The following is a 117500-nucleotide window of genomic DNA, read 5'->3' on the forward strand; positions in this document are numbered from 1 at the left end:
AGACATGGGCGGAGACAGGTGTGTCTGAAGAGGACCACCCCAGACATGGGCGGAGACAGAATGAACCATGCTGATTGAGATGCTACATGCCTCTCTGTTACTGCCTGTCATTTATGCCAAATTTGTTCTCGCTGCAGTTTTTGTTCAGTCAAAGACAGAGAGGGCAGAGACAGAGGGAGGGACAGACAGACAGAGGAAGAGAGAGAGACAGACAGAGGGACAGACAACTCTGTGCTTTTTGTACTGTCTAGCCTTAACCCTCCATAATAGTTTGAGTTCCTCCAGAACTCTGAGCCTGCAGCTCAGATGAAGGAAGTTGTATGTCCCTGCCATTGGCAAAGTGTGTGTGTGTGTGTGTGTGTGTGTGTGTGTGTGTGTGTGTGTGTGTGTGTGTGTGTGAGTTTGTGTGGGTGGGTGGGTGTGGGTGTGGGTGTGTCTATGCCATTAGAGGCGAAGATATTAGCCTGCTAATGGAAACATAGCATTGCCCTCAAATAAAAACTATTTTCACGACTCGAATAGTCAATCACATTTGGGTAGATTATTATAATATATTAAAATTGTTGAACTGTGATGATGCACATCTGTGTTAATCAGCAAAATATGTTTAACCAAACAGCTGTAACAAAGCACTACATAAACGTACCTTTCCCGTTTGTCATGGCTCCAGATTTGCGCTTAAGGATAAAGATATGCGAAAACTATGGATACACAGAAAAGACAAAATATACATCTATACTCTCATTAGTCGTGAAATCAACTGATAAATGGCGTAAGAACAAACAGGATTTCCTATTAAATGAATTAACATCACATCAACATGTAAAATATAACGTAATAACCTCACTTACGTGTGTGAATGTGCATCTAGGCATGTTTGCGTGCGTGCATGCATATGTGTGTGTGTGCAAGCGCTTGTGCATGTGTATGCATATGTCTGCGTGTGTGTGTTTTTGTGCGGATGTGTGAGATTGGACCGAGTGTATCGCAGGTGTGTTGGCGTTTAAGATCTCTACTGGGACTGATCCAGGTTAAACACTCACAGAGAGATCGTACCACAAGCTTCTATCTCCCTTCGCTGTCAGTCAGCCCAGCGGAGAGATGTACGCTGGGCCTCGGCCTGTCTCCACGGTCCCGACCCACATCGCACACTCAGTGAGGACTGCCTGATGGACAGGTTGACTGGGCTCTTAGGAACTCTGTGCTTTGGAATAAACGCTATTTCTGGCTTCCAAATCCAACAGGAAGAGGTGATAAAGTTTCAAAAGTAGTCTGTGGAATGTTCTAGAACAGACACAGCCAGGTCTGACAGGTCGGCGTAACAGTGCTATGTCCTGGTCAAACAGACTGGCCCATTCGCATATATACAGCAGATAGAGCTTCTCACCTCTCCACTCCAGCACGTCAAATTGGCCATAATCCAATCATAATCCAATCATAATCCAATCATAATCCAATCATAATCCAATCATAATCGAAGATAAAAGTTTTCCAGTGTCAGCATGACTCTTGGAAACAACACAACTCAAACTCTTAAATATGAATGTGTCCAGACCAGTAAAACAACCCTCTCAGCAAGAAGCCTATTTCAGAGAACATATGGTGTGTCATAGGAAGGCAGGTCATGAGATACTGATATGCAGGCATACAACACACGCACACACACACACTCACATAGTCCACATATTCACACACACAAATACACACACACATACACACACACACACGCTCACACACACAAATACACACACACATACACACACACACACACGCTCACATACTTACACACACACACACACACAGACACACACACACACACAGACACACACACACACACACACACACATACTCCACATATTCACACACAAATACACACACACATACACGCACACACACACACACACACACACACACATAGTGCACATACTCACACAAATACACACACACATACACACACATACACACACACACACACACTCATACACATTCTGTCTTTCTATGCCAATCTCACTGGATAGGACATGAACACTCACACACACTATCCTTCCAGGCAAATATGAACTGCGGACACACCCACCCGCACACACACACCACGGCATGCACTATACACTCAAACACACGCTTCCTCTGGACTCCACTTCTTAAACACGATGTCCTCTGATGTTCTGCGTGTTTATGTTGAAAACGTTCAGCACGGTTATAATGGGCTCCTCCATCAGCACCTGCCCTGGCCACCATCACTCATGCATAAATCCCTCTTGGAACACTGGACGGAGTTCGCCTTGCGGGGAAATGAACACGGGCGTGCCGTGCCGTGCTCATTCAGCCACCTGCTGCACACGTCACCCGACGCCGGGCCTGCAGACGGGGGCATCGTATTTAATGCAGGAGGAAACAGAGGTGTGATGAGGTGACAGGCCCGTGGCTGTAAATCCTGACATTCTCACCGCAGACACTTCCCTGAGCCTCCAGCGTACCGCCGGCAGCACTGCGCCCAAACCCGATCCGCATGTCTCCAGCGCGGTATCCAGACCGTCAGGATTTACAGGTCAGACGGGGGTCCCGTACGCAGGGCGATGGCAGCTCATAGATCTGCTGTTAGAAAGGCCGTAACCACAGTTTTGGAATGAGGGAGACACATTTCAGTTTCACACCTCGCTGACAGATGACTGGCAGAACGGAATAGCACCGGAATGTTCCGGAATAGCAATAGAATTAGCAGATTAAACAAATTAATTGCTGCACAGATTAGAATGTTGTGGTTTAGTTGTGAATCTTTTAAAATGAAGAACTGTTTGAATGCTTAAACTTTAAATAATAAAGAACAATTAAAAAAAACAGGACAAGTTAAAAAATCATGACTTGACGTGTTAAAGCCAGTGCAACATGTGTTAGTCACAGTCCAAATGTAAAAGCCAAATAAACTGGCCAAATCAAAACAGACAAAGAACTCCAAATCTGAAAACAATAGAGAATAAGACAAAAGTAAAAAATAAGCACCACAGGCAAGCAATATGCCAAGACAGGGCCACTATAACCTGACAGAACAGGAGTGACACAAGCCCAGGAACCAGGGCAGACCCAGAATGGCACGGGCCAACCAATATATATATATATATATATATTAGGATATAAGGATATAACCCTACTGTTGCAGCACATTTCACTGAGGCTAGCAGACTAATGCTATGCTATGTTATGCAGGGTTATGCTCCTGTTCTAACTCCACAGTTCACTTTCTCTTCTCGGTAAGAGTATCATGTTCTCGGTTCTAATCTCAAAGTTGAAATCCTGTTGAGCTCATTGTGTATGAGTAATTTGTGAATTCATATTCCTTTGAAGAACAGTGGAACACATCAACATGAGCAAGCTCTAGTATACTTCTCCTCCTACCCCAACAGACCACTCCTCCCAGGCCCTGCCCCAGACCCCTCCTCCCAGAACCCTAAACACCTCCTCCTACACCTCCAGACCCCTCCTCCCAGGCCTCCAGACCACTCCTCCCAGGCCCTGCCACTATATGCCTCCTCCCACAACCCTAAACCCCTCCTCCCAGGCCTCCAGACCCCTCCTCCCAGGCTAGCGCTTGCCAATAAAAATATGTGTTCCACACATTTTCCCTGGTAAAATAAAGATGAATGGCTAATATATCATCCAGCAAAACAGGCCATGCAGTACACACTGATCACGACGATTACAAGACATGCATTAGGAAAAGCATTCTCTGCGCCAGAGTCACTAAGCCCGGCATTTTCCAGCAGTGATCGCCTCACAGCTAACCCCTCCTCCTAAGAACCCATGTTCCAGCGAAAGATCTCCATCCAAATCCTGTTCCATTCCCTCAACCTAGCCCGCCGAGAAAACATTTATTTCCAACACTGACACTGTTTAAAAATCAGAGCTGATTAATGAGTGTTTGAGAGCTGAAGAGGCTAGGATGTGACGTCATTAATACTGCATAGCCCACCTAAGCGATTCTTCACCCCCAGCTGGTCCCTGAATCCTCCTGTCTGTAAAATTAGCAACTTTCCTTTTCATTCTCATTCAACGTTCTTTTGGGAGATTATAGACACCCTTGAGCTGAGGCTCAGGCTCAGCTCAGGCTCAGCTCAGGCTCAGCTCAGGCTTTACATCTGCGAACTTGCACAGAGAAGTCAACTACATGGACCTGGACATTGCATTCGGCAGTACGATGTACACTATTTATGGGGTTGGTAAACCTGCCTTAACGATATGAATACTGATATGGTGGTAGTTCTACTACGGTATAACACCCACACTCTGTATTTACAATGCCTCCTTGTCTAAGGGAAGTATCCCTTTAACTGGTAGTCTCAGGGTTATCCCTTTAACTGGTAGCCTAAGGAAGCATTCAACAGCATTCTTTTTTCTTTTTTTTTTTATAAATGAGTTATATTAGTTTTGGTGTACTGTGGTCCAGCTGCTATGCTGTTCAGTGTTTTCCCCACACTGCACTGTTCAGTTTTTTCCACACACTGCACTATTCAGTGTTTTCCTAACATTGCACTGTTCAGTGTTTCCCCACACTACACTTTTCAGTGTTTTCCTAACAGTGCACTGTTCGGTGTTTCCCCACACTGCACTGTTCAGTGTTTCCCCACACTACACTTTTCAGTGTTTTCCTAACACTGCACTGTTCGGTGTTTCCCCACACTACATTGTTCAGTGTTTTCCCACACTGCACTGTTCAGTGTTTCCCCACTCAAGCATCTTGCATCTACATGTTCTAAATAGGACACACACGAAAGTAATACCAAACACTTCCACCCGAGGTTGGCCTGTGGGAATGCATCATGTCAGCAGAGTCTCTGAAGAACATTTGTGTGGGTGAATGAAAAAAAGAACGTTTGTGTGGATGAATGAAAAGGTTTGGTTAAGCTGAATAAACTGATGTCGCTATGCGCTGCTGAGAGAGTGTGTGGTGGACGGCGGTACGGTGTGTGGCTGGGAGAATGTGTTGGGAAGGAGGTAGAGGTTCTTTCCCTCCCTTTCTCTCTTTCCCAGGGACAGCTGCCGTGAAATTACAACATAAAGGCCAACTAGCTAAACTACTGCTGTGTGAGATCCCTCTGGGATCCGTGAGCATGTGAAGAGACAAAGGCAGACAGACACAGAAAGCAAGAGAATTCAATAAATGTTTCTTCGTTTTACATCAAGCCTGGGGGCTTACAAATGGAAGGAAGGATTCCAGGCAGTATTACAGGAGCAGCCTTGTTCCAAGAGGCAGCGCCATGCAACCCAACTCCAAGCATCCATGGAACTGGCAGTACATGGCATCGCATGTGTCTCATTGGGTGGTATCACTGCCCCAGAGACCCACCACTACTACAGTCCTGCCCCAGAGACCCACCACCACTACAGCCCTGCCCCAGAGACGCACCACCACTACAGCCCTGCCCCAGAGACCCACCACTACTACAGTCCTGCCCCAGAGACCCACCACCACTACAGCCCTGCCCCAGAGACCCACCACCACTACAGCCCTGCCCCAGAGACCAACCACCACTACAGCCCTGCCCCAGAGACCCACCACCACTACAGCCCTGCCCCAGAGACCCACCACCACTACAGTCCTGCCCCAGAGACCCACCACCAGTACAGTCCTGCCCCAGAGACCCACCACCACTACAGTCCTGCCCCAGAGCCCAACCACCACTACAGTCCTGCCCCAGAGACCCACCACCACTACAGCCCTGCCCCAGAGACCCACCACCAATACAGTCCTGCCCCAGAGCCCAACCACCACTACAGCCCTGCCCCAGAGACCCACCACCAATACAGTCCTGCCCCAGAGACCCACCACTACTACAGTCCTGCCCCAGAGACCCACCAGCACTACAGCCCTGCCCCAGAGACCCACCACCACTACAGTCCTGCCCCAGAGACCCACCACCACTACAGCCCTGCCCCAGAGCCCAACCACCACTACAGCCCTGCCCCAGAGACCAACCACCACTACAGTCCTGCCCCAGAGACCCACCACCACTACAGTCCTGCCCCAGAGACCCACCACCAATACAGTCCTGCCCCAGAGCCCAACCACCACTACAGTCCTGCCCCAGAGCCCAACCACCACTACAGTCCTGCCCCAGAGACCCACCACCAGTACAGTCCTGCCCCAGAGACCCACCACCAGTACAGTCCTGCCCCAGAGACCCACCACCAGTACAGTCCTGCCCCAGAGACCCACCACCACTATAGTCCTGCCCCAGAGACCCACCAACAGTACAGTCCTGCACTAGAGACCCACTACCACTACTGTTCTGCCCCAGAGACCCACCACCACTACAGTCCTCCCCCAAAGACCCACCACCAGTACAGTCCTGCCCCAGAGACCCACCACCACCAGTACAGTCCTGCCCCAGAGACCCACCACCACTACAGCCCTGCCCCAGAGACCCACCACCACTACAGTCCTGCCCCAGAGACCCACCACCACTACAGCCCTGCCCCAGAGCCCAACCACCACTACAGCCCTGCCCAAGAGACCAACCACCACTACAGCCCTGCCCCAGAGACCCACCACCACTACAGTCCTGCCCCAGAGACCCACCACCAATACAGTCCTGCCCCAGAGCCCAACCACCACTACAGTCCTGCCCCAGAGCCCAACCACCACTACAGTCCTGCCCCAGAGACCCACCACCAGTACAGTCCTGCCCCAGAGACCCACCACCAGTACAGTCCTGCCCCAGAGACCCACCACCACTATAGTCCTGCCCCAGAGACCCACCAACAGTACAGTCCTGCACTAGAGACCCACTACCACTACTGTTCTGCCCCAGAGACCCACCACCACTACAGTCCTCCCCCAAAGACCCACCACCAGTACAGTCCTGCCCCAGAGACCCACCACCACCAGTACAGTCCTGCCCCAGAGACCCACCACCACTACAGTCCTGCCCCAGAGACCCACCACCACTACAGTCCTGCCCCAGAGACCCACCACCACTACAGTCCTGCCCCAAAGACCCACCACCACCACTACAATCCTGCCCCCCCCAAGCACTGCAGACTGCCAAATGCACACTGCACAGCACTGCACACTGCCAAGCCTACTGCATATGTTACCCAGTAAGAGGCACAGGAAGGTGTTGATAACAGAATCAGAAGACAAACCCTCAGGCTGCAGTTTGCTCCCACGCTCGTTTAATGTTCACTGCTCACCAACTCTGAACACATCCTCACCCACAAAACACTGGAGAACAAGCACACCAAAAGGTCAAACAGACGTCTGAGTGTAACACTCTCTTCCCATCTCAGCCACAGAGAGACACGATCCATTCTGGACTCATGCTGGCTCAAACGGGCTGTCTACAGGAGCTGAGGTTAAAAGAAAACATTGAAAACGGTGCTGGGTATTATCACTCTGAGTGTTATCTTTCTGTCCCACTTGGTAACTCTTCCCCTGGCCAGAGGAAGGAAGGTAATCGCTCAGCTGTATGTGGAATATGGGAGGCCATAAAGGTCAGCGTGCTGGCCTCGACTGTTAAATCGTCATGCCAGTGAGTTGTTAAACAGTCAGTCTACTTCATGGCACCTACTGTGTGTCATAATATCATGGTTATACCAAGTGTATAATATAAAGCTTTCTAACACAATTGTAATGATTCTTCATAATCACATGACCATAGGGTCAGGAGTCACACAAAGAGCTGTCATACTGATTTTTCATCATACAACACACAGGAATACAAGAACACATGCATCTGAAAGACTATCAATAAGTTTGGATTGGATTCTGAGCAAGACATTGAACAACAGATCACATTTACACCTTGCATACACTCATTCAAATGCACATCCACCACCAAACAGTTGACAATAAATCTGCAATTAAAACTGAGAACAGAAGAACTGATGTTTTTAAACAGGGATGTGGTGCGCATCAAGGTTGTTGGCATGCTTTCCAGTCGGACTTCGCACTACACTACCCAGAAACCCTTAGTTTGCTCCAGGTCAGCTGATTATTGGTCACGCCTGTTTCTAGTTAGTCCTCTGTTATCTCCCTATAAGAGTCCATCTTGATCTGTCTAACATTCTCATCTGCTAATCTCAAGATTTTGAGCATTTGTATATTCTACTGCAGTTATTTCTGGTTATGAACTCAGCCGCAGGGCGCGAGGCAGGACGCACAGACTTCCTCGACAGGGACGAACATTTAATAACATAAATGACAGCGGCACTCATGCATTACAAACGATAAACATGAACAAGAAACGATTGACGTTATATGAACAAAATACACAAGGATACATCTAACAAACATGTTACATTTAGACATTACATCTACAATGACCAACCACGCCGCACACCCTGACATGAGTTTAAATACACACAGACAAAACGAGGTGCAGGTGTGTGCAGGTGTGGTTACAAATGAAAGTCCTCCTACTGCATGTGGCTGGCCGAACCATGTGACTCGCGGGAGGCGAGCGTTCCATGACACTAGAAAAATACTGTTATAATATAACAACATTTATATGTACTAGAACAATACTGTTATAATACAGTTAACATTAAACATACTAGAACTATACTGTCATAATACAAAAATACTTAAACGTACTAGAACAATACTGTCATAATGCAGCAACATTTAAATATACTAGAACAATACTGTCATAATACAACATCATTTAAACATCCTAGACTTATACAGTCATAATATATCCACATTAAAAAAACTAGAATAATACTGTCATAATACATCATTTAAACATACTAGAAAGAAACTGTCTTAGTGTAAAAACATTTATATGTACTAGAACAATACTGTTATAATACAACTAAATTTAAACATGCATGAACAATACTGTCATAATACAACATCATTTAAACATCCTACATCAATACTGTTATAATACAACATTAAACATAATAGAACATTACTGTCATACTACAACATTTAAACATATTAGAACAACACTGTCATAATGTAACTACATTTATCCATACTAGAACATTACTGTCATACTACAAAAACATTTAAACATATTAGAACAATACTGTCATAATACCACATCATTTAAACATGCTGGAACAATACAGTGGTCATCATGGGAGCATTAGTTTTCCATCTGAATGGCCAGTTAGCGCGGTTAACTTTGAGTAATGAAAGTTTTTATGGTGCATGTCACAACCTATGGTGTAACTTTAATCCCGCAGCAGTAATGAGTGTGTGTGTGGGGGTGTGGGTGTGTGTGGGGGTAGGTGTGGGTGTGTGTGCTTTCGTGCTTTGGGTATGCAAAGATCTTTAAACTGTTAAACTGTTGACTTGAACTATCTGTCAAAAAAGCTGTTTTCAAAAAGATTCAAAATAAATAAACAGTCTGGAGCATTCTGACCGTGTGTGAGCTGACTGTCCTGCTCTCTGTGTAAGAGCTGGAGCAGTGGACGCTTCCACAGAGCAAGACGTTAAAGTCTCACACTCAGTCTCCCTCAGCGTCCCTCCCAGGTCACATGTGTGCTCTTAAAGTGAGAGAGAGTGCACGTGATCACATGTTCTGAAAGTGAGAGAGAGTGCATGTGATCGCATGTTCTCAAAGTGAGACAGTCGCACATGATCGCATGTTCTCAAAGTGAGAGAGAGTGCACGTGATCGCATGTTCTCAAAGTGAGAGAGCGCACGTGATCGCATGTTCTCAAAGTGAGAGAGAGTGCACGTGATCGCATGTTCTAAAAGTGAAAGACACTGCACGTGATCACACACTCTCAAAGTAAGAGACAGTGCACGTGATCACACATTCTCAAAGTGAGAGATAGTGCACAAGGACGTGATCACACTCTTTTCTCCGAGATGCCTGCTGAAGAATTCATAGATATGGCAGTGAATGAGGGGGATTTAGTTTGTTTGATGTGAATGATGTCATAAGATCCTTTGATTTCCTTTGAGTTTGTGCAAAATCAGTCAGATGTTAGTTATCCGCATATAAATCACTGAATGGATTTATACTAAAGCTAGCTTATTAGTTGCAGTGTAATAATTGCCTAATTGCTACCCATGTTTCAAAACGCATTACTTCTTGCAGGAATTTATCGTTTCGTGCAGCTGCGGTAGCGACAATGGTTGCCAGCTTTGTTTGGCTGTGACAGGCTGCGCTGACTGGTAAGTTTCAAAAGCGTTTTACCTATGACCAAAAACATGGCACGTCATGCTGGGGTCAGGCAGAGGATCCCTAAAAGAAAAACATTAATTCAGCCAGAGGGCTCAGCACACACACACACACACACACACACACACACACACACACACACACACACACAGAGTGAGTAAGACTGCTTTCATATGAGAGAGTTAATCCAGCAAAATGAGGCAATGGAACGCGTTCGAGCGGAAAGGGAGAAATTAGATTGGCAATCCAGGAAGGTAATCTTACATTCTTATGATGTCACCGAGCACGCAGGTCATGAGTTGCTGCTGTGTGATCAGGGCCAAAACATGAACGCACACAAGGACACGTACCACATCCACACACACGTACACACTCACACACTCTTGCACACATGCACGCAAACACCACCCACACACACACACACACGCTGAGCTCAAGGGGTCAGCAGGTCTGGGTTACCTTTGCATGGCTCCACTGTCTCTGATGACTCATTTCCAAACCAAGCAGATGTCTTCACTCCAACACAGCTCACACACACACACACACACACACACACACAGCAGAGAGGGAATGTGAGAATGTAAGCAGACTATCACCTAAACACCTCTCCCCAAAGACCTTTCATTGTTTTGTTTCCAACTGGTTGTCAGCCATGTGCTGTGACTCAGAACTTGAAGACTAGTACATGAAGGTAAATCTCTTTCTCTCTCTCTCTCTTTCTCTCCCTCTCTCTCTGTCATTCTCTCTCTGAAGTCATAAACAGAAACTGCTGCTCCTGCCTCATCTAGACAAGGAGAACAATAGAAGAAAAATGTCACCCACCGACCAAATACCCTCAAACTAGAAGTAATTGATTATTAAAGTGCTTCCAGAGTCAATATCCAACAGTTTATCATCTGAAAAAACAATTCCAACTCGAGTTATTAATTAAGAACTAATAGATAATGCCCTTGTAGTGTAATAATGATATGTAATTAAAGTAATGATGTGTAGTGAGAGAAATGATGTGTAGTGAGAGTAATAATGATGTGTAATTAGAGTAATAATGATGTGTAATGAGAGTAATGATGTGTAATTAGAGTAATGATGATGTGTAATGAGAGTAATGATGTGTAGTGAGAGTAATGATGATGTGTAATTAGAGTAATGATGATGTGTAATTAAAGTAATGATGTGTAGTGAGAGTAATAATGATGTGTAATTAGAGTAATAATGATGTGTAATTAGAGTAATAATGATGTGTAATTAGAGTAATGATGATGTGTAATGAGAGTTATCATGTGCAGTGAGAGTAATGATGTGTAGTGAGAGTAATAATGATGTGTAATTAGAGTAATAATGATGTGTAATTAGAGTAATGATGATGTGTAATTAGAGAAATAATGATGTGTAATTAGAGTAATGATGATGTGTAATGAGAGTTATCATGTGCAATGAGAGTAATGTTGTGTAGTGAGAGTAATAACGATGTGTAATTAGAGTAATAATGATGTGTAATTAGAGTAATGATGATGTGTAATAAGAGTTATGATGTGCAGTGAGAGTAATATTTATAACGGCCCGAGTGCTGCAGAGCTCGGAGCAGGACGCACAGACTCCCTTGACGGAGACAGACATTTATTGAAAAACACGGAAGACAAAGGCACTCACATATAACGCAAACAGTGAACATCAATAACACATACGACTAACGTTAATGATGTGAACATTGTGAACATTAACACTGCCGTGAACGTGAACATGATCAATAACCGCAACGAAGCACACTCCCACAGCAGTTTAAGTACACACAGACATTACCAGACTAAACCATGTGCAGCTGTGTGCTAAGCACAAACGGCGTGGTTACGCCATTGCACGCAGCAGGCCGTACCACGTGACTAGTGGGGAGGGGAGGGTTCTGTGACAATAGTGATGTGGAGTGAGAGCAATAGTGCAGTGCAACATAGGGCAGTGGTGTCTCAGTGGTTAAGGTATGTGCCTTGTAATGGGAAGGTTGCTGGTTCAAGCCCTGCCACTGTTGGGGCCCCTGACCAAGACCCCTCAATTGCTCAAGTTGTACTCAGTCATTAGGTGTAAGTTGCTTTGGATAAAAGTGGCATGCTGATGTGTGGTGAGAGTTATTCTGAGTTTCTCCATTGTGCTCCTTTTTCTTTTTTTTTTATTCTGGACATTTTTTTTTAGACCCATAACTCAAACGCAAGACGCTGGTGCAAAATCATTTAAACAATTTTAATGATTAAATTGAACGTAGAAAGAGCAATGAATTGCCCTTGGCACGAACTCAAAAACAGCACAGTGAATAGAAGGAGATTAACTAATGCGGGGCGGGGGGGTTTAAAGAGGTTGTGTGGAGTAGATGGCAACAAACTGCAGGCTGCTAGCATTCAGGGGAGGTGGTGGAGGTGAAAACATGAAGGTGTGCTGAGATCCGTGACAGGACTCTTATTGCACGGTACTTTTATTTTGCTCACTGAACGCTTCCCCTTCCCTTTCGTTGGCTGGTCTTCGTCAATCAGCCTTACCTGCCCCTCCCATCTCTTACCTCCCAACATTTCCCAGGTGCATCTGCAGGGAGATGACCTTGACCCCTCGATCCCCCCCCACTAGGGTGTAATTGCCAGAGTTTAGGTGTTGGGCTATGCTCCCCACCCCTTACTGCCAGAACCTAAAGAACCTCTACTGTTGGCCTCATCCATTTTCCTGCTCTTTTCTACTGAGTTTATTGCTGTGCTGGATTGTTTTAACTGTCAGCTCAGGCTGGAAACAGAAGCAGAGTCGCTCGAAGGTATGAATAAGAGGTTTAATCCACTCACAATCCAAAAAGCCTGATGCGTATGTATAATATTACAAATCAGACTCAACAAGAACCAGGTGGTCGTAATACTCAGGGGATTGAGAGCACTCAGTAGGACTCTGGGAAGTGTAGTCAGTTGGAGGCCATCTGGAGGCTGAAAGCGTGACATTAGCCTTACCCAGCATGTAGACTTCTCCACCCATACTCAGGGTGCTTAGCTGACCTTAATTATATCCACTTCTCCAGTTGTGTAGTGGGTATTTGTGGTCATCACGTCAGTCTTCACCGCTCTCTGGGTTGTGCTGTACTTCACACCATAACAGCATTTCAGCACAGTTAATGATTCAGCACACCACTCAATCCCAGGTTTTCCAGTTCTACTTTTCAGGCCTCTTCAAAGATAAAGCCAAAGCAAAATCTACCAACATCCCCCTCCTCTTCCCGATCCCGGTTTACAAGCTTCCAGGCTGATCCAATATCCCCCTCCTCTTCCCAATCCCGGTTTACAAGCTTCCAGGCTGATCCAATATCCCCCTCCTCTTCCCAATCCCGGTTTACATGCTTCCAGACTGATCCAATATCCCCCTCCTCTTCCCGATCCCGGTTTACATGCTTCCAGGCTGATCCAACATCCCCCTCCTCTTCCCGATCCCGGTTTACATGCTTCCAGGCTGATCCAACATCCCCCTCCTCTTCCTGATCCCGGTTTACATGCTTCCAGGCTGATCCAACATCCCCCTCCTCTTCCCGATCCCGGTTTACATGCTTCCAGGCTGATCCAACATCCCCCTCCTCTTCCCGATCCCAGTTTACATGCTTCCAGGCTGATCCAACATCCCCCTCCTCTTCCCAATCCCAGTTTACATGCTTCCAGGCTGATCCAACATCCCCCTCCTCTTCCCGATCCCAGTTTACATGCTTCCAGGCTGATCCAACATCCCCCTCCTCTTCCCGATCCTGGTTTACATGCTTCCAGGCTGATTCTGCTCACCACTTCACCAGTTCACCAATTCAAATGGATTTGTATGGAGCTTCTTACAATTGTTGTTGTCACAAAGCAGCTTTACAGGAACGAGCAGCAGAGAGGTGCCAGGTGCAGGCACCTAAGGATCAACCCGAAGGTGACCGTGGCAAGGAAAAATTCTCGTAGCACATGTCCTTCTCAAACAGTGCCAGGACTTGCTCTCGCTAAGCCCTCACAAATCCCCACGTCTCATCCTCAGCTAACGGGATGAAAAAGTGGCGATCACACAACTTAAAGCTTTTTGCTCTGCAAATGATCTCCATTTGTTTCGCAGTACAGAATCTGCTCGCTTGAGAGTTCTCAAGAACCTCTCGGTTCCTGCTGATACTGGTTCACCAGCAATTCTTCTTCTCATTGATCTCAGTGCAGCTGTTGGTACTATAAATCACAGCATGCATCTCCACCATTTCTTAGCCTCTATGGGTATTTCTGGTGCAGCTCTAGAAGCCCCAGGCCATAACCTTAAGGGAACATCATCCATAGTGTAGCAGCCAAGCATGTGCAGGTGGTGAGGAATCTTGGTCTTCATTTTCTCTCTGTGCTTTCACTCATGCTGAGATGTTGAAACTCTAGTCCATGCCTTCTTTAGCTCCTCTGTTGGCTATCACAACGTTCTATATTTTGGGTGTATTTGCTAAAACTCTGAATATACACCAAAACGTTCGAAACTCAGCTGTTAGAGTAATGACATACTAGGTGATCAGTACACATCACTACCTTTCTGTCTTTATCTATTTATCCTTTACCTTAGAGAACTCCTAGTGCATTATGACCCACCACGTCTGCTTAGATCAAAAGGTGAGGCTCTTTACTAGTACCAAGATTAAGAAAATCTACTGCAGGGGCGGAGCCTTTTCCTATAAAGCTCCCACACTATGGAATAAGCTTCCTGTAAATGTTCGAGAGTCAGACACAGTCTCAGTATTTAAGGCTAGGCTGAAAACTGTACAGTCAGGCATTTTATTTACTTCCCATCTTAGGTAAAGGTGTAGCTCTGGGGGTTCATGGGCATTGAGAGTTCTGCTAAACTGGGATGTTATGATGCTGTCACTTCACCTCTCTTTTGTCACTCTAGTTTGTTGAGAGTGGCGGAGTGCTGACGTTCCAGGGTGCCCACATGCCTGTGGTTCCTTCTGGCTCTTTCCTTTTGTAACTGTTGTAAAAAGTGCTGAAAATGTGTGGTGCATTAGTCAAAATCATTGTCTAATATATGTCTGTAGCACTTTTTATAACAACTGTTGACACAAAGCAGCTTTACAAATGTCCAAGTCCAAGCCCCCAGTGAGCAAGACAAGGGCGACAGTGGTGAGGAAAAATTCCCAGGAGCACGAGGAAGAAACCTGGAGAGGAACCAAAACTCAACCCAAGCCATCCTCCTCTGGACACAGCACAACACAACAGGAACAAAATAAACAATAAAATAAAACAAGCATTATGAATTGCAAAATAGAGCAATGCGGGCCCCATATAACTACAGAGCTGAACACCTGCACGACAGTCAAACTTTTTGCTTGCTAACCCTGATGAGCTGGTGTTTCCTATGTCCAAACACTTAACCCTGATGAGCTGGTGTTTCCCATGTCCAAATACTTAGCCCTGATGAGCTGGTGTTTCCCATGTCCAAATACTTAGCCCTGATGAGCTGGTGTTTCCCATGTCCAAATACTTAGCCCTGATGAGCTGGTGTTTCCCATGTGAACACTTAACCCTGATGAGCTGGTGTCTTCAAACACTTATTTTACATTTATCTGGATGGAATTGTTTCTGCTGTAAAAATGGAAGCCTGGGGGATTGAGCTGGCAACCTTTTTGTCTTCTGTGTGTGACTGAAGTGGCAACCTTTGTCTCTTCTGTATGTGACTGAACTGCCAACTTTTTCCGCTTCTATGTGACTGAACTGGCAACCTTTTCCTCTTCTGTGTGTGACTGAACTGGCAACCTTTGTCTCTTCTGTATGTGACTGAACTGCCAACTTTTTCCGCTTCTATGTGTGACTGAACTGGCAACCTTTTCCTCTCCTGTGTGTGACTGAACTGGCAACCTTTTTTTTCTTCTGTGTGTGACTGGACTGGCAACTTTTTCTGCTTCTGTGTGTGACTGAACTGGCAACTTTTTCCTCTTTTGTGTGTGGGCTATAAAATTTCTTCAAAGGCTCTAGCAAAATGATTTAATGTTAAATCTGTTATTGTGTCCTGGAATGATTCAATATGATTAACTTCCTCAACCAAGACATGTTAGAACTTGGATAATTCTCATCTGTGCCTCTTCTGAGGCACAGATGATAACAGTACTAATGAGGGACAGACAACACAACACTTCTGAGGCACAGATAATAACAGCACTAGTGAGGGACAGACAACACAACACTTCTGAGGCACAGATGATAACAGCACTAGTGAGGGACAGATAACAAAGCACTAGTGAGGGACAGACAGCACAGCACTAGTGAGGGACAGATGATAACAGCACTAGTGAGGGACAGACAACACAACACTTCTGAGGCACAGATAATAACAGCACTAGTGAGGGACAGACAACACAACACTTCTGAGGCACAGATGATAACAGCACTAGTGAGGGACAGACAACACAACACTTCTGAGGCACAGATGATAACAGCACTAGTGAGGGACAGATAACAAAGCACTAGTGAGGGACAGATGACAAAGCACTAGTGAGGGACAGATGATAACAGCACTAGTGAGGGACAGATAACAAAGCACTAGTGAGGGACAGACAGCACAGCACTAGTGAGGGACAGATGATAACAGCACTAGTGAGGGACAGACAACACAACACTTCTGAGGCACAGATAATAACAGCACTAGTGAGGGACAGACAACACAACACTTCTGAGGCACAGATGATAACAGCACTAGTGAGGGACAGACAACACAACACTTCTGAGGCACAGATGATAACAGCACTAGTGAGGGACAGATAACAAAGCACTAGTGAGGGACAGATGACAAAGCACTAGTGAGGGACAGATGATAACAGCACTAGTGAGGGACAGATAACAAAGCACTAGTGAGGGACAGACAGCACAGCACTAGTGAGGGACAGATGATAACAGCACTAGTGAGGGACAGACAACACAACACTTCTGAGGCACAGATGATAACAGCACTAGTGAGCGACAGATAACAAAGCACTAGTGAGGGACAGACAGCACAGCACTAGTGAGGGACAGATGATAACAGCACTAGTGAGGGACAGACAACACAACACTTCTGAGGCACAGATGATAACAGCACTAGTGAGGGACAGACAACACAACACTTCTGAGGCACAGATGATAACAGCACTAGTGAGGGACAGATAACAAAGCACTAGTGAGGGACAGACAGCACAGCACTAGTGAGGGACAGATGATAACAGCACTAGTGAGGGACAGACAACACAACACTTCTGAGGCACAGATGATAACAGCACTAGTGAGGGACAGACAACACAACACTTCTGAGGCACAGATGATAACAGCACTAGTGAGGGACAGACAACACAACACTTCTGAGGCACAGATGATAACAGCACTAGTGAGGGACAGATAACAAAGCACTAGTGAGGGACAGATGACAAAGCACTAGTGAGGGACAGATGATAACAGCACTAGTGAGGGACAGATAACAAAGCACTAGTGAGGGACAGACAGCACAGCACTAGTGAGGGACAGATGATAACAGCACTAGTGAGGGACAGACAACACAACACTTCTGAGGCACAGATGATAACAGCACTAGTGAGCGACAGATAACAAAGCACTAGTGAGGGACAGACAGCACAGCACTAGTGAGGGACAGATGATAACAGCACTAGTGAGGGACAGACAACACAACACTTCTGAGGCACAGATGATAACAGCACTAGTGAGGGACAGACAACACAACACTTCTGAGGCACAGATGATAACAGCACTAGTGAGGGACAGATAACAAAGCACTAGTGAGGGACAGACAGCACAGCACTAGTGAGGGACAGATGATAACAGCACTAGTGAGGGACAGACAACACAACACTTCTGAGGCACAGATGATAACAGCACTAGTGAGGGAAAGACAACACAACACTTCTGAGGCACAGATGATAACAGCACTAGTGAGGGACAGACAACACAACACTTCTGAGGCACAGATGATAACAGCACTAGTGAGGGACAGATAACAAAGCACTAGTGAGGGACAGATGATAACAGCACTAGTGAGGGACAGATAACAAAGCACTAGTGAGGGACAGACAGCACAGCACTAGTGAGGGACAGATAACAAAGCACTAGTGAGGGACAGATGACAAAGCACTAGTGAGGGACAGATGATAACAGCACTAGTGAGGGACAGATAACAAAGCACTAGTGAGGGACAGACAGCACAGCACTAGTGAGGGACAGATGATAACAGCACTAGTGAGGGACAGACAACACAACACTTCTGAGGCACAGATGATAACAGCACTAGTGAGCGACAGATAACAAAGCACTAGTGAGGGACAGACAGCACAGCACTAGTGAGGGACAGATGATAACAGCACTAGTGAGGGACAGACAACACAACACTTCTGAGGCACAGATGATAACAGCACTAGTGAGGGACAGACAACACAACACTTCTGAGGCACAGATGATAACAGCACTAGTGAGGGACAGATAACAAAGCACTAGTGAGGGACAGACAGCACAGCACTAGTGAGGGACAGATGATAACAGCACTAGTGAGGGACAGACAACACAACACTTCTGAGGCACAGATGATAACAGCACTAGTGAGGGACAGACAACACAACACTTCTGAGGCACAGATGATAACAGCACTAGTGAGGGACAGACAACACAACACTTCTGAGGCACAGATGATAACAGCACTAGTGAGGGACAGACAACACAACACTTCTGAGGCACAGATGATAACAGCACTAGTGAGGGACGGATGATACCAGAAGAGGGAAGGTGACGTCTACCTGGGCTCAGAGTGAATTAGGGGACATTTAAAAACCTGTGCTGTATTACAGATGCATTCTGTTGATTATGAGGTACCACATATTTGGGTGACATTTTTTATTTTCTCAGTAGGGACTCTGAGGAGTATGTTGAGAGAAGAGTGTTACACTGTTAGTTCATCCAGACGGTATGTTTGAGGAGATATGGGGTTTAGAATCAAGGCTCTTATACCAATCACAGACTCTTATACCAAGCAGGCCTGCCCTGGAGAGGGAGAGTTTGTGAAATACTGAGGAAAGCTGAGGGTATAGCCACTGGACTGACAGCTCTTCCTCTCCAGCACAGAGCGACTGGACTTGATAGAACTTACAGTCTTCAATGCCTCGGAATTGCAAGCATGGAGGTTGGTTACTGCCACACATGAGGAGGACGCAGCACAAAGGGTATGGGTATGGGAGGATTAGGGTATGTGAAGGTTAGGGTATGGGAGGGTTTGGGTATGAGAGGATTAGGGTATGTGAAGGTTAGGGTATGGGAGGGTATGGGTATGGGAGGATTAGGGTATGTGAAGGTTAGGGTATGGGAGGGTGTGGGTATGGGAGGATTAGGGTATGTGAAGGTTAGGGTATGGGAGGGTATGGGTATGGGAGGATTAGGGTATGTGAAGGTTAGGGTATGGGAGGGTGTGGGTATGAGAGGATTAGGGTATGTGAAGGTTAGGGTATGGGAGGGTATGGGTATGGGAGGATTAGGGTATGTGAAGGTTAGGGTATGGGAGGGTGTGGGTATGGGAGGATTAGGGTATGTGAAGGTTAGGGTATGGGAGGGTGTGGGTATGGGAGGATTAGGGTATGTGAAGGTTAGGGTATGGGAGGGTGTGGGTATGGGAGGATTAGGGTATGTGAAGGTTAGGGTATGGGAGGGTGTGGGTATGGGAGGATTAGGGTATGTGAAGGTTAGGGTATGGGAGGGTGTGGGTATGGGAGGATTAGGGTATGTGAAGGTTAGGGTATGGGAGGGTGTGGGTATGGGAGGATTAGGGTATGTGAAGGTTAGGGTATGGGAGGGTGTGGGTATGGGAGGATTAGGGTATGTGAAGGTTAGGGTATGGGAGGGTGTGGGTATGGGAGGATTAGGGTATGTGAAGGTTAGGGTATGGGAGGGTGTGGGTATGGGAGGATTAGGGTATGTGAAGGTTAGGGTATGAGAGGGTATGGGTATGGGAGGATTAGGGTATGTGAAGGTTAGGGTATGGGAGGGTATGGGTATGGGAGGATTAGGGTATGTGAAGGTTAGGGTATGGGAGGGTATGGGTATGGGAGTATTAGGGTATGTGAAGGTTAGGGTATGGGAGGGTGTGGGTATGGGAGGATTAGGGTATGTGAAGGTTAGGGTATGGGAGGGTATGGGTATGGGAGGATTAGGGTATGTGAAGGTTAGGGTATGGGAGGGTGTGGGTATGGGAGGATTAGGGTATGTGAAGGTTAGGGTATGGGAGGGTGTGGGTATGGGAGTATTAGGGTATGTGAAGGTTAGGGTATGGGAGGGTGTGGGTATGGGAGTATTAGGGTATGTGAAGGTTAGGGTATGGGAGGGTGTGGGTATGGGAGGATTAGGGTATGTGAAGGTTAGGGTATGGGAGGGTGTGGGTATGGGAGGATTAGGGTATGTGAAGGTTAGGGTATGGGAGGGTGTGGGTATGGGAGGATTAGGGTATGTGAAGGTTAGGGTATGGGAGGGTATGGGTATGGGAGTATTAGGGTATGTGAAGGTTAGGGTATGGGAGGGTGTGGGTATGGGAGGATTAGGGTATATGAAGGTTAGAATATTGGAGGGTGTGGGTATGGGAGTATTAGGGTATGTGAAGGTTAGGGTATGGGAGGGTGTGGGTATGGGAGGATTAGGGTATGTGAAGGTTAGGGTATGGGAGGGTATGGGTATGGGAGGATTAGGGTATGTGAAGGTTAGGGTATGGGAGGGTATGGGTATGGGAGGATTAGGGTATGTGAAGGTTAGGGTATGGGAGGGTGTGGGTATGGGAGGATTAGGGTATGTGAAGGTTAGGGTATGGGAGGGTATGGGTATGGGAGGATTAGGGTATGTGAAGGTTAGGGTATGGGAGGGTGTGGGTATGGGAGGATTAGGGTATGTGAAGGTTAGGGTATGGGAGGGTGTGGGTATGAGAGGATTAGGGTATGTGAAGGTTAGGATATTGGAGGGTTTGGGTATGAGAGGATTAGGGTATGTGAAGGTTAGGGTATGGGAGGGTGTGGGTATGGGAGGATTAGGGTATATGAAGGTTAGAATATTGGAGGGTTTGGGTATGAGAGGATTAGGGTATGTGAAGGTTAGGGTATGGGAGGGTATGGGTATGGGAGGATTAGGGTATGTGAAGGTTAGGATATTGGAGGGTTTGGGTATGAGAGGATTAGGGTATGTGAAGGTTAGGGTATGGGAGGGTGTGGGTATGGGAGGATTAGGGTATGTGAAGGTTAGGGTATGGGAGGGTGTGGGTATGAGAGGATTAGGGTATGTGAAGGTTAGGTTATGGGAGGGTATGGGTATGGGAGGATTAGGGTATGTGAAGGTTAGGGTATGGGAGGGTGTGGGTATGGGAGTATTAGGGTATGTGAAGGTTAGGGTATGGGAGGGTGTGGGTATGGGAGGATTAGGGTATGTGAAGGTTAGGGTATGGGAGGGTGTGGGTATGGGAGGATTAGGGTATGTGAAGGTTAGGGTATGGGAGGGTTTGGGTATGAGAGGATTAGGGTATGTGAAGGTTAGGATATTGGAGGGTTTGGGTATGGGAGTATTAGGGTATGTGAAGGTTAGGATATTGGAGGGTTTGGGTATGAGAGGATTAGGGTATGTGAAGGTTAGGGTATGGGAGGGTTTGGGTATGAGAGGATTAGGGTATGTGAAGGTTAGGATATTGGAGGGTTTGGGTATGGGAGTATTAGGGTATGTGAAGGTTAGGATATTGGAGGGTTTGGGTATGAGAGGATTAGGGTATGTGAAGGTTAGGGTATGGGAGGGTGTGGGTATGAGAGGATTAGGGTATGTGTAGGTTAGGGTATGGGAGGGTGTGGGTATGAGAGGATTAGGGTATGTGAAGGTTAGGGTATGGGAGGGTGTGGGTATGGGAGAGTAAAGAAGGAGCCTGTCTGGATATCCTACTGATAATTTGAACATCTACAGATGCCTGCATTTGGATGGCTGGAAAACAATGCAGGTTCTGCCCCAATAAATTGGGATCTCCTCACTAAGGCTAATGGGAAAAGTAATGAGTGAAGTAGTGCAGGCCATGAACACACATGTCCCAGCCTGGGCCATGAACACACACTTCCAGTGTTTCCTCCACTGAACACACACTTCCAGTGTTTCTGCCACTGAACACACATGTCCAGTGTTTTCTCCACCGAACACACATGTCCAGTGTTTACGCCACTGAACACACATGTCCAGTGTTTCCTCCACTGAACACACATGTCCAGTGTTTCCTCCACCGAACACACATGTCCAGTGTTTCCTCCACTGAACACACATCTCCAGTGTTTCCTCCACTGTACACAGACTTCCAGTGTTTCCTCCACTGAACACACATATCCAGTGTTTCCTCCACTGTACACAGACTTCCAGTGTTTCCTCCACTGTACACAGACTTCCAGTGTTTCCTCCACTGGACACAGACTTCCAGTGTTTCCTCCACTGGACACAGACTTCCAGAGTTTCCCCCAATGTGAGTGACTGAAGCACTGGCAGGCAGTGCTGAATTTGAGTGCAAATTTATAGTGGAGATTAGTACCTGGGGCCCAGATGTGGTGATGGGTTGTCCTTTCTGTTGAAGACCAGTGATTGTGTAATATGCCTGCTCACGGTGCCTGCTCACTGAGTTTAAATCTGATTTTTTAATAACATTTTATGAAAAGTGGGAATTTGACTCACAAGAAGAAGCAGAATAAGAGGAGGTTTTCATTAACCCAGACATAATGTTCATATATTTGTTCTCTTCACACCTTCATGCAATTTGCATATTTTTAGTTTTTCAGTAAACTGGGGACATTTAAAAACCTGTGCTGTATTACAGATGCGTTCTGTTGATTGCGAGGTACCACATATTTGGGTGACATTGTTTATTTTGTCAGCAGGGACTCTGAGGAGTATGTTGAGAGGTGTGTTCACTGTTAGCTCACCCAGACGGCATGTTTGGGGGATGCAGGTTGTTGGTATGTGGCTGGAGGGGAAGATGAAGGGCTATTAAAGATATCATAAAAGACACCACGCAAAAGAGCCCACCCACCCTCTCTCTCTCTCTCTCTCTCTCCCACCCACCCTCTCCCCCACCCCCTCTCTCTCTCTCTCTCTCTCTCTCTCTCTCTCCCCCTCTCTCTCTCTCTCTCTCTCCCACCCACCCTCTCTCTCTCTCTCTCTCCCACCCACCCTCTCCCCCACCCCCTCTCTCTCTCTCTCTCTCTCTCTCTCTCTCCCCCCCTCTCTCTCTCTCTCTCTCTCTCTCTCCCCCCCTCTCTCTCTCTCTCCCACCCACCCTCTCCCCCACCCCCTCTCTCTCTCTCTCTCTCTCTCTCTCTCCCCCTCTCTCTCTCTCTCTCTCCCATCCACCCTCTCCCCCACCCTCTCTCTCTCTCTCTCTCTCTCCCACCCACCCTCTCCCCCACCCCCCCTCTCTCTCTCTCTCTCTCTCCCACCTACCCTCTCTCTCTCTGTCTCCCACCCTCTCTCACTCTCTCACTCTCTCACTCACTCTCTCTCTCTCACTCTCTCGCACTCTCTCTCTCTCTCACTCTCTCGCTCTCACTCTCTCTCTCTCTCTGCTGATAGCATTAGCAGAACTCAGGGTTGGGCTTCACTGCCTGAAGTCATATGTCAGAATTGCAATCCAACAGGACCCGCAAATCCGTTTTCATATATTTAATTTACAGTTAAATATATGAGCTGCACAAAAAATCATGAATTTTTTTTTTTAAGTTTTTTACTCCTTTTGCAGACTGCCTGAATCTAAACGCAAGAGTGTGTGTGTGTGTGTGTGTGTGTGTGTGTGTGTGTTGATGTTTATAGGAGGATTCTGGATACGTTTAGATGCATGAATCACAATAATTACAGTCATTATTTTATAACCCGATCCTGACCATGTTTCTAGCAACTCTAGGCTGTCAGCGGAGACAGATTCCACTCTGGGTTTGTATTCGGTCAGAGAACATGGAGAGTGGAACCAGATATAATTACTAATGACACAAACACAACCTTCAAGACAATGGATGTCCCTGGGACCTATATGGAAAAGACTCAGGAGGCAGGTTTCACAGGCCATAACTCAAAGCGGTTGTGTGCATTGTCCATTTTCATATCAAAGTCCTTTATCTGCAGTGCAGGGTGGGTTCCAAGTCCTCTCAAGAGAGGGAGTTTTCCATGCCACTGTTTCCCACAGTAAAAGTGCTACACAAATAGACTTGAAACACAGAATTATATATATATATATATATATATATATATATAACACTGGTAATAATTATTATAAACCAGGATGGTTTAGTAGTGCTTAAATAATAGTAAAAGCAAATTTCAGAATAAGCTATCTTTCAGGAAACTGCAACAAATTTCCAGTCACCAGACCCTTCTAGACAAGTTGTTCCTCTGCAGTTTACTGCACTAATGTGTACACAAGCACTCTTATTCATTTACCAGCTACAAAAGTGCTGACTAAGAGCTGAGTGGGTAACGTGGCTGAGGGCTACCTGACTGACGGTACACAACTCCTGCACTCTCAGGGCGGTGCAGAGGTGTGCGTGTCTCCCCTTGTGCACGCACATGGCCCAAACCCCTGGGACTTCCCATAAACCCCTGCTTCTGGGGCCTCTCTGCCGCTGGCTGAGTTATCACCACAGCAAGAGCAGCAGGGGTCGAAGGGCTTCCTCTAGCCCCGCCCCTCTCCTGCCACGGCCTGGAAATTCACTCTCTCACTTGTTTTTTCCTCTTTTTTTCCAGTCTGCTGGAAGGCTGCGTATCCTGATAACGGCAGAGCAATTCCCAGGCCCGGCACTCTCTCTTCACCACCCGGCGCGAGGGACTCGCCCTGTTCCAATGATAACACAGCCCGGACCTGGAGCAGGTCGGGCTCGTCGCTCTTCCGCATTTAAGAGACATTTAGTCACACAAGCGCCATCCTTGCAACAGATGGATAGGGAAAGACGAAGAGACAGAGAGACGGAGAGAGAGAAAGGTCAGGTCACAGCGTCCGATGTGTCCACGTTGTTCGCGCAGTTAGGTTCTAGGCTGTTGCTAGGTGTACTGTGTAAACATCCAGGCCCCAGACTGCCTGAGAAAGCGAGGTGACTATGCAGAGAGATTTTGGTGACAGGCCCAGCAATCAACAGCCGTTCTGTATGAGGCTGGAAACGCGGCTGGTCTTAAAGAAGGCAGGGATTTGGGGAGCTTCGATAATGCTGCAGAAATGAATGAGCATTTGTAATTCTGGTCCTAAACTTCTTGTTTTGTGACATACAAAACCAGTCCGCCATCTTCCGCTGTCCGCACACACACGCATGCACGCATGCACACACGCACGCACGCACGCACACACACACTAGATCCAATGCCTGCTCAGTCCGGACAGGAAGCCAGATCTCTGCTAGGCCTGACTAGGCTTCATGAAAAACAATTTATGTTTGTTTCCTTTACACGAGAAATGTTCATGCTATTGTTTCTTATTAAAGGTTATTTATAGTAGGGTTAAAACAAAGACCCTTTGTTTCCAAAGGTAGCACACATTACTTTTTGCCTATACAGTGACTTGTTTAATACCGCAGTCACAAGTTTTCCTGTTTACACAAACTCAAACGGAATTGCAGAGCATTGCAAACCCTCTTTGTGTTTGAATAATAGATGAATATGTATTTGGGAATGAGAGCAGTGACAAAGATACTGATGGAACAGCTGTCGTGGTGGGGCGGGCCCACTCCCTGATGTCTGAAATAGAGCTTTTATTTTGGAAACTGTTTTCATGAGTAGCACAGCACCCAGTTGTTACCCGTCCAATGAATACAAAATCGCAACCATAAAAGCCCAGCTGCGAAAGCCATGTGGGGCGATCTTCGGGGCAGCCGTCAGAGCAACTTCTGTTTTTATTTATTCCGTTGTTTTTAACCCAATTTTCCCACAAGCGGACTAAAGTCTGCTCTCACCTGTCTTTCACGCCCACACGTCGGTGCAGGTTCATCACTACTGGTTATGTTTTTAAAAGGTTTTCTCTTCTTTCCCTTGCGGATTTGGCCGCTGTCCTCCACGCTTTGCTGAGCCACGGCGTGACGGAGCAGGGGACACCTTGCGCTGGGTTTCTTTTTTAACTGATTAGCATGGCGTTGCGGCCGAAAGGTGGAGCTCCATTAAGAACCATCTGTCTTTCCCTAATTACATATCTGCAGTCACGCTGTAACAGGCCACCATGTAAAGTCCCATTAGCTAAAAAAAAAAATCCATCTCATTCCTTGCCTGAAATTCCCATACACTAAAAAAATGACAGATCTACACATATTCTCTATTTCTCGCTCCTCCTCGCTTTCTCCCTTTCTCCCTATTGCTCTGTTTCTCTCTCAGCCTTCCACTCATTCCCTCACTCGGGCTCCCAGGATGAAAAACGAGAGCTGAAGAGACGCTGATCGAGTCCCTCCAACTCAAACAGTGGCTACGCCAAGTCTGCTCCACACTGCTCCATCTATCACACAGCAGCGCCATTACAACCCAGACAGGACGGAGAGGAGATGGAGAGGACGCGCGTGTGTGTGTGTGTGTGTGTGTGTGCGTGCGTGTGTGTGTGTGTGTGTGTGTGCGTGTGTGTGAGTGAGGCTTGGCAGAATGGTGTGGACAGAAGTACTAAGATGTGTTGTTATGGATAAAGAACTTCACGCCTAATCTAAGACATCCTTCCCTGGTGCCAACGAGTTCTCTCTCTCACACACACTCTCTCTCTCTGGTAATTTAATGTTGACTGGGCTCCAGACCTCTTCTGCTTCCTTGTTTGTACTCTGATTCAGAACTCGTACCACTACTTTTAAAATGCTCCAGCTGCTGAGAGCCTGATGTAAAGCCACTCCACATGTCTGATATCACATGCTCTCATTTCTCTCCAGGCACCAGCTACGACCTTAGCCAGGGTTCATCACGAGGTCACAGGCAACAGCTATGAACTATGATTACACAGAAGCATCCCATGCCACACACAGATAAGGGAAAGACACTTAACCAACACTTATCCAAAGCAACTTACAATCATGACTGAGTACAACTTCAGCAATTGAGGGTTAAGGGTCTTGCTCAGGGGCAGCAACAGTGGCAACTTGGCAGTGGTGAGGCTTGAACTGGCAACCTTCTGATTACTAGTCATGTACCCTAACCACTGAGTACCACTGCCCATAAGTTTCTGTTCAACTCTCTCTAGGCTGCGTGAGCTGGGCGTTGATGGCTCAGCCCTGGACTGTTTCCCATCATATCTGACTGATTTGTTACCCTCTCTGGATATACTTCTTCTGTTTCTCTTGTTACTCAAGGGGTTCCTCAAGGATCAGTTCTTGGGCACCTCCTATTCATTGTGTACATGCTTCCTTTAGGACATACCTTGTCACTTTAACCTTGACTTCCACTGCTATCCAGATGACATCCAGATTTATTTTAGTCCTAAATCCATTACAAATCCACCTCTTGATCAGTTAGAAACCTGTCTATCAGAAACAGGAAATGAAGTGCAGTTTCCTCATGCTGTATAGTGATAAGAATGATACTTATGCGAGTGCAAAAATGCTGGTTCTCCTTCTCTCTCCAATGATGATACGCTTGTATCTCCTTCCCCCTGGTTCAAAATCTGGACGTTATCCTCGACTCCACTGTTTCATTCTGTGCACACATCAATTTTGTAGTTAAAACAAGGTTTTTCCATCTGCGTAACATTGCGAACATTAGGTCACCTTCTCCTTCCTCCCAAAACAAAGCCCTAAATAGCCTCACGCCTTCATACCTGTCTGATCTTCTCCTTCCTCGCAAACCTACTTGCACTCTCAGAGCTTCCTGCTTACCGTTCCTTCCTCCAGCCTGCGTGGTTATGGTGGTGGTGCTTTTTCTACATGTGCTCCTCCACTCTGGAACTCTCTTCCCCCTCTGGTCCTACAGTTTGCAACTGTCTCTGTATTCGAATCTAACCTTAAAAATATCCTTTTCTCCCTGCCTATAATACTTCTCAGACATAAACACCCCTTTCACCAGCTCCCGTTCATGTCCTGGCAGTGCTAGTTGTAAATATTCTGTATACTGTATATGTTCTGTTTTATATGTCTATCAATGTTTTCTCTTATGTACTGACTATTGTAAGCATCTTTGGGTCCTTGAAAAGCGCTATATAAATATAATGTATTATTATTATTATTATTATTATAAACAATAGAGCAACCCTTACAAAAACGGTACACTACGTACGGTCTGTACCATTCCAGGCTGTGGAGGGGATGTTGGCACGTTTCCTGTTAACGGGCATGCTTAACGTTACATTCAACAGGATCCCAGGCATGGCAGTTTGTTCTGCACATTTCATTCCAGCACAACATCGAGAAGGCTTCATTCAGTATCTGACACTGAAAAGATCACAATTCTAACTGCTACCTGTAAGTAGCTATCTAGCCACGCTATGTGATTTTATTCACTTTTTGTAGAGTTGAATCCAGTTCACCTTACACTGAAAATTTCAGTGAGCTAACAACTTTTTGTTTCAAGATCAAAACCAATTAGTTACTATATAGCTTAAAGTAACAACCATACAACAAAAATCTTATTTATACAGAGGTTATTTTTTTATCCTCCCTGTTCTGTGTTGCCCTGTAAAACCTTTTTCAATCTCTTTGTCAGGTACATTTCTAATTGTTCACCAACGAGACCCCTCAGAAGCTACCTAGTTCAGTTGCTTAGAGATATCCAATCCATAGCTAACTCGCTCCTTCTAACATTAGATTGGAATGGAAATGACTGCCATTTGACAAGACATCTAACCAATCTGTTAAAATCAGTTTAGTCTGAGATCCTCCGATGCTTAAATATACAACATTACAGTTGGTTGCCTAAACGCGCCATGGTGCAACTCTCACAGTCAGTGATTGATGTTGACCTGTTGATTCTGTATCAGCCTTGCCGTAAACCAGCCAATCAGAACAGAGCTCATCAATTCTTCATAAGCCCCCCTAAAAAAAAAAAGGGGGGGGGGGGGGGGGTAATAAATAGTTTGGTTAATTCTAGGTCCAAATCACTGGGTTGGAAATGGGCATTTTTCACCCCAACCATGACATCCCTTCTATAAGGACATTGGAAAACAATTTAATAATACTGAATAAATGGATTATATGGCTACTTTAAAAACAATGTGGAAAATCAACAAAACATGCAAAGGTTTACATATTTATCAATGAGGATGAGAACAGTGATGTCTCTGATGTATGTGTGTGTGTGTGTGTGTGTGTGTGTGTGTGTGTGTGTGTGTGTGTGTGTGTGTGTGTGTGTGTGTATATATATATATAGTTAGACAAGGTTCAGGTTACATGGTTAAGGATAGACACTGACTTATTCAGGGGAACCCAGATGACGTCATTTACCTGGAGCTCTTAAATTGATTCAGCTGTGCACCATCAGACAGCACAGGAAGGACAATGAAAGGAGGTTCCTGCCATGTTTGGAGACACGTGGAGTTTTCTCTTTTCCTCCGAGTGCATCTGGAGTTCCCAGCAATTATGTTACATGCCTCCACTAATTAGAAAATTAAAAAAGAAAAAGCAAACTGAACGGATTACCCAGGTAGAAGTGGGGGTCCTGGCCTTCTCTGGTGTAGGGGGAGCTGTCAGGGCAGGGGAGCTGACTCTGTGGCTCTCCAAGCTTACGCATTCACATATGACAGACTGACCTTCACGACCTTACATCCCGTAGGAAGAGTATTCGTGTTACGAGCTGGCCAGCATTATTATGAGGTAGGATAGGTTAGGTTTGTAACAACACACACACACACACACACACACACACACACACACACACACACACACACACACACATACACACACATATATATATATATGTATGTATACGTGTGTGTGTGTGTAAATAATGCTTCTCTCACTTTAAACCTTTTAGAATCTCACTGCCCCTACACACCTCCTCTCTCTCTCTCTCTCTCTCTCTCTCTCTCTCTCTCTCTCTCTCTCTCTCTCACACACACACACACACACACACACACACACAAAAAAATAATAAGTGGTCTTATAAGTGGTCTTATGTGCTTTTCTGAGTGGATATTACTATCCATAATATATCTCTTACACACACACACACACACACACACACATGCTCCACCACGTGTTCTGTTCACACACACATACATTGCTTAAAGGTCCACTGTGAGTAGACATTTACATTCTCACGTAACTCACTGACATGACACACTGCCATCGTAAATTCATGAGTCACTGCTTTCCATAGACTACTGAAGTACAGAGTGTGTTCGGAGTACAGTAGTTGCTCTTCCTCCTTGCCATTAGAGCTCATAAGGACAGGAAGCCTGTAGGGATGTCACGTGTGCTTCTCTGGAAGGTTTAATGTAAAGATGTCACGTGTGCTTCTCTGTCAGGTGTAATGTAGGGATGTCACGTGTGCTTCTCTGGAAGGTTTAATGTAAAGAAGTCACGTGTGCTTCTCTGTCAGGTGTAATGTAGGGACATCACGTGTGCTTCTCTGGAAGGTTTAATGTAAAGAAGTCAAGTGTGCTTCTCTGTCAAGTGTAATGTAGGGACGTCACGTGTGCTTCTCTGTCAGGTGTAATGTAGGGATGTCACGTGTGCTTCTCTGTCAGGTGTAATGTAGGGATGTCACGTGTGCTTCTCTGTCAGGTGTAATGTAAAGACTTCATGTGTGCTTCTCTGTCAGGTTTAATGTAAAGACTTCATGTGTGCTTCTCTGGCAGGTTTAATGTAACGTGTGCTTTGAGTACCTGATGATTGCCCCTGACAGATAAGACACCGCAGTTGAGTTGAGTATCTGCCGACCCCTTAAACATGTGGATCACTAGAACTGATGCACAGTTTGGTCACACCACAGATTTAGTCACTCTGGTTTTGAATGTTAATTTAATTCAAACAGCTGATGTTGCTCTCTCAGGTCATGACTGTATTTTTTAAGATGTCATTTTGCCACAGTGGAGAGGACAACTGAGCTTACTCTTCTGTTCTGTTTTGCAAGAGTTTATCGATTTTTTCCTCTCTAGAATAATCCTAATTCCTAATTCCTTGTCGAGGTAGATGACCTTGTGCTGAGCTCTAATCTTGATGTTTTATTCTCAAATGCAGTGTCTGGTATTGGATTAACTCCCAACACCTCACTCTAAGTGTGAGTAATAACATGCACACAAGTCTAGTGTGCCCCCCACCAAACCCGCACACCGTATATGTAAAGCACTGAGAGAAAAATGGCAGAACCATAAGCATGAAAAAGGCTGCTAATTAGAAACAGAAGCCCATCAGTATTTCTGATTGACACCATTCTGAGGATCAGTGTGTGTTGACCCTTGGCCGCCTTGTTAACCCAGAGGCCAAAGAGAAACTGTCCCACATGAACGGAACATACTGGAAGGACCAGATAGACATTGTAGAACAAGATGCAAAATTCTGCAAAATCACAATACTTCCTCACATGCGCTGCTGTTTTCCCATACAGGTCAAGGGTCATCCTCGCTACCCGAGCAACCTCGAAACAACCAATCAGCCCACCAACATGCAGCCTGGTTCAGTTCTGGCAGCCCTTTATGCAAACAGGCAGTGGAACAGAAGTGTGTGTCCAAAACCCTGTTTGAAATGGCAACATTTGTATTGATATAAGAATGCAGAAATAGTGCAGAATAATATTTGTTTGAAGTGGTCATTTTTCAGCCTGCAGTGGTGGGACGAGGTATCTGCTGGGTGTATTTCCCTCAAGATACCTCTCATGTTATGTTAGTGCCTCCTCAGAGTGTGACATTGGTCAAAGCTTTCGGGGGAAAGAAAACCCCGTTATATTCATTCAGGACTGCTCACAAGTGTCACAAACGGCCTCTTCAAATGACAAATTTACATTTCGTTGCATGACTATGTGTGTAAGATAGCGTGTGCATAAGGAATCGGTGATCTTGCTTCATTTGTGGTGTGAATAAAGACGATTGGCATGTCTTTTGGTCAGCAGCAGGGGGAGCTCCAGAGCGCGCAGGCTGACAGCTTCTCCTGTGATGCGCCGATCACAGGGGGGTGTGAGCGGAGACGCAGAGGCACTTGCACATGGTTGAGGCTCTTGTTTTGCCTGGCTCCTCCTCAAATGAGCAGAAACCTAACTGACTGAGAAATGACCTTCTAAAAATACGACTCCAGCTTGCGCGATCAGTTCCGCCAAGCGCCGAGCACCAGCGGAGCATTTATCAAAGTGACAGATCCGTTACCAGCGCGTTTTTCAGGTGGTTGACCTGTCAAAATTGGGAACGCCATTCTGATTCCGTTACGGGTGCAGGGGAAATGCGTGTGTGTGTGGCTGAAAGAGACATATCTGTTACAGATAAAACAACAAAGGCTGAATTTCTTGAAATCCTTTTAAGCCAAGTCACATGATTAGACAGCATGGGATTTTGGAAAGACAGACATGACACATTTGTGTGTGTGTGTGTGTGTGTGTGTGTGTGTGTGTGTGTGTGTGTGTGTGTGTGTGTGTGTGTGTGAGCTCTGCAAGCCTCATTATCTTTACAGAATCTTTACTGATTCTCTCTCTCTGTGTAGCCCTTTGCTTGCACAGCTGAGGAATAACCTCTGTCTAAAACATTCTCTTTCTCTGGAAAGTCTGTGTACTTTACTACAATTTTGAATGTCATATATACACATACACCATCATTAAGGAGCAGTATCCTCCATGCAGAAGGAGGTCGGAGGCCTGCAATGCTCGAGGCTGGACAGCATCAAAATAACTCTAAGAGCCTTCATCAGTATCCCAGCTCAGGCCAACAGCACAAGTCACCAACAAGTGTGGGATTTACCAAGGAAATGTCCTGTCCCCCACTGCAGAACTCTATCATAGGCCTGAACCCCCTCAGTGAGATCATCCCCAAAGCAGCTACGGTGTTGTTGCAGTACATTTCCTGGTGAGATGGATTAGTGAGTCGATGTCACGTTCACTTCTGGAATACAGCTTGACGTCATCCGTGTAGAGGAGGGGCCTGATTGTTGGTTCATTCTGTAGATGCTATCTGTAGCCTCTCTTGGTGATGATCTCACTGAGGGGTTCAGGCTTGTGCAGAACGGCAGTGGGGAGAGGGCATCTCCTTGTTAAATCCTGCACTTGCTGGTGACTTGTGCTGCTGGTCTGAAATTGGCCTCAAGGGTCATTTTCCACAGCCCTGTTGAGTTCTTGATGAAGGCTCTTAGAGTTCTGTTGATGTTATACGGCCTCAAGCTGTGTGACATTGAATCATAGGCTTTCATGTAACAAATACAGGTGGTGCACAGGTTGATCTGTCTGGTCTTACAATCTCATGTGCTTGGTCTTGAGTCCTTGTACTGATTCCTTTCTGGAATTCTTCTGTGCTGTTCTGGGCCCATCTGTATGTTCTCCTGATATTAGACTGCTTACTGGGCTGTGTGAGTGCAGTGCTAGTCTCTGTAATTTGGCTGTAATCAGACAGAGGGGTTAGTGTTTTAACAGGTAATGCAATGAAAGAGAAAGGTGAGCAAAACGTGCCTCTTCCTAAGGAATGAGTACTATTCCCAATGGGTCTTTGGTTTTCCTTGTTTTCTTTTTCATGCAGACCATTCCAAGTAGCATCTCCTTAGTTTCCGTCTAATGTATCGATGCGATTCAGAATAGCGTTCTTGGTGACCCTAGCTTCTTCTGTCTACTTTCATTAGTGTCCATGTCTCGCAGCCATATGACGCGATGGCTGTGATCAACCTTTGTTTGGTGGAGACTGAGAGGTCCTTCCACTTCCATGTTTGGTCCATGCCCACCACACGCCCCATCTTTAATCACGCTGGATCTCCGCTGTTGAGCCACCACTGTGATCGATGAGGGACCAAAGGCAAACAAAGCAACTGACCACTTCTGTTTCTTCATTGTCATGATGTATAGGTGAAGTTCCATCTTCTCACTTTCTTCTTTTAGCTTGTTCAGGTCCTTCTCGTTCTCTGCCAGCAGGGTTGTATTGTCTACATGTCCCAACTCGCTGATGGATCTCCCTCCCATTTTCACCCCGAACTGTCTATGTCCAGCTTACTTAAGATCATTTCTGCGTAGAAGAAAGAGAGAGAGGACGCCTCCTTGTCTTGTTATCTTTTTCATCTCCATGTCTCCAGACCTGGTTCACAATCGGGCTTCTTGATCATGATAGCATGATATGATCAATCTGATCAAGTGCATTGGCACTCTAACTTCTCTGAGTTTATCCCAAAAATTTATCATGAGCCACACGGTCATAATCCTTGGTATAAATCCTTGGTATAATCCATGAAGCACAGGTAGAGCTTCTGATATACCCTTGCCTTTTCCATGATCCACCTCAGGTTTGCGATGTTATCATGGGTCCCTCTGCCCTTAGGTAATCCAGCCTTTACATCATGAAGTTCTCGATCAAGGATATTGCCCAACATATTACTGGCGTGGGGGATCGGGGCAATCGTTCTGTAGTTGACATGGTCCCAGGCATCGCCTTTCTTCAGCAGTAGGAAGAAAACAGATCTTTTCCGTTTTGGCCATGTGCAGGTCCTCCAGATCTTCTGGCATAGCGCAGGCAGGCAGCATGGCTCTTGGGATTGGTTTGAGCAACTCCACAGGGATCCCATCAATGCCAGGTGCTTTGTTGCTTGGCAGCTGCCGTAGTTCTCATTCCACTTCACTTTCCAATAGGTCTAGTAGAGAACCTTTTCCTATGGGGTTGAAGCCGGGTTGTGTTCCTTTTCTGGCATTCAGGTCCCCACAGACGAACATATTTCCCTGGGCCTGGAAAAGGCACACCTGTTTTTTCGATTCTGAAAGCATGACGTCTTCAGAGCAGTACCAGGACTCTGAGGGAGGGATGCAGATGGCACAGAGGAATATGTCCTTTTGTTATGATTCTGTAGTGTTTTTGATTTTGAGCCAAATATGAACATTTATAAATTGACATTGGTTTGATTTACGCCAGATTATTAATCCGCAAACATCTGCTTTTACATACTGACCTCAGATTTTGGCATATATTTTCTTTGCAACAGTTAGACATGTGATACTAAAAGCTGAGCAGAGAAAAGAGTCCCTTTACACAGTTGGTCTTAACACAGTTGGTCTGTAACACACCAGGACCAGTCTGAAATACAGTCAGACCAAACCAAATTATAACACTTCACAAACAAAACTACATCGCCCACTGGAACACACACACACAAGCACAAAGCGTAATGCATTGTTATCTGGTCCTAAAACGTCAGTACACTGTAGCAGACTACCTGAACACCGTGACTGATATTAAACACAGAAGCAGGCTGACAAAGTCCAGACTCAGTGAACACAGCCTGGCCATCCAGACTGGCTGATAGAAGACATCATTGTTGCCCAGAGAGCAGAGACTATCAGTAGTATGAAAACCACACTGTAGAGACAGAGCTGCACTGTCTCACTGAAAATAAAACATTCAGCCAAATATGGCAAATTTACTTCACAACATTTGAGATGATCCACACCAACTTCAAGTCTCTACCTAACGCTGACAAACTGCCCGTCTTGTTGGGAGAAAAGAAAGCAGAGTTTTAGATGGGTCGTCTCTATCTTCCTGCCACAACATGAGGGACACACACACACACACACACACACACACATGTGCACGCACACACAAACACACACACATACACACACATACACACTCACACACACACACACACACACACACACACACACACACACACACACACACTGTATTGCCCTGTTTGTAATTATTTATTTCTTCCTCCTTACTTTCACCTGATTATCTTTCTCATCTTGACTTTAGATATTATTTAATGCCAACTGCAGTTCTTTTTTTCTTAATTTCCGTAATATGCGTGAGCCCAGTAAAGAGTGCTCTGTGTCCTGGCAGGGGTGTGTGTGTGTGTGCATGTGTGTGTGTGTGTGTGTGTGTGTGAGAGAGAGAGAGAGAGAGAGAAAGAGAGAGAGAGAGAGAGAGAGAGAGAGAGAGAGAGACTCCAGTGTCCTGGCTGGTTCATAATGGAATCTCACAGAAACTGAACATCAGTACATGTAGGTATGACATATTAGAGTACAACTGCAGGGGAAGCCTGTACACCTGTTCGCCTGTTCGCCTGCTCGGCGTGTGCGGACCATTTAGTATCATACAAAATGTCTTACAAATGAGGCCATTGATGCTCAAGTGATTATGTTAAAGATTAAAGCACAACTGCAGGTTTTACCTACAAAATATAATTTGCCTCTGAACCACACCGCTTTACAGTGTAATCAGGAGATAGTATTCAGTGCCGCATGTTAGGAATGGATATCCCTGCTTCTAAATTGGAGGTGTAACCCCAAAGTCCACACCCTGTTATTAGGCAGTGGCGTCAGGAGCCTGCCGCTTTAAGACAGTCCGGTTCCACCGTATTTCGTTAAGGGATTACTGACGCCAAAGCCGCTGGCGTGCGAGCGCGGAATGGAGCTGGTCGTTGTTCTGAGCAATTGCTGAGCTTTCCGTTGGCTAGTGTTACTCCAGCCTGCTGAAGCCCTCACTCTGCCTCCTGAGCAAACCTGGCATGCTTCATTGCATTGCAGAGGACCGACAGAGTTTTGCCTTTCACACGAAGAACGGACTACGCTGAGGTTGCTTCCATGGCGTACGGTGGAGTAAGAGATTACTGAAGTAAGGCCTGGGTAACCGATGGTTTGGGGTTTGTTTGGGGTCCGAGGGGTGTACCCATACGTACACATGCACATTTACCTTTTTTGTTTGGAGCCACGTGTTGAAATGTTTTTCCAGAACTTTCCCTCATCAGCACAGCACTGTAGGATCATACAACTGTCCAGTGCTCCTGTTTACAAGCACAAGATTTTTTGTTTGTTTTTGTTATACATATATTTATATTGTGAAATAAATATCACTGGTGATGACAAGTTATTGGGTTGTTTTTAATTTTTGATATTAGTATTTTAAGTTTGTTATTATCATTATAATAATAATGATTATTATTTTTTGGTTTATATTATGGGGAGGGAGATTGGATTAATTTTTTTTTGTGAGTGAATGAGGGTACTTGAGTCAGAACTATCTTAATTGTCAGAAGAGATATATATATAATATATCATCAATGAGAAGCAAAGAAGAACCAGACTGAAGTTTGTTTAAGACCATAAGCATTGGATCGTAGAGCACTGGAGTAAGGTCATCCTCTCTGATGAGTGCAGTTTTCAGCTTCGTCCAACACCTGGTCGTGTAATGGTTAGATGGAGACCTGGAGAGGCCTACAAGCCAGAGTGTCTCGCATCCACTGTGACATTTGGTGCAGGATCGGTGATGATCTGGGGGTGTTTCAGCAAGGCTGGAATCGGGAAGATTTGTTTTGTGAAGGATATATGAATCGAGCCACTTACAAAACTGTGCTGGAAGACTTGCTTCCTTCTGCTCTGACAATGTTCCCCAACTCTGATGATTGTTTTTTTCAACAGGGCAATGCTCCATGTCACACAGCCAGGTCAATCAAAGTGTGGATAAGGGACCACCAGATCAAAACCCTATCATGGCCAGTCCAATCTCCAGACCTGAACCCCATTAAAAACCTCTGGAATGTGATCAAGAGGAAGCTGGATGGTCACAAGTCATCAATCAAAGCTGAGATCCTGGAATTTGTGTGCCAGGAGTGGCGTAAAGTTCCCCAACAGCAATGTGAAAGCCTGGTGGAAAGCATGCCAAGACGCATGACAGCTGTGATTAAAAATCAGGGTTATTCCACCAAGTATTGATTTCTTGACTCATCCTAAGTTAAAAGATTAGTGCTGTATTGTTTATAAATGAATATGAGCTTGTTTTCTTTGCATTATTTGTGGTGACCATTAGTCATTTAAAAAAAAAAAAAAAAAAAAAAAAAAACATGCTCTAAAATACAATACTTTTATCTGAAATTTGGGAGAAATGTTGCCAGTAGTTTATAGAATAAAACAAAACTTTTCAGCCTGGTCAAACACATACCCATCAATTGTAAACTAGAGAAACTGATCATTTTGTAGTGGTCTCTTATTTTTTTCCAGAGATGTATATGTTTTGTGACTGTGCTTGTATAATCACATATATGTATTAAACAGTATGTGTGTGTGTGTGTGTGTGTGTGTGTGTGTGTGTGTGTGTGTGTGTGTGTGTGTGTGTGTATGTATATGTGTGTGTCTATTGTGCGTGTGTGTGAATATTTTTTCTCTTACATTTATCAGCAGTTTTTTCATTATTAATATTAATAATTATATTAATCACTTTGACAACAGTTCTTAATTACAATTTATGCAAATAAAGCTATTTGAATTATAGAGAATGAGGCAGAGAGAGAGTGTAAGGCAATAAGGGGGTAGAGAGAGAGAGAGAGAGTCCTCAGTGATCTTTTGGCTGCTGGAGACTGAATTATTATTATTATTATTATTATTATTATTATTATTATTATTATTATTATTATTATTATTGCAATCATAATCATATACCAAAGTCATTGTTGAAAAGATTGATGATTTAAAATTTTAATACATTCAAAAAAATCCCTGTGTAAGTATAGTGGCCATATGTTTTCATTAACTTTTAAGACAGTTGGAAGGTCACACTGTATCTGTAGCGAGGTAGACTACGCTGCTCTAATTAAAAACACCGCTGTCTGGAGTTGACAGTGCCAATCCAAGTCCTCCATCTAGTGGCCAAACGTTGTCACTGCAACCCACTTTCTTTCTTTCAGTTTGACTGGTATGTGTGCGTGCTGGGTGTCTATTTGGGCCACACACAGGCTTTTAAAACACTGTGATAGGTTTTATTTTACTGGACTGTGCATAAGCTGAGGCTGAGAAAGAGGGAGAGGTAGTTCTTTAATCAGATGCTGTTGTGTGGATTTTTGTTTAGCCTTAGAACACATAGATGCAAAATATTGGGGACACCAGAGGGTGTGAGTGAGTGAGTGAGTGAGTGCATGCGTGCATGCGTGCATGCGTTCATAAGGGCGAGTGAGTGAGTGAGGTCTTAGAATAGAAGCATTCACACACTGTGCCCAGGGTCATCCCACAGCGCCCCATTTACACCCAACACCCCAAACCAACCCTCCTAAATCTCCCCCAATCTGCTTCTGACTCCTTTATATCCAGATGTCTACCCAGAGTTACTGTGGCACGGAATATCTCAGAATCATTCCAGAAGGAAACACATTTCCCTATATATCAAACTCACAAACACACTCAGTGTAACACATGTACACATTCACTCACCATCAGACATACATGTGCTCCCTCTATGCCCTGCACACACACAGACACACACACACACACAGACACGCACACACACACGCACACACACACCATAAACCCACCTATTCCGCTTCATGTGGGCCTAACCAACCGCACTATTTTAATGAATGTGTGTTTCCAGGTGGAAAAATGTGTCCAGGAGGTGTTCCAGGCATTGACTGATGTTTAAGAGGAACAACTCTATTTTTGTCCAGTCCTACTGCCAACCCCAGTGACCATGCACTGGTGTGTGTTCCCAGTAGTACATACTTCAACACGCCCAGCAAGGTCACTTCCTGGTGCCGCATGAAATAATGTCCCACTGGCAAGTTTAGGCTCAAGAGAAATGGCATATCAATTTGCACATCACCACTCAGCAACAAATCTGCTGGCGGACGATGCGTGCGCTCCTAAATCTACTTTTACAGCCATTCCACTCACAAGATGCCCGTTCGCCCGCCTGCCCCTAGCTGCACTTCCACTCGCTCTGTTTACACTCGAGGGCTCACATGAAACAAAAACTCCCCCCACTCTCGTTGGTTCGGTGAGTTTGAAATGTGCTGTTCACTCGTGTCTGGTCAGTTGCCTGGAGTGCGCATGCTTTCTGAGATGTCTCCGTGTCTGTGGAATGTCAAACTGGAATCAAGATGAGCCTGATTAGAAAGGAAAAAGATGTTTGCACACGCTTGATAACAGCTGCAGAGAAGGCTGTGGTGACGTGTCCGAGGTCATCAGGGAAAAAACGAACACATTTTTACCTTCTAATAGCTTTTACATTTAAACATGTAAACTGAATTCTGAAATATGCACAGCTATCTTTATTTCAGTGGACATCATTTTATTTTCAGTGGAGTTTTAGTTTATTTATAATCTGGTACTATGAATAATACGTCAACAATGCGGAACATAAGTATCTTTTCTGGTGATCTTTTCTTGCTGGACTATACCAGGAGGTGGTAGTGTTGAGTCACATTTTCAGAGTTTAGATTAGTAGTTTGGGGATGTAGGAGGAGCAGCATTTTGGGGTTGAGGTGAATATTTTGAGATTAGGTAGTCAGCAATTTAGAGTAAATATTGGGGTCAGGGGTCAGATGTTTGGGGCTGAAGTGAATCTTTTGAGGTCTGGGGTCAGTAGTTTTGGGTTTTCTGCTGTGCTGCTATATGGATGATGAAGCCTACATTTAGGAGCAGCCTACAGAGATGAACTGGGGACTGGAAACAGAGACGCAGAAGTGCAGAACATCTGTCTTCAGGCTTCATGGTGGTTTTAGGTCTGTATCCTCACACGACTGCCCCTGAGAACCCAAAGGAAAACATGAGTGTCTATATTTGTGTGTGTATCTGTGTGTATGTGTGTGTATGTATCTGTGTGTATTTCTATGTTTGTGTATCTGTGTGTATGTCTGTGTTTGTGTGTGTATTTGGGCGTATGTCTGTGTGTATCTGTGTGTATATCTGTTTGTGTGTCTATCTGTGAGTATGTCTATGTTTGTGTATCTGTGCATATATCCGTGCATTTGTGTGTGTATTTGTGCATGTCTGTCTGTGTGTATCTGTGCGTATGTCTGTTCGTGTGTATCTGTGTGTATGTCTGTGTTTGTGTGTATATTTTTGTGTGTGTATGTTTCTGTGTGTATGTTTGTGTGTGTATCTCTGTATATGTTTGTGTGTGTAGATGTGTGTATGTCTATGTTTGTGTGTGTGTGTATGTCTGTCTCTATGTCTGACTCTAGCAAACACACACACACACACAGATAGCAGATATTCTGTGTGGTGCGTGTCCTCTAGTTCTGTATTCTCAGAGTTAATGTAATACATTTGTTTAGGGAACGGTGATGGAGTTAAATGTGTGTGTGTGTGTGTGTGTGTGTGTGTGTGTGTGTGTGTGTGTGTGTGTGTGTGTGTGTGTTTGTACACACGGGGTGTGAGGTCTGATTGTTAAAGAGCACCTCGTAGTGTAGTTTCCACCTGTGTGTGTGTGTGTGTGAGGTGTGATTGTTAAAGAGCTCCTCGTAGTGTAGTCTCCACCTGTGTGTGTGTGTATGTGTGTGTGTGTGTGTGTGTGTACACACCAGTTGTGAGGTGTGATTGTTAAAGAGCTCCTTGTAGTGTTGTCTCCACCTGTGTGTATGTGTGTGTGTGTGTGTGTGTGTGTGTGTGTGTGTGTGTGTGTGTATACACACCAGGTGTGAGGTGTGATTGTTAAAGAGCTTCTCGTAGTGTAGTCTCGACCTGTGTGTGTGTGTGTGTGTGTTTGTGTACACACCGGGTGTGAGGTGTGATTGTTAAAGAGCTCCTCGTAGTGTAGTCTCCAACTGTGTGTGTGTGTGTGTGTGTGTGTGTGTGTGTGTGAACACAACGGGTGTGAGGTGTGATTGTTAAAGAGCTCCTCGTAGTGTAGTCTCCACCTGTGTGTGTGTGTGTGTGTGTGTGTGTGTGTGTGTGTGCGCACCGGGTGTGAGGTGTGATTGTTAAAGAGCTCCTCGTAGTGTAGTCTCCGCCTGTGTGTGTGTGTGTACACACCGGGTGTGAGGTGTGATTGTTAAAGAGCTCCTCGTAGTGTTGTCTCCACCTGTGTGTATGTCTGTGTGTGTGTGTGTGTGTGTGTGTGTGTATACACACCAGGTGTGAGGTGTGATTGTTAAAGAGCTTCTCGTAGTGTAGTCTCCACCTGTGTGTGTGTGTGTGTGTGTGTGTGTGTGTGTGTGTATACACACCAGGTGTGAGGTGTGGTTGTTAAAAAGCTCCTCGTAGTGTAGTCTCCACCTGTGTGTGTGTGTGTACACACCGGGTGTGAGGTGTGATTGTTAAAGAGCTCCTCGTAGTGTAGTCTCCACCTGTGTGTGTGTGTGTGTACACACCGGCTGTGAGGTGTGATTGTTAAAGAGCTCCTCGTAGTGTTGTCTCCACCTGTCCGCCTCCATCTGCAGATCCACCATCGCATCCACCTCCCAACTACAACAGGGAGAAAGAGGAATTCCCAAAGAAAAACTAGAGTTTAGACAAAGCACAAACGCTACCAGTGGCTGATGGGCTGTGTGTCTGACAAGCTGCAGTGCATCATGGGTTGTGCAGCTGCCCTGTAGCAGTACATTGTGGGTTGTGTCTGCCCTCCTGCATTGCATTGTGGGTGGTGTATCAGACCTGTCGCAGTGTTGGGGAGTGCTGTCTTCTTTAACAGTCTTAGAGCTGGAGTTCTTCTGGAGTCCTGCTAGCTCTACCTGTAACCTGTTCACCTGAAGAAGCAGAGCCTCCTTCTCATCAGACAGACAGTCCTTAAATCTACACACACACACACACACACACACACACACACACACACACACACACACACAAGCAAAATCAGACATCACCCATGACCTTTCAGTCAAATGTATTCTTTTGCACCAGATGCTTTCAGAGACTTTCATAAACTTTGATCATCTCAGTCTGTTCTTGGCCTGATTAAAGTTTGAACCCAAATAAGTTTGACTGTTTGGGAAAACTTCAGAATACCCCCATTACCCCCCACTCACATTGGTACACTCTGAACACCCCCATTATCCCACTTACATTGGTACACACTAAACACCCCCATTAGCCCACTCACATTGGTATACTCTAAACATCCCCATTACCCCACTCACTTTGGTACATTCACATTTGGGGTAATGGGGGTGTTTAGAGAGTACCAATGTGAGAGCCAACTGCCAAAATTCGAATGTTAGCTTGTGTTGTAATAGTACTGAAGGCACCAGGGCAGTACAGGAATCATCTAAGCTTCGGCGGATCTGTGTTATGTATTTGTGCCACTGGTGCATGGGCAGTGGTAGCTCAGTGGTTAAACTACTTGATTTGTAATGGGAAGGTTGTTTGTTCAAGCCCCACCACTGCCAAGTTGCCACTGATGGGCCCCTGAGCAAGACCTTTAACCCTCAATTACTCAAGTTTTACTCAGTCATAATTGTAAGTCAAGTAAATGTAAATGCTTTTCCAGTGGAAGAAGAGCATGTAGCTGGCAGGTCTGGTTGTGCACTCCTGCTAAAAAATAAAAAGATAAAAGCTAAATGTATGGGCAGTTTTAAAATGGTGCGTTATCTTTCAGCGGAGTCTCTAACCCTAAGCAATGCACTTGCCCACACACACAGACAGACAGAAACCCAAACAAGCATGCAGACAGGCATTCTTCTTTAGCAGCACCTCTTGACGCAGCACATCCAGTGCCGCTGCTGTTCACAGAGCCACTCGAACTGCTCAGCCATTTCCTTCAGCTTATGCAGGCTTCCTGCGTTCTCCTGTTGCAGTCTCTCCACGGTCCTCTGGTGGGCGCTGTCCTGCTCTCTCAGCTCCCCCATCAAGGACGCATGGGCTTTCTGCAGCTCTTGCAGTTCACGTGACTTGCTGACCAATCAGAAAGCAAAACAATTCAAATTAATCAGCAAAATTGATTACCGGATTATTCAGGGATGACGCATGCATCGAAACTGTTGTGCAGCTTCAGAGCTTCGAAAAACTTCCAACCTGGTCAGCTGACTTTCCAGATCTTCCACTTGCTCGGCCTTGAGCTGGGCCTCCACACGGAGCTCTGTCTGCAGACCTCCTGCCTTCTTGTCTGTGCGATGGGCCTCCTGGTGCAGCTCTTCCACCAGGCCCTGCAGCTGTGTTTCTGAGGTCTGGAGTTTCTGCAGGTCAGAGCTAACCTGCTCCAGCTGGAACGTCAACAGAGACACCTCCGTGGAGCTCTCCTCGGTCAGGAAGACAAGCCGCTGCTGTAGGAACTGTACCAACCCCTACAGAACACACACACACACTCAGCAAATATTCACATACGAATAACAAGTAAAAATATTCTCACTCATCAGCACAACACACACTCATTAACCAGCCCACCGTAAACTTAACAAATGGCACAAAAGCACATTCAACACCCAAAAAACACATACACACATACGCATACTCATATACACACATATTGCAACCAAAATACACACTGTAGCTTTTAACTGTTTTCGGCACTTCAGTATACCACTCTGCACAAAGCAGCCCAGACTAGGCCTATGTTCATGCCATAACATGCACGCATATTCAGTTCAGCTCTTTAAGCCTCTTTAAGAAGCGCAGCCCACACTTCTGTATGGCCCAAACCCAGTAACATTTACTGCCTATACCTTACTGCAGAACAGGACTAAGCACATCACAAGCACATGCCAAGCAGGATGTACAGGTCGATCACTAAACCCCGCGGGACCCATGTGTAAATCACCAAACCCCATGTGTAAATCACCAAACCCCGCGGGACCCACATGTCGATCACGAATCCGGTCAGGGGGGTAGCTCATGGTAAGGTGTGTAGCCACTCTTCTGTCTGGGTTTGTGTAGTTACACTTCTGTCTGGGTTTGTGTAGTTACTCTTCTGTTTGGGTTTGTGTAGTTACTCTTCTGTCTGGGTTTGTGTAGTTACACTTCTGTCTGGGTTTGTGTAGTTACTCTTCTGTCTGGGTTTGTGTAGTTACACTTCTGTCTGGGTTTGTGTAGTTACTCTTCTGTCTGGGTTTGTGTAGTTACTCTTCTGTTTGGGTTTGTGTAGTTACTCTTCTGTCTGGGTTTGTGTAGTTACTCTTCTGTCTGGGTTTGTGTAGTTACTCTTCTGTTTGGGTTTGTGTAGTTACTCTTCTGTCTGGGTTTGTGTAGTTACACTTCTGTCTGGGTTTGTGTAGTTACTCTTCTGTCTGGGTTTGTGTAGTTACTCTTCTGTTTGGGTTTGTGTAGTTACACTTCTGTCTGGGTTTGTGTAGTTATTGTGCAGATACACTATAATACTTTAATTTCAGAAGATACAATGGAACACAGTAAATAACAAGTATACCAATTAAATTAACAGTGAACACAAATAACTCCAATAAGGTTGTAAAGAAATAGAGTGACACCCCAAAGCCAGTGGCCCAGAAAGCATGGAGCAGGGAGGGTAGGTACCCGCTGGTGCGCGAGGGCATCAAGCAGCTGCTCGTGTTTGAGATGCAGGTCCTGACATGTGTGTTCCTTCTGACAGAGCTGCAGGGAGCAGGACTCCAGCTCAGCCTGCAGAGTTCGCTGCCTCTCTCTGGAGACCACACACTCTCTCTCCAGAGCTGCTACACACACACACACACACACAGGATAAAACAAAACATGAGTTAAGTGTGTGTAGATTTCTTAAACTAAACAAGAATGGTGTAACTTAAAGAAACACAAAAATTACTGCATACAGAAAAGAGCAAAACGGAAGCACACTTGTATTTGCACAACAGCAAGTTGAATAAAACGTACGTTTCCAAATAGATTTACACAGAGGTAAAGATGAACACACACACACACAGGTAAAGATGAACACACACACACACACACAGTAGTAAAGATGAACACACACACACACACACACACACACACACAGAGGTAAAGATGAACACACACACACACACACACAGTAGTAAAGATGAACACACACACACACACACACAGGTAAAGATGTACAGATACACATACACAGTAGTAAAGATGAACACACACACACACACACAGTAGTAAAGATGAACACACACACACACAGGTAAAGATGTACACATACACATACACACAGTAGTAAAGATGAACACACACACACACACACACAGTAGTAAAGATGAACACACACACACACACACACACACACAGAGGTAAAGATGAACACACACACACACACACACACAGTAGTAAAGATGAACACACACACACACACACAGGTAAAGATGTACAGATACACATACACAGTAGTAAAGATGAACACACACACACACACAGTAGTAAAGATGAACACACACACACACAGGTAAAGATGTACACATACACATACACACAGTAGTAAAGATGAACACACACACACAGTAGTAAAGATGAACACACACACACACACACACACACACAGGTAAAGATGTACACATACACATACACAGTAGTAAAGATGAACACACACACACACAGAGGTAAAGATGTACACACACACACACACACACACACACAGAGGTAAAGATGTACACACACACACACACACACATACAGTGGTAAAGATGCATACACACACACACACACACACACAGAGGTAAAGATGTACACATACACATACACAGTAGTAAAGATGTACACACACACACACACACTGTAGTAAAGATGTACACATACACTACACAGACAAACACACAGTGGGAAAAATATACAGACACACATAAACAAACACACAGTGGTAAAGATGTACAACATACACACACACACACCATAAACAAACACACAGTGGTAAAGATGTACAACATACACACACACACACAACATAAACACACACTGTAGTAAAGATGTACACAGACACACACTCAGCGGTAAAGATGTGTAATTCATTCCAGGTGAGCTGTGTTTTCTCAGCTGTGTACCCTTGTTAAACGTGCAACCTTATGACCTTCCACCTTTCCACCTTCCAGAAAGGACACAAACAGGCTTGAGAGCATCTTATTTAACCCTCTATGACAACACATCCATTAAAATCCAGATTTATTACCACTAAGGACAACGCTAACCAGCAGAGAGTAGGTTGTTTTTCCAAACCAGGCATGTCCAAACCTTTTATCTTTAACCTTTATCCAAGAGTGATGTGTGTGGCGCACCAAAAGTGGCTCAAATGTGCAAAACTATACTGATATTTGAAGTGTGTGGGTTACAAACTGAGTCCTGAGAGCATCGTATGTCATAGCGAAGGCAGAGAACATCAACCGCACCCAGGGCCCACAGACATGTCTTCCAGACAGGGGGAGGTCTCCATCACACTATCCCCACTCATCACACCAGGGTCACACCTTCATCCAGGGTCACACCCATGGCCCGTACGATTGATTCACACTGGGACTTGCACCATCTCCTCACAGCATGGGGGCTCATTAGCGTCGGGTCCACTCGACCCCTGGTCCTGCAGACGGTAAACGTGTGCTCCAACCCTCAGGCCACAGCAACCAGAAACAAGTTTAACCTTCCTGAGTGACAATCTTAGTCACATATTTATTCATAGTTTCGTTTTGTTTTTTTACTTTCCTCTCTCAACACAGGCGTAAAATAACCTCGACCGGAACAGACTACTGAGGACAAACAGTAACATTATCTTGAGTTTTATGGCGATCTATGAGCTGTGGTTATGTGTATTTCTTAATCTTGTTCCAATCTCTTACCAAACACCACTCATTTTCGTCTTTAACATTACCAATCTGGAATATGTTAAAAATCTCGTTTCAGTTCTAATGTATACAAATAAACAGCATAAAATATAAATTCAATGTCAATGGCACCATACGTTCATTGTATTAAAATTGTGTAATGGAAAAACGCTAATCGTGGTCTGGTGTGAAAGTATTTAGTAATGGTGATCTGGTGTTAAAGTGTTTGGTAATAGTGGTCTGGTGTGGTAACGGTGGTGTGGTGTTTGAGCCGTCAGACGTGCAGGAATAGGCCCTGCTTACCGTTCTCGTGCACCAGGCGATTACACTTGGCTGTGAGGTACTGGATCTGGCTGAAGTCCTCATCTCTGTGTGCCCTGAAAAACCTCCTCATTACCGAGATCGTACTCCTCTTTCTCTTCTTTTGCCCCACACTCTTCTCTGTCTTTCACTCAGGTAATCTACTTTTGCCGTGGTCTGGGCTGCATATTTCCTGCTGGCCTCGGGCTGTCAAACACACACCCCTGCATCCCCGTGTCTGTTTAATCATTGCTGATATTACTGCCTGGTGTCCGCCCAGCAATAGCCAGGGCCTGCTTGCTCCACTCAACCACTCGTTATCCTTTAACTATGCATATTCTAGAAGGTTTGTGCAAATGTATAATCTGATTATAGCAAGAAGATTCCAGTAGGGCACGTCATAACAAGCAGCTGCTCCATTTATTCCTCCCCCATACAGGAATGTCTAGAAACCAGAGCCTACAGATCATGCGCTACTAGACACACAGATTTATTTACATTTACAGCATTTAGCTGATGCTTTTATCCAAAGCGACTTACAATTGACTGAGTACAACTTGAGCAATTGAGGGTTAAGGGCCTTGCTCAGGGGCCCAACAGTGGCAATTTAGCAGTGGTGGGGCTTTAACCAGCAACCTTCCAACTACAAGTCAAGTTCCGTAACCACTGAGCTACCACTGTAGATAGGCCCAATCTCGATGACATTTTGACCCGACGGTCAGTTCAAACAAACAAAAAAAGTTTTCATTCTCACCAACTTTCTTGCCAGATTTGCAAACAGATAGCATCACATCATTAAAAGATTTAAAAGGCTTGTATGTAAGGTTTATTTTTAGTGTTTCTGTTTGAAAGACTACTGAAGGAAAAGTTCTTTAGACCTCTTTAGACAGGTTTCATTATCCACGGAGAAGCCAAGTAGCCGCAGGTGGATGTGTGCCGAGTGCTTGGCACAGAGCGCTAAAGCAATAAAGCTGCTCCACTAATTCATGCACGAGATTAAGTATACGTGTATTTGCCTGACAGCAAGTTGAATAAAACTGAAGATACAAATAGATTTGCACAGCAATAAACATTGCATACTAAACCGCAGTTGAGTTGGAAAGCAATAGTCTTATCAGTCTTATCCATTTGCCAAGTTCACTTTATGAGAGAGAGAGAGAGAGAGAGATTAAAGATAATCTTTGGTTTACAGTACTTTTGGGAAACCAGCCCAGGTTATTTAGAACATGTTTATGTCGAAACCAGAGACCCCCACACACCCCCGCAGGCAACAATGGTAGAGGACACACTCCTAAATCCACAACAAGCTCTGTCACTCAACAGGAATCTGATACACACAAAGTCCAGTACAACACAAGTCCAGGATTCGTTCAAAAATTGTATTTATTAAAAATGGAAAGAAAGAAAGAGAGAGAGAGAGGGAGAGAGAGAGAGCAAAAAACAGTAGAAAGAAAGAACCAGATTACATACTGTCACACAGCTTCTAGTTAAAGAACAACACTTCTGTGGCCCTTTGGAACTTGATTTGATTCGAACGGCCGACTCTCGACAATCCCGATTCCGTTCAAACGACTCTGAAACACTCCGCTCTTCTCAGACACCTTTTGAATCGCTTCCGGATTCCTTCTCTGCCTGGCCTGACCCTTTCAATACACTTCCACTCAACTAACCAATGCTACCTCTATCAAAACCAAGACAAGTAGGGGCTAGCATTATGCAATCATACAACATACAAGTCAAGGAGAATTACAACTGTAGCCTAGCTGTACGTGAACGTTAATTCACTGTTTTGTGTTAGCTGGATATTAGAAATCTGGCACTGGGATATCGTGCTTGACTTGCTTGCACATGGTCTGTCTTTTTACAACTGTATGATAAATATATTAAATAATTTATCCATGTACAATCGATCCTGTTGTACACTACACAAATGCTACACTCCAGGTAAATAACTAAGGTAGGAACGAATAAAAACATTAAAATGAATAACATACAAAACAATGTAACCATATTGTCAGTGCTTCTGCTTATACAGTGTAAAACTGAGATTGTGACATTTCACCTTCAGTTCAGGACAATGACATTAAACTACAGCAGGAGACCTTTAGGGAGGGACGTGGTCTCCCATCCACACTAGGTGGAGAGCACGGTGGTACAAACACGTCACCACTAAACCCATAACACTTACGTTTCAAGGTTGCACTACATCAGCGGGGATTAAGGGAATTTCCCGAGGCCCTGTTCAAAGCTCAGCACTGGCGGCAGGACACGCGGCCAGTAGAGCTGCCTGTGCCATGGAAAAGCATTGCAGTCACTTTGTGGTGTGAAGGTGGCAGCCCAGAGTACATTCGAGTTCAATGCGACAGCACTATACCCATAGCCAAGAAGACAGCAAACATTGCATCATACATTATCCTTTAAAAAGAGGCCGTTCACTCTAGCGTCTGGCCAAAGCTAACGTTACAGAGGCTGCAGGGCCAGTGGGCTCGGGGCGCGCGGGGTCAGAGACACGGCCCTCCCGCGCCTCCTTCTCCTGCTCTTTGGGTGCTAGTGGAGTAATGTTTCAACAGGAATCTTTCAGGACGTGAGCTGCCGGAGGGAAGGCTCACTTCTGAAGAGTTTCCTGATGACAGCGGATGCTACGCTGCTGATGAGCTGCGAGTAGCCGTGGGAAAGCACATGCACAAGCCGCCAAACCAATAAACAAATGAACAAATAAATAAAAACAGGACAACGTTCTGAGGTCAGACTGATCCCAGCAAGAAATTATTGCACTGATTTCTTGTCAATATAAATGGGCAGTCACTATAAATAATAAAATGTAATAAAAACAATAACAACAACAAGAGTCATAATCAGAATGTACAGTATGTAATAAAAACAGCCATCTCTCCGCAGATCCGTTTTACCACTGCTGCCAGCTGAAGTCGTCGTTGGAGCCAAAGACGAGGAAGAAGCCCAGGATAGTGCCGAAGATAACGATGTTTCCCGTCAGAACGAGAGCACATGCCCCCCACTGGATCTGGACACACAAACATGAATTATTCAGTCAACAAATGGCACTGAGCACACTTTCCATCTGTTACCACATGGGAGAAAACTGGAAGGACAAAAGGCAGAGGAATCGTTACCATATGTTCCGTGTCAGAGAGCAATCGACAAATCCGCCAGCTTGTTTGGTGCAAGCTCAGAGAGCTTGGTTAAAAGACTAGCCCTGGTTAAAATGAGATCCCAAGTAACAAATGTGCCGGGCCGTGCGGTCGGGAACTTCAGAAGCGTTTCTAGCGCCGACGGTTTACCGGGGACACGCGCACCTGGAGCCCCGCGGATCCGCCCAGCTCAGCTGTCCCGACGTCAGGGCTGTTGGTCCTGTTTGAGTATCTGAGCAAGGCGGATCGGGCTGGGGTCGGACCTTGGCTCTACAAGGCGGAACACTCGCGGCGCAGCGCGAGGACGGCGGCTGCGCGGAGGTCGGCTCAGCGGGCCTGTCTGCCATGTCGTCATTAGCTAACTGTCACAAGTGGTTTTATTGGTGCCTGACATTTACACTCCCCGAATGGAATTACTTTTAATTCACTTTAACATCACGTGAGAGCTTGCTATGTTCGTCACATTACCGTCAGTAATAACTGTGTTCGTAGGTTAGGTGACTTGTAGGTAGTTTGCCGTTAGCTATATCCAAATCTAGTGTCACAGAGGTGCCCAGTGCCGCAAGGAGAGGGAAAAGGACACACAGGTAGACACCCACATCCAGGTTCGTGTGAGGTAAGGACACGTTCACGAAATACAGGAAGCAGCATTTACCACATCAGCACGTGCAAATATGACAGGGAGCCCAAAGGCTGACACCACGATCCCAGTGGTGAGGAAAATGGCCAGCTCTTTGCAGGCATTACTAGTCGAGTCAGTGTCGTCCACCACCCGTCGAGAGACGCAGTAAGGGATAGGAGACAGGATGTAGAAAAAGAGCAGAAAGAGAGGCCAGTATTCACTAGAGAGAGAGAGAGAAAGACAGACACAATCACCCACAAACACAACAATAAACAACAGAGTTTACTATCATTAACTAACTTTTACATTAACTACAGTAATGATTTCAGATTTGAGGTAAATATCTTTTAAAAAAATATGACACTCACATGGCATGACAAAAATTCGATCCTACATTACTCACTTGTAGACAGGCAGGGCACAGCCAAGCATCAGAAACATGAGGCCAATGGCTCCACCAAATGAAAGACTGATAAGGGCTGTAAATGAACAGTAACCAGATTAGTATGCTGCATCTCCCTAGGTGGGGAACACAAACCAATAGCCCTGCTTCCACAGGGGATGCTGGCTGCAGTGTTGGCTTGCTTTGACTTGTCTTTTTTGGGATCCAAGTTTAGATCCAGTTAAGCATAATGACCTGTTCCTGGTGATTTCAGGCAAGCGTTTTCTGTAATCTGACATGACGGATTTGGCTCATTGGCTAATTACCGCCACTTCCTGGGTTAAAGCAGCATCCTCAGCACTGGGGGACATATGGGGTCTCGGGAGCATTCATACGATCAACCATATCACAACAGATCATATGATCAACACTAGCTGGGCCATGTAAAGCCAGCTAATAACAAACGAGTAACGTTAGTAACGTTAAACTCATCACTGTCGTTATCACTCCTCCGTGTCGCCTAGTCGGACCGTAGGCTGAATAATAAAATGCCGCGTATGATATCATTTTAGTCAGTTAATGCGTTAGTTAACTAATGGGGTTCGTTTCCAGTACCCACAAATGAACTGAAAAAAGATTTTACCAGCTGCGAGTTGGCCTGTCTGGGTAGCTAACCTAGCTAGCAACATTAGCTAACCGTTAGGAAACTAGCAGGCAAAAGCCTGCAGTCTCTCACCTAAATCAACAACGCAGCCGTGCGCTTGACATAACAGACAACGCATGGACACAGCTAATAAATATCGTCTTCCTCACCTTTAATACCAGCCATTGTTTTAGGACATTAAAGGGCTGAATGTTAGATAGAGCTGCGGTCTTCAGCAGTGTCGCGCACCAACACAGCAGAAAGAAACGCAAGGTGCAGAATCGCGGTTGAGCAACAGACGATCTTAATGTCATAGTCACGAGAAACTTCCTCTGAGACATGATGTGTAGATCGTACATTTACGAAAATAAAAAAACCACTGATCTTCACTTTATATGCGTGAAGAACTTCCGGTAAGACATGATTTGGAGATCGCCTATTTACGTAAACGCCTGCGTAATCAAACTGCGCGTGTGGTAGTCGAGTTAAAAATAATAATAAAGTCTCTTTTCTCAAACTCACTCTAGCTAGCGTTGATAACCACTGCGGAATTATACATTTCTGTCGTACTAATAAATGTCGCTGATCGTTTTCTTTTTTTATGTTAAATGTTCTCAGGTTTCTCCACCGTGGTTCCGGTTTATTCTACATTGTTTACAGAGATGGCGGAGATGAAGACTTGCACTCTGGACTGTTTCCCAGAAAACATTTTAATTGATATTTTATCTTACTTAAACATCCGAGAACTAGTTCGCAACGGCAGGTACACAAAGACCTCCAGGACCTTTACGACGCTTTAAATCCCAAACACTTTTATTGACGAAGTTGTCTTCTTGTTATATGATGGAAGACTGTATTTGTAACGCTTGTGTGAAATGTTGTTTTCTGCTCTGATGTTTGGTGAAGCGTAGGTTGTCTGCTTCTGTCCGTACTCTCCCATCTGAGCTCTAGCTTTATGACCACCTCCGTGAAAAGAAGTGAAAGCCAGCATTTCTGCTCCGGAAGGACCAGATTACTGACCACATTTCAGAAGTAGCTAGATATATGATCAGTAGGGTTAACGATAGCGATGACCCAGGGTAACTTACTTTCGTTATATCCATGTGTAGGGTATGCAGGCGCTGGAGGCGTTTGGTTAAAGACCAGAGACTCTGGCGCACTGTAGACCTTTCAACATGGAAAGGGGTAAGACCATGTGTTTGTATTGTATTTATGTATTTATAAGGGGTAAGACCAAGTATTTGTATCGTATTTAGCTATTTATAAGGGGTAAGACCAAGTATTTGTATCGTATTTATGTATTAATTTGGGGTAAGGCCACACATTTGTAGCATGTTGATGCTGTCATATTTGTGCTGTTTGTGAATGAGTAATGTTCTTATTTAGCTAAACCATTTTAATATCTCACACTGTCTCAGTTGTTCCCCTTTCTAAAAGCTGTATTGTCTTGCTCTCTTCTGATTTGTGACAAGTCCTGCTGTATATCTGTTGTTGACAAACCCCATCAAGTGTATCCTGTATGAATGTGCAGTATATGAAAATCTGGCCGGTTTTCCTGAAACCACACGAACACTCTTTTGTAAGGGTGGTGTGTGTGCCCCAGTGTGTTCCAATGGTTGGCCTTTCGGCAGTTTGAAATTATCCACAGCAGTCAGTATAATGATGTTGATATACCTGCTCACTAATTCTTTAGTGAGATGTCGGTAGGGTATCTAGTTACTTTATGTCACTATGTAAAGTGAGAACTAATGTTTACATGGCAAAGCATCTGTTAAATGCAGCCCAGGTGACTGTTGTGGTTGCGGGTCTGATTGATTGTGTGATTGTGTTTAAGGTGACAACCCGTATACTGTGGGTGTTATTGCGCCAGTACCTGGGCCATGGTCTGCGTTCCCTGCGTCTGCGTGGTTTGCTGCTGTCTGCACGTGGTGGTGCTTTCCTGTCTGAGCCTTGGCTGCAGGCTCTGACCTCCAAATGCCCCCGCCTGAGCCGACTCTCTCTGCTGCACACGGACCTGCGCGGCTTGCGAAGCTGCTCTCTAATGCCCCCTACCTTACAGGTCCTGGAACTGCATGGTTGTGAACTCCCGCCTGGGTTCTTTACTCAGAGTCCCTCTGGAGCGTCTGAGCCGGCCTGCCACCAGGCAACTGCAGCCAATCCAAAAAGTGCAGGAAACAAACAGCTAACTCCCTCCTCCCCCGGCATCGGCATAAAAACTCTGATTTTAGACAATGTGCCATCGTTCACCAACCAGCACCTGCAAAGCCTGAGCTCCTGGGGGCAGCTGACCCGGCTGGAGCTTCGCGACCTGATCCGGGTGACGGCAGCGGGTCTGAGGGGCTGCGCCCCCCCCGGCCTGAGGTCCCTCTCCCACCTCAAGCACCTGGAGATGGACACGTGGAGCCGGCAGCAGATGGCGGCGCTGGGTCTGGGTGAGGGCTGGGCTGGGCTGGAGGGCCTGGGGCTCGGGGGGCGGGAGGTGAGCCCCGGCATGCTCTGCCTCAGCCGTCTGCCTGACCTGCGCTGGCTGCGTCTGCGCGGCTGCAGGCTGACGGAGATGATGGTCCTGCGCAGCTGCCGCTCGCTGAAGGAGCTGCGCCAGCTGGAGTTCTGGCAGGTGGAGTTTGAGACGGAGCGCGGAGGCGAGTTGGAGGGGGGCGCGGAGGAGGGGCAAGACGGAGGAGAAGAGAGAGAAGAAGGCGAGAGAGAGGAAAGGAGCGACAACGACCCCGTGCCGAACCTCAGGCGATCGCTGGCCACCCTGCTGCCCAAGTGTAGTGTGTTGTTTACACAGTGCACCGTGACCTCAAACCAGGACTGACGCACACGCCGTCTGACACAGACGCTCAGCGCTCTAGTGCACAAATGATGACATATACAGAAACAACACCAAGTAGTTTACTGTAGACTTGGATCTGGAACAGTGTGGGCCATTTTACCATCTGAAGACTAATCCCACACCAGGATTACAATTAACCTTGTATAGTGGCTAGACAGCTAGACTTAACACCTAAAATGAGCCTTCAGCCAAAATGTTTACAAGCATAAAGTTGTGCGCAGTACATGCTGGTTTTTAAATGACTCAGATGCTAGAATAAAACAATGGAATCTGGCGTGTGTGTGATCTGGTGGTTATAACATGAGTGCCATTACTTCAGCTGTATTAATGAAAGAGTCTTTAGCGTTCTCATTTTATAATCATAAACAAAGATTTTACAGTTAATAACAGTTTTTCATGTTCTGTAATATTCAGGACTTTTTTTTAAATAAAAGCTAGTACAGTAGTATAAAAGCTAGGTTGATAATCTAGGTTGTCTGAGGGTGGACCAGCAGTGGCATATGGCCAGGGGTACCATCAGGGCGCTTTGGCCCAAATGGACAAAAATATCACCAAATTTTCTAATAATTCACTTAATGTTTTAGTAATGTTTTTTATGGCCCCTGTCTGTCAGGCCATTAGTCATCCTAATCCAGGCCCCTAGCATGGTGCCCCTGTGTACAGCCAGGGGTGCTAACCTTAAGGAGCGGACCCGTATCTGCTTTCTATCTGGGGAATGTTTTGGTAGATTAGGAAGTAAAACAGAATTGGGGTTCTGTTTACATTTAAATGAGATCTCATCACACTGGGGATGCGTTTTAGGGAGTACGGCCAGAGTCTGTCCAGATACAATCCGGAAATGAACGTCTGTTAACACAAGCTGCAAGTGGGTCCTTAGGACAGGAATGTAACTTTTAAACAGTATCTCAAAAATACTCCAATTTGAATGTGTTCACCCAATACAAAAGGTAGGATATATTCAGATGGAGAGCGCTACTCTTCTGAAATACACGGTGAACTTTCCACCTACCAGACCTTTCTTCTGCCCTGATGCTGAGCTGTACAGAGTCACCAGTCTCAGACAACCAGAAAGAGCAACCTCTATGGATACATGGCAGATAAAACCAATAGAAATGTACGAGTGTGTTATATATGTTGAATTTCCTGTTTATCGGTTACCAAAGGAAGGGGGTCACTGTCTCCTGTGGAAACCTAGTGCAAATTGCTTGGTTTTGGGTACAATTAATTGTAGGTCATGGCTTTTACACCAATACACAAGGATACGGACTGCACTTCTGTAAGATTTCTCATCATTGCTGGAGATCATGCCCACTACTGTCATGTACAGGTGTTGATGGCCAGAGACCTGAAAACCTGTGTGTGCAGTATGGTCACCTGTCCCCTCTTCTGCAGGATTTGAAGGACTCACTGTCAGTACTTTACATTATTATTAAATCATGGATTAAAAATCTGTGACTCAGAAATGTTTTCATTGCAGCATCCTTCATAAATCGATGCTCTTTGTGAGTCACGTGTTCCCTCAGGGAAAAGGAATTATGTCTGTTTCCAACATCTTTGAAAAGCAATGAAATCATTTTTGCCTATTTGCTCTCCTTCCTCATGTTGCTTAAATTAAGTTTTTAACACACCCCACCATACAAACACCGACAATGCTATTATTGCTATTGGGAATATCACACATTCACAATGAAATGAATGCAACAAGATATATTTTACTAACTTGGCATTATTTAGAACTCCTTAACTGGTACAGAAAGACATTTAAGCAAATATGGAATTCCCACTGTGTTCTAGGTTTGTCACGACTAGCGTCTGTCAGGTTGTAGGTTTGCTGCAGTGTTCCAGACAGCTTTGTGTCACTGCCTCTGTGATTGATGATTTGAACATGGTCCATTCTGACTCAGTGTCCCACCTATACATGGCCCTTGGCAGAAGTATTGTTGGAGGTGACATAGATTAACATAGACTCTCTTCCAGGTATGTCCATTGTTCCTAACATAGATTGTCCTCCAGGTATGTCCATTGTTCCTAACATAGATTCTCGTCCAGGTATTTCCATGGTCCCTAACATAGACTCTCCTCCAGGTATGTCCATTGTTCCTATCATAGACTCTTGTCCAGGTATCTCCATTGCTCCTCACACAGGTACTGAAGTCCCCCAGGACTCAGTAGGAGGCACTCTCTCAAGCACATGCCTCACCTTCTTCAAGGAGACAGAAAGCACTGAACTGCTATTTGATGCATACACACACTCACACTGTCAAGAGTTTTCCTCTCTGAGAATTGTAGCCTCACTGAGGGAACCCTCTTGTCTACCAGGATAAACTCCAACTGCATGGCCCTCAGCCTGGGAATTGTGGGTATCCCGACCCCTGCCTGTCTCTCCTGGGGGAACTTCGGATTAGAAGAGACATCATCCCCTGGAGCCCCTACTGTATGTGGATGTAGGTCTGACTCTTATGTAGTCCACACCTATCCATCTCACACACTAACTCAGGCACCGTCCCTGCTATAAAACTGAAGTTGGGTAGGTGGATCTATAGCTTCCTGATGGGCAGGCCATAACTAGTGAGGATGTGACACTAATGCCCCCACCATTACACTGATTATTTATTTACTTGTCTTTGATTCTTGTAAATTTTCCAGAATTGAAAACCGAAACCACGTGTAACTGCAACTGTCCGAAAAACACTGACGTGAGATGATTTTCCAAGAGGATGACGGAGAACAATTCTTCATAATCCTAGAATCTTTATAGAATAAGAGTCTAGCAGCGTGTCTGCTGTGTCCCGAAGCTGTTCTCCATTCCAGAGGGCGGCGGTGCGTGAGCGGCACGGACGCTCTTCGCCCTCCAAAACGACGCCGAAGAAACCGTTACTGTGGTAACGCTGGTTTTGGACATTCCCAGTTAGTTACCAATGGGAAGCTTTCTGTCTTCGAAAGATACTTAAACGTGGCCTACGTTTATTTAAAAAAAACTGGAGTAAGTAGCTGGCTAGTTCACACTAGCCTCGGACTTCACGCGATGTCGGTGATGAGCAGCCTCGTGCCGGCTCGGTTTCTGGCTCTCGCTGCGCACCTCGTTATTGTCGTCACCATCTTCTGGTCGCGGGTATAACGTCTCCCTGCTTATTTACGGCGGCGTGAATATGTCGAGTTGCATTTGTGGTCACGGTTCAGCTTTGTTCCTCAGACGGTTCTGCTGTGCGTTACAGGAGAACAACGTTAGAGCAAGCTTGCCGCTGGACTTCACGGAAGAACAACACAGGACCGAGGACACGCGGTACAAACGCACGTCTTACTCGACTTGCTGGTGTTAGGAGGGGTGAAGGAACTCATCTCTCTCTCTCTCTCTCTCTCTCTCTCTCTCTCTCTCTCTCTCTCTCTCTCTCTCTCTCTCTCTCTCAGGCTTGTTATTGGTCTCTCTGTCACCGTATGTCTGTTTCTTGTTGAGCTGGTTGGATTCTTCTCTGGAGTGTCCATGTTCAACAGTAACCAAAGCCTGCTGTGTATCCTTACTGCTTGCACACACAAAACCTTCTCTTCATCAGATAAGAACACCTGCTTTTTCACTGAATGTGTCGTCATATCTATCCAAAGGTATAATGTTTAGGTTACATGCTCCTTTGTTTAGCCAGTATGACACTCACGCCACCATATTATGCCCCACATAATTCCTCCACTGTATGGACAGGCTGGTATATTGACACTCATTTGATCAAAAAGGTATATGTAAAACATTCTATACAATACCACGTATTACATGGTGCATTAAGATCCCTAATGTCCTCAAGTCCTGTAAGGCTACAATATGTTTGGTTGCTCCTCTTGACCACCCAGCTGTGGCATCTCACTGCAGTGCATCGGTCAGTCTCTCCTTCTTCGTTTTCCAGCAGTGGGAGTGTTGGACCTACTGGCTCGTGTTCGGCCCCTGCAGGTCAGTGCTGCTCCTATTACATTGGGTTGACCATAGCTGAGGTACTGAGTTGAGTATTAAGCTTACCAATACCACCATAAAGGAGACGGTGAAAACATTTATCTGAAGCTTTTCTTTGGGCTGTCCAAAGAGGAGGTAAATAAGCCCAAGACACCTCCAGAAATCTCAACAGTGAGGTCTGGTGTCCCAGCCCCACACCCCTCCAAGATCACTTTTAAGCTCACTTACCAAACCTCACACTGGCCTCCCTGGTGACTAAGGCCACACCCAGACTCACTGACACCATTAATGCATGCCCAGTGCCAATGATACCATCTGGAACTACCATATTACACAATGACACAACACAACCCACTCACTGGCCCAGTTCTGCATGTACCTAAAAAAAACCTAAAATACATCAGTCATTCCACCTTCATGCTACATTTCCCCAGCTTTTCTGTGCTCTCCTCAGCCACAGCTACTCACTAGACCATTCAGCTTCTTCTGATAACTCCCATCACATCTTCACCTTCAGTTTATGGCCTCTAAAACCAAACTGGACTAACACCCAACTGTGCAACTGTACTGCTTTTTCCTTTCAAAAGCTTTTCCACTACCTCTTCAAATGGAATTGTTAACTCTGTAAAATTATCTCTCTGTTTACTTTCAGAGTACAACACCATGTCCGGCCTCAGCGTAGTTAACGCAATACACCGTACCTGTAGTTTTCACCTACGTCCACTAGCAGTTTACAATCTCACACCAATCTCACCCCAATCTCATACCCTACGCTGTCTCTCACTCGAAAACACTGCCCCTCATGCACAAACCTAATTGCTCTATTATTGTGACTGTTAGACAAGGACTTTAACCAATACACACTTATTATCAAATTAACATGGTAAAGAGCCAAGCACCTCATTAATACAGCACCTATACCGACCTGATAAAACATGCTTCAGCATGCCAACCACTGTACATAATTCACAACTAGGTAGCTAAATACGTGCTTAATTAATGCTGCCACTGTGTTTCTCTATTTGACATTATAAGTTATAAATTATATTTTAAATGATAATTATTTAAATAATTGTTTCTTTGATTTTTTTTGGGGGGGGGGTTGTGACGTACTAAAATAATTATGATTCTGAATTTAATTGCATTGAATTTTTTTTTCATTTTCATTGACTACTTTTGCACTGCTCACAAGTGAATTAAGTACTTGTGGTAGCAGAAGGTCGTGCTAAATATGCATATTGAATTATTTTGTATACCACATTATGCACTGTAAATGCTGTTTCTTAGACAGTAAAAATATCAAATCATCAGACAGTTAAATTCACATGGGTGCTCTGTGTGTGCAGTAGTGGTAAAATATAATGAAATGGTACTCTCCCTCTCTCTCTCTCTCCCTCTCTCTCCCCCAGCGTGATTCCTACACTTTGTGAGCTGGTTCAGATGATTGCTGTGCTTGGACTGAAAAAGAAGCCAGTGTGAATGTCCTTCTCCTGCCATGTCCCATCCCTAAGACACGGACAGCAGCACGCTGATCCCACCACACCCGTTCTGCTCTATTACAGCAGGTCCACATGATGAGCTTCCCAAAGTCTAGTGCTCAGACATTGGCTTTATGGATTAAATGTAAGGTTTTGCAGAGGGATTTAAGTTCTAATGAGGTGCCATATGAAAGGACACACTGTCAGTCAGGTTCTCTGCATCATTTTTGACTATTTTAGTACTGTGAGAAAAACTGGTCATAGGACTCGTCATAAATGTTGAGAAACCAGAACCGTAATCCAGTACTGTTGGTATACCTTGCTCAGTCTTTTGATATCTGCGTGCCTACTAGAGCAGAGAATCTCACAATGTAAAAATAATTTAAAATTCTGTTCTGAGATTTTTACCTGAGAGATTTGGAACTATTGATTTGTACATAATTTTCTTATGCATAATTAAAAGATTTAAGGTTGTTTTTTTTAGCTTTTTTTTTAGCATTTGTCACAGTGGCACACAGAAGCATACAATAAAAAGAAATATGGCAAACAACAACATTAGTGATAGTGTACTTTTGCTGTTCCTGCTGCTGAAATATAGTTTCCTTTCCTAAATATATACGAAAATCGGCACCCACGTTAACCCGACAGTTGCTTATTGGACCAGGGTTAGGGTTAACATCCGCACGACAGCCAATGATACGGCAGGTGGCGGTGTGATGCTCGCAGCTTGGTAACGTACCACAGAAGAAGCAAACAGCCAATCGCAGAGTTGTCTTGGCTTGTTTAAATGTTGGCGGCTGCCGGTGTAGCAAGACTAGCGAGAGAAAGGGAAGCGGGTCAAGGGTAAACGTACGCGGTTTTAATGCATTAGCTAGCTAGTTGGTGGGTTTTTTGGTTTTAGTTTATTAGTTAGCTACTTGTTGTAAACATGCAGGTAATTTTCTTCTGATTTCATGTGAAAATATAACCATTATAATTTACGGTAACTGGCTTGCGTGTGTGAGACGTTTACATTTGACTGGCTAGCCGAGCTAGCTAACATTAGCTACAAATACGGTTGTGATTCTTGGCTACTTATTATATGGCAGATAACTATGTGTGTTTTTAGACGTTAATCTAAAAAAACCCGTCTTAAAAGTAACACAACCCCAGATACCGTCTTGTTTCCCTAGTTAATAAGGCTTAATGTAGCCCGTGAGGTAACTAGCAGTTAAGGTTGGCGCTAGCTGCGTTAGCTTAGCTTTCCCAACGTTTATCTCCAATAACGCTGATGTTATTAAAGTAAGACTGACACTTTGTGCTGCTTTAGGACAAAGAGAACCGTGATCCCAAACGCCTTCTCGCACAGGTAACGTAGCGCTCAGATAACCTCATTGACTCAGTTTTTTCTTGCATTAATGTGGTACAAACGGATTAAAGCTGATAGAAAACCACGTAAACACTAGCTGAATCTGTCCGAACATCAGGGGTAGGGCGAGTCGTGATAACATCGTATCGAAACGCACAGATCTGAAGTAGGGAAGTCCCATTCAGCTACAGCAAATAATAAAATGTAAAATCATGTGCCCCAGCTAACACTTTCGCCGTGTGTAAACCCCCAAAGCAATCATCCTAGCTACCTACCTAACCTGAGAATATCATTAAGGAGGGCCCGTACATTTGAAGCATGTCATTTGCATTCTAAATATAATTTGTTTGTGTAAATTTTGCAGCCATCCAGTGAAGAGACTAGCTACATTAACATTGCGAGTACCAAGAATATTTGAGTAATGCTGCTTGCTTTGGTTCCTCTAGGCAGGATAAATGATGAGCCTAAATGATGTTATGTAAATCTAATTAAGAATGGTGTGATCTAATTAATCTTCCCTGTCATAGGGTGCAGTGGGAGGACCCCTCAGAGCAGAGACGGACCCTGGGACAGAGAGGCACTCCGTCATGGGTAACCATGCACTAGATTTCATGCCTGTTCAGTCAGTGCTGATGGATTGTAGACTCCAACTTTTGAGATTTCCATATGAGACTGATGCACACTGTTCTCTAGTGTCTATTTAAATGACCACTGTCCCTGCTCCTATATTGTCTAACTGAAACTAGTAGTTATTTTAGGATTTTGTTTATTATGCTGATGCTGTCTAACAAACTCTAGTACTTGTTTATTCCACTTATTGACTTAGACATTGTGTTTTGTACTTTTGTGTTTTGGCATCAGTATTGATCCCTGTATTTCTACAGTATTTAAGTTCATTGGTATACTGGACTCTAACCTACTCTACTGGATAGGATGTATTTTATGAGTAAATGGAAAAAGCACTTTGTAAGTTGCTCTGGATAAGAGCGTCTGCTAAATGTCATAAATGAAAATGTAGTGGCTATAAATTGCATTTCGATTACAGGCCCTGGCAGGGTCCCAGTGAAGACGCAGAAGTGAGTTCTTCTTTTCTCCACTCCGTAATTGATCAAGGATGTTTTAAAAATGCAAACATTCATTTCAGTATCATTTTTGTATGGCAACTAACCATAAATAAAAATTCATACCACCCACTACATTTGAAGTAGTTATTAGAAAGGCCACATTGGTGTCTGCTCACACACTCTTCACAGCTGCAGGAAGTTCTCCCTTAAGGACTTTGACATCGGCCGACCCCTGGGAAAGGGCAAGTTTGGGAATGTGTACCTCGCACGGGAGAAGAGGATCAAGGCCATTGTGGCGTTGAAGGTGCTCTTCAAGTCCCAGATGGAGAAGGAGGGAGTGGAGCACCAGCTCAGGAGGGAGATAGAAATCCAGTCCCACCTCAGGTGTGTGTGGGCCTCTTCCTGCCTGTGAGAGTGACATTACAGCCTTGCACTTTCATCTCGGTTCGACTGAGCACAGTTGGTTTTGGATCGGATCGGATTGGATTGGCCGCCGTATGATCGGGGCCGGTTTAGATATGGTCGGCATTCGAGTGAATGTCCGACAGCCCCATGGAGGGCAGCTCTACTGATCTTTTATAAGCCCTGCTTCAGTAAGCTCTTTGAAATTTATGGTTTAACCATATGTGTGTGTGTAGGCACCCAAACATCCTGCGCTTCTATAACTACTTCTACGACTCTGCGCGAGTGTTCCTGGTCCTGGAGTATGCACCGCGAGGAGAGATGTACAAGGAACTGCAGCGCTGCGGCCGCTTCAATGACCAGCGCACGGCCACTGTGAGCTGCCCCTTCGACCCCCTCACCCCTGCCCTTTAACCTCCCGACACCGCCGGTCATAAGCTCTCGGTGCATCAGGAGAAACTTATTTTTCTCATCCTGCCTATTGCGGTTGACCTTTGCTGTAGATTGTGTGTGTGTGTGTGTGTGTGTGTGTGTGTGTGTGTGTGTGTGTGTGTGTGTGTGTGTGTGTGTGTGTGTGTGTGTGTGTGTGTGTGTGTGTGTGTGTACACGTACAGTACATGGAGGAGGTTGCAGATGCACTGCAGTATTGCCATGAGAAAAAGGTGATCCATCGGGACATTAAGCCAGAGAATCTGTTACTGGGTTTCCGAGGAGAGCTCAAGATTGCGGACTTCGGCTGGTCGGTCCATGCGCCATCACTACGGTAACATGCATCCCATAATACTTGGCCCTGTACATTCATGTAATGGTTCCACAGCATTGCTGTTAAGCTGCTTTTTTTTCCCTTCCTTTTTAATCTTTTTTGAAAAGTTTGTGAAAGTTTGTACTCTTGTACTAGGGGCATTAATGTAGTTGTCCTGTTCAAACTCTGTCTGTGTAGGCGTCGGACCATGTGTGGCACACTTGACTACCTTCCTCCTGAAATGATCGAGGGCCACTCTCACGATGAGAAGGTCGACCTCTGGTGCATTGGTGTACTGTGCTACGAATGCCTGGTTGGACATCCTCCTTTTGAGACCGCCAGCCACTCAGAAACGTACAAACGCATCACCAAGGTGTGTGTGGATGGTGTTGGCACTTATTCTCTAGCGAATGATCGATTACTTTCCTCAACTTGTAATCAGAAGGATGCCAGTTCAAACCCCACCACCACCAAGTTTCCACTGTTGGGCCCCTGAGCGAGACCCTGAACTCTCAGTTGCTCAAGTTGTTCAGTCATAATTGTATATCTCTTTGGATAAAAATGTCTGCTAAATGCTGTAAATGTACTTTGATATGGTCTCGATGTACATTATTACAAAGGATACATATTTACATAAAAATTTGCCACCGTTATAGGTGCAGCTAGAGATCCATACACTGAGTGTACTGGTGTGACGAGGTGTAGAATTAGTCTTGAGGTTTGGACTTGAGTTCATTTGCTAAGTTCAGCCAGACTTGACTAACGAAGGAGTCCGTCGTCTTTGAGTCCCCCATCCAAAGCCCCTCACTCCAGTGACACCTGTTGCTTGGCTGGCCCTTCTGTGTGCTTCATTCACACGTAATGATTGGCAGGCATGGAGGGCTGCCCCCTTCTCGGGGAGTTTCCTGATTGGTAGCTCCTGCTGGACCATACACATTTGAATATCATTATGTACATGTGGTGGATGTAGCCACACCAGTTACTAGTGATCAATGAACAAGGCTAAAATTGTAATGTGTGTAAATCCAGGTGGATCTGCAGTTTCCTAAAGTGGTCTCGGACGGTGCTCGGGATCTGATCTCCAAGCTGTTGAGACACAGCCCTGTCATGCGTCTGCCACTGAAGAGCGTCATGGAGCACCCCTGGGTGAAGACCAATTCTCGCCGAGTACTGCCCCCTGTCTGCCGGCCTAAACCCTCCCCTGCTCAGTGAAGCCCCTCCCCCTCACACATGCTGGCTGGCCTGCTCATATCCCTCTTTACTACTGGTGCACTACAGCACTGGAGTGCAGCCCTTTATAAAACACAAGATCCTTCTCACAGCACTGTACAGTCCTTTTTATATACATTTCCCCCCCCCCCCTTTTTTGGGGGGGTGTGTGTGTGTCTTGTTTCTTCCTGTGATCTTTTAGTGTTAAAACCGACAATGCTCTGGACAATTACATTACATATTTTAGTGTTCATTTTCATATTTACATGATATCTTTTAATAAATATCTAGCAAAGTTTGGTGCACTTTGGCTAATGCTCTTTGGTCCTGGTGGAGAATCAGACCTGCCGTATGTGTGAGGGAGTTACAGGCCATAATGTATTACAGCTCTACAAGAGCTTGATCACAAACGAAATCGGGAGCATAACGTTTGGTTTTTGACAAATAAGGTCGGAATGGGCTCGCATTAAAAACTTGTGGGTGACTCCATGGAGTGGGGTAATAAATATAAATTAACGGGGAAATTGGATGACCCCCCCCCCCCCCCCCCCCCTTCCCTTGTGTTTGAATTGTTCTCCAGTCGCGCCAGGGTTGATGAAGGTTGGCTTTGGAACCAACAACTCGTGTTTTCAGGACTCGTGTGGCTACAGGCAGCATCCTTTTACTAAATAACGGTTTGCTAACACACCAGGATGGGTTGTGTTAAATAACGTTAAGTATGCTCAAGTTTAGTCCATGTGAACCTTAACGTGTCCTCAACAGAACCACGTTACTGGGGTGTTTTAAGAGTAGTACTAGTGTGAATACATAACATGTTACACATTTAAGCCTAGTGTTACATTTGAAATATGTACGCGCTTGTCGAGCGTGTTGCTCCAGACGGAAGACGCAGGTGAGGTGATTTTAAACGGACTAAATGCAAACGATGAAAACTTCCTTTAGTCGACTTCTCTAATAAAAATGAGAGGTGCGTTTTGTTTTATTTCCTGATTATTGGGCAGATATTGCACATATACGGTGGAATTAGCATGTGGCTAGTTAGCTAACGCGAATGTTTTTTTTTAATCCACGGTCCCGCCATCTACAGCCCAAAAAAGCTCGGTAGCGCTGTCCACACGGAAGGATTTAGTGCGCACCTACATCTTATTTTACGGTGAAGCGACGTAGAGGAAAGTTTGTCTTCGTGTTGTACATCTTCATTAAACATCTTACTGAGGTCTAATGCACCAGAAGAACGTGTGTGCAAACTTGTAGAAGAGAAAAGTTACTTTTGGTGAAAACTCAAACATTCCCTCTTCTAATTCTTTTCAGTTAAATCCATTATATTTATAAAGATCACCTTCTTAGTTGCTAATGGTAAGAGTTCCTGTGATAAGTACTACAGTAAAAATACTTGAGTCATCATGGGTACAAGGAGAAGCATTCAAGAATTTAGTGATTTATCTGATAAAGTTACATATGAAGAACTAAAAAGAGATTTAACGGGTTTGTAATCACATTACTCCAAATTCCTACAGTAAAAAGAACTGAAAGTCATATCATGGGTACATAAGGAAGTGTATTTAATTTAAATTGTTTATTTTATAGCGCCTTAAAAGTTGCATATAAAGAACAGAACAGACATTTTACACGAGTTTCCCTTCCCATTACTCAAAATTCCTACAGTAAAAATGACTGAAATTCATACGACAGGTACATAAGATAAAACCTCTGTGCTGTCTTTCAGTCCAGCCTTTTCCAGCAATTGGTAGGATTTTTCCATATCAGCCACTTCCACTGCTGGCGGTGCTAACTGTGACCTGTACATGAGTCCCATTTGCCTGTGGGACTCCAAGGTTCTTGTAGTTGCCTACAGCATCTGTTCCATCATCTTCTGGTAGTGTGATTGCCACTGTTCTAGCCACCTTCCTTGTAATCATACGACCACACTTATCCAGTCCAATCTGGGACACTGAATCATAGGCTTCCTTGTAACCACTCCAGGCGATAAGCAAACACAGGTTGGTCTGTCTGGTCTTGCAGACTCGAGTGGTCAGGCTTGAACTGGCAAATGGCTGGTTACTAGTCAAGTACCTGAACAACACTACCACTGCCACAGTGGTACATTTTCTTATGTACCGATGATAGGACTCAAATGTTTATACTGTAGAAATGTAATAGTAATAGGATTGCAAAATCCTCTTAAATGTCTATTGGGTTAATTATATCACTACTTGAAGCCCTATACAATACACAAATTGTTATCAAATCCATATATATTATATATTCTTCAAATCGACTTATGTACCTACATCTTATGTACCTGTGGTATGATTTTCAGTCATTTTTACTGTAGGAATTTAGAGTAATGGGAAGGGAAACGTGTAAAATGTCTGTTTGGTTCTGTATATGCAACTTTTAAAGCTATATAAAATAAACCAAATATTAAAAAAAATAAATCAAATTATTACCCGATCTCTTCACTATATTCTTAAATACACTTCCTCATGATATTGACTTTCAAGTATTTTTCACCGTAGTAATGATCACAAGAAATCTTACCACGAGTAACTAAGGTGATTTTTATATAGTGGATTTAACCGAAAAGAATTAGAAGAGGGAATGTTGAGTTTTCACCAAAAGTAACTTTTCTCTTCTACAAGTTTGCACACACGTTCTTCTGGTGCATTAGACCTCAGTAATATGTTTAATGAAGATGTTCAACACGAAGACAAACTTTCCTCTACGTCGCTTCACCGTAAAATAAGATGTAGGTGCGCACTAAATCCTTCAGTGTGGCCAGCGCGACCGAGCTTTTCCGGGCTGTAGATGGCGGGACCGCGCTTATTTTTAGCGGATGGTTTAGGCTTTGGTCATGCGCCACTATAAATGATTACAACTTAGTACAAATTATTTACAAAGTCTTATTTTGTAGTGGGATGTAAACACATCAGTATATGCTCGTCCTCATGGTAGCGTGGCCGAGCGGTCTAAGGCGCTGGATTAAGGCTCCAGTCTCTTCGGGGGCGTGGGTTCGAATCCCACCGCTGCCAAAATATTTCAATTTTTCACAAAGTTGGCTAAAACAAGTCATAGATCCCTGAATTTCCAACAAAAGTAGTTATCGAGCTGGCTGAGCGGGCGTTTGCCAGCTACATAAATATAAAGCATTTTGTGGCGTATGTTTTGCAGAGGGCGCTGTTGCAGAAAGGGGACACCAGCGGTAGGGTTATACTTCCTGTGATCCCCTTCCGGAGCGTTCACCTCCACACTGAAATCCAAACCTTTTCATCGCGGGAGAGAAGCGCTCGTCACCTCGCCTGAATGATAGCACGCCTTCTCTAAGCTGCGTCTTCTGACTCCGGCGTTCGCGATGTCGGCTTTACCCCCCGGCGATCCTCAGCTGGTCGCCATGATCGTCAATCACCTGAAGACGCAGGGACTGTTTGACCAATTCCGCAGGGACTGCTTGGCGGACGTGGATACCAAGGTACACACACACACACACACACACACACACACACACACACACACACACACACGTGTGGCAAGTCCTCCAGATTTCTCTCCCCCACGCCTCTCTTGTCGCTCTCCAGCCCGCGTACCTGCACCTGAGGCAGCGAGTGGACAACTTCGTGTCCAACCACCTGTCCAACCACACGTGGAGCCCCCAGCTGAACAAGAACCAGCTGAGGAACAACATCAGGCAGCTTGTGCTGCAGTGAGTGGCCCTGACCCGAGTGCTTGGGGGGGCCCCGGGAGCCTCGCACAGGCAGACCGCCGTGGGTGGGGTGCTGTGTGTGTTGGGCCTACCCTGGCAGGGCTGCAAGGCTGGGGACGACCGGTGATCACTTTGGCGCGCATACTGGTGCTTGGATAACATGATTAAAGATCATGTCAGGGATTTAAAAAAAAACAAAACGTTTTAACGTCCTTGCAGCTGTAACTAATGTAGCTGGTGTGTGAAAGAAATGCAGTTTTGGTGTTGGTACGTTGGTACGCTGTAATCAGCGTAGACCGATTTTGACGCGGTCCGGCCTTCTCTCTGGGGACAGAGCCGTGCCAACCTGGCTGTCGCTTCACTCGTGCAGGAACTTAGCGGAGTGATACTCGGGCAGCACTTCAAAGCAAAAATTCTGTGAACCCCTCCGTTCCTGCACCCCAGTGAAAAGTGGCCTTTCAGGTTTTGTTCGTTACCATCGCCCTGCTAATTGGGTAACGCCAGTTTTGTGTACCGTCCGGCAGGTCTGGCATGCTGGAGCAGGGTGTGGACCGGATCGTGGCTCAGGTGGTGGACCCCAAGATCCACCACACCTTTCGGCCGCAGGTGGAACGGATCGTGCGCCAGTTCCTGTCTCCCGGGAGCCACGTGGAAGAGGAGGAGCCTCCGCTCGCCCCTAGCCTATTGGTGGAAAGCCAGGAAGTCCAGCTGCCGTCTCCAGGTAACAGCAGGGACAACATGCTAAGAACTAGTTTCAGCACAGAGTGAAACTGCCTTAAAACTAAACAGGTTATTTCTTTCTTTCTTGTGCATATTCTGTACTTCTGTAATACCGTCTGTGTGAAATGAGAATAATCAACAACAACTCTCTCTCTCTGTGTGTGTGATTGTGTGTGTGTTCAGCCCCCAGCACGGGGGTGGACCCAGCAGACTCCGCCTCCTCACAGTGCCAGGATGAGGCTGGCAGCAGGACCCAGAGCGCAGAGCCCAATCAGGAGGAGGGAGAGGCAGACATGAGCCTGGTGGAGGCGGAGCACATGAAGGAGGAGGAGGAGGAGGAGGGGCGAGAGGCGGCGCACGAGGTGGAGGAGGGGCGAGCGGCGGAGCAGGAGGAGGAGCAGGAGGAGGAGAAGGAGGAGGAGGGGCGAGAGGCGGAGCAAGGAGACGGCAAGGCGGCCTGTGAGGAGGAGGTGGACAGAGAGAGGGAGATGGAGGTGGACAGAGAGGCTGAGGCTGCAGAGGTAAAGGCAGAGGAGGAGGAGGGGGAGGAGCGCAACGAGGCGAAGGAGAAGAGCGGCCGAGCGGCAGGGAGGAGCAAGGAGACGGAGCCGCCGAAAAGCGCCGGCGAGAAGCAGCACATCCGCCAGAGAGCTCGTGAACGGCTGAAGGAAGGTACGGCTCCCTCGGCCCTGTCGCGGTGGCCCGCATCTCGGAAAAGAGCGGCGCGCGGAGTTTTTAGGCCGCGTTAACTAGATCTTTGTGTGCAAGCTGGGCCCGTGTGCGGTGAGACAAACCTCGGTGGACCAGGAGCTAGGACGCCGTCGTTAGCACAGTCCACACGCCACTGCTCGCAGAGGAATGAACCGGAATAAAGTTATCGAAGTGTTTGCAGTCAAATGTGTAATGTGAAAAAGTGGCATTTATTGTCAAATATTTTTGTGATACATTTTTGTGTATTGACAGTGCAAGAGTTATTATTGTTGTTGACTGCAAAATTATTGTTATTATTTATCCATTCTTTTATTTTACACCTGTTGTTTGCAGGTGCAGTAGTGTATGTGCGTAGGGCTGTGTGTGTGTTTCTTGTTTGTTTGTCTGCACATGAAACTGTGTGTTGTGTCAGAATACTCCCTGGAGGACTCGGACCTGGAGGGGCTGAGCGACATCACAGTGAGTTCGGTGCACACCAGCGACTTGTCGTCGTTGGAGACAGAGAGCGAAGACTGCCAGGTTCCGTCAGACTCCACCGAGGAAGGAGAGATCACGTCAGAGGGTGGGCCTGCTTTAAGACGCGCCCTCAGAACTCCTCCTGCTTCTTGCCACACCCCTTCCTTCACTGTTCACTGTTTTGCTTCCGTTTTTTTAACCGTGCCCCCTTTGCTAGTAACCACGCCCCCTATGCCCGTAACCACGCCCCCTTTGCTAGTAAAGCTCTCTCCTTTCGTTTGTCCACACGGTAAAAATAATAGGTTGGATATATGTGATTTATGATCAATTAAACCCAACAATTGCGTGTGTGTGTGTGTGTGTGTGTGTGTGTGTGTGTGTGTGTGTGTGTGTGTGTGTGTGTGTGTGTGCGCGTGTACATGTAGATGAGAGAGCTCAGCAGAAGTCTGCTGGTGAGGAGAAAAGGCCCCGAGCCACACGCCAAGGCTACGTGCACAAGCCTTTCCTCTACTCCCGTTACTATAGCGACTCTGACGACGAGGTCACGGTGGAGCAGAGACGCCGGTCTGCGGTGAGAGAGCTGCAGTCTGTGATGTCCTTAGAGTCCAGAACGGTAGCGTGTCTGTTGGCTAGAAGTGTTCCGGCGTGACCGCCCCAGATGCTCCTGAGAGTCTGGCCACCTTGCTAGACAGGCCCATAAACATGCCGCCCGTTCTCTTTGTTTGGGTTTCTGGGGGGCGTGCGCAGGCGAAGGAGAAGGAGGAGCGCGTGCTGAAGAGACAGCAGAATCGAGAGCGTCTGGAGGAGAAGAGGAGGCAGAAAGCAGCACAGCCTGAACCACACGGTGAGGAGAAGAGGCCCCGTCTGCACACGCCCTTACCCGTGGACATGTGCATATGACGTTAACGTTTTCAGTGCGGGAGTAGAGTGCGTTTCCGTGTGTCCTCATCTGCCTTCCGTTCTGGACCCTGTCAGAGAAAGAAAAGCAATCGACAGCTGCGTCCAGTCAAGAGGGCCCACGACCCAAGGCCAAGGAAGCACGCAAGGAGAAGAAAGTTCTGGAAAAGAAAGTGGCACTCAGCAGGAAGAGGAAGAGAGACTCCCGGTGTGTGTGCGCGCGCGTGTCGCACGTATGTGAGTGTGGATCTGTGTGTGTGCATGCAAGCAAAATCTGTACACCTGTCATGACTGTTGCCGTGGTTTCCTTTGTTTGTTTTTTTTACTCGAATTCAGGAAGGAGGATGACTCTGGAAGCAAGAGGAAGAGCGATGCTGATGCAGATATGGTAAAGAAGGATGTAAGTCTCCTTTCTTCTCTGGTAGTATTGGTACTGTTCTGTGCTCTCTCTGCTGGTATTAGCACTGTTGCGCGCTCTCGCTCTGGTAGTATTAGCACTTCCCGTGCGCTCTCGCTGTGGTAGTATTAACACTCCAAGTTTCACCTTTTTCCCCACTACACGCTTGTTGTGTTCAGTTGGTTTCTGTGTGTAATCCAGCTTTGTCCCTCCAGGAGGCACTGAAGCTTAAAGCGGCCCCCCCGAAGCCCTCGAGGAAGTCATCTGAGGCAGAGGAGCAGCGGAGGAGGAAGAGTGGAAGCCTCTCAGAGGACCCGTGCGAGCCCCGCAGGGCCCTGGACAAGTCCCGCACTCACTCGTTCATCCTGGACCTGGAGATGGGCTCGGAGGAGGTTCTTCGGCAGAGGGGAGGAGGCCGCGGGGAGCGCCCCGCCCGCAGGGACGGCCCGGCCCGCGAGAGGGAGCGCAGCATCTCCGACGAGCACCCCAAACCCCGGCCGAAGCCCGACTGCAGGAAGACGGGAGACGGCGTCGCCGAGGGGCCGGCCGAGGACAGGGGAGAAAAGAAGGGGTCAAAGGTTAAAGGGGAGAGGAAGGGCTCGGCGGCCAAGGAGGGAGCGCTTAAGTGCGGGAAGAAAGGGAAGAGCGAGATTCCCAGAGAAAAAGAGAAGACCACTGGGAAGGGCGAGCCCAAATCTCTGCATCGGCTGGACTCCACAGGCTCCACCGAGGAGAGGTCAGAGGTCGAGGCCGCTTCAGAGGTCAACAAGAAGAAAGAGAAGCCCCCCAAAGACGTCCTGAAAAAGTCCAGAAGTCACACGGAGGTGAGAACCTCAGAAAAGGTTAAGAGTCGACAGGACAGCAGCAGTGAGAGGACCAGACCTGATCCGTCCACCCCGGAACCTCCCAAGCATGGCTCGGAGGGCGGGTCGAAGGTCAAGCCCGTGTCCGACAAACCGAGATCCAAGTCCAGGGATGACGTCAAGCCGCAGAGTCCGTCGGGAAGCAGGGCGGAGAAGAAGGCGGCGGGTCACGAGGCGAAGGCCAGAGCCGCGTCCGCCCCTGCCCCCGGCCGAGCAGAGCCAATCGGGGAGAAGAAAAGGGAGGACCACGTCCCCGAGAAAGCGAGGGGAGCGAAGGCGGGGAAGAAGACGAGTGATGAGAGCGCAAAAGAGGCGGAGAAGGAGAGGAGGAGCGCCCCAGCGGAGCAGCTCGCCACGCCCCCTGCTGTCGCGGAGGCAGCACAGGCCGCCGCCGAAACGCTCCCTCATCCCTCCGAGCTCCCAGCCTCACGCGAGGAGTCCGATGTCACAGAGCCAGACTCCCTTCCAGATCCTGATCCCGCAGCCCTGCTAGCACGGGACGGCGAGACAGATCTCGCCCACGCTGGGGCATCGGATGCGCTTGCGGGGCCTGGGTTCGCCGCGTGCTCGCCGCGTCCGCCTACGGACTCTCGCCTGGGCCCTGATCTTGTTGCCATAGCAACCCCAGGGTCGCCAGACACCGTCGCCGCGTCCGATCGCATCGCTGCCGACTCCAGCGGCGCAGCGGTGCCCGACGACATGTACGACGCCCTGAGCGACATCACCCCGGAGCCCGAGGACGAGGACGACAGCGCCGCGAGGCTCGCCGAGAGCCGGGAGAGGCCACGCCCACTCCCTGCCGAGGCCGACGCCCTCCTGACCCTGGTGGATGTATGCGCCTCGGCTGCGGGAAGCGATGTCACTGAGCGCTCGTTCCGTGAAGCAGACATGAAGATGAAGGAAGCCGCCCTGACTCTGCTCTCTATGGACCCGGACATGTCTGTGTCCCAGAGTCTCATCACGGAGTCTCAACTCCTCACGGATGCTCGGGGTGCCGCTGAGGAGACTCCCGTTACCCGGCAACGGGCCGAGCCTCAGACCCTTGACTCGGATGACACAAAAAGCGCGAAGGAACCATCTGTCGCGGTCACCAAGGAGTCAGAGAGTGACATGGTTTCTGGTGTCCAATCAGAGATGGAAGGCGGGGCCTCACAAGATGACCAACACCCCCATGGTACTGGGGCTTAATGTATTTAATTTATTATATTTCAGCATGGCATTGCTTTGCCTTTCTTGGGTTCTAGATAATCCAGTAGCCAACAGCTTGGTTGTGTTCTCAGGATGTCTTGCACTGTCGTCTGAGGGTCGTTTAGTAAATGTTCGTTTTTTAATTGATGAAACTGACTCAGCTTGTTGTGGGTTTATTTGACCCTGTTCTCCAGCTCTGATGAACACAGACATAGAGGACATCACAGCAGACAGCACCTCATTAGAGGAAGTGATGTCAGAGGTGAGATTTACATCATATATGGGTTATCCAGGTTGGAGCTTGTAGTCAATATATAAAAGCAATGCAAACAAGCACACACAGAACATTTAAGTAAGTATTATATGAGTAAAAGGTGTGTGTGTGTGTGTGTGTGTGTGTGTGTGTGTGTGTGTGTGTGTGACAGACGAACAGGTTGGAACCTGAATCAGAACCCCAGTCTGAAATTCCTGCACAAGATCCCAGTGCTCATGAAGAACCAGCGCCAGGTACACTTGCACTCCACTGGGTCAATACTCTCCTGGTAGACGTAGTGATATTTAGTACGGCGATACTAAATCTCAAAATAATGACGTATAATATAACCAACGGAATCAAGGTCAAATTGATTTGCAGATGTCTGAATTTAAGAGAAATACTCAGCAAATAAACACGAAACATTTGGGCTTAGCATTGATCAGCTGTAGCTGAGAAGTGTGCCGTATCGTTATTGTAAATGTGTTTTTGAAATCATCTGTTGTCTCCTCTCGTGTCTCGCATCTGTGGGCATGCCATCTACCCTGCTCACTCTGGGGCCTCCCCCCTTATAGAAGACACTTCAGCCAATCCTGAGCACAGCCAAACAGATACGCGCCCTGTGAGTACAGAACACGTGGCTGCAAACACACAGGGGTGCAAGGGTTAATACACCACGATGACTGGCTGAGTTTGCTTGTTTGTGTTGGACTGCTGAGTTGTAGTGAAGCTCCGTACTGTGAGGCATGCGTATATCCGTGTGGCTTGTGACTGGTGTGTTTTGATACGCGATCTCCTGATACACACTATGTGCTCTTGGCTCTAAGCAGGCTGCGGAGACACAACCGGAAAATCTCGCGCAAGGGGAACAGATCACAGCCTTCCACTCCGAGACGCGTGAGCCCGGCGCCAAGCGTGAGCCGGCCACGGCAGAGAACTCGCGTGAGGGTCCCAAAACGCACAGGGTCCTACCCTTAAATTTTTAATAACTTAATGAAACGGAACATACGATCTCTCTGACATTTCTGTGCTAAATCTCACGCAGGACTGGGCGTCTCACGTGTTTGTGGCGCAGGTGGGGGCCAGAAGGGTGACATGGGGGGCGTTGACGCGGTGAGTACCTCAGACACGCCAGGCCTCGCCCCGAAACTCACACGCTCCTCCCTCCCGGTCTCCTGCTGAGGGCGAAGAGCGTGGCAGCAGGCCGGGTGCGTTCCTCCAGGGTTTGGCCGTCTGAAGCCCCGGTGGATGTCGCATGACCGTTCTGCTGTCAGACCTGCTAGTGACGCCATTAGCTTTCATTGTTCATATTCCAGGAGGACATGGTTCTGTAGGGACATGTGGGGGTGGGGGTGTGGTGATGGATTGTGTGTTTGCTCATACCTGGTCCCGGCTAACTTGCCAAGTCACATGACCTCAACCCATACACACACACACACATGGCTCAAATGCAGGCACACATTTGCAGGCACGTCTCTGTGTCCGTTAAGACATCGGGAGAGCTGCTTTTCTGCTTTAAAAAAAAAATAAAAATGTGTGTCTGTGTGCGTGCGTGCGCGTGCGTGTGTGTGTATCTGCCCACAGACTGAACCAGAGGCAGTACAGGAGCGACAGGTTCAGCCAGCGAGGAGAGGACGACCTCCTAAACTAATCAAACAAGCCAGTAGGTTCCAAAGCTGTGTTTGAATACACACTACGCACACACTACATCTAGTGTCTTAGTTAGAGGGCCATTCGCTATACTACTAACCAAAGTGCAGTGTAAATGTAGTAAACAACCGATGTAGACTGCTGGGGGCAAAGGTACCACACTGCACCAGGGCCTCCTACATAGAGGCGGATTGTTGATCAGTTCTTCTGTTGATCAGTGAGCCCAAATGTAACGGTCACATGATGTTAATGGAACGCAAACCAGAATAAACAAAGGTCCTACTCAAGAAATAAACAGTCTCTTACTCGGTGGTGTTTTTTGATAAATGGAAACATGGACGTGGCTGTAGAACTATGGATTATTAGTCACGACATGACATTTTAAAACTGCAAACTCTCTTAATTCAGTGTGTTGTGATCGTACAGCTAGTCTACTTATTGTTGATGCTCCGGATAGTTTATGTGACGAAAGGTCACTGTTATATTTCTGGTGCAAGCTATTGGTGTGTCCAGCTTCTGTCTGCTGTCTCCATTACGGGGACACTACGAAGTGTTCTAGACCTGTCTGTGTAGTGATTAGTGGATGACAGAGGTATTTCAGCTGGTGTGTCCTCGTATGTGTAAGCAACTGTGCAGGTGTAGTTGGCTGTGTCTGTGTATGTGTGTGATGGCTATACTCTTTGTGAGATGTGTAGCGCGCGTCTGCGTGTGATGGCCGTGCTCTGGGTGAGACGTGAAGCGTGCGTCTGCGCGTGCGATGGCCGTGCTCTGCGCGAGACGTGTGGCGCGACGGCCGTGCTCTGCGCGAGACGTGTGGCGCGACGGCCGTGCTCCGCGCGAGACGTGTGGCGCGACGGCCGTGCTCCGCGCGAGACGTGTGGCGCGACGGCCGTGCTCCGCGCGAGACGTGTGGCGCGACGGCCGTGCTCCGCGCGAGACGTGTGGCGCGACGGCCGTGCTCCGCGCGAGACGTGTGGCGCGACGGCCGTGCTCCGCGCGAGACGTGTGGCGCGACGGCCGTGCTCCGCGCGAGACGTGTGGCGCGACGGCCGTGCTCCGCGCGAGACGTGTGGCGCGACGGCCGTGCTCCGCGCGAGACGTGTGGCGCGACGGCCGTGCTCCGCGCGAGACGTGTGGCGCGACGGCCGTGCTCCGCGCGAGACGTGTGGCGCGACGGCCGTGCTCCGCGCGAGACGTGTGGCGCGACGGCCGTGCTCCGCGCGAGACGTGTGGCGCGACGGCCGTGCTCCGCGCGAGACGTGTGGCGCGACGGCCGTGCTCCGCGCGAGACGTGTGGCGCGACGGCCGTGCTCCGCGCGAGACGTGTGGCGCGACGGCCGTGCTCCGCGCGAGACGTGTGGCGCGACGGCCGTGCTCCGCGTGAGACGTGTGTTCTGTGCCCGTGTTGCAGGTAGCACATCCCAGTCTGATGGTCGGGAGGAGGAACAGGCCGAGATGTCAGAAATGGTAACGACTCTCCCAGCAGCACAGGAATCCCCCAGTACCCATCCAGATGTAAACAAACAGATACATGTCCCCTCTGTGTGTGTGGCCGGTGTGCAGGAAGACCGTGCGGAGGGCAGGACTACACGGAGAGGGAGACCGCCCAATCAGAAGGCAGCGCCGGCCAAGGACGGTGGTGCGTGCTGGGGTTTCTGGTTTCCATCATGGCTGTGTGTAAACACAAACATGCACACACGTCTGTCAGATGTCTGAATAAAAAGACACTTCTCTCTACGTGTTTCTCGCTCCAAAGGCTCAGTGGACAAGGAAGAACCTGAAAACACAGCACCCCGCAAGGTGACTACAGAGTGTTTACTACACGTCTCACATACATACACATACACACACACACACACACACACACACACACACACACACACACACACACACACAGCACCCCGCAAGGTGACTACCGAGTGTTTACTACACGTCACACACACCACACACACACACACAGCACCCCGCAAGGTGACTACCGAGTGTTTACTACACGTCTCACACACCACACACACACACAGCACCCGAAAGGTGACTGCAAAGTGTTTACTACACATCTCTCTCTCTCTCTCTCTTTCTGTCTCTCTCTCTTTCTCTTCCTGTCTCTAAACTTGGTTTGGTGTTTTGACAGAATGAGGATGAGGAGGCTGATGAAGGAGGCCTAAACAAATCATCTAACCCTAACCCCGACACTCCTCAGAGTGACGCATGTAAATACACACATGCACACAAATGTACACGCACGAACCATACACACTAGAGCACTGGCTGACAGAGTGAGGAATCTAAGTGAAGTCACACGAACAATTTCCTCTAAGGTTTAACATTACAAGATCAGGAGATGGAGGCAGCGGAGCAGGAGGTGGAGCACAGAGAGGTGAACTCCCTTTGCACCGCTCCAGTGTCTTAGCATGAGTGCCTTTTCTTTTAATGCAGTCCTAAGTGGTTCCCACTCCAGCTGTGTTCTGAATGGTGTGTGTGTGTGTGTGTGTGTGTGTGTGTGTGTGTTCTTGCACACAGCAGGTGCGGAGAGGAAGACGGCGTTCCGGAGCACAGTCTTCCACAGCAGGTGAGTAGAGATGACATGGTTAGTGCTGTAATAGCGGTAATATTCATATTCAGACCTTATTCAAATCTGTTTACAATCTCCACTCATCACACTTAAACCGTCTTTTTAGAGAGTCATGAATGTTAAATGGCTTGGACTGCTTTTATCCAATCAGTGGGCAGATGCAAATTACCATGCCTAAGTGAGATTAGAATGTGTGTGGAGAGATCAGACGGTTTGATTGTCAGTGTCGCGCTTAAGAGCAGTCAGACTGGAGAGCTGAGAGTAGCGTACGTCTGTCTGCACAACGTGTAACTATAGTCTGCTGTCCAGCTAAACCAGCCCTGAAGAGAAAGAGGTCTGACCAAGCTGAGCATTCTGGGAAGGTGAGTCCTCTTTTTTCAAGTGCTCTTTGTACTGAATCTGTGAGTGTGTATCTGAAAAAGGAAAGTGCTGTGTATGGATGTCGACTTTGTTTGTTTATGAAGGAATTGCCAGCCCAAGAGGAGGACACCATGAAAAGAGCAGAAGATGACAGTGGTGAACACACACACGCGCACGTGCACACACACACACACACACACACACAAATGCACTCTCTCTCTCTAACACATACACACTTGTGTGAAATCCTGTGTGCTTTTCCTTGCCTTTTTTTGGTGGGTTAATTGTTGTGGGATTATTTATCTCCATCTCAGAGGTGACTGACGAGGCGTGGCAGGAGACAAGAGGAGAGCGAGGGGAGAGTGAGAGCCTTAAAGACTCTATAGAGGAGATGGTGAGTAGATCACACACACCTTACTTCACATGGGTGGAGCGGTGACTTCCCTGGTGACTGTAGCGCGTGATGTGAACTGTTACACTCTACTGCCAGACACACCACAACACGCTCCCGTAAGAGTACCGTCCTTACGGAGATGGACTCTCCGTATACTGCACCCACGGCGTAGTTTCATCCAGCTGAACAAGGCCTAAGCTCGGGATTCAAAATGTAATCTTTGAATTAGTTGTGAACACATCCTACTGAGTGTGTAAAGAGGCAGTCTGTCCTGCTTTCTCTCCGGCCTTCAGGTTATAGAAGCCACATGTGGGGGAGGGAGGGGGCAGTGAGACCCCCTCGCATAGAACACATTTGTTTTGTTCTCCAGTTTATGGTTCTATACTTCTAGGCTGTGAGGAAAGATCTCTGTCCTTTATTACGCAGAGTGGAATAATGCAGGAAACATCTAACAGATGCCACATTTATGCGTCAGGACTTCTTTTGAAACGTGGCGCATCGCACAAGAGCTCTCCGTATTATGTCTCAAGGACTTTTAATATGAAGCACATGTGTTTGGGACTTTTCCGTTCGCTGCCTGCCTCCCACTTCTACAATACCCAGAATTCAATGCAGGAACTACGGTTAAATGTGTTTGCCTAACAGACAAGCTAGTAAGAATCCACCAAGCCCACCCACTGCCTGATTTTGGTCTTCCTCTGTCTGAGATTGGTTTTCCTCTCAGATGTGCTTCTCCCTTCACCGCTCACTCATCTTAGTGATGTAGGGGTGGGGCTTATGACGCAGCCAATCAGAGCTCACTTACCCAGTGATGCAGTTCAGTGCACCTCTACGGTGACTCCTAGAGCTGATGCTCGCAACATACGAGACACACGCGTGCGCACACACATTAATCTATACACACACACACACTTAGATACATGTTTAATACAGTGCACACACACACATTTATATATTCATCTAAATACACAAACATATGTTTAATACAGTGCACACATACAAACATCCACACACTCGCTGTCACATCTAACTATCACTAATTCTTAAGTGTGTGTGTGTGCCCATTTGTGTGCTCGTGTGCACTTTATGTAGGAGGAAGAGGAAAAAGACGAACCTGTGAGGAAGACTCCACGCAGGGGCCGACCCTCAAAAAGTACATCTGGTACAGATGAATCAGGTGTGTGTGTGTGTGTGTGTGTGTGTGTGTGTGTGTGTGTGTGCGCACGCACACGCATGCAGGAGGGGCATGAGAGTGTGTGTGTGTGTGTGTGTGTGTGTGTGTGTGTGTGTGTGTGTGTGTGTGTGGGCCATTCCTCTGGGCTTGCTCTTTTATGCGAACATATGAACCACACCTGCACGTACACCAACAGATGAACCACACCTGTACGCTTGTGTTGTTGGTTGAGTGGAGCTGCTTGCGCCCCCTGCTGGTGCGTAACCCACCGTATCTTCGGCAGTGCTGGAGAAGAAGGAGGGAGGGGCGGAGACAGGAGAAGACGACGAGAAACAGGAAGAGGAGGAGACAAAGACGAGAGCCACGACGCGTGCCGCATCCCGTCTGGAGGCTGAGAAGTACGAACACATTTATGTCTAAAAGACCCTCACAGACGTTCATGCGAACTCTCAGAATATTGCTGAAATTCATCGTTTGAAATGTGAACTAGGCCATCCGTGTGAATTATGTAGAGGGGGAGGTGTTGGTGCATCTGCCATAAGGAGAATCCCTGCTCCCCTCATTAAAACAATTTAGTCTTTTTTTTTCAGCCAATCCATAGGTGTTTTAATTCTGTGGACCAATCAGAAGTAAGGTAACCACTACAAGGACTTCCAGAAATATTTCCAGATGTGTCTGGTGTATCTGGTAGTTGATGCAGCCACCAGATATGAAGTGTTTACTTGTCATGTTGCTACACGCAGATGTAGGTTGTTTCAAGAGCTGTCTCTGGTGCTCAGGCTTGTTTGAACTTTTCCGTGAACTCATCCAGACCAACTACAGCCCTGCACTTCATTCAGAACGGGCAGCTAACGAGATCTGGGATATTTGGAAACGTTCCTGTCCACAGAAATATCTAATGAGAGCCAGAACTGCTGTTTTTCTTTCATTTCTACTCAGTACTGGCAGACATTTCACTGCACTGGTTAGCCATAGTGCACTTACTGGGCAGGGCTCATACACACACACACACACACACACACCCATGGTTTACCTCTACTGCCTGAAGCTGTGTGTTTCGTTTCCCTATAGTTTACTACAGTTTAATCTCACCTCAGTTTTTAATGTTCTTGTCTAAATCACTGTTGTTGGGACTGGTGATGGATGTTTTGCACTCACCTACAGGGAGTTGCTTTCTGATCTTATCACCTAAATTACTCCTCTCAGGTTGCCATATCTGAATAAAGCCCTCTGTTGCAAACCTGGACATTTACAATGACATTGTATGATGTTGGTGCCCTGCCCCACAGATCTAGGGCTTGTTGAAAGCGACTCGTCAACCGTTCAGTCTTTGCTTAAGGCTTCGCATAATTCTTTTATGCAGAAATAAACCAAGTAAGCCGTCAACCAGAGCTTTCAGCAGACTGGGTGGGAAGGAAGAGATTTCACCCAACACGCGGTATGGCAACATTTCTCCATCTTCTCTCATCTTTTTCATTCATTTCACTCATTTATTTTGCAGCTAAAAAATGACACCCCCCCCCCGACTCTCATACACACTCTCACTCTCTCTCTCTCTCTCTCTTGCGCAGAGCTTCTCGTGGTCAGGTCTCTGGAGCAGTGAAGGGTCGTAAGCGTGAGGTTAGCCCACCAACGTCCCGTACCCGTGCGGGCCACAGAGCCGAAGAGCCTCCGTCCAAGAGAACCAAGCGATGAAGCAGGCCCTCTCAGTAATAGACTCTCCTCCGTTTTGTTGTTGTTGTTATTGTTGTTGTTGTTTTTAATGGCAATAACATTCTTGGCACAAAGCCAAATGGATGGACTGGCTCTTTACTCAGAGCTGTGGAGATATTTCCCCAGGCATGGAGACACAGTAACCCTCCCCCTCCCCCGAAGGTCGATTTCCACAGTCCCTACAGTGTAATAGGACAGACAGACAGGCTCCACGGTGCTTTTTCCATCTGAGACTTTTACAGACTCAGATACCAGTAACGACTAGGGTTAGTCAAAGAATAGTCAGTAAAGCAAGCTGGGCCCTCAGAGTTATAAAAACTTATTGACAACTGCTTTGGGTAACTAAAGTCATGCTACGTGAGCTAGCGTAGCCTGCTAGCTAGCAGCACCATGTCCGTTTACCAGTCACCCTGCTTGGACCCTGATCGTGTCCTCCCTGGCTAAGAAAGTGGCGCGTCTTCGCATGCCTTCTTGTTGTAGGTGTAATTCGCCCACAGTCCGCTGCGTTTGTCCAGAAAGTGTCGGAAAGTCAGAGAATTCCAGAAAGATCAAGAATGTTGTAGCAGCTTCGTAAAATAAGGAGGACGAGCAGTACCTTACACACACAGCGCCAGCAGCATGGCCTGATCACATTGCCTCAGAATGCTGTCTGTGTCTGAGAGCTTTTTAGGAATTTTAGCTGTTTCAGAAGGATTCTGATTTCTGGCAGTATTTCACCAAACACTTCACACCCGCCCTTTACCTCCCTCACTTAACACTGAACTTGAGGTCATAGTCTCGCCGTCATAGTCCAAACGTAAAGTACAATATACACTTAGCTTTGCAAAGTCTAATATTAACTTGGCTGTAGTTTTCACTTGTCTGCATGTTTTGATTTTTATTTCCTTCTGATCCTGTTGCCATGGTCAACAGAAAGACACTCATTCTGTGAATGTAAAGAATTCGACTGTTTCTTTTAACATCGTTAGTTCTGATCACAAAGGCCAGCGGGACCCTCAGCGTGCGCTGTACTTTTTAGTCGTAGTTTAAGATGTTTATAAGACGATAAACGTTGCTGATTTATTACACTGCTGTGGTCTGTGACATTCTTTCCTGTGCTTTCCTGACCGTAGGTATCCGGGTAACTCGTGAATGTGCGTGCGTATGCAGAGCTGCGTTTAATCTCCAGATCTAATCTGTTGAATGTCTAAATGTGCAAAGGGGAGACTTACTCTCTATCCTTAACATATTTCTATTCATAGTAGAATGTTTGTGTTTAATTATTTTGTCCGAAAATTTTCCTTCCTCTAATAGTAACCTCCTAGAGCAAACCGTAAAGCGCGAAGTTTTCCGTTTGAGGCGCGAGCCCCCCGTTCACACGTTCCGTTCAGGTATTTCCTCCAAATGCAATCCAATCCCAAAATATTAAACCAACGTCTCTTTTTCCGTCATCGACATTATCGAGAAACCTCAGACATCCATTCCTTGCTTAACGTCCACACGAGGGCACCGCACGTCTGTAATATCGACGCAGCTAGCAGCGTATTGGGCATCGTGGGACGACGACGACGATGATGATGGTTTCACTGTTACTACAGCAGAAATCCACCCCAGAATGAAGTCCCACACCCATCCGAGGTTGAGTAGCCTAGCGTCTATGCGCTGAAATGAATGCGAGGGCTGAAGTGCCGAGCAGTCCTGCCAAAACCTACAGAGGAAATTCTACTCCACGCACACACGCACACCATCCCCCACCATCTCCCACCACCCACCACCGATTTGAGAGGATTTCCGTCATTATTCGCTAGGTCCTATACTGGAGTCTTTTTCGGAGACACGACGCGCGTGCTGTCAGACGTCGGGTCCGTGATGTGTTCCGTCTCCGCGCGCTATCACATGGCGCAGCCGTATAAAGGTCGGCAGAAGCGACAGTAGCTCCGGAGCCAGCGCCGTTCAGTCCGGTAGCGCTGCCCAGACCGGTACCCCGTCCGGGCTGGGATTCCCGTGCTAAATCGAGCAGCGTTAATGCCGTGTCCTGTTTCTCTTTGTCGGCTCGACTCCAGTTGGGCCTAGACGCGAGACAATGCGTCTCTACCTATTGGATGGTTTATTATAGTCAAATGATTTTTTTTTAATTAATGAAGCGACCTACTGTATGGGCTCAGTTTGGCAAGAAAACGAGGGGGTGGGTGCGTTTACAAAAAAGGAAAAACAGAAAACTGGTAGGACCGTTTACGCTGGCACGGTAAGCTTAAAACCTTTCAGAGGTGCGCAAAAAGGCGCGCGGGGACGTTGCAGTGACGTCATGCCACCGACGGTTTCTTTTCGTTCATCGGCGGGACGGATATGCACTTTTACTGTAAAACACACGAACGTTATGGCAAATATTAGAAGCGGAGGCGCATATCGTGCAGTTTGATGAATGAGGTGCAGAGAAGGCGAAGACCCTGGCCTCTCGTGCAGACTGAGCGAGCTCGGGTGTATCTGTCCTGAACTGAACTGGGGCTCGTCTTTAGAAACCCCACGATCATCGCGTGCGTGCTAAAGCAAAGCACAGCGTGTTGGTGAGCAGGTCAGTGATCGAGGGAGGTAGTCTCAGCATTTGTGTCGCGTTGACACGTCTTTCTGGCAGCAAAAAACGGGGGAAAAGTTGATCAAAACATAAATGCTGTCACTGCGCAGTGATTCAATGTGCCAGTGCATGCAGCTTGCACACATCGATACAGGAACTTTTTAGTCACTGTGGTAAAATGGAGTTATTGCAACAATAAAAATATTCTTCTCTCTCTCTCTCTCTCTCTCTCTCTCTCTCTCTCTCTCTCTCTCTCTCTCTCTCTCTCTCTCTCTCTCTCACCAGCAGCCATTTACCCCTCATATTCTCCTCCCATTACACTGTGTAGCACAATCCCAAATACTCCCACGTCTGTAGGTCCCAGTATGACTCGCTCTCCGTCATGCTTCCCAAGTACACTTAACATGTCGTGTCATTTGTACTTTGTGGTGAAACACATATCCTCCTGTGAGAATAGCGAGGTCAGTGGGAAGAATACTAAAGGATAAAGCCCGACAGAAAACACTTTTATTTTTAAGTGTATATTTAAGTAACTTTATAACTATGTGCAGCTATACAGTATTGTTCAAACAGCCAGAGGTTGTTCCCCCACTTGGGTGCCAGGACAGAGAAGAGCCTGCATGCATTGATGCTCACCTGTCATTACACGACTGTAACACACAGAATGTTGCGCTCCTATTCACATGTGCTGTTATAAAAACACACACAGAAATGGACGTTAAGTGAACACACAGACTTCGGTCTTTCTTCCTCGCTCTCTCTCTCTCACACACAGCTATGATAAAATCTTGTAAAAGCTAGTGTCGTTCTGTTTGCACGATAGATGATTTATGCAAATCAGCCAATGTACTGTTAGAGATGAACGATTAGCATTTATTCTAAAAGTCGTCAGCGATTGGTGGCATTGGACCAACGTTACTGAAGGACCTGGAGATGACGGCACCCTCTCTCACCTTCCTTCTGCCTGCACTCAGTGGCTGCATTATTGGGTTCAAATAGCTCACTTTTACAAGTGTATAATTAAAAACCATACAGTTCATATGTAGATTTGTCAGAGTTGGTCAGCCACCCTGTACCCTGCTCATCACCAGTCTGGCCTCTTTCTTACCACAGGCCACGGCTGAGACGTTGTAGTGGACATTGTTAACACTGTAGTGGATATTGTACTCGTTTCAAGCGCAATAGCGTTGCTGGATGTTTTTACACATTAATCTCAGGGCTGTGCTGAGAGTGATCTGTCACCCACGTGAGTGTGTGTGTGTGTGTGTGTGTGTTTGTTTGTGTGTGTGTGTGTGTGTGTGTGTGTGTGTGTGTGTGAGTGTGTGTGTGTGTGTGTGTGTGTGTGAGAGAGAGAGAGAGAGAGAGGTCATGCCCCCATTTCCAAAAATCATCGTACTGTTAAGATCATCTTAAATGAGAGAGAGACAGACTGTTAAGAGTAATCGTTGTTCTGCCATTGAAAGATCATTGTTTTATGATGCTTTTGGGAAACCCAGCCCTTAGCAGTAAAATCAGATATTACTGCATTAGCTTATACCCAAACCATATGAATGTAATGAACACACTCTGTCGCTCCTCATTAGAATGCGGTTTCTGGAAGCCTCGTTTGGGGGTTGGGTAGAGGCTGAACAGCGGGCCAGTGTTTGTGGCATTTGTGACTGTACAGAGGAAAGGAGAAAACGGCTGGTTTTAAGGCAGCTATTAACATAGCCTCCTGCACAGCTGCTTGCACTGTTGCATCGCCGGATGTGTAACTGTTTGTTGTCCTAATGAGGTGGATTGTGCGATTTTAAAAGAAAATAGCAGTAGGTTCTAGACTGCTCCATGAAAAAAATAATGCGAAGTGCTGGGTTTTTGGTATTCATAACCACTCCATAAAGCCTCTCGTAGGTTCACTAAGAGCAGAGAACACAACGCTTTAAATAGACCTAACGATACCCATACTGTAGGCGTGTGCGTCATCGCTAGGTAAATATAGCCTAAAGAATAAAGTCTCCGTCGTCCCATCAGTCTTAGTGTCAGATTACAGTGTTCATTTGCGCACTGTTAGGGATAGGATTAATTCGGCCATAATTCACAGGCATTACTGGGTCTACTTGTCTCTGTGGCCTGCGACATTTGCGTCGTTAGTCATTCCATGTCCGACGTGTCCTGTGAAAAGTTCATAGCCTGGGAAGGACGAATACTTGTCACATACGGCCAACTTTAATTCCGAAGGATTGCTTAATCCCTAATGGTTATTAAACATGCGTGTGAAAGCAAGATACTGAAGCGATGTGTAAATAAGAGTCGTGCTGTGGCAAGGATAGCATGTGCAGACCCGCGAGGCGAGGTGAATGTCCACTAGATGGGGAGAAAGACACGCGCCTGCCCGCTCACCTGCGTGGGCCTCCGAAAAAGCACGGCTTATGTCAAAGAGCCTTTACGTTTTTATTACTAAATATTTGCTTTTGTACCAGCATTTTTCGAAATTAGGTAGCCTGTGAGAAACTCACACGATAGTATGTTAAAGGAGACCAAATACAGAGAATAACAGACCCTAAACCAATTAGAATGGTATTAAAAAGCAGACGAAATCTTGGCTTTGCAAAAGGTGCTTGTGATGTCTGATGTCTTTTTCAGGTTTTAAAACGAACACGTTAAGATGCTAACTGGATTCACTTTGCCCTGGCTTACATTTTGCCACGAGCTGCTGGGAGAACTGAAACGGAGATCGTTCGACCAAATAAAAATACTCAGAAAATGAAGAAAATTAAGTGTTCTGAAACACTAGCCGACCGGGTATTAACACTGAAAAGAACTTTTCCGTAGGTTTTATACAAAAGTAGTAATATTGTGTACGTAACATATTTGAAATTAAAAAAAATGTTCTCAAACATCTTTAACTTATTTCAAGATGATACAAAAATTACCCGAAGAATACAGTCTATAAATATAATTTAAGCAATAATGGGTCTCTCTGTCCATTATTCTGTCCATAATAATAATAATAATAATAATAACAATAATAATAATAATAATAATAATAATAATAGCAATAATAATAATAATAATAATAATGTCTTGTAAAATGCTTTTTAAAATCTTAAGCAGCATAAATAGCGCATCTTTTATATGGTTTGGCCGACTGGCCGAAGAACTGGTTATGTGCGTACCTCGGCAGCGTGGCAGGCCTTTGCACCAGAATAAATCACTATAACAGCCCTAATGACACCACTGAGACGGGCCGGTCTCCACCCGTCCTGATCCCGCAGTGTTGGTTCTGTGACGGGACATCATAAACATCATGAACGAACCGATGGCATAAACCTGGCTACACTGATCATGCATTTATCATTTACGATTAAACAGCTTTATATATATATATATATATATATATATATATATATATATATATATGTGTGTGTGTGTGTGTGTGTGTGTGTGTGTGTGTGTGTGTGTGTGTGTGTGTGTGTACAATGCGATGATTGAACATATTTTAACAAAAACATGACCTTAAACTCGTATTAGATAGGATTAACCAAATGCTTCATTCTTACTATAATACAGACCGTTTATCTGACGTTATTGATTAACAGCGAAAACAGATAATAGATTCGTATAAAATTTGAATAGCTTGTGGATATGTGTTTTTAAATCTTCTCTTTATCTTTATCCCAGCGGATTATCTAAATGGTGTGGTCTATGGAAATAGAATGCGAAGGGCAGCACCTGTGAATACAAAGGCAATTGTGTTTTATGTAGGCCTACGCATTCACGTTGATTAAGCGTCGGGTTTGTGCTCCAAGCGCGCCTAAACATTCACTTAGAAGAAAACGGAGAATAAACGCGGACAGTAACTACATATAACACATTAGTATTGGAGAATAAATCCTGTTGATTAAAGAAACAAATCCTTTTTTCTTTTCTAGATCATCTGTAATCCAAGACGGAGGCCACAGTAGTTCTAGATTTACTTTTGCAGTTTTTAAAAAATATTTTGCGGGTTGCTGTTTTTCGTTTTGCGAAAATATAAACATTGCATGTTCGCGCGTTCATTAAAATGTTATGAATCCAATGGGGTATCCCTACGGTCCTAACACAATCGACATTCACATAGTTCCTCTTAATGTAAAATCACAGTTCCTCTTAATGTAAAATCACCGCCAGACCACTAGCACGCCCACTAAGTAAAACGCATATAAAAAGAAAAAATATAGATGTTTTGAAAATAGCCACATAAACGTGTTGCTGCTAATTATGTCTAAACACTAGGCTACATAATAACGCATATCGGTGGACTATCACAGTTCTTTTTAAGTCATATCGCTCTCTTATTCATACAGGGACAATATGTGGCTTTGTAATTTGACAATATGCTCCCAAGTTCGCCTTTTAACTGAAATCAGGCACTGTGGGCTTGTGCATAGAGGAGTATCTTTTCACTGCAGTTCTGCAAATGGTCAGGGCCAAAGAAAAGGCTGGCAGCCTCTTTATTTTTTGTTAGCTGTGTAACAGTAATATCACTTGCGCTTGGGAGAGCCACTCACCGAGAATACCTGAGATGGGACAGTAGATATATCTTCACTCAGAGTCTTTACGCAGTTTGTAACACGTTATGGGATCAGTTTCGTAGATTTGTGTAATGTATGAACGTTTTGATAAATGGAAACTGGTAAACAGTCAAAAGGACATGTTGAGCATTCTGCCTGGGTTCTCAGTCAGGTGTCAAAGGGTTAACGCCCGAGGGCGCACGGCTGTTCTGAAGCGTTGGAAATGTGTCGGGGCTGACGAGGGCCAATCGTAAGCGGCCTCCTCCGACGCCTAGTCCAATAGGAGAGCGTTTCGGCTCCTCGTCACCCGCAGGTGAAGTGGGTCGGAGGCGCCGCGTGACTCGCACCCAGAACGCGAACTGGGGTCCGGAGCACGCAAGAGCGCGCAGATGAGCAGCGGCGCGTGTCAGGATAACCGAAAAGCTTTCCCGTTGCCTCTAGGCAGGGGCGAAATGAGAGTCCTACCGGTGACGGGAACCCCTAACGCAGAGCGAGTTAAATGCGGATGAGTCTCCAACCAGTGCGGATTGTGTAACTTTTCTATTTCAGCAAAAGAGACTTTTTCTAGCTTGCCATGGCGGTGCGGAGCAACTCTTTAATGCCGTTCTCCATTCAGGCCATTTTGAACAAAAAGGAGGAAGGGCGTCATTTAAAAGATCTGGACGTGTGCTTCTCGAAAACTGCGTGCTGGAAAATATTTGGCGAAATGGACGGCGCACCCGACGACTTCTCCTCCCCTTGTAGGAGCAAAGACAGGGTTTGCCTGGCGAGCGAAAACAAGAGCTGCGACTCGGACTCCGGGCTGAGCGACGATAACGAGAGCAAAGCAAAAGCAGGGTCCTGCTGTGAAAAGGACAGAGACATACCTGCATCCGATGCCCTGGATGAAAGCTTTCAGGACGAAACCGACCACGAGTCCACTGCTGTGGATAACTCAAAAGGACTGAGTGACTGTGAGCTATCCGCTAATGTGTCTGGTGAGTCTGCGCGTCGGTAATCCGTGTGTGCCCAAAGGGTCCAAAGAGATGCCTAGTAAGGCTTAACGATAGCCAAGTTTATTTGTCTCAAGAAGACTCATTTATCGACCGAAGACGCCGTTGCGCGCAGCGAATTGGCCGAGCCAAATGAAAGACCTCTTTAACTCTGCTGAATTTAGATGTGGTGACCTATTCATAGCCCCGACTGCTTCCAAAACATTCTGAAACTTCCCATCCTACACTGCCAGCGCAGATGAAGCATAGGCCCGTCTTGTTAGAAACATTTTGTTGGTGTTGGGAAATCTTCGAATGCAACGTGTTAAACCAAAATGACTTCATGAAAGCACTTGAAACTTAAACGCTTATACCTTTTTGCAGATTCCAATAACGCGGACGAGACGGGCTGCGAGAAGAGTTCGGATCAGCCCAAACAGCGGAAAAAGCGCTCGCGGGCCGCCTTTTCTCACGCGCAAGTGTTCGAGCTGGAGCGCCGCTTCAACCACCAGCGTTATCTGTCCGGGCCCGAGCGCGCGGATCTAGCGGCCTCTCTGAAGCTGACAGAGACGCAGGTCAAAATCTGGTTCCAGAACCGCAGGTACAAAACGAAAAGGCGCCAGATGGCGGCCGACCTGCTGGCCTCGGCGCCCGCGGCGAAGAAGGTGGCCGTGAAAGTGCTAGTGCGGGACGACCAGAGACAGTACACGCCGGGGGAACTGCTGCGGCCCCCGCTGCTCGCGCTCCAGCCGTCCTACTACTACCCGTACGCGTACTGCCTGCCCGCGTGGAGTCTTTCGGCCCGCGCGGGGAATGAGTGAGACCTCACACTTTCGTATTTATTCTCCATCGCGAACTAAGACAATCTGCACCATCCGAGGGACCAGGAAGGGAAGATATTTGCGAATAACTACCTTCAACTGTTTTAAGCTGAAATAACCCTGTGCCTCTCTAAAGACTTAAATGATATCACGTTGGTATTATGATACTTTTGGTATTATTTTTTTTTCTGAATGTATGGAATGTTATTCATTTCGGTTCACGGGGCATAGAGGCTTTTGAAACGTTTTTTTCCTTCCAGTTGGAGAGCTGCACTTCAAGTGAATACAGCCGTTACTGCGGGTGTAGGTTAACGGTAACGGTAAGACTCCGGCACTTTCCATACCTTTCAGATAGTATAATCTTTTTAAAAAAAGAAGAAAAACATTGATTTGAAGGTCTGTTGATCGTATTTTTAAGTGAGCCGTGGCATTAATATGAATCCTCGAAATGTTATCAATATGATTTCTTAATAGTGTAAATGTTTTGTTTATTGAAAACGAAAGCAAACATTAAAAAATATGAAGCATAGTTTGAAGCGTCTGTCCCTCGTGTTTTGTTCTCTGTTGAGACTGCTGGAGTTATAGAACTAGCAAGTGAAATATTATAACAGCGGACTTCTAATGTATAAACCTCTATAACTCGTGAACCTCTAATATATTAAATATAATAAACTTACACAGGAGGATGTATCGTCGTACAATTTAAAGTGAAAATCACAATCCATTATTAATTACTAAAATTAACACGAGAAGAAGGGCTCTTTTTTTTAAGTAGAAAAGCTCATTTCTTAACGCCGTTACGAATACATGTAAACGTGGCGTCATATATATATATATTTTTAATTCTGGAAAACGAAAATCTTTTTTACGTGTTTAGGAGCAACCGACAAGTTGTTGTAGTTTATTATTATTATTATTATTATTATTATTATTATTATTATTATTATTATTAGTAGTAGTAGTAGTAGTAGTAGTAGTAGTAGTAATAGTACAACTACTGTTATATATATATATATATATATATATATATATATATATATATATATATATATATATATATATATATATATATATATTTACACACATATATTATTATTATATTATTATAGAAAAAACAAAAACAACAACAATAATAATGGATATGCGCATGCTTGATATATAATAATAGTATAAATTGCATGTTAGGTAATTGTATGTTTAGTTGTGATATTTGCTATATATTGTGATATTAACTTGAACTTGGAGAAAGGCGTTGATAGACGCCTTTCATGACGTTGATAGATAGGCTACCACGGGCCTAACGCGTGATTTTATGGACCTCCGTGTCACCCAAATCTGCATTTGCGCAGTAAAACGTGTTAGCATGATTTAAAGTACCTTTGCCTGGTGGGGAGCTCTACACCTGACACGGTGATTTAATGCACGCGACTCAGCGGCCTTGCAAAGTGACAGCAACTCTGGAACCGTAGATCACCGCGAGGACAACTCCCGAGCTTTTACTGCCTAGATAGAGCACAACTATTTTAGCATTTCAAAACGCTGTCTATATTTGCCATATTTTCTTGCTTGTCCTTTTTTGCCAGTCGATAATATTTCAGGATTTATCCACCATTCATTCATTCATTCATTCATTCATTCATACACTCATTCGTTCATTCATTCGTACATTCATTCATATATTTTCAAATACAGCATTATGTTTGCATAATTGCATTATGCGGTTTTTTTTTTTTTTTTTTGCATAATCATCACTCTCCTCTTTAATTCCAGACCGGTGTCACAAAAGAGGATGTGTCACAGAATGGGGGACGTACGTCAATCTGACGGCTTTAATTAACTTTATTTCTATCCTTTTATCGAAAACTATTCCTCTTTTAAATGCTTCGTCATCCTTCTTGCAAGCACCTCTTCTGGTATATGTTCTTTTGAGACTCGGCGTTTCTCAAAACTGTTGCGATCGTCCTAACTTCACGCTGCTCGGAGGCAAAGATAACCGATGATGCACAAACTTTAGTATTCTCTAATAGTGAATAATAACAAACGCCTCACAACAAAGGGTCGTTTCAGTCCTCTTATTTGCAACTAAGTGAAATCAGACGCCACTTGCAACAGAGTAGACCCAAGCACAAAGGCCCCAGGGGATCAGAGAGTGCGCGTGCGTTTCTTTCCAATCAAATATGCGCGGTGACATGCAAACACCCTTATCCGGAGGAGCGCGGGCGCTCTGTTGTGCTCCGCGTTGCCCGTGCGTGCACAGCAGCAGCAGTCCGGGGCTCTGTGGAGGCGGCACGAATAAGCGAATAAGTTTCCTCGGCAGCGAATAAGGGCCGGGTGTTGTGACGTTCTGAAATCTAAAACAGCATTTACGCGTGAATGTAAATCTCCTTCGTGCAACGTCAGATTCATTGAGCACCACGAGCTTTACAGCCGGTGCGTGACGTCCGTCCAGAAGGTCAGTTTACAACATTTTGTGTGCGTGATTGTTTACGTTCAGGTCTCCTTAAAGGGTACTTAATGATGGTGATGTACTCATTCTGAAACTTTAAAAAGGGGTTCTCGTTCCAGAGCCAGTGATATAAGGCACACAAAACACGGGGGAAATGCTGAACTTATTATCACTGTATTATAATATGTGCAACTGTTGTCATTGTGTCGTGTTTTCAATAACCCATACACTAAGAAAAAAAAACGACTTTGTGCAGTTTTCGTCTTTCATTTGCCTTCTCTTTAACGGCACAGCGACAGAACTTCATCCGTGACTTGCCGCCCATCGCTTGACACGCGAACTCGTTCACATATGTCCACTTTACACTGCGGCAGATATTGGACGCAGCTCTGCTGGCTTTATACAGCTCGTATTATAATGGATGCAGAAAAATACAGACTACAAACTACTGGAGCAACAAGAAGTTGGTGACTAGCGCTTGCTGTGGCCGTTGATGTGTGAGCCTCCGCGTCGCCTGTCAGGGCGCCCAGCACAACTGCTTGTGAGTAGAGAGCCAGAACGCAATTTACGGGTCTGCGTTTAAGCGCTGTATTCTAATTCCCTTCACTCATAGGCGTCTTTCTAGCGACAGTGCGTGGTTTATCTGTTCGGGCAAAGGTCCACACAATTTGAGGTTTCAAATGATTCTGTTTTGCGTAAGGAGGCCTTCCTCTCCGCTTGGAGATCCATCGTCAAGGGCGGTGCGCCGGAAGCACCGGAAGCGCCTCACCGAAGTGCCCAGCACTTTCCCTTTAAATTCTCCCCTGGAAATGCGCAGGACGGTTCAGCTTTCCGGGAAAATGCGCAGAAATTAGTGAGGAAAAAATAAAAATCCTGAGGTAGGCCCAAAGCCCTCCTCGAGCCTGCTCAGGAGTGAGCTCAGTTCAACACGATTAAACAAAAATGGGCTCTCGCTCAGTGTGCTCTGGAAATGGTTCGCAGATGGAGCTTCGCTTTGCCACTCAAGATGCTATTGGCATGGAGATCATACAAGCTGTAGTTGTCTGTCACACGGGAGCTACCCCCCAATACTCCCTCTCCTTCTTTCTCTCACATGCTCCATTCTTTTTTTTTTTCTTTTTTTCAGTTTTATAGCCTAAACAACAAACACTTCTAATCCTGGTGTCACCGAGAATAAACACGGCTGCCAGTTTAAGAGACATCATTCACCGGGTTAAGAGATATCGCTCCCCGTGGCTTAATACGGTTGCGAGTTTGATTTGCGAGGACTCGAGTTAGGCAACGTTTAATATGGACGCCCGACTGTTTTCCTAGGCTCTTTAAACTTTGCCATGTCCCTGCAATTTCCCGCTTCATATTTTTACTATCCTAAGAATGCTTGTATATTTATGGTAAGATTTGAGACGTCAAAGACAATTTCTTTATACATGCTAATAGAGCGCGCCTGACATACATAATGGCACTTAATCAGAGGAATCATTTTCCCTCCCGAAGAGACATGAGCCAGTTGTTGTTCTAGATCGGGTTTCGCGTTTAATGAGAGAAAATTGGCATTTCAGACGTGCCGCGTTCTGACACGCAAATCCCCGAGCCTGCCCTCTCCACCTGCGAGCGATTCATTTATCGCCTAATTGAATTATACTTCTCATGGATAGCGCCCTTTTAAAGTCCAGACATGTGCTTTCGCTAAATGCGAGCGGTGGGGATTGCAGCTGCAGGTTTCCCAGCGCCGCGTCCTCACGTTTCATCCCACGCGTCAGGGAAGACTGACGCGCGTTCGGCGCTAATTGGCCGACGCGCTGCCCGACCGTGTTGCTCGGCGCGCGGCCTACCGGGACAAACACTTGCACGCGACTTGTTGGATAACTCCGCTAATGAGCACGTGGACAAAGTGGCCGTGAAGATGTCGGAGAAACCTTGATGTTCTGTAACGTGAAGCAGATGTTCCCATCTCCCAGCCGAAGCACGCAGCTGGGGACATGCTTGGAAATGCCTAACAGGTGTTCGTGCTCCGTCCGCCTGCACGTGTTAACCTCGAGCCTCTTAAGTCACCGAAGTCGCCCCGTGGTGCCGTTAAACATGTCAGAGTATCACGGATAATTATGAATGGCACAAACAAACGGAGAACCTGTCAGAGGGCAGGAAAGCGCTGGCGAGAGCCAACGAGTTAACGTCTTAACTCAGACTGACGCCGAAGTCATACAACTTAGGGTATATTTGTAAATAAATTGAATAAATAATCATAAACATTTTATTGAAGATAAGACATTCCGAAATATTTTTCTGTATTTTCGTCGCTAATTCGTTTATTAACCACTCCCCAATACTACTAATAATAACAGACAGAACAACAACAACAATAACGGCTATTATTATTAGCATTATTTAGTATTTTCATAATAATAATAATAATAATAATAATAACAATAATAATAACAATTATTATTCTAATTATTATTATTATTATTATTAGTTGTAGTAGTAGTAGTAGTTGTTGTTATTTTTGTTTTGTTGTTTATTATTGTCGTCCTCGCTGTGATTTACACGGAAGATTAGTGATTCGTCAGAGGTAAAATACCCACATGCGTTTTGATTTAACTTAATGAACGCCTCCGTGCCCATACCACAGAATATACTAATAATAGACGAGCCAGCTATTTTAAGCAGAAACAATCCAGCGTGCTGTACGAATATTCAATAACTCATCATGGGGTATTTTATAATAAAATGAACAAAACTAAGATTTGTAATAGAAGATTTCTTTTGTTAAAAATACTACTGTTTCATCATATGGCTTTTAAAAATTGAATTTGGTCTGTCATTGCAATAAATGGAAACGCGTATGTTTTGGAAAACAAAAACATAAAAACAAAAAACAGGCTGTTTGTAAATTTTGATAGCATCTCGATGAATCGCCAAAATCATTCTTTTACTCCTCGTCTGAGGACGAATTCCTGAGTTACACGCAGGCCTGCCCGATGCAGTGGAACATGAAGAACTGAGCCCGCGGCGGGTGGAAGAACTCTTTCATACACAGAAGATAACCTTTAAAAATGATAAATCAACCACAGCACTGTTTAGGCTCGCCATAAAGATACACGTCCGCAATTTCGACGGTTGTGACGGTTTTTATCGAGTCACAGATTTTTCAGCCATAATGTACTGTAGCCTGAGCAAAGTACGCTACTGTCTGGCTGTGATATAAAATTTCCTAATTAACAGTGACATGCAAGTAAGGTCACATTTTTTTTTAAATCGCTTGTGCTTTCTTTATTGACATAGATGACATAACCTCCACTCTCTGTTTGTTTCTCTTTGGTTTTTAAATTCTCTTTCGCTTTAATCGGCCCTCTGTCCAGTATCTGTGTTACAGACGCCAGCCGGTTCAAAGACGTACCAAAAGGCGTGCTTGAACACACACACACACACACACACACACACACATTAAAGCCACTGTCTCTTTGCTTCAAGTTAATGTCCTGTAACTTTCTTTGTGTAGAGAAACTTACTTTCGCAAGCATGCGTTATGAGAACGGATCTGACTCCTAGTCGAGCAGTACGTGGTCTTACTCAGCGTTTGAATGCGTGTAAAACGTTTAAAACTTAATCTAGGGCCGACCGACTCGTCGTTCTCTTAATGACTGCAACGCACGTCAGCGCTTTGGTGATGAGTCTTTAGCTGTGATTTTAGTCGACTATACAATCATTTCATCTTTGCTAAAGAGACTTAAAGTATTTTCTACAAGATACTTTCTACGCCTCATGCATTAAGTAGAACAAAGAGTGGGCCTTAGGATTGGCTCTTACTGTATTTCATTTCATGTCATTGTATTAGAAACTGTACTTAGAGGTGTATTTTGCGCCGTGCAGTTTAGTTGACTGGGCCCTACAAGGGAAACATATAAGGATAATGAATAAAATCACTAAACAAAGCAAGTAAAAATTGATAGCTTAACTGTGCATGTCTCTGTAAATAGTGTACGTAAAGCAGAGCTTGATTATTTTAGCACACCATATATCTTAATATAGTATTGCAATATACTAGTGAAGTTGTCAATAACATGAAGTATGTCATTGTATTAATAACTACGTATCACCCCGCCACACACACACACACACACACACACACACACACACACAAACACGCATCCAGGTGAGAATATCTGCGCTCTCCTCGACAATCAAATGTGTTCAGTGCTGCATTACACGGGTAGTGGCGGAGCAGGGATGGAGATTTCCTTACTAGAAACAACTACTTAGCTGAAGTAAACGATCATTTTCATTTTAAATGTTTTGCGCGGAGACACACATCTTACAGTTTTGAGAAAATAAAAAAAAAAAGGATTTAACTCAAGTTAAATTTATTCATAAAATGAATAAACGCCCATCAACAGCTACATGTGCGTCTTTGTTTCTGCACAAGTTTCGTCTCCTATATTTATCGAGGTTAAAGTTTGGGTCTGTTAGACCCACAGACGATGGTTCCAGAACAACAAAGCCGGGATTATTGCAGGAGATGGGAAGGAGAAGTTAGAGACTCGCTGGACGCCTGAAATCTGTTCACACAACTGTAAAACACGAGTCAACCGTCCGAGACGCAGCACTCGTTTCTAAATGCCCTGCTTACAGTAACGTACTGTCTTCCTATTTGTATTATAAGCCATTTAAACAGTAAAATAATTGAGAACGAACGGATACATTTGTTGGCTTTAAAAACCCTAAATAGGCATTTTACAATTCAATAACCGTTGTTCTAAATTGTTGAGCATATTGTAGGTTTTTGCAAACAGATTCCAACAAATATATATTTAGGCAAAAATATTGGTTACCGAGAGTAAAACAATGTAGTAAAAACGGCAGTGTAGACGCACAACTGATGAAGTTTCTTTGTCTGAAACATCTGGAAAGCCTTGTTTACTTGTACTACACTGCAAGTTTTACTTCCCTTCTCTCTCGCGTATGTGTGTGTGTGTGTGTGTGTGTGTGTGTGTGTATGTATGTTACTTAATGTTTATTGTTATTTTTCTTGGCTGTTAGTTCTATTATTAGCCCTGCCAATCTTCCACCGACACCTCACCTCACAAGGGAGGAGATGAGAATGCATTACACAATCATGCGCTCAGTGCATTGCACAAACATGCGCCCAGTGCATTACGTTTAGACTGTTTACAGAGACATCCTGATGAGAAGGTGGCAATTTAAATGAATGATCGCAATAGCTGAACATCGCCAACAGGCTAAAGTAACGAACATTAATAGATGATGCAGGTACCCAGGTTGATAATGTAATATTCGTATGAATCTTTAAAACTTTTATTTTATATTCAATATACAAGAGTTTTTGGTTTCGGCTTACACTTACACATGACTGTGCAATTGATTTTCCTGTTGGAATTGAAACTGCGTTAGGGCGCTAGTTCTGCAGCTGAACTGGACATGTGTGTTCCCTCGTCCCCTCACCCCTCCGAGGGCTCAACGAACACAATTCACATCATACAGTATTGGAACGGCCCTTAAGATGGCGTCGAAATTGGACCCTTACTTTGGTTGTTGGAAATGGAGTAAATCACATTTTGATTGCATTAAACTGGACATTGTGCCAGCAATGGTGTAGACTCATCCTATATAGCCTGTTTGGCAATCAATAGCATGAGGTGCATTTTTGATTGTGGACGTTTGCTTTGGAGAGTACGTTTTTCTTTTCGCTCTTTTCCATGAAGATATATAGCTCACCTTTTGCTTATTATGCCTGCAAGCACCACGTGTAAAGCGATTCATCGCAGAATCTAAATCATATTCATGCGCCACAGCAAACCTTGGCTGCTTCTCTTCATGTTCTTAGGATCATAGCTAATACTGTCTGCCCTGAGGACACTCGCTGAAGAGTGAAGCAGAAGAAATTATTTAAGTAATTGATGTGAAAATTGACAGATGTCTAGGAATCGTGCAATAAATAAGGTACAACCCCCGTAATATTATGTATATATATATAAACTGAATTGAACTATTATATTAGTCTCCGTGACATGTATATAATCAGCTTTCACACTTTAAATGTCATATATTCTCCAAGTCTGAAAGGTGAACCGTCCAAGTCTCCGTTCAAGCGTCAGTCGCGAACCTCGGTTACCATGCGACGAGCGAGCGTCATTAGGAAGAGTCCATCTCTCTGTTGGAGTGAGAACAGCTGCATTCGCACATACCATGGTCTGTGTTTGACATGTTGTATTTTTTAAAAAATTGACATGTTAATCATTGGATAACTAGACAATACACTTTCTTAAAACACATGTACCGTACAACGGTTGTTAGTATTTGTCGTAAAATGGCAAAGCACTGAAATGGTACATGCCTGTAGAGCGAAGATGGCGGCCGGTTGCTTAGCGCTTTTCTTTTTCTGATGGTCGGATTACCTTATTATCATCCAGGCTATTTCAGCTTCACTCATTCTTATTGCGTACATTTGTGCTTCCTTTGCGTACGTCGACAACATGTCCGACTCGGAAGAAGACGGCCAAGAGCGGCAGCTGAAGGTGGTACTGATCGGAGACGGAGCCTCGGGAAAGGTGCGGGATTAAAACTGCGGTTAGGGGAATTAAAACTCGGTTTAGCGGTATAAAGATGTGGTTAGCGGGGAGCTAGCACCACGGCTCTGCGCTAAACGGCTGTGTTATTAACCGAGCTCTTAGCCGACATTACACACTAGTGTTGTCCTGCACATATCGCATGTCTAAAGAAGCAGGGGATTTGACTGGAACAGCCTACACGAGTGACTGGGTTTATTTACCGCGTCTCGTAGTTAACCTAGTTAGCCTAGCTATCCTAGCCGGTAAACGCCAGGTCCTCAGCAATGCGATGCGGGTTAGTTAGCTAACTATGATAGCTGTGTGAAGCGCTGAGGGCTTTGGGCTTTTTAGTTAAGTTATAGGCTTTACATTATTCTCACGTTGCGTTGCATTCTATTCTTATTTACATTTTACACAATGTCCCAACTTTTTATTTTTTTGGGAAGTGTGTGTATATATACGAAGGCTGCTTGTCTTCCATGTAGTGCCGCAGGTTTCATTTCAACTTTGGTGGGGGTCACTGCTCACACCCTCCAACCTATCACATTATAAGTAGTGTGAACAGGATTTATTGGGGAGGACACCCCCCCCCCCCCCAAAAAAAAGAAAAAATACTCGTATGCTTCCGTGTTTTACGCAGTGATTACAGCTTCAGCAGAGGTCTAGCTCTGGTCATGTCAGCAACCACACATATGCCCATCAGTGCTGTGAAACTGAGTTCAAACCGTGTTAGAGCGACGCAGATGTGCGACACAAGCATCTTGATAGGACCAGTAATTCTCTGCTATGTGTAAAAGCAAGAGTCTCCCAGTCTAGTAGTTTCACCTGTGTACTGGAAAACTGGAAAATGTTTCTCTCACACTCTCTCTAGACACATGATTTAACCGGACATTCATCAGATTTCGGAATGTGTAGTAGCTGTGATCATTTATCAGACTCTTTCTAAAGGTGTAGTGTCCTTGATCTTTTGTGAGCGAGGTGGTCTGTGTTTAAATCCCACCCCAGGTCTGTCCTCAAGGCTGGCGTATGCTGGGGTAAACCTGCTAATGCTGCCTGGAGCTTAATCCAGTGGTGGGCTGGGGAAGAACTGATATCACTTGTGACTGACAGCATCTTAATGCAGAACATGACAGGCAATTAGAAGCACAGCTGTAAATCTGCGTACACACCACATAACTCAACATGCTACTGACACTCTCACAACTACACACACAGCACAAGTGTGGCCATCTGAGTGTGTGTGTTTGTCCATGTGTGTGTGGGGAGAAGAGGTCCGTGAGAAAAGGCAGAGCGTGCTGTATATATGCCAACCTCCATCGGACTGATGGAGGATAAGGACAGCAATGAATGGCTGAATGTGTGAGGAACAGAGAGAGAGAGAGAGAGAGAGAGAGAGAGAGAGAGAGAGAGAGAGAGAGAGAGAGAGAGAGAGAGAGAGAGAGAGAGAGAGAGAGAGAGAGGAGACTGCCCCAGTGTCTTGTCTTTCTTAATGTAAGGGTATCTCACTAATACACATCTACATACACAGCAGTATAGACCAGTACCACACACACATGTGCACAGGCAATGAAATTATAAAAACAAAGCAAGGAAATAAAAAGCAGAGATGTATAAATAAATCACACATCCAAAAACCCCAAAACACATGTACAACACCATACCTAGCCTGCTTCATTGTGTACTAATCACACTTACACATACCCAGCCTGCTTCATCGTGTACTAATCACACTTACACATACCCAGCCTGCTTCATCGTGTACTAATCACACTTACACATACCCAGCCTGCTTCATCGTGTACTAATCACACTTACACATACCCAGCCTGCTTCATCGTGTACTAATCACACTTACACATACCCAGCCTGCTTCATCGTGTACTAATCACACTTACACATACCCAGCCTGCTTCATCGTGTACTAATCACACTTACACATACCCAGCCTGCTTCATCATGGACTAATCACACTTACACATCCCCAGCCTGCTTCACCTTCTACAAATCACACATACGAAACCATACCCAGCCTGCTTCATCGTGTACTAATCACACTTACACATACCTAGCCTGCTTCATCGTGTACTAATCACACTTACACATACCCAGCCTGCTTCACCTTCTACAAATCACACATACGAAACCATACCCAGCCTGCTTCATCGTGTACTAATCACACTTACACATACCCAGCCTGCTTCATCATGGACTAATCACACTTACACATACCCAGCCTGCTTCACCTTCTACAAATCACACATACGAAACCATACCCAGCCTGCTTCATCGTGTACTAATCACACTTACACATACCTAGCCTGCTTCATCGTGTACTAATCACACTTACACATACCCAGCCTGCTTCACCTTCTACAAATCACACATACAAAACCATACCCAGCCTGCTTCACCTTCTACAGATCACACATACGAAACCATACCCTGGCTGCTTCATCGTGTACTAATCACACTTACACATACCCAGCCTGCTTCATCGTGTACTAATCACACTTACACATACCCAGCCTGCTTCATGTTTCACTAATTTAATGCATGTTGCTCTTTGGCAGAGGGCCTTGAGCTCTTGTGAAGGGTTTCAGTGCGCTGAACCCTAGTCGACAGAAGATGTTCTCCCTCTCCTACAAAGCTGCTATGAATGAAAGATCACATATCAGAACTATTTTGTGAACACATATGCAAAGAAAAATATTGATGATAAAATCGTTCTTCTCTGACAACCACAACTGGCATGCAATTTGAAGTCAAGACTTCAGCAAACCCCACAGACCCTTCAGTAGACCCTTTAAAAACCACCCAGAAGCCAGGATCTCTGCAGGGACATGGTGGGACATGTTTCTGCCTTACTAGGGTTAGGGTTAGAGGGTTAGAGTTAGGCTTTGGCCTATGGTTAGGTTTAGGTTTAGGGTTACAGTTAGGGTTAAGGCTTGGTTTGTGGCTGGGTTAGGGTTAGGTTTGGGTTAGGGTTAGGCTTTCAATTAATGTTAAGGTTAGGGTTGGGGTTAGAGCCAGGGTTTGGGTTAGGGTTAAGGTTAGGATTAGAGTTATGGTTAGGGTTAGGGTAGGGTTAAGATCAGGTCTTAGGTTAGGGCTAGGGCTGGGGTTAGAGTTAGGGTTAGGGTTAGGGCTTGGTTTGTATCTGTTTTATTGGTTTGTGACTGTCTACTGCTGGCCTCTGTTTTTTTTTTTTGTTTTTTTTTTTTTTTTAACCAGGGCACCTGTGCACTTATTACACACACACATGCAAACACACCTAAAGACGCACATACAGTTGCACACTTATGTATACACAAGCATGCACATTCAAACATATATGCTTACATGCACACAAATAGATACATATGTAGACACGTATACACACACACACACACTCTTGAATGAATCAAACTCTCAGTCATGGGCCAACTCAAACTGCACTTGCAGCAGTATCACTGACTGGGTTGCTAGCTTTCTCTCGAACTCTCCCTGGAATTCTCAGGATTATGGGTTCAGGATTATGGACTTGCAGGATTATGGAAATGCAGGAATAAGTGAGCAGGGTTATGGGCCTGCACGGGTATGGATATGCTGGGTTACACGCAGTGTGTGTGTGTGTGTGTGTGTTTGTGTCCATGCAGTTTACCCATGGGAACTGATAATTTCACACATGCACAAGTGAAAATTACCCACATGTACACATGACAGTTACACATACACACCTGACAATTATACACATGTACACGTGATAGTTACAGACATGCACACATCAGTTACCCACATGCACACGTGACAGTTACACACATGCAAACGTGAGTTACACACATGCACACGTCAGTTACACACATGCACACGTGACAGTTAGAAACACGCACACGTGACAATTACACACATGCACATGTCAATTACACACGTGCACATATGACAGTTACACACATGCACACGTGACAGTTACACACATCTCCTGACATTGCCATGAAACAGCATAAATGAAAGACCATCCCAAAGTACACTATAAAACTCCACACACACGGCCCGCCACATTAGTCCGTGTTCTTGTGTGTGTGTGGGTGTGTGCTCCAGCCAGAGGTTTGGCACTATGACATGCTCAAACAGAGGACTTACAGTACAGTAATACTATCCTTCAGTCTGTATCATTTTAACCAGGAAACTGAACAAACAGCTGGTTCACAAAAAACACCACGGCAACAGAGTTGCCTGGTCACCTCATTGACAGAGACGTTTCATGTCCTTCACTTCGATCCAGCAAATCGAATCAGACATTTAAGCGGCCATTGCTGCTTCTGTTTTAGTCAGTCCATATAAACGTGAACCTTAAGACATAATCTTGTTTGCTTTGTGTGTTTTGGTTGGATTATTTTCAGCTCTAGCGGCTCTAGAACTGGAACACATAAGTTAACAGCAGTGCTAGTCCCAGACATAAGACAACGATAACAGCAGTGCTAGTCCCAGACATAAGACAACGATAACAGCAGTGCTAGTCCCAGACATAAGACAACGATAACAGCAGTGCTAGTCCCAGACATAAGACAACGATAACAGCAGTGCTAGTCCCAGACATAAGACAACGATAACAGCAGTGCTAGTCCCAGACATAAGACAACGATAACAGCAGTGCTAGTCCCAGACATAAGACAGCGATAACAGAAGTGCTAGTGCCAGACATAAGACAAATGACCCTGATTCTGAGGATTCCAATGTTAGCACAGATAACAGAAGATCATGCGGGACCACAGTGTAGGAATTTAAAATTCTTAAATATGGGCTGAGGCACAGCATGAGGTGGATATACTCTGTGTGTGTGTGTGTGCGTGTGCATGTGTATGTGTGCATGTGTCTGCGTGTGTGTGTGCCCGCGCGTGTGTGTGTGCGCATGCATGTGTGTGTATGTGTGTGTGTGTGTGTGTAAGTGCTCTGCTATAATTCTTTAATGCTTACAAAGAATTACACAGATCCAGAAAAGGCTGATGCATTAGAAAATCTGTTTCTCTTTTCTTTCTTTCTTTTTGTTTCTTGGGTGAATTACTTTGTTGATTCATGCGGGAGCAGGGTTTTGAGGGGATTCTCCCTCTCTCTCTCTTTCTCTCTCTCTCTCTGTTGATTCATGCGGGAGCAGGGTTTTGAGGGGATTCTCCCTCTCTCTCTCTTTCTCTCGCTCTCTCTTGATTCATGCGGGAGCAGGTTTTTGGGGGCATTCTACCTCTCTCTGTCTCTTTCTCTCTCCCTCTCTCTCTCTCTCTCTCTCTCTCTTGCTCTCTCCCCCTCTCTTGCTCTCTCTGTTGATTCATGCAAGAGCAGGTTTTTGAGGGCATTCTCTCTCCCAAAAACTGAAAATCCTTAGTTGGGATAATATGTGACTGCAAGAGAATCCAGGAGACGTGTGTGCCAGAATAAGGGTTCAGGAAGTAGACCATCACTGCACACCTGCTGTCTCCTGGGCCTTAAACATAACACGTGAACGTTAACCGGTAGACTAAACATAGCACGTGAACCTTAACCGGTAGACTAAACATAACACGTGAACGTTAAGCGGTAGCCTAAACATAACACGTGAACGTTAAGCGGTAGCCTAAACATAACACGTGAACGTTAAGCGGTAGCCTAAACATAACACGTGAACGTTAAGCGGTAGCCTAAACATAACACGTGAACGTTAAGCGGTAGCCTAAACATAACACGTGAACGTTAAGCGGTAGCCTAAACATAACACGTGAACGTTAACTAGTAGCTTAATGGTCGGTGCTGTTTGTCGCTGCTGTTTGATGGTGCTGTTTGCCGGTGCTGTTTGACGTGTCCATGTGCAAAGAGCCTGCATCATAAGAGTGGCTGACAATCAGCCATCGGCTCTACCACGCTTTGGATATGTTTAAGATCAAGCACATATTCAAACGTTTGAGCTCTAATCATTACATCTTGCATGTTCAAATAGCTTAGTGTGTAGATGGCTTGATTGCCTGATTTTTAAGTTGATGGAAATTTTCATGGAAAGGTTCATGAGTTTTAATCCTCCCACCTCTCTCTCTCTCTCTCTCTCTCTCTCTCTCTCTCTCTGTGCCACACAGACATCACTCGCCACCCAATTCGCGCAGGAAGCTTTCGGGAAACAGTACAAACAGACAATAGGGCTGGATTTCTTCCTGAAAAGGATCACCTTGCCAGGTGAGGTGCGCACACATACACACGCACACAAGTGCACACGCACACACGCACGCAGACGCACACATGCACGCAGACACACACACACGCGCACGCGTGCGCACACAAGTGCACACACACGCACGCACGCAGGCACACACGCGCACGTGCACACACGCGCACGTGCACACACGCGCACATGCACACACACGTGCACACACACACGCGCACAGTCAGAATCTGGATCTGCTGATGATTGCTGGACCTGCTGATGATTTCATCCTTAAAGGATCCGTGTTGCACACATGTGCCCTTTGAAGGGTGCTCTGCTCGTTATGCATGCATCTGTGGCTGAAGCACTGCATAGGGCAAGGGCACTACTCAGGCTGTAGGCAGGACAAGGGCACCACAGGCTGTAGGCAGGGCAAGGGCACTACACAGGCTGTAGGCAGGGCAAGGGCACTACTCAGGCTGTAGGCAGGACAAGGGCACCACAGGCTGTAGGCAGGACAACGGCACTACATAGGCACTACATAGAAACATTACGTATGTAATGTTTAAATGTAAGTAATAAAAAATATGTATATAAACATATAAACATTACAACCACAGAAAGACCTGTTGTTAGTTACAGGAAAAAAAAATTGCATTTTAACAACTCTGATTGTTTTGATCACATTACAAGCTAACTTCATTACACACTTATATTGTTTTCCAAATCTGCCATTGAAATGTTTTGTAAATTGATACCGCCACCAACATAAGCTGCTTTTTAATCAGTGGATTTGTATGAAATGTTAGCTAACCTGCTGGGCCTCTGCTTCATTTGTCTGGAGGTCTTGTGTTTCATTTTGTCTAGAGGCTCTGTGCTTCGTTTGGTCTAGAAGGCCTGTGTTTCATTTGGTCTAGAGGCTCTGTATTTCGTTTGGTCTAGAATGCCTGTGTTTCATTTGGTGTGGAGGTCTTGTGTTTCATTTAGTCTAGAGGTCATGTGTTTTGTTTGGTCTAGAGGTCTCGTGTTTCGTTTGGTCTAGAGGTCTCGTGTTTCATTTGGTCTAGTTTGAATGCTGCTTCACTAGGCCTGCAGCTTGCAGGGGTTTGAAGTGAAGGGGCTTGAATATGAGGGAGGGAGGTGTGTGATGTTACAGGTCTGGCCTGTTTCAATAGTGTTGATGCTCTTGAAGACTCTTTTGGAGTTCACCCTGGTCCCTATATATATATACACATGCATCATCTTGCTACCCAAGCCGGGCGATGCTAAACTAACAGCAAAGCCCAGCCCGGCGCCTGCCTGGTAGCCAAGTGGAGGGAGGTCCTCTCCTCTGGGAGCCTGCAGATCTGTGTAATCTTTCATCTCAATACACAATATGAAAGTCATTTTTATTGCTAAATATGTTTATTTTATTTCTCCTACATTATTACTTCTATTGATTGCAAAAATGTTGATTTTTTTTATTGTAGTTGGTGCTAGTTATAATATCTAGGGTATTCATTATGTATGGATATATTATAATATCGAGGGTATTCATTATCTATGGATATTTATTATAATATCTAGGGTATAAATTATGTATGGATATATATTATATCTAGGGTATTCATCATCTAGGGTTATACATTATAATGTCTAGGGTATTCATTATGTATGGATATATTATAATATCGAAGGTATTCATTATCTATGGATATATATTATAATATCGAGGGTATTCATTATCTATGGATATATATTATAATATCTAGGGTATTCATCATCTATGGTTATACATTATAATATCTAGGGTATTCATCATCTACGGTTATACATTATAATATCTAGGGTATTTATCATCTATGGTTATAAATAATAATATCTAGGGTATTTATCATCTATGGTTATACATTATAATATCTAGGGTATTCATTAGTTAGGAAGCCTACAGGTGCATTGCCAATTATTTTCTCACGAAACACTTTATTTACTTATTTGTTTATTTCTTTGTTTATTTCCTGCCTTTTTAAAAATGAATCAATATCTCTATACAGCTACTTTTAGTAAATAAATATAAAAAGTGTCAATTGTCAAAATAAAAAATGAGAAGTGATGTTCATGACAAATCACGGAAAAGCCTCAGATGTATGACATCTGAACACATTAAAGATTAAAGTAATTTATACTTGATACAGGCTACAGTGGATGTATTTGGTATAAGGTACATTATTGGACATTAATAATATGTATTTGGTATAAAGTACATTATTGGACTTTAGTAAAGTGTATTTGGTGTATGGTACATTATTGGACATTAGTAATATGTATTTGGTATAAGGTACATTATTGGACATTAGTAATATGTATTTGGTATAAAGTACATTATTGGACATTAGTAAAGTGTATTTGGTGTATGGTACATTATTGGACATTAGTAACGTGTATTTGGTATAAAGTACATTATTGGACATTAGTAATATGTATTTGGTGTATGGTACATTATTGGACATTAGTAATACACTGCCTGGCCAAATACACTGCCTGGTCACACACTCATATTTTGTTGGACCGCCTTTATCTTTGATTATGGTACGCATTTGCTGTGGCATCATTTCCACAAGCTTCTGCAAGGTCACATTTCTTTCTTTCCAGAGTTGCATACATTTTTCCTGAAGATCTTGTATTGATGATGGGAGATTTGGACCACTGCGCAGTCTTCTCCAGCACCTCCCAAAGATTGTCAATGGGGCTCAGGTCTGGACTCTGTGGTGGACAATCCATGTGTGAAAATTATGTCTCATGTTCCCTGAACCACTCTTTCACAATTTAAGCCCGATGAATCCTGGCATTGCCATCTTGGAATATGCCTGTGCCGTCAGGGAAGAAAAAATCCACTGATGGAATAACCTGGTCATTCAGTATATTCAGGTAGTCAGCTGACCTCATTCTTTGGGCACATAACGTTGCTGAACCTAAACCTGACCAACTGCAGCAACCCCAGATCATAGCACTGCCCCCACAGGCTTGTACAGTAGGCACTAGGCATGATGAGTGCATCACTTCAGCCACCTCTCTTCCAAACACCCTGCACCTTCTAAGGCGTCTGGCAAGGACGTTAAAAGGCCGACGGCTACTTTGACACTCCAAAAGAAGGTGGAATTGTTGAATATGCTTCGTGAAAAGAAGAATTTCGTGGCTGTAGCCTGTCATTACGGCATCAATGAAAGGACGGTAGGCTACATCCAGAAAAACGAAGTGGCTATTAGGCGTATCGTTTCATCAAGTTTCTGTGAAACTGCTAAAAATGTATCCAATGTTAGGAATAAATACATCGTTAGGATGGAATTGGCATTAGTATTGTGGATCAACGATTGCAGGAAAAAATACATCCCATTAGCTGGCAACATTATCAGAGAAAAGGCACGGAATCTGTACCAGCAGTTTTCAATGGAAAAAGGCGCAGAACTACAACCAGGAACATCAAGGGACACTGAATTTTGTTGCCAGTAGGGGATGGTTCGACCGTTTAAGGCCTTGTACGCGAAGATCTCACTTCAACATCTTGTGAGTGCAATGGACGCATACGAGAACTTCACGCTAAAGGGGTACTGGTGTGAATTTACCATCTCAACGTGCCTGTCTGTCATACAAAATGCCCTCAAGGAGATGAAAAAAGAAACACTCAATGCATGCTGGAAGCCAGATTGTGTGCAGGATTACAAGGGCCTCTCCCCCGATGAAATTCAGCATTAGCCGTGAGACTGGCTAAATTACTTGGTGGCGAAGGTTTTGACGACATTACCGAGGACGAAGTAAATACCCTCATCGATGCTGAACCTCTGACGGATGCCAATCTGGAGGAGTTGACGAAGTCTGCCAGCAAAGAAGATGTGGAAGCAGAATTGGAGACAGAGGCAGAGGAAGAACAGGGCCTGACATTGGAATGTTTGTCTGAGATCTTGAGGACAGCAAGGAATGTGCAAACGATGGTTGAGTCACGGGATCCTCAAATGATTCGGGCATTAAAATTTAACAATGGCTTTGATACGCTGCTCCAGCTGTATAAAAATCTCCTAGACACCATGAAGAAAGAACGGCAGCAACTTCCGATAACAATGTTATTCACAAGGGCCAAAAAAACCCAGAAAGAAATCCCACCAGAAGATATGGCTCCTGTAGTAGAGCCAGAAGATGAGCCAGAAGAATCATCTACTTTTATCAGTACAATTTTAAAGGGTGATGTAAATTTTAACATCAATTTTGAAATGAACTTGAAGTGTTTTGGGGACATATTTAGGGTTTAACATATGAAGATAGCTCTTTATAGGCCTTTGTTAGTTGTCCGTCCAAAATTCACGTATTTTCAAAATTCAGGAGGGTGGTGGGGGGGGGGGTCTAGGAACATAACCCCCACAAATTTGAGGGTATTACTATACATTATTGGACATTAGTAATATGTATTTGGTATAAGGTACATTATTGGACATTAGTAATATGTTTTGCATTTGACTTGTTTAGAGTCTTGGACAGCTCTTGCTATTATGAAGTATTTATTTTTCGTCATGTTTGTTGAGGTTTCGCGAAGCGCTCTATTTACTGCAGCACTGTGAATGCCGTGATTCATGGATTGATCCAGACAGTTCTTCTGGAGACACGGGAGACACTGTGTAGTTTTCCTCCCAGCGGTGGAGCAAAATGGGTTTGACATATTGAACATAGAGCTCACACTTTTCCCGGCAGGGTGTATTCCCAGCGCAGTTCCCATGTAGGAGGGGCGATCAGCGAAGCCTCATGTTTTTGTTTTCACGCTCCCATGCACTATAACTCAGCCGTTTGTGTGTGTGTGTGTGCGTGTGTGTGTGTGTGCGTGTGTGTGCGTGTGTGTGTGTGTGTGTGTGTGTGTGCGTGTGTGTGTGTGTGCGCGTGTGTGTGTGTGCGCGTGTGTGTTTGTGTGCATGTGTGTATTTGTGTCCGTGTATGTGTGGGTGCATGCATGTGTGTACGTCTCTGCGTATGTGTGTGTGTGTGTGTCTCTGTGTGTGTGTGTGTGTATGTACATGTGTGCATGTGTGTGTGTGCGCATGTGTTCGTTTGTGTAAGTGTTGGTATGTACGTGTGTGTGTGTGTGTGTGTGTGTGTGTGTGTGTGTGTGTGTTTGGGAAACATGGGCTCTCATTTTTACCACATCAGCAGAATCTACCCAATGGGGTTCACTTCCCGTAAAGACTGGATTATAGAATAAATAAGGAAGGAGTGTTTTTCATGTAGCTGAGTGAAGAAGAGTGAGATGAACACACACACACACACACACACACACACATGGAGCTCTTCAGTGTGGCTGTACTTGTGTACTCTGGGTGCAGTGACTGTGACACTGTAAGCTCCCATCTGGGAGACAGGGGGTAAGAGGGTAAGAGGGAGGGGGAGAGGGGGTAAGAGGGTAAGAGGGAGGGGGTAAGAGGGGGAGAGGGCACCCTTTATCAGATTGCTTAATCTGTACCTCTAGTTAGTCTTCCCACAGTTGTGTAGATTTCTTTCCTTTCTCTTTCTCTCTGTAAATAAACGTTTATAACACACATACACACACACACACACTTCTTTTCTCTCACTCCACAAATGTTATTGTCTGCTTTTTCTCTCTTAACAATTTAAATGTTTAATTATCATTATTTTTATAACCCTACATTTTCCTGCACTAGTTGTTTCACAGACACTGGCATAGCACAGAGAAATACAGAGAAAGAGAGAGACAGAAGGAGAGAGACAGCGAGCACAGGAAGCTAAATGGAGTGTTTATCCTTAAACTCTCTTCAGTTCTGTCAGTCAGAATTCCACAAAAAATACTTCAGGTGAGAATACTGTGAAAATGAGCTTTACTTTAATTTCACATTACTTTTGAAGACATGCTGGAATAGTTTGTTCTAACAGTAAAACACAACTATGCTTTACAAACGTGTTCACTGTAATTAGAATCTGAGATAATTCTGTGGCAGCAGTGAGTGTATCTTGGCCGTTTAACTTTATTATTATGACATAAACAGTCTTAAAAAGAAACTCAAAACACCTGCAAATATAAACACTCTGACTTGGATTAAGCAGATTGCTGGCTCACGTGGAATTGTCAGGAATTCATCTTGTGTGAGAAGTAGGTAAATGATACTCAGCTGTCTACTCTAAAAATGGCAGTGATTGGTAGATATTCTCACTCCAGAGGTTAAGATAAGAAATTTCAATTGCAGACATCATAATTGTCACATTTTTTATTATGTCTGCATTTTTAAGTGTAAATCAACTGTAATTCTAGATTTGACTCTGGGTTGGAGCTAGTTTTACTAGAGTTGTAGTTTGGGTTTTGTAGGACCCTGCATGGTCTGAGTTGGTCAGGGTTGTTGGAGTTGAGTTGGACGGGGTTGATGGAGTTGAGTTGGTCAGGGTTGTTGGAGTTGAGTTGGACGGGGTTGATGGAGTTGAGTTGGTCAGGGTTGTTGGAGTTGAGTTGGTCAGGGTTGTTGGAGATGGGTTGGACGGGGTTGATGGAGTTGAGTTGGTCAGGGTTGTTGGAGTTGAGTTGGTCAGGGTTGTTGGAGATGGGTTGGACGGGGTTGATGGAGTTGAGTTGGTCAGGGTTGTTGGAGTTGAGTTGGACGGGGTTGATGGAGTTGAGTTGGTCAGGGTTGTTGGAGTTGAGTTGGACGGGGTTGATGGAGTTGAGTTGGTCAGGGTTGTTGGAGTTGAGTTGGACGGGGTTGATGGAGTTGAGTTGGTCAGGGTTGTTAGAGATGAGTTGGACGGGGTTGATGGAGTTGAGTTGGTCAGGGTTGTTGGAGATGAGTTGGACGGGGTTGATGGAGTTGAGTTGGACGGGGTTGTTGGAGTTGAGTTGGACGGGGTTGATGGAGTTGAGTTGGGCAAGGGTTGTTGGAGATGAGTTGGATGGGGTTGATGGAGTTGAGTTGCTCAGGGTTGTTGGAGATGAGTTGGATGGGGTTGATGGAGTTGAGTTGGTCAGGGTTGTTGGAGTTGAGTTGGATGGGGTTGATGGAGTTGAGTTGGGCAAGGGTGTTGGAGTTGAATTGGACGGGGTTGTTACAGTAAAACCAGAAGGACGCCTGTTGGGCAGCGTGTGCATGGTCATGTGACTGGCTTGACTTCCATGGTAGCAAAATACATCGCTAAAGTGCAGGAGGTTTACTCCAGAGCTCGTGTGACCTCCAGAAGGTTTACTCCAGAGCATGCGTGACCTCCAGGAGGTTTACTACACAGCTCACGTGACCTCCACGAGGTTTACTCCAGAGCGCACGTGACTTCCAGGAGGTTTACTCCAGAGTTCACGTGACCTCCAGGAAGTTTACTCCAGAGTTCACGTGACCTCCAGGAAGTTTACTCTGGAGCTCGTGTGACCTCCAGGAGGTTTACTCCAGAGCTCACATGACCTCCAGGAGATTTACTCTAGAGCACATGTGACCTGCATTGTCTACATTACTAGACCACAGTGATTCAGCAGTGTGAAGATTCACCCCCAACACTCACACACACTGAAGAAGAGTTCATACTGTAGGGTGTGCCGGCTTAGTGGGCCTTGGAAGCTGGAGGCTCCAGTCAGAGAGCAGGGTTCGGAGAGCTAGCCAGCCGTAGCTTTATTGATCTTTTTAGCATTTAACTACAGGCCATCAAAGGATTAGCAACTAACGGCATTTCTCACGCAAAATGTAATCTTTGTAAGGTCCATTACTGTAATACAAGCACTGATTAATTTACTTTTAATCAGATTGATGTACACAAATTGAGGACGGTTATGAAAATCTACAAAGCATGATAACATATTCCTCCATTAGGTTGTGCAGCTGACTCATGCTGAGCATGCGCAATGTACTGACCTACGAAAACTACGGCCACAACATAACAGAATAAACATAACAGTGAATAAACATAGAATAATAAACATAACAGTGACATGACAGAGGCGCTATATACTTCCTTACACACACGCCCAGTCAGATTTATTTATACAGCGCTTTTTACAACACACATTGTCAGAAGAAACCTCAGGAGGGCCAAGACTGAAGAGAGAAGTCGTTCTCCACTAGGTGGGCCAGTTAGTAACCACACACACACACACCACACACACACACACACACACACACACACACACTCACACACTCACACACCAGAAGCACTGGCTTTACATTATAATACTGATATCAGCTTTAGCATCCCATTTCTTCCCTTAAAAAGATGTAAAGATGTATCTAAAAATACACTTATTTATGAAAAGGAAGATGAGAGACACCAGTAAAAAGAACGCAACCCCCATGTTTAGTCGTGTCCGGGTTAGATACACATTCTCATGTCATGGAATAATTGATGAGAATTGTTCCATTATAGAATGTGTTACTATCATCTGCTGTTCTAGGAAACCAGAATGTCACTCTGCAGGTGTGGGACATCGGGGGACAAACCATCGGAGGAAAGATGCTGGATAAATATGTCTACGGGGCTCAGGTACACACACACACACACACACACACACACACACACACACACACGGCCTGAGGTCAGCCGGGTGGCTGGGGCTTCACGGAGGGTCTGCACGGAGCAATTGCGCCAGGGAGTCTGCGTGGGCCGTCTGCATGGAGAGTCCTCACGCACCCTCCCAGCTCCTCAGACTCTAGTGCCACCTACTGCTCTGTCTCACACACTCTCTTGGTGCACACACACACTGACATACTCGAACCCTCAGACATTAACATTGTTAGCTGTTATTATAGCGTTAACTTCTGCCATGTTTGTAGAAGATTGACATACGCAAATGAGTGCTCTAATAAATCCCAACATTCATCGTTCTGGACTGTGAGTGTGGGTTACTTTCTGGGTTCGTCGTTTGATTCATTCATTTGATTAAAAACGATTATTCCGAATGAATCAGTGTTTTAAGAACAAAGGCCAGAAGTTTAGTGCTTAAACATGCTCCAACCCCCCCACACACACACCACACACGTTGTGTACGTATGTGTGTGTTTATGCAGGCATGCACGTGTTTGCATCTGTGTGTGTGTGTCTATCTGCGTGCATGCGTGTGTGTGCAGGCATGCTGGATAGAAACGGTTACAGTGCTGCCAAAACTCTGCTGGCCTGGAACTAAAACATCTTTATGAAACTGTTCAGCTATTATTAACTATATCAATATTTGGACTGAATAAATAATGTTTGTGTCTTAATAATGTGTATATAGAAATATAAGTCTAATATGTCATGTTGTATGTTTTGAATAATGAGACTATACAAAATTATTCAAGTATAATTGCAATGCTCTTTTTGTAAGTTCTAATGTGTGTGTGTGTGTGTGTGTGTGTGTGTGTGTGTGTGTGTGTGTGTGTGTGCGTTTTCAGGGTGTTCTCCTGGTGTATGACATCACTAACTCTCAGAGTTTTGAGAACCTGGAGGACTGGTACAGCATGGTGAAGAAAGCAAACCAGGAGTCAGATATACAACCAGTTATAGCGCTGGTGGGAAACAAGAGTGAGTTCACACACACACACACACACACACACACACAACCTGTCATAGCACGGTGAAACATCATTCCAGTTCCAGTTGGAATACACACACACACACACACACACACACACAATACATTTTTTGCAATACATTTACATTAGGATGTGGTTATGTGAGAATGTTAATACTCCTGATAATTTAATAATTTAATCAATTCATTTCTAAAAGAGTTGTGTATTTTGTTCTTGTGTTTATGAAAGCTTTCTCCTCCATGGCTCTCTGTTGCCAAGCAATCACGTCCTTGTAACTATCAATCGGCCATGTCCTCTGACCCTAGTGAGGTGGTTTTAGCTTGCTAATTTAGTCCTGAGAATGTCTCTTGCAGGTATCATATATGTCACACCCTAACGTGTCACCTCATGTGCTGTACTACTGACATTTTTTTTAGTATTTAAATGAAACTGTGAAATATGTAGAACATAATAAACAAAATGATTATTTTATCAGTGGCATCAACACTTGTGTGTTAGGTGCCTGAGCAGACCTGTCTGTGTTCTGAGACAGAATCTTGTTTAGTGTTTACGCTGACCTGTCAGTCACTCCTCAACACCCCCAGCTCCGTTAAATAATTAAGGGTTAATACGTGCGTGTGCATGCGTGTGCATGCAGCCACTGCTACATCATAGTTCATTATACTACACTTATCTCACTGACCCTCAGTTAGCCTTCTCAGGACACACACACACACGCAGTATCAGTGTGTGATGTATGATTCTAACTGCAGATGAGTGATTCTCCTTGTCTTACACCCACATCTTCTGTGTTTACTCTGCCAGGGTTGCCTGCCTGCATGCTGCGTTACTCCCTGTGCTGTCTGTCTCCTCCTGTCCTGTCCTGTGCAGTCAACTGCTTTTAACAGATGCATTTTAAAGACACCACCAAGAAATATAGTGCTTACTCCCAAAGGAAACTACAGTCCGTTATGCTGCAAGTATTCTATACTAACATGTAATAAAATATAAGACAGACGTGTGTGCAAAAACACAGTGAAGATTAGAGGGTTTTATCACATGTAGGATCAAAGTGGTCTCACACTCTTCTCCCTGATGAAGCCATGAAGGCATGTGTGCTGACGGTCATTCGCGCAAATACTACGTATCCAACTCTAGCTTGGAGTTCTCCAGTAATCAGCTGATCTTTAGTAGTCAGGTGATCTCCAGTAGTCAGGTG

General features: G+C 45.4%; 8 protein-coding genes, 1 long non-coding RNA gene and 1 other non-coding gene across 20 annotated transcripts in view; 8 read left to right on the forward strand and 2 right to left on the reverse strand.

Annotated features, from left to right (window-relative positions):
• Positions 1-36338: 36338 nt before the first annotated feature.
• Positions 36339-38260, forward strand: LOC145656933 (uncharacterized). The gene is made up of 2 exons (XR_014122580.1): positions 36339-36812; positions 37616-38260. It is a non-coding gene; the product is annotated as an uncharacterized LOC145656933 (long non-coding RNA).
• A 1958-nt stretch (positions 38261-40218) lies between these two features.
• On the reverse strand, positions 40219-48288 carry LOC113585561 (uncharacterized). Of its 2 annotated transcripts, none has more exons than XM_027023119.3 (7): positions 47905-48288; positions 45368-45522; positions 43916-44184; positions 43595-43795; positions 42560-42697; positions 42277-42370; positions 40219-40710 (listed from the first exon to the last, which is right to left on the reverse strand). In XM_027023119.3, the coding sequence occupies exons 1-7, from the start codon at positions 47993-47995 to the stop codon at positions 40672-40674; spliced, it is 987 nt and encodes a 328-aa protein (XP_026878920.2). In that variant the 5' UTR covers positions 47996-48288; the 3' UTR covers positions 40219-40671. The 2 variants fall into 2 exon arrangements, with proteins under 2 accessions (XP_026878920.2, XP_026878919.2); XM_027023118.3 differs by having other exon boundaries at positions 45368-45525; positions 47905-48282.
• Positions 48289-49266: 978 nt separating this feature from the next.
• Positions 49267-52989, reverse strand: LOC113585562 (leptin receptor overlapping transcript-like 1). The gene is made up of 4 exons (XM_027023120.3): positions 52868-52989; positions 52076-52151; positions 51706-51892; positions 49267-50923 (listed from the first exon to the last, which is right to left on the reverse strand). Exons 1-4 carry the CDS (start codon positions 52881-52883, stop codon positions 50807-50809), a joined length of 396 nt encoding a protein of 131 aa, XP_026878921.1. The 5' UTR covers positions 52884-52989; the 3' UTR covers positions 49267-50806.
• Positions 52990-53080: 91 nt separating this feature from the next.
• LOC113585552 (F-box/LRR-repeat protein 12) lies at positions 53081-55810 on the forward strand. 2 transcript variants are annotated; one of them, XM_081710163.1, is made up of 3 exons: positions 53081-53460; positions 53807-53882; positions 54757-55810. In XM_081710163.1, the coding sequence occupies exons 1-3, from the start codon at positions 53306-53308 to the stop codon at positions 55516-55518; spliced, it is 993 nt and encodes a 330-aa protein (XP_081566289.1). In that variant the 5' UTR covers positions 53081-53305; the 3' UTR covers positions 55519-55810. The 2 variants fall into 2 exon arrangements, with proteins under 2 accessions (XP_081566289.1, XP_026878909.2); XM_027023108.3 differs by having other exon boundaries at positions 53096-53460; positions 54532-55810.
• Positions 55811-57396: 1586 nt separating this feature from the next.
• On the forward strand, positions 57397-61506 carry tmem107 (transmembrane protein 107). Of its 2 annotated transcripts, none has more exons than XM_027023117.3 (5): positions 57397-58648; positions 58752-58819; positions 58945-59045; positions 59396-59473; positions 60883-61506. In XM_027023117.3, exons 1-5 carry the CDS (start codon positions 58562-58564, stop codon positions 60885-60887), a joined length of 339 nt encoding a protein of 112 aa, XP_026878918.2. In that variant the 5' UTR covers positions 57397-58561; the 3' UTR covers positions 60888-61506. The 2 variants fall into 2 exon arrangements, with proteins under 2 accessions (XP_026878918.2, XP_026878917.1); XM_027023116.3 differs by having other exon boundaries at positions 58127-58648; positions 59377-59473.
• Positions 61507-61654: 148 nt separating this feature from the next.
• Positions 61655-66021, forward strand: aurkb (aurora kinase B). The gene is made up of 9 exons (XM_027023113.3): positions 61655-61885; positions 62261-62299; positions 62827-62890; positions 63345-63375; positions 63553-63747; positions 64002-64140; positions 64380-64528; positions 64706-64880; positions 65537-66021. Exons 1-9 carry the CDS (start codon positions 61880-61882, stop codon positions 65717-65719), a joined length of 981 nt encoding a protein of 326 aa, XP_026878914.1. The 5' UTR covers positions 61655-61879; the 3' UTR covers positions 65720-66021.
• A 2645-nt stretch (positions 66022-68666) lies between these two features.
• On the forward strand, positions 68667-68748 carry trnal-aag (transfer RNA leucine (anticodon AAG)). The gene has a single exon. It is a non-coding gene; the product is annotated as a tRNA-Leu (tRNA).
• A 183-nt stretch (positions 68749-68931) lies between these two features.
• On the forward strand, positions 68932-83831 carry bod1l1 (biorientation of chromosomes in cell division 1-like 1). 8 transcript variants are annotated; one of them, XM_081710157.1, is made up of 29 exons: positions 68932-69185; positions 69292-69416; positions 69941-70137; positions 70320-70808; positions 71260-71409; positions 71729-71874; positions 72051-72147; positions 72279-72408; positions 72537-72600; positions 72813-74634; positions 74843-74910; positions 75074-75155; positions 75477-75523; positions 75729-75843; positions 75947-76014; positions 76486-76564; positions 77963-78018; positions 78115-78190; positions 78308-78351; positions 78683-78761; positions 78870-78928; positions 79072-79120; positions 79421-79485; positions 79588-79639; positions 79798-79877; positions 80970-81054; positions 81335-81449; positions 82415-82489; positions 82623-83831. In XM_081710157.1, the coding sequence occupies exons 1-29, from the start codon at positions 69069-69071 to the stop codon at positions 82744-82746; spliced, it is 4755 nt and encodes a 1584-aa protein (XP_081566283.1). In that variant the 5' UTR covers positions 68932-69068; the 3' UTR covers positions 82747-83831. The 8 variants fall into 8 exon arrangements, with proteins under 8 accessions (XP_081566283.1, XP_081566287.1, XP_035386303.2 ...); XM_081710161.1 differs by having other exon boundaries at positions 80970-81039; XM_035530410.2 differs by having other exon boundaries at positions 79433-79485.
• Positions 83832-90188: 6357 nt separating this feature from the next.
• On the forward strand, positions 90189-92168 carry nkx3-2 (NK3 homeobox 2). Its single transcript, XM_027023115.3, has 2 exons — positions 90189-90824; positions 91203-92168. Exons 1-2 carry the CDS (start codon positions 90422-90424, stop codon positions 91637-91639), a joined length of 840 nt encoding a protein of 279 aa, XP_026878916.2. The 5' UTR covers positions 90189-90421; the 3' UTR covers positions 91640-92168.
• Positions 92169-100425: 8257 nt separating this feature from the next.
• rab28 (RAB28, member RAS oncogene family) overlaps positions 100426-117500 on the forward strand; it is a 39756-nt gene continuing 22681 nt past the window's right edge. The window contains exons 1-4 of the mRNA XM_027023121.3: positions 100426-100651; positions 106729-106825; positions 115186-115274; positions 116162-116291. Coding sequence (XP_026878922.1) covers positions 100577-100651; positions 106729-106825; positions 115186-115274; positions 116162-116291 — 391 coding nt within the window. The 5' untranslated portion in view covers positions 100426-100576. The remainder of the gene's footprint in view (positions 100652-106728; positions 106826-115185; positions 115275-116161; positions 116292-117500) is intronic.

This window comes from Electrophorus electricus, chromosome 3, assembly GCF_041902795.1.
Source record: "Electrophorus electricus isolate QZ-2024a chromosome 3, ASM4190279v1, whole genome shotgun sequence".
Lineage (NCBI taxonomy): Eukaryota > Metazoa > Chordata > Actinopteri > Gymnotiformes > Gymnotidae > Electrophorus > Electrophorus electricus.

Excerpts from the sequence above, each read along its gene's own strand:
- LOC113585561 (XM_027023118.3), bottom strand. The coding sequence starts at position 47,995 with ATGAGGAGGTTTTTCAGGGCACACAGAGATGAGGACTTCAGCCAGATC. Across the intron at positions 45,526-47,904 it reads TCGCCTGGTGCACGAGAACG|CAGCTCTGGAGAGAGAGTGT; the intron begins GTAAGCAGGGCC and ends GTGTGTGTGTAG. Across the intron at positions 42,698-43,594 it reads TGGATGTGCTGCGTCAAGAG|ATTTAAGGACTGTCTGTCTG; the intron begins GTGCTGCTAAAG and ends GTGTGTGTGTAG.
- LOC113585562 (XM_027023120.3), bottom strand. Across the intron at positions 51,893-52,075 it reads TGTGCCCTGCCTGTCTACAA|TGAATACTGGCCTCTCTTTC; the intron begins GTGAGTAATGTA and ends CTCTCTCTCTAG. Across the intron at positions 50,924-51,705 it reads TATTTGCACGTGCTGATGTG|ATCCAGTGGGGGGCATGTGC; the intron begins GTAAATGCTGCT and ends TTGTGTGTCCAG.
- LOC113585552 (XM_027023108.3), top strand. The coding sequence starts at position 53,306 with ATGTTCTCAGGTTTCTCCACCGTGGTTCCGGTTTATTCTACATTGTTT. Across the intron at positions 53,461-53,806 it reads GAACTAGTTCGCAACGGCAG|GGTATGCAGGCGCTGGAGGC; the intron begins GTACACAAAGAC and ends ATCCATGTGTAG. Across the intron at positions 53,883-54,531 it reads ACCTTTCAACATGGAAAGGG|GTGACAACCCGTATACTGTG; the intron begins GTAAGACCATGT and ends ATTGTGTTTAAG.
- tmem107 (XM_027023116.3), top strand. The coding sequence starts at position 58,562 with ATGTCGGTGATGAGCAGCCTCGTGCCGGCTCGGTTTCTGGCTCTCGCT. Across the intron at positions 58,649-58,751 it reads TCACCATCTTCTGGTCGCGG|GAGAACAACGTTAGAGCAAG; the intron begins GTATAACGTCTC and ends TGTGCGTTACAG. Across the intron at positions 58,820-58,944 it reads CACAGGACCGAGGACACGCG|GCTTGTTATTGGTCTCTCTG; the intron begins GTACAAACGCAC and ends TCTCTCTCTCAG.
- aurkb (XM_027023113.3), top strand. Across the intron at positions 63,376-63,552 it reads GTCCCAGTGAAGACGCAGAA|CTGCAGGAAGTTCTCCCTTA; the intron begins GTGAGTTCTTCT and ends CACTCTTCACAG. Across the intron at positions 64,881-65,536 it reads CGTACAAACGCATCACCAAG|GTGGATCTGCAGTTTCCTAA; the intron begins GTGTGTGTGGAT and ends GTGTAAATCCAG.
- bod1l1 (XM_081710157.1), top strand. The coding sequence starts at position 69,069 with ATGTCGGCTTTACCCCCCGGCGATCCTCAGCTGGTCGCCATGATCGTC. Across the intron at positions 70,809-71,259 it reads TCGTGAACGGCTGAAGGAAG|AATACTCCCTGGAGGACTCG; the intron begins GTACGGCTCCCT and ends GTGTTGTGTCAG. Across the intron at positions 75,524-75,728 it reads GCCAAACAGATACGCGCCCT|CAGGCTGCGGAGACACAACC; the intron begins GTGAGTACAGAA and ends CTTGGCTCTAAG.
- nkx3-2 (XM_027023115.3), top strand. The coding sequence starts at position 90,422 with ATGGCGGTGCGGAGCAACTCTTTAATGCCGTTCTCCATTCAGGCCATT. Across the intron at positions 90,825-91,202 it reads GCTATCCGCTAATGTGTCTG|ATTCCAATAACGCGGACGAG; the intron begins GTGAGTCTGCGC and ends ACCTTTTTGCAG.